This window comes from Monodelphis domestica, chromosome 1 (genome assembly GCF_027887165.1).
Source record: "Monodelphis domestica isolate mMonDom1 chromosome 1, mMonDom1.pri, whole genome shotgun sequence".
Taxonomy (NCBI): Eukaryota; Metazoa; Chordata; class Mammalia; order Didelphimorphia; family Didelphidae; genus Monodelphis; species Monodelphis domestica.
The window spans coordinates 477,264,534-477,407,934 of NC_077227.1; the positions used below are offsets into that span (position 1 = coordinate 477,264,534).

Sequence of the window (143,401 nt, forward strand, 5' to 3'; positions counted from 1 at the left end):
GGAGGTAGAAGTTATTCTGGTTATGTAGAAGAAGAAACTGAGGCTGACCGAGGTTAAGTGACTTGCCCAAGGCTACACAGTGTCTGAGGTAGGATTCACAATGTCTTCCTGACTCTAAGTCCCAATACTCTGCATTTGCCCTACCTAACTGCTTATTGAGTACTCAACACTAGAGAAATTCTACTTTGTACCTTAAGGTGGGGGATCCCCTATTCACATTCATACTTTGTCCAGGACATAAATTTTTTTTTAAACATTATTTTATTTGGTCGTTTTCATACATTATTCACTGGAAACAAAGATCATTTTCTTTTTCTCCTCTCCCCTGCCTCCCCCCCCCCCCCCCCTTTCCCTCTCCCATAGCCGACGCATGATTCCACTGGTTATCACATGTGTTCTTGACTCGAACCCATTTCCCTGTTGTTGGAATTTGCATTAGAGTCTTCATTTAGAGTCTCTCCTCAGTCTTATCTCCTCCAACCCTGTAGTCAAGCAGTTGCTTTTCATCGGTGTTTTTACTCCCACAGTTTATCCTCTGCTTGTGGGTAGTATTTTTTTTTTAGATCCCTGCAGATTGTTCAGGGACATTGCATCGATACTAATGGAGAAGTCCATCACCTTCGATTGTACCACAATGTATCAGTCTCTGTGTATAATGTTTTCCTGGTTCTGCTCCTTTCGCTCTGCATCACTTCCTGGAGGTTGTTCCAGTCTCCATGGAATTCCTCCACTTTATTATTCCTTTGAGCACAATAGTATTCCATCACCAACATATACCACAATTTGTCCAGCCATTCCCCAATTGAAGGGCATCCCCTCATTTTCCAATTTTTGGCCACCACAAAGAGCGCAGCTATGAATATTCTGTACAAGTCTTTTTCAGGACATAAATTTTTTACATAACTACATCTTCAGAGCTTGAAACTTTCTAGATTTGAAGCAACCTCATATTTATAGAATGGCAGTCCTTGAAAGGACTTACATATAGGGAAACTGAGGCTCATAGGGAGGCATTGTCTTGCTCAAGGTTATACAGAGAGACTGGTAGATCCAAGAAATATTCTTTAATCATCTAAATTCAGATCTAGTGTTTTTCCTCTATATCATTTTACTTACTGTCTGAACTTTTGGGGATCTCATCAGTTTCCATAGATTCAACTATCATCTCTATGCCTATAATTCACAGATCTAAACTTCCCTCTAAACTTCCAATCTGGCATCAACAATCCACCTACCAGGCATTTTGAATTGGATATTCCCCAGATATCTTACATTCACTGCCTTCCTTCAAGCCTAAACTAAAATCTCATCTTCTACAAGTAGTCCTCAGTTCTTTTAATCTTAGTATCTTTTCTCTGAGACTATCCTGTTTTTCCTAGATGTGTCTTGTTTGTGCATTGTTGTTTGCATGTTGTCTTCTCCCTTCCCTTCCCACACCCATCAGATTGTGAGTTGCTTGAGGGCAGTGTCCTTTTCTATTTTTATTTTTAATTCTCCAGCACATAGCACGGTCCTTGGCCCTACCAGATGTTTAATTAATGCTTGTTGACATGTTGCCCTGGTAGTGGACAGAACTTTGGACAAAGGATTTAGGAATCTGGTTTTCACGCCAAAGATCTTTTTTCTTTCTCTGGGCTTCAGTTATTACGTCTGTAAAATGGATGAATGAAGACAGTCTTAAGTTAGTCTAAAATCCTGTCAGCTCTAACATATTGTGACTTTTTCCTTTATTCACTGTTGCCCAAACTTGTCCACTTATGCCCAAAAGAGTGTCTTTAATCTCTGATATCTGCGGGGACTGGGGGCGGGGTTCAGCTTCAGATACTTCCGGTACCTGGCCTTCCCTCCCTTCCTAAGGCCGCTGCCATAGAGTCAGGCCTATGGGCTAGAGCCGCCACCATGGACTCACAGCGGAAGTTCTCGCATGCTCCCGGATGTGACCTCTGCCTTGTAGGTTTAGAAGCGTCAGGGTTCGGCGGCCGCGGCGGCGGCGGCACGGCGTCGCGGTGATGGCGGTTGGTGGTGGGTGTTTCGGGGGCGGGCAACTTGCCGCTACTTCTAGCCGGGATTCCTGACGTGTCTCAGCCGCTATCCCGGTCCGGTCGCTGCCATGTACACGCCGTCGTCGAAGCAGGACTTCTTCGCAGTGACTCTGAACTTAGGGGAGCGGTCTCTGGGCGGCGGTGATAGCGGCGGCGGCGGGAGCAAGTACTGGAGGCGGCGGCGCCTCTGCTGGAGGGTGAGACCCGGGGCCTGAGGGTCCCGAGGGTAGGGGCCATGGGGAGGGAAGGAAGAAGGGTCTGGGGTACCGGGAGCCAGAGGGGCTGGAGAGGATCTGGGGACCTAGAGTGAGTTCTTGAGCTTGGGTATGGGGAAGGAAGAAGGGACTAGGCACCTGGAGAACAGGTCAGCTGCTGCCTCTATAAAGTTTGGGATCGAAGGGCAACAGTGGAACTGGGGAGGGCCTGGACTGGGCAAAGGACTGGGGGCGTGCAGAAGGAAGAAAGGACCAGGGACCTGGGGGACGGGATAGCAGCTGCTTCTGTAAATAGGAGACTGGGGCAGCAGCGGGGCTAGGGAAGGCTTGGAGTGGGGGTACAGGCTTGGGGACGTAGGGAGGAAACGAGGGCCCTGCGGGAGAGGGAGACGATGACACTAGAGGGACTGAGAAGGGTAGAACCAGTTGGTGGGAAGAGAGTGGGGGTGATCTTGGTGCACCTGATGTGGTTAGGAACGGAAGACAAAGTAGGGTCCCAGGGTAGGGCAAGACTTGATGGGAGAAATGGGATTTGATGAGGAAATGTGAGTAGTACAAAAAGGACAAGTGAGTTGGGAGGAACTGGAACTTTTACAGATGTGGGGACCAGGAAGAGGAAGGGTCAGGAAAGGAAGAGGGAGAAAAGAGCTAAATACAGAAGACTTGGGGAAGAGTCAGGGTTAAGCAATATAGTGTTGAGTGAGACCCAAGGGTACTGGTACTGTAAAAGCAAGGAAAAAAGGGGCCAAAGGAGTTTTATTTGTGTATATAGGAGAGGTGGAGAAAGAGTTGTGAGGTTGGGGGGTGGGGGAGGTGGCAGTGTCAGACTGTTCCGGTTTAGGGTGGGAAGGAATGCCTGCTGCCTGGAAAGACCTGGGTGGATTTTCTTGGTGGGAATGACAGCAGGCCTTGTGAACAGGGGAGTGGGTTGAGAGAGTTTCGTCTAGGTGGTGAGGTTTTACCTAGAGAATGGGGGACCTGGGCTAGGGAGAGTGTGCTAAACAAGGAGGGTTTGCTGGCTCCTGGAAGATCTGGAGGGTACAGAATAAGCATGGTAAAATAGAGAAAGTGTCAGTTGGTGAAAGAGGCTGGGGATGAAGTTGGGGTTTGGAACTGAGCTGGGCATTTCTTACAGGTGGCAAACCTTGAGGCATAGGAGAGTGAGACCTGAGAGAAAGCTGAAGATCTGGTGAGGGAGGCCTAGAATGAGCTGACTGGGAGGGTAAAGGAAGCAGGTGGTAAGAGTGAAGAGAACAATTCCATTCCTTGTTCTGTGCACTTATTAGGTCTGTGATTCTTAATCTTTTTGAGCTTCATTTATGAAATAGAAACAATATTTGGGCCAAGAACTATGTAGATTTAAGTTTTTATTGTCATTTTTGGGGACTACTGGAATCTTGGTGGATCGGAGGGTTGGTGGGGGAACTTACTGAAATGAGCTGCTGAGGGCTGTTGGGGAAGGACAATAAATTGACTATGAAGGTGGGAAAGTTGAAAATGAAGGTCAGGGATTTCTCCAGGGGAGAGAATGAGTCAGGAAAGAACAGAAAGCTGTGTGTCTTGGCCAGAGGTTGGAGGTAGAGGTCTCTTATTCTGGTTCAAGAAGTATTAATATTTCTTCCATTCTCTTTCTTAGCACAATCAGGCTCAGCTACATTGTCAACTTACACCTCTAAGGCCTAGAGAAAGAAGGGCTTCCTTATGGGACTCATCTGAGAATTATATACCTCCTCCAAGAAAGACTCCTAGGAAACTTGGCTGTCCTACCAGGACACATAACACATAATTGGGGAAACAGGATACAGAAATTCACACACAGGAATAACTAGAATGTAAAGTTAGACAGACATGGAAAAAGCAACAAAATAAAATTTTTGCAGGAAATTACTGCATGAATACATCAAGTAACTATTCATCATAGTAGACCAGTAGTGTTTGGTTGTATCATTGAATAGTGAATAGAATGGTGGCCTTGGGAGACAATGAGACCTTAATTTGAAATTAACCTTAAATACTTACTAGTGCTGTGATCTGAACAAGGTACGTACTTTGTCTTTGAGCCTCATCGTTCTTATTTTTATTAATGGGAATAATAATACCTGCCTCAAAGGGTTGTGGTAAGGATCAAATGAGATAATGTTTATAAAGCACTGTGCAAACATTAAAGGACCATATAAATGCTAGCTGCTATTATTGTTAATATTAGTAATAGTCATAGAGGCAGTAGCACTTCTACTACCTGGTAAGGCCCAGGCCAGGGGGACTCTGAGGGTTGAGCCACAGATAGTATTCTTAATAGTATGAGCAGTAGTGAGAGTAATGATTTGAAAGATGGGAGGGGTCCCTACCTCTGTTTACTGCTATGGCCAACTGATAATATTGATTAATCTTTGGGAGGGGCTATTGGGGGAGGAAGAATAGAGATAGGGAAAGAAGTGATCTTGGAGATCTTATGAGAGATGGGAACCTGCCAGAAAAGAGGCCCCAGAGTCGTGTGAATAGAAAGAGGAAGAAGTATGAAGTATGTGTTGGAGGGTTGGACCAAGACCAGTCACACAGCAAAAATGAGGTAACATTGAGTTTGCAGGACAAAAGGGAAATTTTATATGTTTTAGGGCAGTAGGAGTCAAACTCAGTTTCCCAACCCTTCTTTTCTCAAAGAGTAGGGCTTGGTTTGAGAGGTATATTTGCTTCTTATTGGACAGGGATATTTTCTGTTCTCTTTGACATTGCTGCCCAACCTAGCAGAAGAAAGCAAAATAGCTGGTGGGGAGTCCTTGGGTATCCGGGATTCAATCCTTTTTGGAGAAAGCTGTGCTCCTTTGCCTCCTGTGATTTTACTACCTGTTTTAAATTGAATATGGACAGACAAAAACCTGTCTCTGATATCCACAATGGCAACCAGCCATGTTTCTGGGCATCCCTCTGCCAGATCTTTAGGAGACTATTGTAGTTGACATTCTCCTGGGCTACAAGTGGATTTTAGACTACACTTTTAGGGTAAAGATAGCTTGAACATCTACTTATTATGATCATTTAGCATATGATATGAGGACACTTCCAGTTTCATTTCTGTTATATAATAACCTCAATTGTACATGTAATTTGTGCCCCCTCCAACTGAAAGTGGTTGGTTTACATTTTTTTACTATGTTGTTCTTCTGCTCAAGAATCTCTAGTATCTTCCTTTTGCTTCTTTTATTAAAAAAAATTTTTTTTTCAAAGTTCTACCTCTCCATCTCCCTCCTATTCTCTGTCCTTCCCATTGAGCAAGCAAGAAAAGAAATCCTATGTTAACAAACATGTATAACCAAGGAAAAAAACTGCCAAATTGGACACACATATATGTGTTTTTTTACTATAGTTTTGTTTACAATAGTTAGATTGTAATCATTGACTTCCATTACTTCTTTTGTTTATCTCTTCCAATTTACTGTGATATTCTCCTTAAAGAATAGCATGTCTGAATAAATGTCATTTCTGGTCTGCTTTAGCGACTACTTTATCTGTAAAATATTTGAGGGCTAGTATTATTTCTCTTATTCATACCCTCTTTTCCTGACAAGTGTTTCCTTGCTTGATCAAATTAAATAACAATAAGGACCTACTATATACAATATCTTAGATTGTATACAATGCCCTAGACTCTAGGAATATAAAGCTAGAAAAAAAGGTACAGTTATGGCTCCTGCTTTCAAGACACTTACTGTCTGGGGGCTCTGAAATGCAAACAAATAACTTGTAATCGTAGTTCACATATTCCTGTCACTTTCCTAATGAAAAACATGACTAATTTAGGACTCTTGCATAAACCAAACAAAGCAAAAAAGTTTACTTCCTGAGCAGCTGAACCTGATGGTTCTTTACCCATGAGTTTGGATGGAAAGAGTTTTGGAATAATTTATTCCAAATCTGACATGTGTTAGCCCGTTCTGTTATTGTCCTTATCTGAGCAGAGTGTAACATGTTCAGAAATAATTTATTCTTGTTCAAAAGTAAACAACAGAACTTAACACTTGCATTCTTTCTCCTAACTATTTTTGAAATGTGGTAGATTTTTCAGTAGCTCTATCCAGTTACTGTATTATCTTCAGTAAAAAATGTATTTTTTCTTTCTCTCTAGAAATGGAAACAGTTGTCGCGATTACAGAGGAATATAATTCTTTTCTTCTTTGCCTTTCTCGCTGTCTGTGGACTCATTTCCTACATCAATATGGCTAACCATGGGAGAGGTATCAGAACTGTTTGCATCTAAAAGTTATGTTTGTATTGCATGTTGATTAAGCAGAGAATTAATAGGCCTGTGGATATGACTGACAGGGGACCAGATTGATGAAACATCAAGGTCAGTAGAGATGCCAAACTACTTGCCTCAGTGGCTCTGGAAAAGGTCTGGATATTGATTTGGCAGAATTTGGTTACTTTCCTAGTGTCTTCTTATGAATAATTCCATTTTAAGTTTGATTGGGTATTTTAAAAAATTTCTTCTTTTTTTTTTAATTGAAAAAATTTATATAATTTAGAATATTTTTCCATGGTTACATGATTCATGTTCTTTCCTTTCCCCCCTTTTCCCTGTAGTTGACGCACAATTCCACTGGGTTTTACTTGTTGATTGGGTATTTTAGAAGGGAAATCACTGAATAAAACCAATTTGATCTGACAAAATTATAGTTCCTTATTATTTCAAATGTATCCGTAGAAGACTGTCTTGGTAAGGTAAGGTATGAGTTTCATTTTAGATTTTCTGATGACAGTCACTTTCAGTGAGAGAGACTAAATCTATTCCAATTTCCCAGGAGGAATTGCTGATTTGCCTTTATGTTTTACTTGGTTTCGGAAAGTAATAGTTTTGTCAGACTATTATGTACTCAGATTGGTATGAAGAAGGTTTAAAACTGTCCAGTCATTTTGGAGATTAGTGATTACCATTCATCACTTCCTTGACTCTAGAGACTTTCCTGGGAGAATATATTTCTATTGCATATGAGTAATAAATGTTACATTTTTTCCTAATGACTTTTAATCAATGTTACTCTTCAAAGCGTTTTATATACTAAGATATGCTTTCATATGTAGCCTTCACCAGCAGATCATCAGAAGACCAGAAGATAGAACTTGAAATTCCTGAACTAAATCCAGCTGTTTTAGCAGCTCCTCAGAAAGCAGATGCTATTCAGGGTGACTTTCCTGAGATTTTGCCTCAGGTATTTTACAGACTTTGTTATAATGGAAGCTATGGTAACCATGTAGTCAGCTATAATAGTGTATAATAATAATAACAACACAATCATAGTATTTATAGTGCCTGATGTGTGTCAGACACTGTGATAAATAAACACTTTATAAATATTATCTAATTTGATCCTCATAGTAACATTGGGAGGTAGGTATTATTATTATCCCCATTTTACAGTTGAGGAAACTGAGGCAAATGGCTTAAGTGACTTACTCAGAGTCACATAGCTAATAAATGTCCGAGACTGCACATAAACTTAGGTGTTCTTGACAACAGACCAAGCACACTAACCACTGCCACCTTAGCCCATATTAAGCTAAAAACTTGTTCCAATGTAGTGTCACATGCTGCTTTTTTCAAAACCCTTCTTTCATAGAATTAATACTGTCTTAGCGTCAATACTAAATATTGGTTCCAAAACAGAAGAGTGATAAAAGAAAATAGACGAGGTAATTGGAGTTGTGACTTGCCCAGGGTCACACAGCTAGGAAGTATCTGAGATTATATTTGAACCTAGGACCTCCTGTCTGTAGACCTGGCTCTCAATCCAGTGAGCCACCTAGCTGCCCCACTTGCTACCTTTTCTGTACTTTTAAGTTTGTTCGAGTGTTAGGGTACTCTTCCCAGAGATTCTAAGAATGCCATTGTTTCTGATAAAGGCATGATAACCCCTTAGAATTAATTGAAGATGTCCTAGGTTTTTTTGTTTGTTTTGTTTTCAAAGCATGTATGGGAGGAATACCAGAGTAGCTTTTAGAATGTGAGAGCTAGGAGGGGCTTCTGAAATCTAATTTTAAAATTTTCATTTTACAGATAAAGGCTCTGAAACCCAAAGATGCCAAATGGCTTGTCCAAAGTATGTAAGATATCATAACTAGATTTGTAGGTAGAGACATTCTCAGGAAAAAAGACATTTCTATTTGCTTATATTTATTTCTATTAAATATCTATTTTAATCATTTAATAAAAATCTATTTAAATCAGTTTTTCCATTGATTAATTCAAAAGCATTTAAAAGATGCTATGTCTTTACATTTTATTTACCTTGTAAGACTTTAGTTTGAAATTTTTTCCCTCCTTTGCACTGAGTTTCTTAATAGGCTATAAACAAACCTTTAAACCTTTGAAATTTACAGTGTAAAGGGCATAGCTGTGATGAATCAAAAAAGAATCTTTCTGTAGTGTGAAGTGTCTCCTAATTTATAGTTTAGAGAAATACTATTTTTGAAAATATTGATCTCAGTCATATTTTTTGATCTCCAATATTAATGTCTCAAAGTCCAAGGAATATTTTCAAAATATGCCCTTTTGTGCAGCCTCTCTAAGAATGATCTCTTGAAGTTTAATGTAATTTCTAAAGTATAATTGATTTAATGGAAGAAATATTTGTAAAGTTATATAAAGAACCACTAAAATAGACTGTCATGGTACTTCACTAATGACTAAAAGAACCTTCTTTTTTGTGTGTTTGAAAGAAAAGACATATATTGTTGGTTTCTAAGGGTTCAGTATGTTTCCATGCTGATTGTCATCTTTAAAAAGAAAGCACATCATTGGTTTTATTGGGCCCATTTTGGCCCATTAATGCTCTTCAATTTTATGAAAGGAACATGTGATCCCCCTCCACCCCCCGAGAGTACATTTTTATTGCTTAAAAGCGTTATATAAGCCAGTCTCCTGGAAGTCATTTGGGGGATGAATGTGGAGGGGGCGGTATGGCTGGAAATGAGCTTTCTTTCATATGTTCTATTTGGAGGAGTTACATTTTCTCAGTGCTTTTTGCATGTTAAAAAAAAAAAGAACATAAATGGAGCATTATGTTCCATAGAGGCCCTAGGTGTTTTGTTTTGTTTTTTTCACTTATTGCAGAGTTGCACAGTCTCTGTGAATGGCTTGTGTGGATAGCAATAGTGTATCTTAGCAAAAGGATGCTTATACCACAGCTATCTAGTTGAGTTCAGAGGGTAAAGCCTTAAAGAATGGGCCCTTCTGGGGGCAGCTAGGTGGCTCAGTAGATTGAGAGCCAGGCCTAGAGATGAGAGGTTCTAGGTTCAAATCTGGCCTAAGATACTTTCTAGCTGTGTGACCCTGAGTAAGTCACTTAACTCCCATTACCTAACCCATACCACTCTTCTGCCTTGGAGCCAATACACAGGATTGATTCTAAGATGGAAGGTAAGGGTTAAAAAAAAATGGGTCCTCTCTTTTCTGTAACATAACAGCAAAATTTCATCATTTTCATTTTGGAGAGTTAATTACATGCAGCCCCAGCTGCATTAGACTTGAATCTGTGTAGGTTGAACTCCAGCAATCATCATAACTGCTAACCACTGCTGACTCTTTATTACAGTGTGTGTGAGGAAGAATAAGAGGGATCTGGTGGAAGCTTGTCAAGCTAAAAATCCAGTTCAAGCTATATGAGAGCAAGGGATAAGCAGGTCCAAATAAAGCTGAGAAAAACAATTCTCAAACTGGAATAAAATGTCTAGTAACAGGTCTGGAAGCATTCTTTTGCCACCACCTTCCCCTTGCTACATTATCTAATACTTTTTTTATCTCGGGGTACAAAGCTCCTTTGATGTACCAGGGGTCTGGGCATTCACACTTAGTATAGATTTTTTTTTTCATGAATGAAACATTCTCTTCTCCTGATTTCAGATTTGTGATACTAGCTTTCAGGGCTTTTGGACCTTGGGACTCTGTATCTGCTCTGTTACTATTTGTAGGTGTCCAGAGTGTCAGCAAAAAACTTACTACAGTGCATGGAGCAAGAAGTTATCAAGGAGAAGTCTTTAGAATTTCTGTCAAGCTGTGCTGGTTACTCTGATAGCTTCTGTTTCATTTTAGCCATGTTATAAAAACAAGGACCTGAAACTATATGGGCTTCTGAAAGAAACTCTGTATACTATTTTAATACTTATAATTTTTTTTTTTGCTATGAACCACTGTACTATGCTTGAGGGTAGGGATCTTTGAAAATCCCAGTAGAGTATAGGCAATTTATTTCATTGGTAATTCTTACATCTTTTACAGAAAAACCGGAATCCTCGTAGAGGGAGGCTTGGGAATCTACAAATCAAGCCTCCACCAGAAGAACCAAAGGAGAGACTGTATGATGATACCAAGAGGTGGGAGGACGAACATGGCCAGGCCAACAAAGGAAACAAATCTGAAAAGACTATTATTAGGTACCATAACGATATCTCAGAGTTATTTGCTGCAAGATAAAACATACATATATTTGAGTGGTTTGATCTTTGCTTTTTGGAAAGACCAAGAAAATCTGACCCCAAAAAGTCTTTTCCAGACTATATATTATCTTTTGGTTCCACTGTTATAGGTTAGTAATTATTCAGGATATGTGAAAAGTAAAAATAAGAAACAGATTTAGTCTAGAGCCCTTTCCCAGAATGTGAAATTAAGTGTTAGTGATAACTTTTTGTATTTTCCTTGTATTTTCCTTCCCCCTGTGGGATACTAATCAAGCAAAGGATGCCCCACTTACTTAAACAAACTGAATCTGAGAACAAGAGTGAAGGAAAACAGCAGTTTATTCTTTTCTTGAAAGGGAGCTTGGAATGCAAATTGGTTAAGTTCAGAAGATCAATATATAGGGCAGTGAATGCAAACCTTTTAGAGACAGTGCCATTGCCCCCCCATGCCATGCCCCTCCCCCCAACCAAGTGCTGGGCATGCCCTACCCACCCCATACCCCACAGGGGAGGGAGAAAGTGCTCCCATTGGGCTGTTGGACAGAGGGATGAGTGAAGTGAGGAATGTTCTCATTCAGTACAGATAGGGGGAAGGGAGTGACACAAACACTCTGCTCCCCTCTAGCTCTGCCACCTGTAAGCTACCTACTTTATCCTGTGTGCTCCCATTGGGCTGCTAGGTAGAGGGGCGGATGATGTGGAAAAATGTGATCAGGCATGGTGGAGAGGGGGAAGGGAGCTGCTCCACCCAAGGCCTTTTACCTTTCTAGTAATGAACCCTGTCGGTGGGGTGGGAAGGGTGGCTACGAGCCCACAGAGAACACTCTGCATGCCATCTTTGGCATCTGTGGCATAGGTTCACCATCACTGATATAGGGTCTCTAATTGCAAAACCCCCTACCCCTACCTCTTCCCTTTCTTGTCATAGCTCCAATTGGGGAAAGCTAAGTTCAAAGAACAGTGAAATACTAAAATATACAAAAGGAAGAGTTATATTTAACATCCTTTAAGAGATAAAGAAGTAACCGAACTGCTAATTGCCCTTGAATTGGGTCCCTTCGTTCCTTGTTACTAATCACTCTTTCAGGACTGCTAGATAAACAGTCACCAAAAGCAACAAAACTAGCCTCCACATCCCTTTCCTTGGATGCTTTTGCCTTGAGAAAATGGGATGCAAGTCAAATACTCATTCTGAGAATAATACACTTAATCTTATCTTTCTCACTCCCTACTAGTTTTCTCCTTTTAAAAATCCATTAGCTACTACATTTTGAAATGGAGTGAATTTTGTTGTTGTTGTTTTTGTTTTGTGGAGGGGAGGGTGGAAGTGGAGGCAATGAGTCAAAGTCAGGAGATGGAATGGGACCTCCAAACACATTGGAGAATATTTAATCTGTCTTTCTGGTGTCTTGTGGGTAGAGCTACTCTCCCAAGATTGTGCTTTGAGTAATTGGCAGCTTCCTGTCTTTAGGTTGCTATGAGAGTTCTGGAGGTGGCATTTTCTTCCCATTAGCTGAGTACATTCAGTGATCAACCAAGGGGACATGGGACGTCTAGTCAGTTGTTAGTTATTTCTAGTTCTCACAATGATGGTTTGTGGTATTTACCTGGCAGTTGTTTTAATGTATGTGGAAAACCCTTAAGTTATGTAGGTCTTATAAATATTTGGAACTTGGGTGTGAGATACATCTACTGTTCTTTAGTAATATTTGACTTAATATTTAAATATATAAAAACATTTTTATTGTTTGAAATATTTGTATGTAAAAGGGTTTTTTTTGTGAAGATACTTCCTTCTAGCATTGCATAAGAAGGTAAGTTTTGTGGGATTTTTAGCTATGTCAAATGTTCTAAAAATCTAGGAAAGGCTGTTTGCGACTTACATGTAAATAAGGATTGATAAAGAGCTGCTCAGTAAGGAGTGTTACTGTATTCTCTTGCCAAACAAAGAAATCACTCAAACAATAAAATCTTCTACTTCTGGTATAGTAAGTTCACCTCCCAGCATTGGTATAAAGAGCAGAATTCCAGGTATGTAGCTTAATGAAGTAGAGACTGACTTCTTGTTGATCAGTGGACATACTGCCTCTCTACTAGCTATACTGTGGTATTCTTGTGTTTTATGGTAGGGTTCATTGCATTTTAGTAAACACAAAATTTCATGCCTGATCAGAGTAACTTGGTATGACTATCCCTTGTTCTTGGTGAAAGTAATTGGAAACAAAAACTGACATCCTGCTGTGGGAAAGACATATGGGATCTTCATACTACCTCTTACTCTTTCAAAACCTCAAGAGTGACCAGTTCACAGAGGTTACTCATCTGAACTTTCATTGAAAGACCGTGGTTATTTTGTTATTCCCTAAAGACATCATCATCCTGAACTGATCAGGGAATCTTGCCTATCTTTTAAATACAACCCATTCCATGCTGTCTTTTTTGCTTCATATCACATAATTTAGTGGGTATTAACTGTCTTGTATTTCTTTCTTTTTTTTTTTTAACCCCTTACCTTTTGTCTTGGAATTAATACTGTTTATTGGCTCCCAGGCAGAAGAGTGGTAAGGGCTAGGCAATGGGGGTCAAATGACTTGCCCAGGGTCACACAGCTGGGAAGTGTATGAGGCCAGATTTGAACCTAGGACCTCCCATCTCTAGGGCTGACTCTCAACCCACTGAGCCACCCAGCTGCCCCCTGTCTTGTATTTCTTAACTGTGCTCTCTAATAAGACTTGAGCTTCTTTGATGTAGAGACTGTCTCAATATGTCAGTGTTTATAAAGTAGAGCTAAATCAGTAGGTGCTTAATTACTTGACAAATTTTATGTTCTCAAATCATCTTGATTGTTGTTTCCCTGTCTCTCATAGCTGGAGAGGTGCAGTGATTGAACCTGACCAGGGTACAGAAATGCCTTCCAATAAAATGCAAGAGCCAGGTCAGAAGTCTTCAGTGGAACTTAAAGGCCAGAAGAAACCAGGTAGTCTCTATCTTTTGTATGGTTTTGGTACTTCTTTTTACATTAAAGTTAGTTGTGATCTGTTTGCTAATATTTTATTTAGTATTTTAAATATTTGTTTGCCAGGGAAATTGTTCTTTTTCTTTTCTAATCTATGTTTTTTAGAAACATTTCAGTGACTGTTCTTTTTTGAGAGACCTATTATATCCTCCTTTTCTCCTTCAGAAAAATAAAAATAAAATATTTTTGACATGCTTGAACTGTCAGGCAAAACAACAGGTTTCTATATTGGCTAGATCTGAAAATGTATTATCTACAATTTTAGTCCATCTTTCTCTGAGGACGTGGGTAGCTTACTTCACCAGTCTTGGAAGTTTGATTGGTCTGAGCAGCTAGATAGCACAGTGGGTAGAGTGCAGGCCTGGGAATTGGGAAGGAATTGGGAAGACCTAAATTCAAGTCTTAGACACTTCCTAACTGTATGACCCTAAAGTCACTTAACCCTATTGCCTAATTCTTACCTTACCTCACCTCTCTTCTGTCTTAGAATTGATATTAAGACAAGGTAAGGATTTTTTTTTTTGAAACCCTTACCTTCCATCTTGGAGTCAATACTGTGTATTGGCTCCAAGGCAGAAGAATGGTAAGGGCTAGGCAAAGGGGGGGTTAAATTGCCCAGGGTCACACAGCTGGGAAGTGTCTGAGGTCAGATTTGAACTTAGGACCTCCCATCTCTAGGCCTGGCTCTCAAAACTGCCCCCAAGGTAAGGATTTTCTAAAAATTGGTTGATCATTGATGAAACTTCACAAGTCTTTCAAAGTTATTTTTCTTTATAATGTTATTGTATAACTTGTCCTATCTCTATTTCACCACATCAGTTAATCTTTCTCGGTTGCTCTGAAAATATCTCTTTTATCTCTTCTAATGGAACAATAATTTTGCTTTAGATTGATATACCATAATTTGTTCAATCATTCTCTAGTTGATGGGTACTTTCTTAGCTTCCATTTCTTTGCCATAAAAGAGAACAACTATAAATAATTTTGCACATAGGATCTTTTTCCTCTTTAGGGATATAGATGTAGTAGAAATATCACTAAGTCAAGGAGAATTCATATTATAGTGATGTTTAGTGTTATCTTGATCAGTGTCATATTTATTTGTAGAAACAATTGAATAATGTTCCATCTTTGTATATAAATAATCTGTGTAACATATATGGATTTTTCTTAGAAAGTTTAAAAGAATTTGACTGTGAATCCTTCTAGACCAGATTTTTTGGGTAATTTTTTTCGTTACTTTTAAAATCTTTTCAGTCAAGAATGGTCTTATGATTTAATTAATTTTCTGTTGTGTCAACTTGATAATTTTATTTTTTTGGTGATCACTTATTTTCTTTACATTCTGCAATTTTTTAGGTTATAAATTTGTTTTTGTGATCCTAATCTTAATTTCTTTGTATCGTAATCTCTCCTTTTTTATTTGGATTTTCACCTATTTGCATATTTCTTCTCCCCCCCCCCCCATTAAATTTATCTTTGTTCTTTCATTTTCAATTTCACACATTTTGTTTGTCAGCTATACACTTTCTAAAAAAAGTTTAATTAATTGAGAATATTTTTCTATAGTTACATGATTCATGTTCTCTCCCTCCCTTCTTTCCCCCCCCTTCCCCAGAGCCAATGAGCAATTCCACTGGGTTTTACATGTGTCTCTAATCAAGACTTATTTCCATATTATTAACATTTTGCACTAGGGTGATCTTTTAGAGTCTGTATCCCCAATCATATTCCCTTTGAACCATGTGATCAAGCAGTTGTTTTTCTTTTGTGTTCTACTCCCATAGTTCTTTCTCTGAATGTGGGTAGCATTCTTTCTCCTAAATCCCTCAGACTTGTCCTGGATCATTGCATTGCTGCTAGTAGAGAAGTCCTTTACATTCGATTGTGCCACAGTGTATCTGTCTTTGTGTACAATGTTCTCCTGGTTCTGCTCCTTTCACTCTGCATCAATTCCTGGAGGTCATTGGAATTCCTCTAGTTTATTATTCCTTTTAACACAATAGTATTCCATCACCAATGGATACCACAGTTTGTTCAGTCATTCCCCAATCGAAGGGCATCCCCTCACTTTCCATTTTTTGCCATCACAAAGAGCGTGGCTATAATATTTTTGTACAAGTCTTTTCCCCTATGATCTCTTTGGGGTATAAACTTAGCAGTGTTATGTCTGGATCAAAGGGCAGGAAGTCTTTTAAACCCTTTGGGCATAGTTCCAAATTGCCCTCCAGAATGGCTGGATCAATTCACAGCTCCACCAGCAATGCATTAGTGTCCCAATTTTGCCACATCCCCTCCAACATTTATTACTTCCTTTTGCCATCATATTAACCAATCTGCTAGGTGTAAGGCTGTACCCCAGAGTTGTTTTGATTTACATTTCTCTGATTATAAGAGATTTAGAACACTTTTTCATGAGCTTATTAATAGTTCTGATTTCTTTGACTGAAAATTGCCTATTCATGACCCTTTCCCATTTCTCAATTGGGGAATGGCTTGATTTTTTTTTTTGTATAATTGATTTAGCTCCTCATAAATTTGAGTAATTAGACCTTTGTCAGAAGTTTTTGTTATAAAGATTTTTTCCCAATTTGATGTCTCCCTTCTAGTTTTGGTTGCATTGGTTTTGTTTGTACAGAAACTTTTATTTTAATGTAATCAAAGTTATTCGTTTTACATTTTGTAATATTCTCTATTCCTTGCTTGCTCTTAAAAATCTTTCCTTTCCCATAGATCTGACAGATGTACTATTCTATGTTTACCTAATTTACTTATAGATTCTTTCTTTATATTTAAGTCATTCACCCGTTCTGAATTAATCTTGGTGTAGGGTATGAGATGCTGAGCTAAATCTAATCTCTCCCATACTGTTTTCCAATTTTCCCAGCAGTTTTTGTCAAATAGTAGGTTTTTGTCTTTGGGTTTATTATTTATCCCAGGTCTATTCCACTGATCCTCCCTTCTGGTTCTAAGCAAATACCATATTGTTTTGATGACCACTGCTTTATAGTAAAGTTTAAGATCTGGTACTGCTAAACCCCCATCCTTCACTTTTTTCATTATTTCCATTGATATTCTTGATATTTTTGTTCTTTCAAATGAACTGTTATAACTTTTTCTAATTCCATAAAAAAGTTTCTTGGTAGTTTGATGGGTATGGCACTGAATAAGTAAATTAATTTGGGTAGGATTGTCTTTTTTATTATAGCTATTCACTTTCTCTTGTTGCTCAGATGAAATCACAGAAAAATTGTTTTAAAAATCTCCAAGACTTGTCATATTTTATATATTACAAAGGCATAGACAGGTGAAGTACTACTTAGTACCTTTTATGAAGGAAATGTGTTTATTTTTAAAACCTGGCAAAAATAGAACTAAAAAAAGGAGACCTTAGGGAAAAAATAAGTTTTCTAGTAAGTATAGTTGCAAAAATACTAAATAAAATGTTAGCTAGTAGCATTGTGTTGGGATTTTTTAAAAGTTTATATATATTAACTTTAGTGGAAAGTAATAAACAAAGCAATGTACTTTAAAAAAGTTATTCATTGATGCCAAGCAAGGTTTATATCATTATTTGCAAGTGGTATTATTTATGTAGAAAATCCAATTATCTCAAAAATATATATATACAATAAATGAATTTGATGAAATTATAGGACACATAATCCAAAAAATCCTTGCATTTTTACTTATTAGTAGTTACATATGTTAAAATGAAGACAAAATGTTTGGGAATTAACCTACTTAGGAACATAACATAATCTCTATAAAGACTACTATAAAATAATAATAACTGAAATAAAGGAATATCTAAGTAAATGGTAGAATATTTACTACCCACGTTTGATATACTATATAATAATGTGTCACTACATTCAAACTGATTTGTTTCCTTTAATCGTTATTTTGTAGTCAGATTAATTTATATATTTCTGGGGACTGCCACATCCCTACTACCTTACAGAGTCACAGTTTGGGAAATGGGGGTTGTAAGGCAGCCCCTAGAAAATGAGGCCCTGCACTGATCCCCTCAGTGACTTCTCTCTCTCTTTAACTTCTCTCAATAATGGATGATTATTGTTCTCTCTCTAATACAAAATAAATTATATAAGAGCAAAGACTTATAGAATAAATATACATCCCACCCCAATCTCCCCAGATTAGTACCCCCAAAAGATTATATTCATAGAATTAAAACCTAAAGATCACTACCCATTATCCCTCCTTTCTCTCTTAAGCAGAGACACGTTCCAAGGCCCCACACCCAACACCGACCAAATGCTTAAGCTCCACAATAAATCTTTCCTCTAAAACACTCCACTGAATTCTGTTTACAGACAGAAACCAGGCAACATTGCTAGGTGCTTTAAAGTAACGCAAGAAAAATAGAACTTGTAAATTGAGGAAAACCCCAATTCTGGTCTGCTTTAAGTTATCTTTAATCCTGTACCTAACTATGAAATGTTTTGTTACCCATCTCCTAAGTAATTGTGATTGATTGTGAAAGCTGATCAAAAACAACAATGATTCTCTCAGCAGGTCAAGAGGAACTAATCTTCAGATTACCCTATCCATGTCATTTATTGATTTGTTAAAGCGTGGCACATCCAATTAAATATAGAAGATCATGTATGTAGAAAATTGATTGTATGCCAGAAAAGTATGTACTCACTGAACGTATATAATAAACGAACCTCATGCCATGGCAGAGCACTATGTGATGCCTACACACGTAGGATTGAGCATGTAGTGCCTCTCATCCATTATTCAGCTGACTGCTACACCTAGACAGAACGACCCTACCCTCTGAGAGACCGGTGGTTTGGCTCTCAGAGCTCTTCCAATCAGTAGACCAAGACTATAACGACATAAGGGAAAAACAAATGGACAGAAATATCAATGCAGGGTAAGGTGTCTTGTATTTTCATCCTTTCAAACAAAGTAGTGTCATAAAAACAACCTAGTATTGAATAAAAATGGAGAAATATATTGATGAATAGAATCTAATCAGTAGTTATTTATACAAATTGCAAAACTTTTGTGTTTGATAAATCTGTAGGAAACAAAAACTGGGGAAAGGATTCATTATTTAATTAATGTGTATGAGAACATTATAGCATTTAGGTACAAAAGACTCCTCCCTGTTACATACTTTGTTTCCTCACTAGAATTTACCCAGGCAAGACTTCAAACAAAAATGATGAGACTGGAATAATGTTTCTATCTTATTTGTGAAGGGGAGATACCTTTTTTTTTAATTCAACAAATAAAAGGAATTATTAGAGCCATGATAGAAGTGCTTTTGATGTACTTAAAAGGATTTTTTAAATGAGGGAATTATATTTTGCCAAATCAACAAAAACATCTAAAATTTATTTGAAAATTTCAAAGACCTGATCAATGACACAAGTAAAACCCAGTGGAATTGTGCGTCAACTACAGGGGTAGGGGGGGAGGGGTGGGGAGAGGAGGGAAAGAACATGAATCGTGTAACCATAGAAAAATATTCTAAATTAATTAAATAAAAAATTTCAATTAAAAATGAATGCTAAAATTTTTAATTATATAATTAGAAAATTAAAAAAATATATTTAAACTAAAAAAAAATTTTTTTAAGACCTTGTCGAAATGATCCCTACAACTCACTGTTATTTTTCTTTCCTCTGGATTTCTGTAATAACTTTGCTTGTATATTTTATATGGCACTTCTTGCCTTATTATTTTGATACCTTTTTCACCATCTAGGATAGTGCCTTGCACAGAGATGTTCATTTATTTATTTATTGATTGATTTACTTATTGATTTATTCACTCATTTATTTATTCATTTGTTTATTTATTTTTATGGGCCTTTACCTCGTCTTAGAATCAATACTGTCTATTGGTTCCAAGACAGAAGAGAAACCAGGTCTAGGTTTAAGTAACTTGCTCAGAGTGGCCCAGCTAGGAAGTGTCTGTGGCCAGATTTGAATGTAGGACCTCTTGGCTCTCCATCCACTGGGCCACCTAGCTGCTCCTGAGAGGCATATATTTATTAAATGATTAAAGACTTTCCATCAGCAGAAATGACATAAAGTAACCAAATTTTGCTCCTTAAATTATTGAGTTCTAATGTAACTCGATTAAGAAATAGTCTTAAGAATTCAGAGTCTCAAACTCTTTAATTTCTATTTTGCCATATGCTATGGGATCCTAGTCCTTAGTTGAAAAAAATTTTTGGTGAAACGTTGTTGATTGACTATAATATCAGCACAAAAAGGCTCTGTAACACTAGGGATACAGGCAAGGAATTATGTGTTTGAAGTTTTGGCAGTTAGTGGCAAGTTTAGTAGTAATTGAGGAGAGGTATTTGTTATCTCTGTTCATCTCTATAAGCAATTCTAAAATATGCATGCTTATGTTTTGAAAAATCTTTGGGACCCAGTATTTTATGGTATAATTGGTTTGGCGATAACTTCTGGAGAGGAAGAGAGCATTTAGATCTGGCAAATAAGTGTCCTAGCTACTCCAACCTCTAAAGGTTTAGGAAGGGCAGGGTAGTCTGAACTAGGAGGAAGGTTATAGTGACCAGAAGATGACTATAATAGGATCTTAGAGTTGGAAAGGAGGTTGTTTAGACTGGTGCCCTCATTTTCTATACTAGGAAATGGTCTTAATAAGGTTAACTGATAATAAATGGCACAACTGGGATTCAAACCTTAGTCTTAGGGTCCTAAATTCTGTACTCAAACCTTTTGTTCTCTGGACCCCTTTATAAATAAATTGAATTTACAAAGCAAACTATTGAAGACTTCTCCCAAAAGGAGGGAGTCCTTTTTTCCCCCTAATTAAACTATTTATTGAGTACCTGGCATGAATGAGGCACTGTACTAGGCACTTGAGAATACAAAGATGAAAAATGAACATGCTACAGAGTAATGTGGAGCAGATGAAATGTACAAACAAGTACAAAACAAGGTAGACTATATTGAAGGGTAAATAAATCTAAAACTAAAAAATGAGGGGGAGATCATTTTTATAGGAGAAATAAACTGATATTCATATAGTGCTATAGAGGTTCGCAAAGCACTTTACGTTCATTTCACATTCACAAATACCCTATGGTAGAGGGGCAAGTAGGTAGAATGGTGGATGGAGTCAGGAGAACCTAATTCAAATCTGGCCTTAGACACTGTCTAGCTCTGTAAGTAGGTTATGTCTATCAACATTTACTATATTAGAAATTTAAATTTCTTACTATTATGAAAATATTTTTGATCTTGTGAAGGCCCTGAAAGGGTCTAAGGAACTATTGTTTGACAACTGCTGCTTTATATCATATTGCTGTAGTAGTCCTATGGGTTTTGAAAGCTTTCTGTGAAGCTCTGGAGCAACTGGATTTATTGCCATATTCATGATAATCCTTTCTTCACTTCAGTTCCACTTACTTCCTCTCCATTTTCCCCCCTCAACCCTGACTTTGAAGTGAAGTCCTTTATTTCAATCTTGGTTATGACAGTGTCTCCTTCTGTTAATGCTGAATAGTAGAGGTTTCGAGAGCAGTGTCTATAGCAACTGTAACTCCACAGTAACAGATGGTTCTCCTGAGGATCTTAAGACTTGTTTATTATTAATTCAGTCAGATCTTCCAGGTTTTTCCCATTTTGAAAGATGATGTTCTCTTTAACTTTATAGTTGTCATCAATGAAAGGCAAGAGGCTGTGATAGAAGCATTTCGCCATGCATGGAAGGGATACAAAAAGTTTGCCTGGGGACATGATGAGCTAAAGCCATTGACACATTCATTCAATGAGTGGTTTGGACTTGGTCTGACACTAATTGATGCCCTGGACACCATGTTGATTTTGGGTTTAAAAGAAGGTACTTTTTATTGTTCATATCTCCAGGTTGAACTCTTGTTTGAAAGCATGCTTTGTTAGAAGTGTCCCAAAGTAGTATACCTAACACTTGTTGCCTTTTGTTTTGTTTGGTCAGCAAACATTTATATATCTATATTGGAGTTGGAGGAGATAAAGATATAAACAGAGTTCATGCCACCTCTTGGGAAGAAAGACTTGTAAAAGAAATATTACAAGTTAGAATATATTAATTGCATAAGAAGATTTTGAAATTCTATGTGATCAAATGAGGAGAAAAATGCACTTTTTATGGCAGAGGTAGCATTTAAGCTCACTGTGGAAGTATGGGTTGGGATGCCAGCAAGTAGAGATGGGCATTCCAGGTATTGGAAAGAGTCTGAGTAAAGGGGGCAGAGGTGAAAAGAGAACATATGAGGAATGATGCATATCCATTAGTGCACTTAAAGTGGAAGAATGGTTGGGAGAGATTGGAGCCAGCATTTAGAGAGCCTTAAATGTCAGGCTAAGGAATATAACTTTCATATCACAAGGAATGGGAAACTATTAAAAGTTTTTGAGCAGACAAAGGATGTGAAGACCAACATGATAACAATGTATAGCATGGATGGGGAAAGGTATGTTGCTACCTGATGGTAGGGATTGGACTAGATGACCTTTTACAGTCTTCTAGTTATATGATGCCATGCTATTCTCATGAATATATAATTTATGTGTCTGTAATTTAAAAACGGAATAATCCATATCCTTTCTTGCATATTCTTGTTTGACTATCAAAATTGTGAGTCCCGTGGGCCACACCCTACAGGTTTTTAGGAGCCTGGAGACAACCCTTATTGCCATAGTGCAGGTGAGACATAATGAAAGCTTGAATAAGCATTTGTGGCAGAGGTACAGATATTTGGGTGTTTCCTTAACCTATTGACAGTAGTGGTTAAATATCTATCGACTATTAAATAAGTGCCTATGTTTTAGTAATGTCTTCATTAACAGACTTGGGATTACAGGATTTTCTTTCTGGAAATTTTATTAAAGAGACAATGTAGAGTAATGGAGAGAGTGCTAGCCTTGAAGTCAGCAGAGATCTTTTTCACATTTTACCTCCAATACTTAATAGCTGTGACTCTGGGCAAGTCTACCTCCTGGATCTCAGTTTCTTCATCTGTAAATGGGGATGATAACTTGCATTCTCTACCTTATGGAGATTTTGTGAGAAGTGTTTTGTGACTTTTTGAGAAAATGTGTTATCTGTGTTAGTAAATTAGTAAAATGAAATATTTTCTTGGGAGCAGCTGAGTGGCTCAGTGGATTGAGAGCCAGGCCTAGAGACGGGAGGTCCTAGGTTCAAATCTGGCCTCAGACACTTCCTAGCTGTGTGACCCTGGGCAAGTCACTTGACCCCCATTGCCTAGCCCTTACCACTCTTCTGCCTTGGAGCCAATACACAGTATTGATTCCAAGACAGAAGGTAAGGGTTTTTTAAAAATAAAAATAAATAAAGTATTTTCTATTGGAGAAAAGATATAATGTTTCCTAATGGTAGGGGGAGCTGTACTAGATGACAGTATGGTTCCAACTGTGTGAAACTATGCTATTTTAGCAGCTTGCACAGTGTAGATATAATCGTTATAGTTTAACCACACTACTGTAATATGTACATATAAATTTTTTTTTAAATCACAGTGGTTATGGTATTCCTAATTATTCCTGTATGGCTATCAAAATTATTGATTTCCATTTGTGTTCTTTTGAAACACATTTATGAGAAAATGCCCTGAATTCTCTTTATATACATTAGTAGGTAGTAGGTGTCCGTGTCCATGTCTGCCTGTATGTGGTATGTGAGTGAATAAAACAGGCAGAGATTTCCATAGGTACTTCAAAAATCTACATAGGCATAAAGACACTTTTTTGTTTTAATAGTTTATTAGTCATATTTGACTTTTAAAAAAATCTCTCCTTATACTGGCTTCTCGGTCATTTTCTGCTTATGTGACCCTGGGTTTCAGTCTCTGCCTATAAGATGAGAGGATTGGCTATACCTTCTGAGTTCTCTTTTGCTCAAGGTTTTAAGAGAAGTCTGGGTGGCTGGAAAGGGGCTCCCTTTATTGGACAGCTTAAATTATTCTGAAGTGCCTTTTGTTTATAGCTTCATTACATTAAAGCCATTTAATCATATATCTTGTATCCCTCAATGAATCCTTCCCCTAACAAAGAAAAATACCTGAGCAAATTGACCAGTATTGTAAGTATTCATATCTGATAGCATTTTACATCCATAGTCTTTGACCTGACTTCTCCTGAGTACAGACAATTCTATTTCATCAGCTGTACTTTGGGACCAAGATTGGTTATTGAATTTAATCTGAGTATAGTTGCCTTTAAGTCTGGACAGCTTTAAAATAGGTTCCTGGTATTACCATCTGCTTGTCAAATCTAAAATCTGTGTCTTCTTTAGTCATAAGGAGAGCTGTCAGTTTGTGAAAGATTATTATATTTAACCTTAGTACAAATCTAATCTACTATACACATGCTCTGCTTCAAGTGTATTTTTTCTCTATCCAAATTTTAGGCTTTATGGTCTTACTTAGGTTATGGGCAGTATGGTTCTACTATCTCTCCCCCTGCTCCCATAATTTACCTAAATGGTGCTCTAGTTATCGCTAATATTATTTTGAACTTTTTTTTTTGCCTTCATGGAAGATTTTGAGTGATTTGGCCAGATCTTGACCCTTGCTGTCTCAAATGAAATATTTGTAAAATACTTGGCATAGTACCTAGCATATAGGAAATTTCCTATCCCATTGCCACCTACAAACTAGTACCCATAACTATTCTTATTTGGAGTCCTGCTTAGTATCTTCATTAACTTCAGAGATGAAAAACAATTCAGGTTTAGAATTGGCATAGGAAATTCATTTGTTAGATGAAAATAACATTTTTTTAGTCTTATAGCTAGATTTTCAAACATGGTCATAGAATCATAGATTTGGAGCTTCAGGGGATCTAGAACAAATGGAAGTAATATCCTTATCAATTCAGTCCCTTTGGCCTTTTTTGTTTTGCAACATAGAATTTGAAGAAGCCAAGGCATGGGTGAAGACGGAATTGAATTTTGGAAAAAATGTGGATGTAAATCTATTTGAGAGTACTATTCGAATCTTGGGTGGACTTCTGAGTACCTACCATTTATCTGGAGATAGTCTTTTTCTGGAAAAGGCAGTAAGTGATCCGAGTTTCCCAATTCAAAATGCTTTTCTCTCCCTTTAAAGTCACTGAATTGATATTTTCTAGAACTCTAGCATTCCTTTTTATTGATTTTTTTGTTACTGCCATGTTTAGACTAAGGGTGGGGTCGATTTTATTCTACTTTATTCCTTTAGAATCATAATTAACAACTTAATCAAAACTTTGTGCCTGTAACATGAATTTGGTCTCTAATTGGTACTTCTTCCACTCATAATTTTTTTCAAATGTGATTTAGTGATGATTATAGTTTGTATTTGAGTTCTCTTGAGTTGGTTGGGTATATACAGATAACAGTTTCTCACCATTGTATAGTGCCTTACATTTTATGTGGAGGTTTATCTTATTTGAGCCTTTGAATAGTCCTGAAGATAGGAATTATCCTTCATTTACACAAGAGAAAATTGAGTCTCAAAGAGGTTAGATGACTTGCCCAGCCAAGGTCACAGCATGTTAGTGACAGGACAAAGATGGGACTGTGGTCTTTTGAGCCCTCTTCTAGTATTCTTTCTACTTGTAGCAGTTTCCTCAGATACTCAATGATTGCACCTTGGTCCCTTACTATGCAGCCCTCCTTACATGAGAAAAGGGGGTAAAAGGAAGGCAGAACAGCATATTAAAAAAAGCAAATTCTTGAGGACTTTTATATGTTTTGTTGAATTTTTTCTTTCTTTCTTTCTTTCTTTTTTTAAAAATTAGATAGATATTGGAAATCGACTAATGCCAGCATTCAACACTCCCTCCAGGATCCCATACTCTGATGTAAACATTGGCAGTGGTGTTGCTCACCCTCCTCGGTGGACATCTGACAGCACTGTGGCAGAGGTGACAAGTATTCAGCTGGAGTTTAGAGAGCTCTCTCGTCTCACTGGAGATAGGAGATTCCAGGTATAAATCAACCAATTAATTAGACATTTCCCTCAGGAAAAGGGTAGCTTTCTTTATGAGGGGGACTTGGAACTAGTGGTTCCCTTTATTTACTTTTACCCTTTGCTAATTATTACAGGAAGTTTGATTTTGTAGTGTGCCACAATAAATGTTCAAGAATAAATGTTAGTCTAGAAGTCTGTAGTTCCAAATAAAGAGTACAAAAACTAACTTAGCAGAGACTCTCATAAATTAGTCATCTGGCTAAGGTTGTTGGGTTTGCTTTTCATTGACTTATTTCAAATAGGATTTTATGGAAGAAAATAGTGGTTTGGGGATGGCTTTCTCCCCTAGATGGGAAAGACAGAATTCATTTCTCCTTAAAATCCCATAGACCTATTGAAAGAGACAAATAATTGCCCAAATTTCTTTGTATCCATTCCTTCTTATGGATCCCATTGTCATTCTCTGCTAATTTAGAAACAAAATAGTGTTTAGGTTTCAAAATCTGAATTTGTGGGACTGTTGGACCCTTTAAAGGCTCCAGTCTGAGTTGATAGTTCATGTGTTTTGGGGTAAACTACTACTTTTAATCTGTAATTTAGAAGCAGTTTCTTAAATGCATAGATTCAAGGAAACTTAGAACTAGACTGACCTTTAGAAATAATCTAGTTTATCTCCCATAACTGATGCTTTTAAAGGTCATAATGAGGTTTGAAAACAGATTTGTTTTTTCCTTTGCCCTCCAGCAAGCTATATGAGTCAATAAAATTCAACAAGAATTCATCAGATTTATTAAATCATTTCATATCAGCCATTGGTCAGTGGTAGGCAAATTATAGAGTAAAAGACTACATAATCATTAGGTGGAATAAAAATTGACTAGGGACTTGAGAATTGTTAGGTAAAATTAAGCTTCTCTGTACCCAAACCGAGAAAACCTACCAGCAACTCGTTGGTCCCTAAATTACTTTAATGTTATATACCAGTATCTGAATTGCCTTCTAAACCTCATTTGGAGTAATTCGAGTTAAGCCTTTGTTAAATTCCAGCCAGGTGTTGTTTGGTTATGGGAAATGAGAGCTGCCAGGCAACATTTGGCCTTTTTCATGATGACCTATTCTGCCAACCTTAATTAGGAAATAAAATTGAGTGAGGTAGACTGGATGTTCAGGGATTCATCTAGCTCGCTACCCTTTGACTTCTTCATTAACTAGAGAGCCATGATATTCATATATTTGTCACTTTTGTTCCTCTGTTGTATGCTCCATCCAGACAGCTGTGGATAAAGTGATGAAACACGTTCATTCCCTATCAGGGAAGAATGATGGCCTGGTTCCTATGTTTATCAATACCAACAGTGGCCTCTTTACTCACCTGGGAGTCTATACTCTTGGTGCCCGAGCTGACAGCTACTATGAATATTTGCTGAAGCAATGGATCCAGGGAGGAAAGAAAGAAAACGAGTGAGTTCTGTTTCCTTTTGAAGTGAAGTCTTTGTGAGCCATTTGCTGGAATCCTGAAGTTTACTTCACCAAACATTTTGTAAGCATCTGTTGTATGCAGAGCAGTGGGTGGATGATAGGAATTCTGGATAAGACATACTAATTGCCTACATGGTACTCATATCTTACTATGGCTTGGTATCATGCAAGTATAATACAAAATAATATATAATGAATGTGCAAGCAAAGTAAGTTCTGAATGGGAAAGTCAGTTACTGAATAGAAGAACATTCAAGGCTTTTTAAAGAAGGTTCATATTTGAGTTGGGCTTTAAAGGATGGGTAAGAAGTCTTTAGGTGGAGATGTGGAGGCAGGATGAGATTCTAGGCATGGGGGGGAACAGTGAGCTAAGGCATCAGAGAGAGGCATCAAACACAACAGTGTTTGAGAGAGGATGAATAGTAGAGGGAGTTCTAAGGCAAGAGACATTATGGTGCCAATATGTGGAGGACCACTGGATTTTTAAGCTAAGGAATTACAATTTTATTCAATAGTATGCTATTGAAGAATTAAAAAAAAAAAACCCTTCCCTTCCCTCTTGGAATCAGTACTGTGTATTGGTTCCAAGGCAGAAGAGTGGTTAGGGCTAGGCAATGGGGTTAAATGAGTTGCCCAGGGTCACACAGCTAGGAAGTGTCTGAGGTCAGATTTGAACCCAGGACCTTCCATCTATAGGCCTGACTCTCAATCCACTGAGCTACCCAGCTGCCCCCTATTGAAGAGTTTTAACAGAAGAATGATATGACTGAATCTTCTAGGTAAGGTAGTAATATAAAAGGATTTGGGGCCAGTCACAAAAGTTGAGTCAGGAAGACCTAGAAGGGAGGGTGTTATTCAGGGAAGTGGTTATAGCCCCTTTAAAAGATAGTGGTAATAACTGTAAGACAAAAGGGAATGGATTCAAGAGATGTATAAATAGAATTGATAGGACGGGTAACTGATTGATTCTTTTCCCTTTCATATCCAATCTTTTACCAAGTTCTGCCAATTCTAGTGTCAGACAAACTGAGCCTTTTAAACCCCTGAAAGTGACAGGGGCACTGATTGATATTAGAATAGCGCCCAGAGGGGTTTGTTTTCTTTTTAAAGAGCTAATAAGTTTGATTTTGGAAATGTTGAATTTGTAATGATGATAGGATATCCAGGTGAGAATGCTCTATAGGCTGTTGGAGACAGATCTAGACTTGTGATTTCATCAGTTGTGGGGAAATAACCCAGGTAAGAAAACTACTTCCACTACTTTGTATTAATAGCTCCTTTGTAACTTAGCCTTAGAGAATTCTCTAGGGTACTAAGAGCTTAAGTAATGTATCCAAACACATAACCAGAATAGAAACCACATAATATTTTAACTATAGTCTTATTGACTTCAGAGCCAATTCTCTGCTCTGCTGGGCTGCCTTTCAGTTGAAGATGCTAGTCTTGAAAAATACTAAAATTTGTTTAATTGCCATGTGGTTTTTTATTTCTCTCCCTCATCATTATTTAAACTTAAGTATTATTTTAATTTTAGACTGTATTCTTTCCCTTTCACCTCCCCTTCTCTCTTTGCCCCAGTTGAGAAGGCAGAACACCAAGCCCCACCTCCTAATGCAGTGTCAAGCAAAACAATTCCTTGCATTGACCTTATCCAGAAATTGATGTTGCTATCTCTGTTCTACTTGGGGTTTCTAGAACATCTTTATCTTTGTAGTAATAAGAAATATTTCCATTATTGTGGGAAAGATTTTAATCGTCATCAGGTCTGTGAGCTAAAGCCTCAAGAGAGTTTGACTTTACTGAGAGAATTATAGGATTTTATATAATCTTTTAAAGTAAGGAAGATATATTTTTGTGGGTAAAAGAAAAAGTTACACTAGAGTTGTTCAGAGGTTCATTTGGAGTCTTATTTGTTATAAACAAAATCATTGGCCTTGGAATTAGAATACTTGTGGAAATCCTAGCTCTAGCACTTCATTTATTGGTCTCCTTCCCTGGACCTCAGTTTCTACATCCATTAAATGGGAGTGATACATATAAGATTCTAATAAAAATGCACTTTGTAAAGCACTATAGAAATCTTTTTTTTTTTTACATCAATACTTAAGATTTCTATTTTCTTTCCCAATGGAGATCACAACATACAGTGTTAAGAATGTTGCTTTGTATGTATAGTGAAATACCATTTCCATGGAGTCACTAGCATAGGATTCTGAGGATTTTTTAAAAAATAATTTAAAAAATATATTTACTTTCCATCTTAGAATCAGTGCTGTGTATTGGTTCCAAGGCAGAAGAGCTGTAAGGGCTAAGCAGTGGGAGGTTAAGTGACTTGCCCAGGGTCACCCAGATAAGAAATGTCTGAGGCCAGATTTGAAACCAGGACCTCCCCTCTCTAGGCCTGGCTCTCAATCCACTGAGTCACTCAGTTGCCCCCAAGTTTGTTTGTTTGTTTGTTTGTTTGTTTTTTCTTTTAATATTAACATTTGGTTGCATTTGTACATAAGTGCAGGCAAATCATCCAACAGCTCTTCTCAGTTAGTCTCTACCTTCTAGCATTCCTACATGCTAGAAAAACATTTTTTAAGGAAGACTAGCTATATTTATTGTATCTTTGAAAAGGTGGTATATAGCTTTTTGTGTAGAAGACTGGCCTCTGACACACATTAGCTTGGTGACTGGGCAAGTTATTTAACTTCTTAATTTTGGAGGCAGCTTGATAAGACTAGAGATTGCAGGGCTGATGCCCATCTACCTGATAGTAAGACATCCCTTAGGAGTAAGCACCTTATACTAGTAAAATTACAGGTCTTGTTTTCTACTCCCCCTACCTCCAATCCTTGTACTCAGTTGAAGCTCAAACATGGATCATAGCAATATAGATATCTGTGTGTATAAAATTGGGAAATTGTTTTAATTAACAGATTACTGGAAGAGTATATTAATGCCATAGAAGGGGTCAAAAGACACCTACTTCGGAAATCTGAGCCCAGCAAGCTGACTTTTGTGGGCGAACTTGCTCATGGCCGCTTCAAGGCCAAGATGGTGAGTCTCTGTACCCTTTGTTGCTTTATGGATGTGGTGACATTTTCCAGGAGTAAGAACTGCATTGAGGCCAATTGGAATAAGTAAAATTGTATCAGATAAAATGCTCCAAATGAGTTTTTTAACCATAATTAAAAGAATGTGAAAGTGTGTGGCTCTGATCCACCAAAATCAGGAGGGAGAGAAGATCCTAATGGTAACCCAGACCTCCAAGTAGATATTGCATACAATTTTACAACGTTCTAGTGCCTCAGTGTTAGTTATTTGGACAGAATTTGTTCTTCATGAAAGAAATAGGTTATCTGAGTTATTGTGTTCTACACCAAACGACTTGGCTTTAGGTAGATCACAAGACCTCCCTTCTAGACAGGTTTTTCTACCTCTCCCAAGTAAAGATCCATAGACTCCCACTGACTTGTGGCCAGTAGAACAACTGTAGAGTAAGTTGATCCTTTATAATTGAGTAAAGAGTAGCTGACATTTATCCAATATTGTATGTCAAGTTGGGCTTGTTAACAAGGAATTAAGGGAGTGACCAAGGCTCTTTGTACCCTTGTTTAAGATTTTTCCAGTTAAAAGTTACCTACCATTTTTTTCCCCTTAAGTTATTGTATCTTACTTTAAAAGGATAGATGCTTTGGTAGAATTTAAGTTGCTTATGGTGGAGTATTCAGTTAGAAAGTATTTCTTCCCTAGTATACTAATATTGTGGCCCTAACATCTTGGTAACCTCAATGGTACCCTCTTAGTCAGGTTTGGAGATAACTTTTATTTCAAATTGTGGGCTAATTAGCCAGAGTTGTTGATGGTGGGAATCTGTTTTTTTCTTCCCTGTTATATTCTGAAGGTTAGTATGAAGTAAGGCTGACAGGAAAGTTGTGGTTTTTGGGATTCCACTGTTTGCCATTCGTCTTCAAAAATAGATTAATGACTATGACCACAAAAAAAGCTATTGTTCACAAAAAAACCCCTATAATTCTAGCTATAGGTTGCATTGAGAGAGGCGTAATGCCCAGAATGAAAAGTGTTAGTTTCTCCCTAGTTAGACTGCATTTGGAGATTATGTTTGATTTCCACTGTTATATTTTTAAATGAATGTTGACAGACTGGATTGTACCCAAGAAAGCTACAAGGCTGATGAGGAGATCTGGAGTCCATGCAGTCCAAGAATGAATTGAAGGAATTAGAGATGTTCACCCTGAAGGAATTAGGGATGTTAGCCTGAATAGAAGATCTGGGGGATGCATAGTTCAGGTATCTCAAAGGCCATAATATGGAGGAGAGCAGATTTCTCCTATTCAGTTTGAGAGGGCAGAACTAAAAATAGTGGGTGGAAACCACAAAAAGACATATTTCTTCTTGATGTTGGAATCATAGGATCATAAGTTTAGATCTAGATTGACTCGTAGAGTCTAGTCCAACCTCATTTTACAAATGAGGGAACTGAGTCACAAAAGAAAAATTAATATTATTCAAAAATGGAATGGACTGCCTCAGAAAGGGGTACATTCATTCCTCATCCCTGAATAAATAATGTAACTTGGTTATCTTCCCAAAAACTTGTTTTTCATGGATACATAAAGTTGGAAAAAATCATGTGATCTGTTTATCAGTTCAACTATTATTAACTGCTTGCTGTGTGAAAAATGTGTTCAGGCCCCTAATTAGGAATTTTTTCTGCTGAGGCCAGAACTGTAAACTCTGCATGCATAGAATGAATAGCATTCCTAGTGGGAGACAGACTCCTGAATACTACATGGCCAACATAGGAGGAAAGGGAGTGGGGAGTGGCTTTACCATTCCCATTATCACAAGGAAGCAGTCCTTTGGTAGCCTCCTATTTTACTAATTATTTTTGAAAATTAGTTGCTGAGGTTAGTTGTCTTCTCATTTGTTGGACAAGAAGGTGGGAAGGGGGGTGGAGGGCTACTTTACTAGTAGGTTATGCCATAGAGTAGTAACCTTTATGCCATACTGATATATTTTTGGGAAGAAGACTGAAAGAAGGTTTGAAAGCCCTCAAGATACCAATTTAGAGCTAGTCTAGAAGAGACTTTGGGAATCATTAATCTAGTTCCTTCCTTTTTACAGAGTGACTTCTCAAAGGGCACTTGTTCATCTCTTATTAAAATTGAGGTAGAGCTAAGATGGAGACAACCCACATCTTGTAAAACTCAAACTACTGGAACTGGAAGGGTCTTTACAGAGAATACCTTATTCAATTCCTTTTATTTTATAGAGGAGGAAACTGACTCACAGTACACCTTATTCAATTCCTTTTATTTTATAGAGGAGGAAATTGGCCCACCATTTGTTCCGGAGCTATTTTAAAGCCTTGCTGAACCAGAATAGGTGACTAGGACACAAAGGCTTTGAGTGAGGCCTCCCTCCCAACCCATAGGACACTCAGAGGCCTTTGTTTTTTCTCCTTGCTCTAAGGAGGAATGACTGTTTTGTTCAGTTTTGGAATGCCCATCCTGGGGCAGTGTAACCTTATCTGTGAGTGCAAATTCACCTCAAGCTTTATATCCAACTGCTCATGCTTCCCTTCACCTCAACTCTCTTCCAACTATCCTCTTCTTTCCCCCTTCAACTCATCTTCTCCTGCTCCTCACCACAGATGGGTTTGTGAGACCAAAATTCACTTCTTCTATGTGTTATCTTCATTTAGTAAAATTGCAAGTTCCTTGAGGGTGGAGATTCTCACTTTTTGTATTTTATCTCTAGAACTTAGTACGGTGTCTAGCACATTGCTAAGCATTTTTAATGCTTTTTATTTTAACTTGTTAAATAAAATAAACAGTTACATATATTGAAGAAGAAAGATTAATTGTACACAAAACTGCAGATCTCTGTTTTGTATAGATTACCTTGTTTTTTAAACAAATTCAGCATGTAGCTTTCAAAGCTATTTATGCTTTGGTTCTTTCTGCCCCCTTTTCTTCTCTATATTTTCCAAAAGAAGATGCCTCAGTGACCTTTTAAATTTATTTTTTTTGAACATTATTTTATTTGGTCGTTTTCATACATTATTCACTGGAAACAAAGATCATTTTCTTTTCCTCCCTTCCCCCCCCCCCCCCCCCCCCCCCCCCCGCCTTTCCCTCTCCCATAGCCGACGCATGATTCCACTGGTTATCACATGTGTTCTTGACTCGAACCCATTTCCCTGTTGTTGGAATTTTAAATTTATTTTATTGCTTTATTTCCTCAACTTCTCCACCCTACCTATTGAGAGGGGGAAAAAAAAGATAAAACTCTTGTAACAAATGTGTGTAGTCAGGTAAAACAAATTCTCACATTGGTCTGAAAATGGATATCTTACTCTGCCTTTTTTTTTTTAAACCCATACCTCTGTTATATCCAAAAAGTGGTAAGGGCTAGGCAATTGGAGTTTAAATGACTTGGTTAGGGTCATGACTAGGAAGCCAAATGCTATCCTAGGTCCTCCTGACTCCAAGGCTTCAACTGAGCCACCTAGCTGCCTTTCTTACTTTACTTCTTGAGGCAATCACTATGGCAAGAGGTTGATAACATGTTTTATTATCAGTCCCTTAGAGCTGTGGTTGGTCATTGCAAAGTTGAGAGTTCCCAAGTTGTTTTTCTTCATAATGTTATTGTTATATAATTAATTTTTTATTTCTAGTTCTGTTCATTTCACTCTGCATCTTTCTTAGATATCTTCCCAGATTTCTATGCTTATTCATTCATTTACATCTGATGCTACTCTTACCGGTTTATCTCTACCTCACTTGATCCTGAAACTACCACCTGCTGCTCCCCCACCACTACCCCTTTCTCTTTTCTTAGGAGAGTATGAGTTCTGTCAGGGTCCCTTGAATCATTAAATTTTTGACCCTAGGGCGCATTTCCAATTTCTCTACCTTTGGCCTTAACCTGTCCTTAGGCTGAGAAAGATATAAAGGTGAATAGGACACAGCCCCTCTAAAAGAGCTTACAGTGCAGGAAAGTACCTGGGACATTGACTCCAAATACCTAATGCATAATAGTATATGATAGATGGACAAAAGAGATATAAAGTGGTGTGGAAACTTTGAGAAGAGTAGTGTCTTTGTCAGTATAGGAAAAGGGAATCTTGGATGAAGTAGTGTTTGAGCTGGAGATTGAAAGATGAGTATTATATTAACAGGTGGACATTATGAATTCAAGGTATATAATGAGATGTTTTTAGATATGGTCAATGTGGGGATTTATTTTGCTTGGCTATGCATAGCTGAGACAGTGACTTTATTTTTCTTTCAGTTTGAGAAGAGGTGGGGACCAGGGAGGGGGAAGGCAATGATGACAATGATAGGGTTATCAAAAAGGGGGGGGGGGGGGGAGAAAACAAGAATTGTGGGTCATTGGAACATTTTTTATATGTAGAAGAGAACAGAATGGTCAATAGAAAGAACATATCAACTTTGGAACCAATATTGTTGAAATTTTTATACACTTAAAGAGAAAAGCAAGTTGTTTCTGGCTGCTTCTGACCAATGTAGGGAAATGTTTACATTTGTGGGTTAAAGTTTGAATTTTAAAAATAGATGAGCATGGGGATGGACTAGGAATAATGTTCCCCATATGAGGAATAGTCAGAATAGCCATGGGGGGGCAGGGAGGACACAAGCAAACCCAATAGCCACAGGGATGACAGGCAAGTATGGGAAGTATTTGAACAGTGAGTTAGACTTATTTTGATTAGGGTAGAGTACATGAAGGGAAAAAGTGAAAAACAAGTTTGCAAAAGGTAGGATCATAATATCATGGCTTTAAATGAATCTCAGAAGTCATCTGGCCTTTCCCCCTTCATTTTACAGATGAAGAAATTGAGGCCCAAAAAGGTTTAAGTACTTTTTGCCCAAAGTACCAGAGGTGAGATTTAAACCCAGATCCTCTGGCTTCAAATCCAAAGTGCTCTTTGTCCACTTCACCACAGTGCCAGGTTGCGGGGAGGCCTCAAATGCAGGCTAAAATGTTTTTACTTATTAGGGGCAGCTAAGTGGCGTGTACTCTTATTTGATGAGCTGTAGAGATTAAGAATAAGAGATTAAGACCTTTTTTCCTTTTCTCAAAACAGTGGGGTGAAATAATTAAATCAATACAAGAGAAATATTCTAGAACAGCATTGGTGAAATTTTTAGAGATTGCATGCCGAAACTGCACCTTAAAGAATCCTGTGTGTGTGCCCCTCCCCTCCCCCGCATTACCCCAGAACACAGAGGAAAGAAGTGCTCTCATTATTAATCTGCTGGACAGAGGTGTGAGGAATGCAAAAAAATGTCCTCAGGCTTGGTGGAGAGAGGGAATAGAGCAGATCCCTCCATGCTGCTGGGGCACATGTGCTACATCTTCACTAGCCTGGGCCTAGAAAGATATACATAAGATGAATTAGAGGGAGAAAAGACTTGATATAGAAAGGCTGATTGCAAGGTAAGGGAACAACATTAAAGCCAGAAGTAATGAAAGATGTAGATGTGAGTGGTAGCAGCAAGAATGGAAAGAAAGGCAGTAGAGTGGTTCAGAGGCTAGAGAGCGGTCTGGAGATGGGAGGTCCTGGGTTCAAATGTGTCCTGGGCAAGTCACTTAGCCCCATTTGTGTAGCCCTTACTATTGTTTTGCCTTGGAACCTGTACTTTGTACTGATTCTTAAGACATATGGTAAGGGTTTAAAAAAAATTGGAAAGAAAGGCACGAATGTAGAATATATGGTAGAGAGCTTAAGGAGAAAATAGATAGTAAAACTATACTAGTGAGGGACCTCAACCTTCCTCTATCAGGACTAGATAAATCGAACCAAAAGTAAGTAATAAAGAAATAAGGGAAGTAAGTGAAATTTTAGAAAAGTTAGAGTTAGTAGATATCTGGAGAAAACTGAATAGGGATAAAAAGGAATATACTTTTTCAGCATGATACATATATATATGATACTTGATACATATATAAAAATTAACTATATAAAAACATGACAAATAATGCAGAAAAGAAAATGGTGAATGCAACCTTTTCAGACCATAATATGACAAAAATTATAATTAGCAAGGGTTCATGGAGAGGCAAATTAGAATATATGGTAGATGTGGAGAAAGGACTTGGCAGCAAGAATTTGGCAAATGAGTGATAAGGATGAGTCAGAGATGAGGTTTCAGCATTCGGTACTGGGAAGATGGAGAAGCCACTGACAGAAGTATAACTCAGTTGTTCATATTAGGAAATGGAATTTGACAAGTTGTCTTATTTTTATTTGTCTTTGAAAAGTGTTTCATTACTTTAATTTGAATATTGCCCAAAACATCAGAGAATCTATGAGACTTAATGAGGGTTCAATATAAAGATTTGACTTAGGAGAATGGAATTGTCTAGCTTGCCCCACCCTCCTTATTTCTTAGTTCAGAGGGAAAGCTAGTACCTTTTCTCAGACTTAGGTCAGGATACTGGCCCAAATAGAGGTATCCCTTGTACGTCCTTTTCAACTCAGACCTTTCTTAAGACTAGGAAGATATTTTAAGTATTTTCATTTTAAAATTTGGTCCCTTGTGGTCCTGTTAGATTGTACCAGCAGAATGAGAGAATGAGATGAAAACAAGATTTGCCAGAGGTAGATCAAAATTCATATAATTAAGAGGAAACTGTATAAATTTACATGCTAGTTTGTAAACGGATCCAAATTTTCCTTTGTCTAAGCCAGCATTTAGGCACGTGTTAGTGATGAGTGGTGCTAGTGGACTGTCCTTGAAATGGCTTCTTGAACATTTTTGAGTGTTTCAATGGTTTAAAAAACTTCTAACTTTCAGGATCACCTGGTATGCTTCTTGCCTGGTACGCTGGCTCTTGGAGCTCATACTGGATTAACAGCTGAACATATGGAATTGGCCAAAGCTCTCATAGAAACTTGTTATCAGATGTATCATCAGATAGAAACTGGCCTGAGTCCAGAAATTGTGTACTTCAATATTCATCCCCAGGAAGGCCATAAAGATGTGGAGGTCAAGGTAAGATGATGCTTTGTTGTAGAAGCTTTTGACAAAGGAAAGAATGGCCCACTTTTATTTTCTTCCAGCTCCCTATGAATTAATATTCTTTGTTTTCCTCTCTAGTTTTCAGATAGACATAATCTGCTGCGACCTGAGACAATAGAGAGCCTATTCTATCTATATCGATTTACTGGTGACAAGAAATACCAGGACTGGGGCTGGGAGATTTTACAGAACTTCAACAAATATACAAGGGTGAGGCGACATTTACAAACTGCTCTGATTTCTTTCTTTCTTTTTTAAACCCTTACCTTCTGTCTTAGAATTGATAGTAAGTATTGATTCCAAGACAGAAGAACTGTTAGGGCTAGGCATTTGGGGTTAAGTGACTTGCCCAGAGTCACACAGCTAGAAAGTGTCTGAGACCAGATTTAATCATAGGTCCAATTGACTCCAGGCCTGGCTCTCTACTACTGAGCCACGTAGCTGTCCCTGTGCTAATTTCTTAATGGGGAAGGGTTTAGGCCCAGAGTTCTGTGCCTTCTTGGGAATCTTAAAGAATTAGAGAAATATAAGTAATTATATTTTTATTATATCTGGAGTGAGCTTGGTAGTCACTCTCAGGCAATTTCTGTACACAGGAAGAGTGATAGGAAGTTGATACCAAGTGCATCACTACAATGGTCTTAGGGGTGGTATTGAGGGTGCCTGGAAGGTTATCATATTTATTCTAGTTCTTTTTACTCAGCTAATGTATAAACTTTCTTTTCTTTTAGTTATTGATCTCTAACTTATGCACCCATAATTTTACTCTGGAGTGCTTATTTCTAATCTCTTGTTTCCATACTTTTACTTCATCAAAATCTGTTTTCTTTAATATGTGTGAGCAAAATTTGTCAAATGTACCCATTTCTGCTTCTGGTGGATTTCCAAATGTCAAGGAGAAAAGGCTCCCACCTTTAGACCCTGACCTTTATTTTGGTTTTGAGATGGAGGAGGGGTTCTTAACTTGTTTTTAAAAAATGAAGCAGCATCTTTTTTTTCTTTTGCCTCTCCCTTTGCCCCCATTGAAAAAGAAAAAGAAAAGTCCTTGTAACAAATATGCATAGCAAAGCAAAATAAATTCCCCCATTAACCATGTCCAGAAATATATATCTGCATCTTGAGGCCTATCATTTCTTTTACAGGAGTTGGGTAGCAGAGAGCTTGTCTTTTTTAACATTATGTATGACAAAGCTAATACTGTGATACCTGGTCTGTTGGGGTTCTGAGAGAAATAAGAGTAAAGAATACTAGATCTGGCCTCAGGAAGAGCTGAGTTCAAAGGGGGCATTGCACGATTACTAGCTGTCTGCCTCATTTCCCTCCACTGTCAAATGAGGAATGATATGTTTCTTGCTAATTTACCATTGCCTCCCAGGGTCCAGGGTTGCTGTGAAGATAAAATGAGATATATTTGTAAAGCACTTAGCACATGGTAAGGTGCTTAATAAGATGCACTAGCTCTTCCAAAAAGCTTTGTTGGGTAAATTGGCATTTTTAAGGCCTCTGGTAGAATAAATAGTGACCTTTTGGATTCATCTCCAAGGCACTGTTTTCTTCCCTGAAGAGCTTTCCAAAACACTCCAAAGTGCTTCAAAGTATATTAGGGAATGACATTAATTTTTTAAGTTCTGTTTCAGGAAGTGAGAATTATATTGGTTGTAAGTTCATACTCTGAAGGGTTAGGTTTTTTTCCTCCAAGGCTATTTCTAATCACCTGACTACTTCCTATTCTAGCCTTGGCAGGAGGTTAATTTGCATTTATCTTTTTTTTTTTTAATCCTTACTTTTGGTCTTGGAACCAAATACTATATATTAGTTCCACGATAGAAGAGTGGTGGTGGTGGTGGTGGTGGTGGTGGTGATGGTGATGGTGATGGTGATGGTGATGGTGATGGTGATGGTGATGATGGTGTCGGGGAAAGGGGAGGGATGCGAGGGGATGGAGTTGGGTAGCTCAGTGGATTGAGAACCAAACCTAGAGACAGGAGGTCCTAGGTTCAAAGCTGGCCTCAGACACTTCCCAGCTATGTGACCCTGGGCAAGTCATTTAACCCTCATTGCCCAGCCCTTACCACTCTTCTGCCTTGGAACCAATACTGGGCCTGACTCTCAATCCACTTAGTTAGTTACCTAGCTACCCCCAATTTGCATTTATTTGAGATAACTCCTAGCTATGTTTTCACAGTTTAAACATTGACCTTTTAGTTCAGCAGTACCTTCTAAATGCTTTTGCCTACATATTTATTTTTTATTTTATTATTTTTTTTATTTAGTCAATTTAGAACCCTACATATATTTTACTCTGGTGCTGACCTGGATTTTGTGAATGTGACAAAACCATGACTCTAATTTGCAGGTCCCTACAGGTGGTTATTCTTCAATCAATAATGTCCAGAATCCTGGCAACCCACAGCCAAGAGATAAGATGGAAAGCTTCTTTCTAGGAGAAACTCTGAAGTATTTTTTTCTGCTCTTTTCTGATGATATGGACCTCATCAACCTTGACCAATATGTATTTAATACAGAGGCTCATCCTCTTCCCATCTGGGCCCCAGCTTAACAGAAAGCCAGGAGAAGCAGACCCTGGTGGAAGGGATATAACTTCTCCTGGGCACGGGGCTTTTCCCAGGTGAGCAGAGCTTATACACAGCACAATTTTCAGGCCTTCCTGGAGGACCAAATGTGGGAAAGCCTTTCTCCACTTTGGAGAAATCAGCCATTCTTAGAAATCCAGCCATGAAGTGTGTGCTGGGAGCCAGATGAAAATCCGACTCAGGGCCCAAGTAATGGGAGGTGGGAGGCCTGGTCCAGAGGGACCATCAGGGCCTGAGCCACCTTATGCCATTTCCCTTAGGAGTCCCTGATATAGGGGGTTCTGTACACTGGCTTTAGGGGCTTCTCTTCTTTCCCCTCAGGTTTTCAGATTATAGATTGCTAAAATAAGAAAGAATGTCAGCAACTTATAGTTCTAGGATAAGGCTGTAGTCTTGACTTAGAGATGGAGTAATCAAGAAGTCATTCCACTTTCATCATATGATTGCAGTGAGCTCAGCAGTAGTTCCAGGGACTCTGATCTCATTTCACCGAGACACAACAATGTGGTCATTTGAAAAGGGAAATGGCTTAGGAAGCATTTCTAGTATCATTGTTCAGAAAGCACTGTGAATGTATCGGTGAAGGGCATGGGGTTCTTTGTAGAAAGTTTTATGGATATTGCTGCTGGTTTGGTTCCGTGGTATATAATTTTAAAGCTGTGTACTTTTTTTTTGTAAGACTCAATGTGAAACAAAATAAAAAATTGCTCATACATTTGTATTTGTATAAGTTAGACTCAGGTATTCTGACCAGAAAGGCTGCTTTGTGGTGCTGAGCTAGAGGGCGTAGTTAGTCTAACTCAGCGTTGTTTTTCTTTCCTTTCTCCTTTTGCTATATCTCCTCATTGGAGTATACCAGGCTTAATCCATGCCATTGTAGATTCCTATGACCTTTAATGTCTTACTTATTTGGATTGAAAGGGTTTTCTGTTTGGTTGGGTTCCTTTAATAACTCTGCTAGTGTAGATGAGGTAAAGGACATTTCCTCTCTAAAAGACAATTTCTTTTTTGGATTGACTCATTAAAATGTTTCTGGCATGTTATGTTATGGCCATGTTCTGAATGGCATAACTTAACCATGGGATCCTCAGATGAGCTTGTTAGAATATTTTTTTCCCTGAAATGTGCATAAGTTTAGTAGGAATTGTGACTGACACAGAAGTAAGAAAATATCACAGACAGAACTCTAGAATGGAGTCTCATGGTAGCCAGTGTCATGTGAACCAAGAGGCTTTTAGTTTCTTGGAAGTCAGTAGAGCCCTACCATGTCTTCCTTTTGGAAAGAGAGACCCCTCAGTCTGCCCAAATAAATTAAGTGCAAATAGATTTTGTACAAGTTGAGAAACAGCTTGGAGCATCTGATATTTGTTGCTTAGTAGGCATGATCTTTCTTCCCTAGTTGGATGAAAGTGTTCAACTGTGTGGACCATATGTAATTTTTGACAACACTGTATCATTCCTTGTAGAGATAGCTCATGTGTAAAGTCATCTCTGCAGTAAATAGGATTTATTTGAACACATTATAAAGTCTGCAATGCTTGAAGCTGAGGACATCCTGCCATGACCAGATAATGTGTGGTCTCTGGTTTTTAAAAGCTTAAGTAGAAGAAGGATGTGCATTTATGGATAGTGGCTGGCTCACAAATAGGTAGGCTCATGGAGTGATGTGAATTTTCCCAGGTGGTGTGGAGGCTGGACCATGAAAGCCATTTACAATCAAGTTGTATTTGTCTGGTTTATATCTATGTTGGGGGGAACTTTGTACACTGTGAAAAAAAAAGATGCCAAGTGCTATTAGAATGTGGGAGGTTAGATGAATAGTAAGTATCTTTTCCTTTTCTTTACATAAATACATAAATTTTCTCTAACTCTGTCCCATTAGCACCACTGTTTCCTAGAAAAAATGCTTACTTGAGTTGATTTTTCTTTTGTGTTGGGAGGGGAAGATGGGATGGAGAAGAGAAACTACCCAAATGCTGGCAGAACTGTCGCTGATCTTCCTTGGTTAATTGAACTCACCCTTTCTTTGGATGACTCCTCAAAAATTAGCCTGAACTGAACCAGATTAGTATACCTCTGTTTTTTACACTTTTGTTTCATTTAATGTTTCACGTTGGGGAGGAATTAGTGAGAGACACATGCTTGCTATTTTTATGTAAATTTTAAGAAAATTTATTTCCACAGATTCAATCAACAAAGCCCATCCTAATTTGTTCTGCCAAAATTGTTCCCCAAGGATCATTCAGGTAGGAGGCAGTATAGTGAAGAAAGAACACTGAAAATCTGATTGAGTCTGGAGAGATGAGCTCTAGCCTCAGGTTTGCCAGTATCTGTTTGACCTTGAGCAAGGCACATTGTCTCTGGCTGTTAGTGAAGGGAATTGAACTTAGATAAATTCTTTGGTCTCTTCTTGTCTATAATGATCTCTGGTGCCCTCATATTCAACCAAAGGGAGAGAGAGAATGTGCCCTGATGTCCTCAAGGTGGGAGGACACTGCTAAAAGTGAATTTGTAGCCACAGAATGTAAAAAACATTGAACTTCTTAGAAACAGAACACCTGGAACTAGGATCCAGGACTCCTTACTCCCAGGCCAATGTACTCTTGCTTTGTCATACAGAACTTAATGTGCAGAAGAAACTCTAGGTTCTGCGGGAGAAAGGGAGAATTTTATTCCATGTTCTGAATCACCAAATAATGGACTTCTATATTATACATTTTATTAAACATATAACTTATTTTAAGAGATTGTGTAGTGTGTTAATTAAAAGCTGTGACAACTGATTTCTGGTAATTCTGGTAATTTCTAATTCTTGACTCAAGTATCCTCTCCTCCCCACCCAGTTCACAGAACTAGGAACTGAGGCCAGATTTGACTCTGATTTCCCCAATTCTAGGCCTGGTACTCTTATCTACTGTGCTATCTAGCTGCCCCAGGTATCCTGCTTTAGATAATGTATCTTTTACTATTTGGTAGTACTTGGATAGAGTACTTGGATTGGGTATCATCAGTACCCATATGTCAAAAGCCATATCCCATTTAGTTTAAGCAAAGATAATAGAAAAAGGCTGATGTAGAAGAAAAATAATTTGGTCATATCTACACAGATGACTCATCAATCTATATAAATTCAATCCTAATCACTTTCCTGATGAATTTGGTCACATTATCAAATGCCTACCAGATATCTCCTGAATGATTTACCAAACCCAACAGGTCCTAAACTGAAATCTTAACATCCCTTCTTAAACCTGCCCTTTCTCTTATTTTCTATAGAGGTCACCAGCAACCTCCCAGATTCCCAAATTGTGACCTCAGAGGCTTCCTTAATTTTCCCCTCTCTCTACCCCTCTATATTGAATCTATTCTGTCTCTATGATATGTTTTGCATTTGGCCCTTTTTCTCCCATTAGAGTGAATTTTTCTTTCAGGCCCTCATCACCTTTCACCTATGTTATTCCATAACTCCTCATTGATCTTTCCACACTCCAATCCATCCTCTCAGCTACTAAAGCGATCTTCCCAAAACTCTGAGCTGACTGTGCTAGTTAGGTTCAGCATATCAAGGAAGGAGAAAAAAGCCTTACTGATCTGTAGGGCTCACTGTAGAAAACAAACCTTATTGCTTATTGAATATATAAACCATAGGACATTCTCAGGGATGGTACAAGAAGACATGCTAACTGTAGGCACACCTCTACCCCCACCCGTACATGTTTTCCTCTCTTAGGGAAATACTTTGTATGCTGCCTGGATGGCTATTTTCAGTCTCTTCATCCAAAGCACTGCCTAATTAATAAGTCTTAAAAGGCAGCATAGATTTATACAGTAATAGACAAAAGGGAGTTGGGTGTTTATATTCCTGTTATAGGGAAATTAATCTTAATGCAAGAATTGGTAGAATTCTGAAGGTGCCAAGGCTTGACCTTTTCTTGGCATTCCTCTCCCCAATCAGGTCATTTTCTTGCTGTGGCTCATCATTGCTTACAGGATAAAATATGAATTCCATGGTCTGGCATTTAAGGACTTACACTATCTGGCTCATTTCTCAGTACTTCCCTTCATAACTCTCATATTCCAGCCAAGAGGGACTTCTAGGTGTTTGGCCAGAGCTTGTTCTAACACCTTCCTCTGTACACTCCTGATCACACTCCCTGATCATCTCTACCTTTAAGAATCCCTGGCTTCTATCAAGTTGCCCTCCCCACGTTTGTACAAAACAAGGTGCCCTAGAAAGTCTTCATGTGGTTTTAAGCTTTAGTAGTTGACTTTTAGGTTACCCTGTATAAATCTGTGTAAGTTTTTTTCTCCCTACTCATGTAGTCTCCACCATGTTGCATATGTGTGATTAGTGTCTGAATTATTGATTTTCAGTTCTCAGGAGAATAAGCACACAAGTCTCCTGTCTAGAAACCAGGTGAAATTTATTATTCTTATTCAGGGCAAGACTCTTCTTCCCCAACAACCTTAGATAAAACATTTCCTGAGCCTTGACTGATGAGCCCTTAATCTTCTCCAGTGGTGTGGAGCTGGTTGTTTCTCAGAAGTAGGTGAGAGGAGATTCCAGTTTCAATTAGAGCAAGGGGGTAGGTGGGGAAGGACACCCAAGACTTAACTGTTCTAATGCATTCTTCTTTAGGGTACTGGAATAACATTAAAAGTTTATCCTAGGAAAGGTGAAGGGATTTTTTGCTTTTAGGGGATGCAAAAAAGAGGAATTCTACACACATTTCTACATTGTCTCCCCCAGATTCCTTAAACTGGAAAATACAGCCTCATGGGAACAACAGGAAAGGGAAATTTTAAGCCCAACTAGGAGGGAGCCCTTTGAACAGATACTTCTTTACAACCCAGATGCCAGGCCTTGTGAAAATTCTGCTTAGAGAGTTTAGGAAGCAAAATATCTGATCTTGGAGGCTGAGCTTATCAAGCAGTCGGCCCTGCCTGAAACAGGCTCAGGACTTTGAACGTGTCACCCAGGGTATGAATGGACATCGAAAGATTCTTTGGGTCCAGTTTTAGAAATTGTCATGTGGTTTGGCACTGAAGGTAAAGTCCCACATGATATTAATGATGGTTGGTTCCAAATAATGGAGTTCATGTTACCGTCTTCCTGCTTTCACCCACTCGTGGATATATTCAGCTTCTAGCTTTCTGACCTCTATGACAGACTCTGGGTCTGCTGGATTAGACCCCCTGGAACAGAGAACATAAGGCAGGAAAGGTGAGTACTTTGCTTACCCAGCGGGCATGGGCCTTGGCCCGGTCTTCCAGCTCAGGGAGGTGAGGGAAAAACAGGATTATGAAGAGGTAAGCAGGGCTGGGGGGTAGAGGCTGTGGCCTGAAAGTGTCTTAAGAGGGTTTGCCTGAGGCACCAAGAGGTTAAATCACTTGTTTGATCACAGCCACTATGTAGCTGAGGCAGAACTTGAACCTGTCCTTTTAGACTGCTGTATCTACAATACACCATGGTGCTTCTCCTCTTGTGACATTTTTATTTATAGAATAAGAAGAGTGTTTTTAGTTGGTTTATTAAGATCCCTGAGGGCAGGAACTAAGCCTTATTTATCTCTATTTTAATAGGTTCTTTGCTTACAGTAGGCTCTTAATAATTACTGTTGGATCAACTGAATAAAATGTTTTATAAAAACTTGTTGGTTTTGAACTTTGTCTAGACGCTTGCTAGCTTTGAGTTGACCTCTGGAAATCACCCTCATACCCTCTAGAAACTTGGTATGACCCCCAAACTCCCCTCAGAGTAGGATTCAGTTCTTCTGGGTAGAAAATAGACTGAGAGGAATACGGAAAACCCATGCTCCCCTACCTGAGATCCAGATGGTGAGCTCCGCCCCGGATGGTGAGTGAGATCAAGGATGAACTCAGATTAGTCTTTATCTGTTCAGAAGAAGGAAACCCCACTGTAAAGTTGTAGATTTTTCAGGAAAAGATGGAGGGTAACTTTAAGGATTCATACAGAACACTACACCCCAAACTGGAGTGCCCTCCACATCCAGGCAGAGGCAGTCTAGGGAGATGTGAAAGGTTCATTCTGTCCTTAGCCTCGTGTCATGTGGAAATCTGAGATTTCCTTGTTTCCAATGGAAGCAGCAAGAGTTGAAGATGGTTAGATCAGGTCTGCACTGGATCAGAACAATAGCAAAAAGTAGTTGAGAAGGCTAGTGGCAGCTGGTGCCCAGCCCTATGCCAACCTTGGAAAGGGGAAGGGAAATGACTTATCTTGTTTTAACACGAAGCACTGGCTTACCACATACTTACCCCACCCCCTGCCCAGGGATCCAGGTCACCATTTGAAAATATGATGTTACTTGCAGCTTTGAGATCTGAATAAAACAGGCAAAGTATAAGCAAAAAGTGAAGGCCAAAACTCAGCCCCTGGGAACAGAAAATTTGCTTGCTTATTAGGATTCAGAAAAGCCTCAATGGTAGAATGTATGAAGTCCAGAGGTCAGGAACATGCCTATGGGAACTCTGGTTGGCTTCTGTATCCCCTTCCCTAATTTTTTTTTAACTTTCCCTTCTATCTTAGAATCAATACTGTGTATTGGTTCTAAGGGTTAAGCAATGGAGGTTAAGTGACTTGGCCAAGATCACACAGCTAGGAAGTGTCTGAGACCAGGACTTCTGGCTCTCAATCCACCGAGTCACTTAGCTGCCCCCTCCCTTTCCTATTTTTTTTTAACAGTTTTTAAACATATTTTAACTGTGGGTTACAAGTGACTAGTGACTTACTATTCCCCCCAAAGTTGGTCAGCATCCAGCTTTTCCGGGGCTGGACACCCCACCTGGCAAAACAATACTTCTCTCGGAGGTCACTGGTGAATGGGATCTCAGGGAACATGTCAGTTATGTTATTGCTGTCAAAGGTGAGGTTGATCTCAGTGCAGGCCTAAAAAATCCCATCCCCAAACACACCAGGTCAGGGAAGGGTCACTGTAGACAGGAATCCCATCCAGTCAGTTATCCGCCCTGTTGTCCCCAGCCTCGTACCTGATAGTCCCAGGCCTCTGCACTGGGGCCTGTGCCACAGCCTGTGGGGTCAGCACATTTTTGGTAAAGTTGGTAGATATCAAAGCATGGCTCTGTTCCAGAAGCATTGTAAAGCAGTCCTAAGAGGATGGAAAGAAGAGGGCTTGGGATACGTGGGCAATGCCTAGGCATGTGAGTGTTTGAAATTGTAAAAGCATGTCACAGTCAAAATAATCTAATGGATTAGATTTATTACCTCTTCTCTTCCCAGCCCTGCCGGCAATTTAGATACTGCAGCATACCCAGGGTTTTCCCCCCAAGCATGTTCCCAGAGTCCCTGCCTGCTCTAGCTACCTTTCCTAAGAAGAGTTTAGGTCTGGGAAATCTTAGAAGAGTCAACCACATGCCTGAAAAATGGAGCACCCTCCAGCCTCCCGAGATACAGATGAACTTGACATGAAGACCAATCCATCCAGCCTCAAGGCTCCCGATTGCCTAGAGCCCTGCCCCCTCCTACCAAGAATGCTAATTTAATCTGCACGGCTCACTGTTGGAGGTAGGCACCTTGCCTCTCGCATCCACCATTGCCTAGCAAGAAGAGACAGGTCCAGGCCTGCCCGGATGACATATAAGTCCCTGGCTGAAATAAGCCAATGGCTGTCAGGGGACCCTTTTTCTAATCTCCTCTGTTGACAAGAACTCCCCAGAAGACTCAGAGCTTGGAAAGTGCAAAGTTGGCATCCCCTTGCCTGGGCTACTCCTGTAGTTTTAGGACGTTACAAGTTAAGGGATCCTAGCGACCAAACCATGGCGGCAGCTCAGACTGTCACATCAGTCACATATCCCCAGAAGCTGTTAGATGGGGTAGGAAATCTGTGGCAGCGGGGGGTCTTGTGCGACATGACCCTTGAGGCTGGCGGTGTCCATTTCCCGGCCCACCGAGTGGTTTTGGCCTCAGCCAGCAGCTACTGCAGGGCCCTTTTCCTGAGCGATACAGACTTGGGGACCAATGTCCAGCTGCAGGGCATTCAGCCTGGGGGGCTGGAGAATGTGCTCCACTTTATCTACTCCGGGAAGTTGCATCTCTCACCAGACAACCTCAGGGAGACAATGCAGGCAGCCGAGGTCCTGCTGGTTCGTGACGCCATTAGGCTCTGCTGCGGCTATCAGGGCACCACCACGGCGATATTTGCAAAGGTCACTGAGGCCCTTCAGGATGAGCGCTGTGGCCCAGAGTTGCCACAGGATGCACTGAGTGAGTTGCTGGAGAGGATGGGGATGTGGGAGGCTAGAGAGCTAATAGCATTTGAGTTGCATGTGAGTCAGTTGAGGAAGGCCCCTGTAAGATTCCCAGAGGCCAAGATGTTGGGGTGGCTCCACTTTCCACTGATGTCACCCCCAGCACTTCAAGGTCCTGCCCAGGCCACATGCACTCTGGAGGCTAACCTCGCCTGTCCTGAGGCTGGGAGCTACCACACGCATGCTGGTGTCCAGGCAGCCCAGCAGCCTGAACTCGACAGCCCACAAGCCACTACCCCGACTCTGCTCATCCTGGGAGGCCGTGGACCCAACAATCAGCTCAGTGGGGATGTGTGGGCCATGATGCTGGCTAGCAGGACCTGGAGGCGAATGGGCAAGTTGGCCACGCCACTGTACAATCACGCTGTGGCTGTGCTCAGTGGCTTCCTCTACATCCTGGGAGGCCAGACCAAGTTTGACCCTGCTGGCCAGCATCCATCCAATGAGGTAAGCATGAGGCCTTAGAGCAGAGCGGGACCTAGCCCTTGTTTGGACATCGTGACCCTAGCTAGACTGTGATAAAAATGAGCCGTGCTTAAGTGAGCCAGGCTCCTCAGGCGTGGGGAGACCCCTCCACCCTCCCAATGTTGTCACTAAGGTGAGGGACTTCCCCAAGCAGAGATGTGCAGTCCTACTTGCTGGGCTAAAGGGAGAAGAGAGAAGAGAAGGGAAATGAGGCCCAGGGATGCTCTTCTCTCTATGCCCTACACTTCCTGTTACGTCTCTTCCTGGTCATCTGCGCCAGCAAGCCCAGGCCTGGGGAGCTGCTGGTTCTGTCTAAATCCCAAGGGGTCCCTCTGCTCAGTAACTGGGGTTTGTTTTCCCTTCTGAGTGGGCAGGCACAGACATCAAGAAGGAGGGAGGGCTGAGTGAAGAAAGGCTTCTCACAGTACTCCCTGGACCTCCAGGTATTTCGATTTGATCCCCAGCGTGGTACCTGGCTGCAGGTAGCTGGCATGCTACAGAGGAGAAGCCGATTCCATGGGGCTGTACTGGGTGAGGCTATTGTGGCTGTGGGCGGCGGGACACTTTTGGGGAAACTCACCAGCACCGTGGAGGCTTATGAGCCCATTCAGGACACCTGGAAGTGGCTGGTGCCGTTCCCTGTGCCTGTGGCTGACCATGCTGGAACCACACATGGGGGCCTTCTCTATATAGCAGGTGAGCTAACTGATATATGGCTCCCTCCCTTCACATTAGAGAAACTGGGGGAGGCAGGAACAAATGAATGGATGGAGGCCAAGCTCAGACATGAATGCTACCAAACCTTGACTCTTGATGGGAGCTTGAGCATGTCTGGGGACCAACCACACACAAGCCCTTCTTTAGCAGTTGAAAAGAAACTAAAGAAATTCACATTATAAAAGGTGGCCAGGACTGAAAACATAAAGCAAGCTCCCAAGGGGAGGAATCCGGGGCTCTTAACCCTTTTTAATCATGGGCTCCTTTGGCAGTCTAGTAGAGCCTGTGTACACTTTCTCCCAATAATGTTTTTTAATGCCTAAAATAAAACACAGTATTAAAGTAAGCTAATCATTCATATTGAAATAGTTACCTACAGCTGTGCCATGACTACCTAAAATTTTTGGAATCTACATATGTGTAGATATATAGACACAGACAGATGGAGAGAGGGAAAGGAGGAGGGAGGGAAAGGAAGCACAGTTCATGGAGCCCGTGGTTTAGAGAAACCATTGCATTTACTGCATATCACAAGGGAATTCTGGGGAATAGGGCATGATGGGATGGATGGCTCTAAGGAGCAGGTCTCCAAAGCCAGGTCAGCCCTGATTAGTGTGGGATGTTTAGTTTCCCAAAGAGTTCCACTTGTGTGATTTCTCCCAACCTGGGCCAATCTGCCCATTTCCTCCCTTCCCCACTCAAGGTGGCTTCTCTTCAGGTAAGACCTTAAACCTACTGAGCAGTTACCTTCCACGTCTACACCGATGGGTCCCCAACCACCCACTGACTTTCTCCCGCTGTGAACACAGCCTAGCAGCTTCCAGAAACACCCTCTTCTGTGTTGGAGGCCGGACCCTCAGTCCAGTGAGTGTCACGGGGACAATATGTTGGGGGTGGTGAAGGGAGGTTGAGCTTGGCTTAACTGAGAAGGGACACATAGGGGGAACAGCCATTAAGTAATGTTACTCTTCCATATTGATAAAGAAACTAAGGCCTCAAAGGAATGCCTCGGATTATGCAAATGGCTCATGGCAGGTCTCATGATACTCAGTGCTTTTTTCCATCATGGTATAAGGCCCTGAGAATCCTAGTCTTCTTAGGAACTCCCAGGACTCCCACGGAGGCAGCCAGATATGACTGATAACCACTTGTTTATGCAGGCAGGGGCATGGGTCCATGTTGTTGAGACTGAGTGCTACAGCCCAAGCACAGACCAGTGGACAGTTCTGCGTCTCATCTCCCTGGAGCGATGCCAGCTGAGCATGGTTGGGTATGAAGACCAACTCTATGTCACTGGTGGGGGCTCTTTAGGCAGCAGGACCAAGGAGGCAGCGGTGCTGGTGTCCAGGCCAGCAGGCTGGGCCTGGCAGGAGGTGAGTATCCTGCCACAGCCACTACTGGACCATGCTTCTTGCATTTTTGCTCTACCTCCCATCGAGTTCCAGCCTCACAGAGGGAGAGGGAAACCTGCCCTCAACCGTCTAGTTCCCAGTGAAGAGAAGATGAAGCTAGCTAGAGAGTGACAGCAGGTGGGGGAAAAAGGCTGCCCACCTTAATGCGGCCTCTCCCTTCTCTAGGCACCAGTGTGCTTCTTTAGGAATTACTGAATAAAGATGACTACAACTCACTCAGTACAGATGTACTTTGAGGGCTGTTGAGCAGGAATATGTAGCAGCCCCTCGGGTACAATCCGAAAAAGAGATGACATGAACAAATTGTGCCTAACATCAGACTCCAGCTCTGGCTATAGTCAAACCCCTGGGGCTAGGGCAGAGGGAAAGCCCAAGGGTCAGCACCATGTCTGATGCTCACTCTGGGTTTCAGGGCTATGGCAGAATGCCCAAACACAGGTCTCCCTAGACTTGCTAGGCCTCAAAGTGAGATGGGGGCTCTGCCACTTTACTTCACTGCCTCTCCGAAGCTGTTTCCTCATCTGTAAAATGATGGGGTTGGACCAGGACGATCTGTCACAGCAATACTAACAACTAGCATTTACAGAACACTTAAAATTTCTGCAAAGCACTTTAGATGTTACCTCATTTGACCTTCACAAAGGCTCTGTGAGGTAAGGGTTATGACTCCCATTTTTACAGAGAAGGAAACTGAGGCTGACCCAGGATGAAGTGACTTGTCCAGGATCACACAGCTAGTGGGTATGTGAAGTATCTGAATGCCAAGCCTTCCTGACTCCCAGTCCAGCATTCACCATACCACCAAGCAATGACCATTCTCTGTTGTTTAGGTCAGCTATCCTCCCTGTTGAGATAGGATTTTCTTCTATTTCTTCCCTCTTCTCTACTCAGCTTACCATCAACTCTGCCCTCTTTTCTTCCCAGGCTGACCTAAGCATAACTTTCTCCTTCTTGCTATTTCTCTGCTAGTCCCTCTAAGGCAAGGAGGGCCTCAGATCTCTAGGAACAGGCAGCCAGAGGGTGCTGGGATTCCACTACGAAACTGAGCCCCTTGATCACATGACTAGGCCACATGAAATTCTAAGCCAGCTCTAAACGCGAGTTCTCACAGAGTACCTAGGACACTGGGCCAGTAAGTGGCCAATCCACCTATGTGTGCAATGGCTGGTTGTTAGGGGAGGAAATGGTCAGACTTGGCTCACTGGAGGGAATTTGAAGACTCACCGGCCAGTGCCCTGAGCCCCTGGATCGGATTCTCTGCACGAAGTAGCCGATCACATCCCACCTGGTAAGAGACATGCTGGTCAGTCTCCCTACTTTTCCTACTGGGGAACAGAGAATTCTGAGGCTGGGACAAGATTTCTGGGACCAGGTTTTGCCTCTCTTCTCACTTCTGCAACAACTGGGAGTATAGTTTTGGTAACCCATGAGGAAACTGTGATCCCAGGAATAAAATGGGGATGGCTCATGCCCTGGAGTATGAAAGGAAGTGGGAGAAGGGATTATGGAAATGAAACATATATTTCTTATTCAAAAGCCTTGTGTTTGAATCCCACCTTTGTTATTTGTTACCTGTGAGACCTAGGGCTAGTTATCTTACATATGTGGGCCTCAGTTTCCTCATTTATAAAATGAGGGCTTTGGAACAGATGATCTGTAATGCTCTCAATCCTCTTAAGTTTTTTTTTTGTTTTGTTTTTTTTTAAACCCTAACCTTCTGTCTTGGAGTCAATATTGTGTATTGGCTCCAAGGCAGAAGAGTGGTAAGGGCTAGGCAATGGAGGTTAAGTGACTTGCCCAGGGTCACACAGCTAGGAAGGGTCTGAGGCCAGATTTGAACCTAGGACCTCCCATCTCTAGGTCTGGCTCTCAATCCACTGAGCTACCCAGCTGTCCCCTTAAGTTTTAACCTTTTAACTGGCTCAGCTTCAGCAGAATTCAGTGTTCCTTTGTTCTCAAAAGCTCTTGTAGCTGTGGACCTTGTCAGAAGCATCTTGCCACAGGCTCTAACCAGCCTGCTTAGGCTCAGCCAGGCCATCTATCTCTGCCTTCTTCCATCTACTGGGATTTTGCTATTTAGCTCAGGTTGCGGGCAGCTCTGTCCATGGTCCCCCATTGGCCCCTGGGGCTCCTTACCTTGACAGGATTTGCTGGGAAATGGCCCATGAAATCTGTGGGGTAGGGGTAGTCCATCATGCTGATCATGGTGAAGGCATTTCGGGCAAACTCAAATAGTTGAGTGATGGCCGAGTCATTTGAGGGCTGTGTGCAAGTTCCCATGTCCTGGTGGATTCTGTCGAAGGCTTTAAGAGGAAGAAAAAAAGGAATGTGTGAGTCGTCTCACCCCAAGGGGATGCTATTACGAGAGCAAAAATGGAATTAAGCTGATATTCTGAGGCCAATGCATGGCTCAGCTGGCTCGGGTTCCAAGAAACATTTTCATAGAGGGACAGGAATTCCTAACTTCTGGACTACAGGAAGGAATGTCCACTGATGCCTATGGTTCAAGAAGGGAATATAGGATGTAGAGCTCTGTCACCACCGGCTCACTGTGTGACCTTGGGCAAGTGCCCCAGGGCCTTAGTTTTTAATCAGTGAAATGAGGATAACATCTCCTGGTGCACTTGATGACCAAATAGATCAGAATATGAGAAACTGTACAAATGTGAGTAATAATTGCTGTTACCTTGTTCTAGGTACAGGTCTCTGATCATTCTGAAGGCTTCTCTCACTCTTTGGGCACACTTAGGGCTGTGGTTCTCAAAGTCCTGGGTGGGGAAACCCAAAGCATGTGAGTTCCTCCCACCGTTCCTTGTTACAAGCCAAATCTTGTGCCCTTTCCCTGGGGCAAAGTCATGGCAGTGAAGGATGCAGAGGTGAGCTGCAGACTAGATTCCAATTCAATGTAATTCAACATTTAAAGCCAAAAATGAAGCTCCTTACTTGCAAGGAGCTTCCATGTAGGATATAAGTACACAGACAAGTCTAATAAAAGGTCATTCAAGGGCTCACAATGCTAGGAGGTGCCATTCTCTGGGCAAGGGCCGCTGCCAGGGGTGCTGGTCCAACTTACAGTAGTGACATCTCTGAAGAACTGACTGGAGTTCCCAATGCCAGCGATGGATACCACAGGAGCACTGGCAGCCAGCGCTCCAGCCACTAGGTTGGGGTACTTCATCCTCATGTAGGCACTGAGCATCCCTCCATAACTGGGGAGGCAACAAGAGAAGACTCTGCCTGACATTCCTGCCTCCTGCAACTCTTCAGTCCTGCCTCCCCAGCAAAATTCTCCACTCCTGCCAGGGTGAGCCCCTTATTATCCCATTGGAAATACCAGACTCAATTTCGCCTTCCAAGTCCTAGTTTTATAAAATGGGAATTATAATACATGTGCCACCTTCCTCACTGAATATAGGGTGAGGAAATAATTCTCTGGCTATTAGCCTCTAAATTCCAGTGGTCCTTCAAGGCCTAGGTCAAGTCCTACTCCACAGAAGTATCTGTGTCACGTACATATTCTACTTCCATGCCTGAAGAGCGCTTAACAAAACCCTGGGCCTGGGATAGCAGCAGAGTAGTGGAAGAGAAGGAAGCCCTCCCGAGGCCCTGAAGGAAATTTAGAACCAGTAAGAAGTCCTCCTAACACTGGGTCAAGTCCCTTCAGCCTTTCTGGTCCTAAGGTTCTTCATCGGGAGATAAGGATGCTCTTCTCTCCACTGCCCCTGCCCAAAAGGAGCTCAGCCTGGGTCCACGTGTATATATATATATATGTAGAGGCAGGATTCATACAAGAGAATTTTGAGGCAAAAGCAGTAGCATCTGGAGAGAGCAGGAAAGGCTTCATGTAGAATGTGGTACTTGAGCTGAGCTTTGAACAAAACTGGGGGTTCTAAGAAGCAGAGATGAGGAGGAGATGTACTCCCAGCACGGGGAACAGCCTGGTCAAAGGTCCAGAGAGAGGAAGTAGAACGACTTGTGTGAGAACTAGCAAGAAGGGCTTGAGTGAAGAATGTGTGGGAGAGTGAATAAAGTGAACTAAGTCTGGGAAGGGTGTCTAGAAGCAGATCAGGAGTATCTTTACAATTCAAAGGATTTGCTTCTAGGGGCACTAAAGAGCCGCTGGAGTTTTGCTGAGTAAGGGAAGAAGACCTTCCCTTTGGTAAAATCACTAGCAGCTGGGTGGAGGGATGGATTAGAGCAAGGGAGACTTAAGGCAGGAAGCAACTGCAAGAATCCAGAGGGCAGGTGGTGAGGGTCTGAGCCGAAGCGTCCTGACGCTGGATGTGTGGAGTAAGAGGGGGGCATCAAGGGAGCCCAAGGTTTTGAACCTAAGTGACTAGAAGGAAGTTTGACAAATAAGGAAGTTTGGCTGAGGCTTGGGTTTGGGAGGAAAGAGAATGGAGTTGTTTTGGACACACTAATATGCCTTAGGCATCTCCAGCCCCAAATGCCCAATAGGAAATTTCATTACTATTAGGGGTCACCAATTGGCAAGTTAACTTAAGGAACACCTTTGCCAGAAAGGTGGCAAGGACTGGGAATATAAACCCATTTCTGGAGGTTTGGATTATTCCCTAGAAATCAGACTATGGCAGGTCATTTAGGAAATCCCAGGTTGCTAGGGGCCATCCCCAAACTGTCCCCTAGAGTTCTACTTCAAGGAACTGCTAATGAGCTAGGTGCTGAGTGAGATGCCAACTTTAAGCAGGGGAGGGGACAGGGAGGGAAAATCTGGGACTGGAAGGGCAGTGGGGCTGACCCTCAAAGGGAAACATTTTTAGATGTACTGCAAAAACCAAGCTTGTGAAATAAACACAATCTGCCCCTTAGCCTCCATGTGAATCCCTAGGGACATACCTTCCTCCAAAGGTGATGACAGGCACATCCTCATATTCCTTCTTCAGGGTCTGGATCAGTACGGCAAAGTCGGCCAAGGCCTGCTCCACTGTAAGCAGGCCTGTATTTCCCTTTCTTGTGGACTGGTCCCCAAATGGGAGTGACTTTCCATAGTAGCGCTACAGAATAAGCATGAAATGAGATGGACCTCATCCCAGCATCAGGCTCCACTGGCCAAGACCAGGAGTTGGCCTATTCCCTGATAGGTCTCCTATTCAGGTCATAGGCAATCCACTGCACAGGGGGAGCTCAAGCTCATTTCTGAGCATCCAGAGGTATGTTTGCCAGACCCCCCAGATGACAAAGGCAGGACTGGAGAATGCAAGGAGCCAAATTATATCTTCAAGTGCCAGAAATTATTCCAAGTAATTTCATTCCAATTGTAAACAAAACAACTACTTGACTATAAAGTGGATGAAAATAACTAAATGTGCAACTTTTGTTTTTAAGCGAGAGTAAAAACCTCATTCCATCAGGGCTGTTTGAAGATGAGCCAGACAAGAGACTACCCCTGGGCCTAATGGCCTAGGCTCTGATGAAAAAACAGAGCTGCTGTGACATGAACCAAAATAAACATCACTGGGAGAGAATGGGGGCCTGGTCTATTCCTGTTCTTGACTGGAGAGCCAGCCTCCTGTTACCTGCCCCAGAAGGAGCCCGGGAATCAGTCACACTATACCTACATGTTCAGCAAAAATGACCAGAGCTTCCTCAACTGCTGCCAGCTCCAGAATGAAGTTACTGTTATTGGCAAATGCCCAAATATCAGCTTCATTTCCCGTATAAAAAAATATTGGTCCTGTTCCTTTCTTCCAGAACTTCTCTGTAAGAGAGACAGAGAGAAAGAGATAGATTGTTCTCAAGTTACCAAAGAAAAGAGTCTAGCTTGTCCCCTCCAAGAATAGGGTTTGCTGCAGTTTAACAAAATGAGATCTGGACTTTAAACTGGGAGCTGAATTTGCTCCCACTTCTCCCAGGAGTCCCACACTGGTCAGCTTCAAAAAGGCTAAGCTGCAGGGATCCAGATGAAACCAAAACAATCTCTCCCCTGGAGGGGCTTATGTTCTATGGTCAGGATGGGGCTCTACCTAGAGGCCCTGGGGTAATGGTTTCCCCATCCACCTGACCTCTCCTGGCTGGCAGAAAGCCAGACTAGGGAGTGAGTCTTCCACTGCCCACAGAGCCAAGGGCCCTCAACGACTCCACCAATGGATGTGCATATATGCATTTACAAACAAAATATGTATAGGGTAATTGTTTCTGTGGGGAAGACCTTAGCTGAGATCTTCCCCTTCCCCCCTCCCTCCCTCCCTCCCTTCCTCCACTGTTCTTCTCCAGACCTTACCTGTCACTAGGAACCGCTGAAGGAAGGTGCTGCTGCCATAGCTCTCAAAGTTGAAATGATCCAAAATTTGTTCAAAGTATCGTTCCTGGAAGTCCACCTGTGGGGTTCCTTTAGCCGGGGAGGGGTCATATTGGGTTAGTGGCTATGCCAGCAAAAGGGACCCGGGGCCCAGAGCTATAGAGAGACCTAGGGCCCTCAAGGGGAAGAAAGGAGAGAATCCTGGGGAAAGGGGGAGAGCATGGTATGGGAGAAGAAGATGCTGTTCGGACAGGGAAATGTAGCAGTGGGGGGGGGGGGGTCAGAGATGGGATTAGAGGGAGAGCCAGGTTTGGTGGAGGGGCCAAGGACTGATCTCTAAATTATATAATAACCCACAACATCATCACAGTTTGGGGAAAGTCCTGAGTGAAGGAGTTTGGAGGAAGGGGCTTCAGTTCAATTCAACAAACACTGTTCCCATGCCTGGTACTGTGCCAAATACTGGGGATACAAAGATGAAGCAGCCCCTACCTTATGGAGCTTACACTCTCCTAGAGGATCACAACATACACAAAGAGAAAGAGATAGCGGGAGAGAAAGAACACAAGAGACTGGGAGAGACAGGCTGTGAGAGAAAGAGAGAAAGAGGCAGAAGGAAGCAGAAACAGGGAGGAAGAGACAGGAGACAGGATATTATAAAGGCATGTCAGTCAAATAAACATTTTTTGAGGATAGAGTTTGGGGCAGCGAGGTGGGCAGTGGATAGAGTGCCAGGCCTGGAGTCTGGAAGACTTATCTGAGTTCAACTTTGGTCTCAGATATTTACTAGCTGTGTTACCCTGGGCAAGTCATTTAACTGTTTGCCTCCATTTCCTCATCTGTAAAATAAGGAAATGGCAAACCACTCTGGTATCTTTGTCAAGAAAACTCCAAAAGGGGTCCAAGGAGCCAGGCACGACTAAAAAATGGCTGAAAAGCATTTCCTCAAACACTTGCTAGCTGTGTTACCTCTTACTGCTCTTCTGCCCCAGAACCCAAAATAGGATTTTAAGAGAGAAGGTAAGGGTTTGTTTGTTTTAAACAAAAGGATGGAGGATCACAGGTATGTTTATAAGCAGTAGATAAGGAGAGACTGAAGATGGGCTTAGGGGTGAGAGTGGGGAAGAGGATTAACTGATCCTGTAATCTTCCAGAAGAAATAGCAGGGAATGGGATCTGGAGCATAAGTGGAAGGATGGCCTTGGCAAGGGGAGGGCCACCTCTCCATCGGAGCCACAGCAAAGGAGGGTAGAATAAAGGTTGATGAAGCTCCTTGGGGACATTTTTTTTTTAAAGCAAGCATTTATTAAGTGCCTACTATATGCCAGGCACCACTAAACCCCAGGAGGAATAAATACAAAAATGAAACAGGCCCTGCCCTCAAGAAGCTTCCAGTGGATTTCCTAAGAGGGCTGCCCTATCAGCCTCTACATAAGGAAGAGGTGAAGGCAAGTTTAGGCCGGGCTGGCCCTGGTACACATATCAGATATGGCGCTGCACCCAGCTCCTGCTTGGCACACAGTAGGTCTGGCACAATGACTAGCACACAGCATGCTCCCCATAGCGCCCCTTACGTTCTGGCACAGGAAGCGGCCAAATCCAGGCTTTGAGGGCGCAGGAGGAAGTTTGTAACAGCTACAGTGAGGAGGAGAAGGGTGTGGGGGAGGAGACTTGGTTTGGGGGCTGGAAGGTTCTGGGTCAATAAGCTGGGGTTGGGGGGCAGTTCTCGGAAAAAGGGGTCCTGGGGAGAGTGAGGTCCTAGGTTTAGGGGAGGGTCCTGGAAGCCCCAGGAGAGGGGCTGAGGCCACTCACCCCGGGTGTCCCCGCGGCTTGGGTACAGCCTCAGCCCCAGCCCCGGTCCCGGCTCCGGCAGCAGCAGCAGGCAGATCAAGGTGAGGCTGAATCCCCGCAGGGTGGCAGACACGCGGTCTCCAGGGCCCATGATGCCCCGTGGAACACTTGCACTTCTCAGCCGGCCAGGGGATTAGGGCACAACTCCCGGTCACATGACGGCACACACGTGATTCCACGGACTCGGAAGCCGGTCACAAGACGGGCGGAGCCTTGAGGGATCCTCAGAAGTTTGTCCCTTTTTTTCCAGGGTGGTGAAGGCTGCACGTCGGTTCAGGGAGTGCAGCGTCTGTGGGCTCAGTTTCTCCATCCGTTCAATGGGCGCGGGAGTGAGTAGAAGTTCTCAATCATTACCGTTTTAAAGCTTACAAGGTCACATGGCCCAAATGATAACAGCGACCACCATCGTAAAAAATGTTTGGTAATCACTATAACCGGCATTCACATAGATAGCGGCACCTTAAGGTTGTCTCAAAGGGCAGGAGCTGACACACTCCCTGAGCCCAGTTTTTCTTAGCTCCAAGTCCAGCTCTCCAGTCTCCTGTGCTCTGGGCCACTCAGTTTATTGCAAAACCAGAATTAAAACCTACGTCTGGCTACTCCCCAGGCCAGGGGATGAGTATCATAAGAGGCTGTGGATTTTGCCCTCTTGAAGTTCTCTATCTGCTGAGGTTATTTACAAGTCTGGAGAAGGCAAGATCACACCGGAACAGTCAGAGCCCAACAGCACAAAGCTGATCCATCATCCACCACGCAACTGTTCAATTGATCTTTCTGAAATACAGATCTGACCATGTCCTGCCCCTTCCCTTTCATTCAATAAACCAGTGGCCCTCTGTTATCTGCAGGATAAAATATTCAATTCTCTGTTTGCCTTCATAACCTGCCCCCTTCCTGGAGGGCAGTTGGTGGGTAGACCTGGTAGAGAGCTGGGCTTGAAGTCAGGAAGACCTGCTTGAGGAAGACCTGAATTCAAGCCCTACCTGAAAAAAACTTACTAGCTGTATGACCCTGGGCAAGTCACTTAACTTCTGCTTGACTCAGTTTCCTAAATTGTAAAATGGAAATAATAACGCCTATGTTACAGGTTCACCTTCCCCCCCTTCCTTTACAGTCTTTTTATACTCCTCCATGTATTCTACAATCCAGTAATAGTGTCTTGCTTTTCATAGCACAAGATCCTCCATCTCCTGACTCTGACCTTCCTTGGTTGTACCCTTATAGCCAGAACTGTGCCTCCTCATCTCCATCTCCTAGCTTCCCTGGTTTCCCATAGATTTCAGCTAAAGTGCTACCATCTTTCTGCTAGAAGTCTTTATCAAGATCCTAATGCCCTGCTTTTGTTGGTTACCTCACATTTATTCCATCTCTATCTTATTTGTATTCGGTTGTTTGCATGTTGCCTCCCCTGTTAGACTGAGTGCTTTGAGAACAAGGACTGTCTTTATTTATTTTATTTTATTTTATTTTATTTTATTTTATTTTATTTTATTTTATTTTATTTTATTTTATTTTATTTTTCAAGCCTTACCTTCCTTCTTAGAATTGATACTATATCAGTTCCAAGGCAGAACAGCAGTAAGGGCTAAGCAACTGGATTAAGGGACTTGCCCAGGATCACACAGCTAAAAGTGACTGAGGCTAGATTTGAACCCAGGACCTCCTTCCCCAGGCCTGGCTCTCTACCCATTGAACCACCCAGTTGTCCCTATCAAGACTATCTATTACCTTTCTTTGTATCTCCAGTACTTAGCATATTACTTGGTATCTGACATATAGTAGGTGCTTAATAAATGTTTCTTGTGTTGATCTGTGAGAAAGGGGAGCTTGCCTCCCTTTTGTATTTTTATCCCCACTTCTCGCATAGAGCTTGGCATAAGCAAGTAGAAAGTCTGATCTTTTGTGGTTGTTGTTGTTTAATAGATATTTTGAGTTTATTGCCAGAAATTCCTAAAACCAATAGTGAGATATGAAGGAAGAGCTGACCCAGAGACTATCAAAAGGTGTCACCTGGGATCTGGAGGCACCACCGCTAGGAGACAGAATGGGTATGGACTAATGGAGTGGCTGCATCTTTTGGACCACAGGAGACTAGCTTGACTTCTGGGGATGGATCAAGGAGAAGAAATCAAGATGTGCAAACTAGAAAAAATCCCAGGCATCCAGTATAGTGAGATATCGCAGGTATTGAAATCCACGTCCAATTCTATTTCTCCTATAGAAATATGGTCTTCTAGCCAGCGTTCAAGCATCATCTTTTTTCTTGACAACAATCAAAGTGCATTATTGTTTATAGGTGCTTGTATTTTGGGGAACATTTTTATGGTATTATTGGATTCCTATCATTTTTATATAAGTGAATTCCAATGACAAAACATAGATGGTGGATTTGAAGGAATTCAGGTCAGGATCCTCACAATTAGCATTTATTCTTGCCAACTGGGCCCATTAATTACATGGAAACTTTTGTCAATTGTTTTTATTTTTTCAGCATGACTTTTTTTTTAAGCCCTTACCTACCATCTTAGAATCAATACTGTGTATTGGGTCCAAGGCAGAAGAGCACTAAAGGCTAGGTAAAGAAGGGTCAGTGTCTTGCCCAGAGTCACACAGCTAGGAAGTGTCTGAGGTCAAATTTGAACCCAGGACCTCATGTCTCTGGGCTGGCTCTCCACTGAGCCACCCAGCTGCCCCCTTCAGTATAAGTTTTAAACCTTAAAACTGTCCATTTTGGAAATATGTTTTACATGATTATGCATATAAAGCCCTGATCAAATTACGTGCTAGCAATGGGAGGGGAAAGGGAAGGTAGGGAGGGAGGTAAGTTCAATCATATAATTTAGGAAGACTTAAGTGGAAATTTGTTATTATATGTAATTGGTAAAAAAAAATACCATTTTTAAAACTGTCCATTTTAATAAGTATATGTGCCTTTAAAAAATATAGTCTTCTAGCCAATGCTCAAGCATTTAACACCAAAAGATTATCGGTCCCTGGATGAGGGTAGCTCAAATGACCTTTAAGAGGAACATGCCCTGCTTTCATAACACAGATGAGGGAGTTTTCCTCTGAGTGAATTTTCAAACTGTCATACATCTGACTCAAGCCTGGTCTATTCTGGATGTTCCGGCTACAGATCACCAACTCTCTTGGATTGAATCTGAGTCCAAGCTGGCAACTTGAAGGGTTTTTTAATTTCTCAGATGCTTACATTATATTTTGTAAAGGACAGTAGTCAATAAATCCACTAATAACGTAAAGAGATTATATTCTCCCACACTGACATGTGAACACGCAATACATTATCTAAACATAAACACAGCATAAATTCACAAATACCTCCTTTGCTTTAAGACTAAAGTTCCATTAAAAATCACAATGCAGGGGTGCAGCTGGGTAGATCAGTGGATTGAGACCCAGGCCTAGAGACAGGAAGTCCTGTATTCAAATATGGCCTCAGACATTTCCCAGCTGTGTGACTCTGGGCAAGTCACTTGACCCCCATTGCCCATCCCTTACTGCTTTTCTACCTTGGAACCAATAACAGTATTGATTCTAAGATGGAAGGTGAGGGTTAAAAAAAAATCACAATGAGAATTTAGTTATTTGATGCAACCACTAATCTAGTATTTTTCCAATAAAACCCAAGTATTTCTATCACAGAACCCAGGTTATAGTCAATAGACATGCATTAATATATAATTGAACATTACACCAAAAAAGTTACTGAATACAAAATTTCTCTTAATTTTGGTGGCCCTCAATTTAATAGCACATTACAAAGACATTTTTCCTGTAAAACCAGGTTTTAAATATTAGAAAGAAATGGTAAAATTGTACACAGAGATGGATAAACTGTGGCCCAATCAAATATAATAGACCTCTACTAGCAGCAGGATAATTCTGAGGGGTTCTGACCTGAAGAACTCTATCTATTTTCAGAGGAAGAACTGTGGGAGCAGAAATGCAGAAGAAAAACAACTGCTTGATCACATGGTTGATGGAGATATGATTGGGGATGTAGACTCTAAATGATCACTCTATTGCAAATGTTAATAATAGGGAAATAGGTTTTGAACAATGATACATGTAAAACCCAGTGGAATTGCTTGTTGGCTTCAGGAGTGGGGAGGGAGGAGGGGTGTGAAAGAACATGAATCATGTAACCATGGAAAAATATTATAAATTAATTTAATTTTTAAAAATGAAAAAATTTAAAAAGAAAGAAATTGTAAAAAAAAATTCAATAAGACTATTGAGTTTTCCTGTAGGGCTGAAGCACAGGCAAGACCAAGAGGGAAAAAGAGACAGAGAAGTGAGACAGGTAGAAACAGGTAGCTATCAGGCCTTTGAAATCCTTTGTCTCTACATCCAGTGCTTTCCCCCATAGCACTATGGACCTCTGGATTGTCTGGTACCAGACAGGAATTTGAATTCTGCTAGTGACTGAAGAGAGCCATCAAGAGTAACAAGACATTCCTCTATATAAGGAAAAATTTGTCCTGTTCTGGTCTGAAGGGTTGATAGTTTGATTGTTGCAGGGAGAAAGTAGAGGTAGGAAGACCTGTTGGGAAGGCTGTGCATTAGTTTCCTTGGTGGTCACGAGGACTCATGCCAATGTTTAGAACATATCAGGCACTTAATAAATATTTTCTGAGCCTGTTATAGTAGGCCAGTGGCAATGGGAACACAGAGGAAAGAAGGACAGATGAAAAACATGGACTTGGAGTTTGCAAAACCTATTAACTATCTGATAGATGTTAAGATGAAAATGATCTTGAGAGATTGTGGGGTAAGAATATAATAAGAATGGATTATATCAGGCTTATTGGTTAGGCCAGAATCATAACTGATGAAGTGATAAGGGCCTCCATGGCTTTCTGGGGACCAGGGATGACCTGACCTGGGTCAGACAGCCTAACAAATAGGTTATTAGGAGCTCATTCTTCAACTCCTCCCTTCACCATCCTAGGACAGCTTTAATTGGTGATAGCTAATACAGAGGTGGTCCATCAACCTATCCACCCTTCTCCATCCCCATAGGTCGACAAGTCATATATGCAGGAAAAGAACCCTTGGTGGAGTCAAGATGGCGGCTTAGCAAGCAGCAAAAGTTCAGACCTCGTGGAAGACCCTTCCTTAACCGATACAGACTGAATGCTCCTAGGGCACGGAAATTCAAGTTCATTTGGAAGAACAAAAGATCAAGGATATCCAGGGAAATCATGAAAAAAAAATGCAAAGGAAGGAGGACTTGCAGTCCCAGGTCTCAAACTATACTATGAAGCAATGGTTATCAAAACAATTTGGTACTGGCTAAGAGACAGAAAGGAGGATCAGTGGAATAGACTTGGTGTAAATGATCTCAGCAAGACAGTTTATGACAAACCCAAAGACCCCAGCTTTTGGGACAAAAATCCATTATTTGATAAAAACTGCTGGGAAAATTGGAAGACAGTGTGGGAGAGATTAGGTTTGGATCAACACCTCACACCCTACACCAAGATAAATTCCGAATGGGTGAATGACTTGAACATAAAGAAGGAAACTATAAGTAAATTAGGTGAACACAGAATAGTATACATGTCAGACCTTTGGGAAGGGAAAGATTTTAAAACCAAGCAAGACTTAGAAAGAGTCACAAAATGTAAAATAAATAATTTTGACTACATCAAATTAAAAAGTTTTTGTACAAACAAAACCAATATAACTAAAATCAGAAGGGTAGCAACAGATTGGGAAACAATCTTCATAAAAACCTCTGACAAAGGTTTAATTACTCAAATTTACAAAGAGCTAAATCAATTGTACAAAAAAATCAAGCCATTCTCCAATTGATAAATGGGCAAGGGACATGAACAGGCAGTTCTCAGCCAAAGAAATCAAAACTATTAATAAGCACATGAAGAAGGGTTCTAAATCTCTTATAATCAGAGAGATGCAAATCAAAACAACTCTGAGGTATCACCTCACACTTAGCAGATTGGCTAACATGACAGCAAAGGAAAGTAGTGAATGCTGGAGGGGATGTGGCAAAGTAGGGACACTAATTCATTGCTGGTGGAGTTGTGAACTGATCCAACCATTCTGGAGGGCAATTTGGAACTATGCCCAAAGGGCGATAAAAGACTGTCTGCCCTTTGATCCAGCCATAGCACTGCTGGGCTTGTACCCCAAAGAGATAATAAGGAAAAAGACTTGTACAAGAATATTCATAGCTGCGCTCTTTGTGGTGGCCAAAAATTGGAAAATGAGGGGATGCCCTTCAATTGGGGAATGGCTGAACAAATTGTAGTATATGTTGGTGATGGAATACTATTGTGCTAAAAGTAATAATAAAGTGGAGGAATTCCATGGAGACTGGAACAACCTCCAGGAAGTGATACAGAGCAAAAGGAGCAGAACCAGGAAAACATTGTACACAGAGACTGATACACTGTGGTACAATCGAAGGTAATGGACTTCTCCACTAGGGACAATGCAGTGTCCCTGAACAATCTGCAGGGATCTAAAAAACACTATCCACAAGCAGAGGATAAACTATGGGAGTAAAAACACCGATGAAAAGCAACTGCTTGACTACAGGGGCTGAGGGGAAATGACTGAGGAGAGACTCCAAATGAACACTCTAATGCAAATACCAACAACATGGAAATGGGTTTGAATCAAGAACACATGTGATACCCAGTGGAATCGTGTGTGGGCTATGGGAGAGGTGGGGGGGGAGGGAAGAAAAGAAAATGATCTTTGTTTCCAATAAATAATGTTTGGAAATGACCAAATAAAAATAAAAAAAATAAATTCTGAATGTTAAAAAAATAAAGAGAGATTGAACTAAAAAAAAAAGAAAAGGAAAGGAAAGAACCCTTATCCCCTACATAATTATTATTATGATTATTATTTTTAAACCCTTACCTTCCATCTTGGAGCCAAGTAAAGGCTAGGCAATGGGGCTTAAGTGACTTACCCAGGGTCACACAGCTAAGAAGTGTCTGAGGCCAGATTTGAACATAGGACCTCCTGTCTCTAGGCCTGGCTCTCAATCCACTGAGCTACCCAGCTGCCCCCTCTCCCCTACATTATTAACTGAATTCTATTTTTTAAAAAAAGGAAGACATTTCTTGGGATTGCCAAGGACAAAGAATGCAAGAAGCAGCAGACTAGATGGTATCGCTGACCCAGATTCCAGACAGGAATACTCAGTAATTCTCCCCAATATTTATAGGAATGAATACAGTATGGAAAAAATACATTCTCACATAGATGCAATGGAGGGGGGGGGGGAGGAGTTGGAGTTAATCCAAAAGTCTTAACCTGGGAAACTGTTAGTGGAACCAGGGCCCAAAATAAGGATATCATAAAAGAGGAAAAGGTGGCTTAGGGAGAGATCTCTTAGGCTCCATTTTGTACATGTGGTTTGAAATCCCTTAGGACATGAATCAGGAGGGAGCCTGTGGACAGTTGGAGATCCCAGACTAGAATTTAGAAGAAAAGACAAAAACAAAGAGAAGAGATCTGGGAAAAAACCAAAACCCTGATCTCTGCCACCCACATTCTTTCACCTCAGCTCCCCCAACACAAGGCTGAGTATACAGTGGGTCTGAGTTGGAAACTCAAATTTAATTTAGTAAAAAAGGATGCTAAAGAACTGTCAATGAAACACAGTTTCGACTATTGTATTATTCTCCTTCTGGTTCTTGTTCCTCATTGAAGCAGTAATTAGGGCAGGGAAACCTTTGCTTTGCTCCCAGAACATTAAAATTTAAAAGGTGTTCACCTCTCTTATTCTTTTTGAGCATCATAGAAATAATTGAGCTCAGCAGGAAGATCAAGCATATATATATATATAAGTGTTTATTATGTGCCAGGCCCTGTGCTAAGCACTGGGAAGGGGAAGGGGGCTTCTCTGGCCTCTAGGAGCTTGCATTCTTTTTTTGGAAAATTTTATTTATTTAATTAATTTAGAATATTTTTCCATGGTTACATGATTCACTTTCTTTCCCTCCCCTCCCCTATCCCCCTCCCGTAGCCAATGAACAATTCCATTGGATTTTACATGTGCCATTGATCAAGATCTATTTCCATATTATTGATAATTGCACTGGGGTGGTCATTTAGAGTCTACATCCCCAGTCATATCCCCATCAGCCCATGTGATCAGGCAGTTGTTTTTCTTCTGTGTTTCTGCTCCCACAGTTCTTCCTCTGGATGTGGATAACATTCTTTCTCACAAGTCCCTCAGAATTGTCCTGGATCATTGCATTGCTGCTAGTGGAGTCTAAAGTCTATTACATTCGATTGTACCACAGTGTATCTGTCTCTGTGTACAATGCTCTCCTGGTTCAAGGAGCTTACATTCTAATATGGGAAGACAACACAGAAAAAGGATCTGAAAATTGGTGTTAGTGAGAAAGAAGGGTACAGAATGGGGGCATGGGGGCAAAATGCAGAGGGTTCAAAGCACTTCTGGGAAGAGAATGAAGCAGAGCAGGCCTATGTGTATCCCTATAGCAGAGGTCCTCCCTGGAAGGAACTTGTTCTTGGTGGAAGGAAGTTCCAGGGTGAAAATGCAACTGAGTCATTGTGCTGAAATGTAGAGAGGCCCATCTAGGCTTCATTTTTTTTTTTAATTTTGAACTGGGTCTATGATGCAAGAAGCTCCTGTTAAGATTTTCTTTGCCAAAAGGAGCAGCTAAGTAGCTCAGGCCTGGAGACAAGAAGTCCTGGGTTTAAATCTGACCTCAGACACTTCCTAGCTGGGTGACCCTGGGAAAGTCACTTAACTTCAATTGCTTAACCCTTACTGCTCTTCTGCCTTGGAATGATACTCAATCTTAATTCTAAGACAGAAAGTAAGGGATAAGGAAAAAAAAAAGATTTCTTTGCCAAAGTAAAGCAGCACCTTCTCTGATAAGGTCATCTCAGAGAATTGTCTGGAGCACTAAGGAGTTTGATTTCTTCCCTAAGGTCACACAGCCAGTAATATGGTCAAGGCATCTGAATCTAGATAGCATGTAGTTAGCAACATTAAATTAAATTAGAAAACTGCCAGAGGGTGAACTTGTTTGCTTTTCCCTTCTGCCTGCCTCTAGCCTCACCCCAGCTGAATTCTTCTCCATCTCTTCCCCCTTCCTTGGGGGATAGATTCCCCATGGCCAGTCTCTCTATCTCTTCTTTATAGGGCTGTGTCTCCCTCTCCCTATCCCTAAATGACTATCTTAAAAATGGATTGGAAGGCTGCACATTTTTGGAAGCTTGCCCTGGGCACCACAACTGCTAGTGAGGCCTCAGTCCTTCATCCCTCACTGTACAAGTCTGGTTATTTGATGGCCAAAGTGCCCCTGACAGAGGCAGGAGGTTCTTTCTTGGTCCCATTCATATTGAATCCTGTGCAGCATTGTCCCCTCCATCACAGCTGAATGGAGATTTGATACCTCTGGTCTTCTGTCATTCCCTCATCCTTAATTACTTTGGGAAAGGGAATGTGTTGGGGCTGGGGAGCAGACTTTGTCCTACCTGACAGACCATTCAAAACAAGGCTAAGCAAAACAACTCAGAGATTTATAAATGTGACTAATATAACTTTGTACCTACTGTCTTTTATTTAATCTTTTTTCTTTTTTTAACTTTTCCCTTCTATCTTAGAAGCAATGCCTTGTATTGGTTCCAAGCCAGAAGGGCAGTGAGGGCTAGACAATAGGGGTTAAGTGACTTGCCCAGGGTCACTCAGCTAGGAAGTCTGAGGTCAGATTTGGATCCAACACCTTCCATGTCCAGGTCTGCCTCTCTAACCACTGAGCGGCCTAGCTGCCCCTGTTGTCAAGCTCTTTAAACAATCATAACTCATTCTCTGCCTATGAAATCCTGTTCTTTGTTCTGCACTCCCCTAAACTATCTATGGTGTCATTTGCAAGTTCAGCATTCGAATCTCATCCCAATAGGCATGAGTATTCCCCAAGGCTCTATCATGGGCTGTCTCTTCTCTCTGTTCTCTCCATGTGATCTCATCACTTCCCATTCCTATAATTGTTATCTCTATGTTGATGACTCCCACTCAGCCTAGCTATCCCCTGAGCTAGAATGCCAAACCTGAAACTCCATGCTTCTCATCCCCACCAAGGATGGTAATGGTCACGAGGACCCGTGCCAGTGCCTAGGACGCATCAGGCACTTAATAAATGTTTGCTGAGCTTGTTGTAGTAGGCTGGTGGCAGTGGGAACACAGAGGAAAGAAGGATGGAATAGGAGAGTAGGAAGGGACCGTGGTGACCACGTAGGCCAACCTATACACTGAAAGAATTATCACTCTAACAGACTGTCCAAGGAGTCTTCCAGACTCTTCTTGAAGACCTCTCCAGAGGGGGAACTGACCACCTTTCTAGGCAGTCCATTCCATCTCAAACTCAGTCCACCACAGAACTTTCCCTCTAAATCTTTCCCTCTTCCTAGCCTCTCTAGCTCTTTCACATCCCTCCATTAGCAACCTAGGAGTTGCTAGGAGTCATCCTTGACTCCTTCCTCTTCCTGGTTCCCCAGAAGGCAATTGGTCACCAGGTCTTGACAACATTTCTTACATCAGTCATCTTTCTGTTCCCACCACAACTCTCACCTGGACTATTGCCACGACTTCTTATTTAATCCCTCTATGTTTCATTTCTCTCTCTGCATCTTCTAGTCAATAATCATTTATTAAGGATCCCCAATTAGGGGTAAGGCTGTCCTGTTGCTTCTATTTGCAGATGTTGCCATGTCAGATTCTTTGTGACCCCATTTGGGGTTTTCTTGGTAAAGATCCTAGAGGGGTTTGCTATTTCTTTCTCCAGCTCATTTGACAGATGAGGAAACTGAGCACAGGGTTAAGTGACTTATCCAGGGTCACACAGCTAGTAAGTTATCTGAGGCCACATTTGAACTCAGGTCTTCCTTGACACCAATCCTAGTCCTCTCTCCACTGCACCACCTAGCTGCCCCTCAGGACATAAATACCCAAAGTAAGGGTGCCCAGGGTATTTGCGGAGGACTAGTACTTCTGGTATGAGGGTTTGCTTAGCCCTTTTCAGAGCTACTCATTCACCTTTGCCATCCACCTGTCATCCAACTCATACATCTGGTTGCAAGAAGCTGTAGCTTCTGCTTTAACCACATCACAGTAATATCATCTTGGCAGATGGGCTAAACCAGACGGAAGGCAGTTGATGGGCTTCAAAGCCAGGGGGATGTCTACCCTAAGCATATGGGGATTTCTCCAGATGGATCAGAACAAGTTGTTCCAATGACCATGAAGGTGGCCGAAGCAGGTGCTATGTATGGTGTGCTCAGAGCCTGGGCAGACAGCAAAGATGCCAAGGCCATCCGCTGCGTCCTGAGTTGACCGGACTTTTGTCTTGCCCCTGGACTTTGAGGACTCTGGAAGCGAGAGTGAGGCTGATGGCTTTTGGCAACTCTGTCGCACTTATATACAACTTGTGTCACTTAAATCTGGTGATGCCATTGATTGTCTTCCAAAAAGAAGGAAAAATAGCAACAATAATTCTACCGGGAAGCTAAGTACATGAACAAATCTATGCAAAAAATATAAAGAAATTTTGGTGTGAAACCACAGTAGTGTTGAGGGATGGTGGCAGGAAGGGGCCTGGCAAATGGGCAGCCATTGGGAGGCTAAGACTGGCAGATTTCTTGAACTCCCTCAGTCAGATGTAAACAAATACTTATTAAATGTCTACCGTATCTCAGGTACCATATTAGCTGTAGGGATACAAATAAGTAAAAGAAAGACACTCTCTGCTCTCAAAGATCTTATACTCTAATAGAGGAAGGTGTGTAATTAGCATCTGCTCTACAGAACTCTAAATCCCAGCTTCTCATGTTATGTGCTAATGTAGGGAGGATATAGGTTTTGTGTGGCTCTGCCCCTTGCTCTCTTCTCCCCTGATTGCACTGGGAAAGCGGGCTTGCTTTATGCCAGGTGAGAGAATCTATACACGTGGGTTTACTTTTTGTTAGATAATGAGCTTTGAACTTCTATTTCTTTCAGTTTTATTTTCTTTCTACTTCAAGTGATTATTAATAAATGTTATAAAATATAGTACCTGGAGGGGGCAGCTGGGTGGCTCAGTGGATTGAGAACCAGACCTAGGGATGGAAGGTCCTGGGTTCAAATGTGACCTCAGTCACTTCCCAGCTGTGTGACCCTGGGCAAGTCACTTAACCCCCATTGCCTAGCCCTTACCACCCTTCTGCCTTGGATTGAAGGGTGGTAAGGGCTAGGCTACACCGTATTGACTCCAAGGCAGAAGGTAAGGATTTAAAAATATATATATATAATACTTGGAGTTATTAGATATTGATTTAAATTTTACAAAGGCAAATCAGGATAGCTGAAGAGCAGGAGGGTGGAGGAGACTGGGTGGGTGGGGGGGATGCAGAATAGGGTCATGAAGTTTCATGGAGTTGAAACCAGCAGACCTGCTGATGGAGAACAGAGAGGAAAGTTCTGAAAGCTCAGAACCTTCTATAAAGAAGTAGAAATAACTGTTCAAAGAAGATATATGCCAGAAAATTTAGGCCAATCTCAGAAGGAAGGGCCTGAGATTGAGGACAGAGAAACACTTGTTGTTGAAGGTAGGACTTGAGCAGAGATCTCAAGAAAGCCAGGGAGTGCAGGAAGTGAGGGAGAAGAGTTCCAGGCATGGAGGGGGCAGTGAAAATGTTATGTCTTATTTGAGGAGCTGTGTGGAGGTCAGTGTCACTGGGTCCCAAAGAATGTGGAGGAGAATACAGTAGAAGAAGTCTGGGGAGGTAGGAAGGGACCAGATTGTGAAGGGCTTCAAAAGCTAAACAAAGGATTACATATTTGATCCGAGAGATAATAGGGAGCCCCTGGAATTTATTGAATAAGGAGGTGACATAGTCAAGGCTCGTACTTTAGAAAGATGAATTTGACAGGTGGTGGACTGGAGTGGGGAGAGATGAGGTAGGGAGACGCACCAGGGTGGCAGCAGTGTCCCAAGAGAGGAGGGAGCATAGAGGTGACATAAAGGAAGACAACAGGACTTGACAACGGACTGGATAAATGAGATGAGAGAGAGTGAGGAGTAAAGGATGACAATCAGGATGCTAGCCTGGATGACTGGGGGAAGAGTGGTACCCCAGGTCAGGATAGAGAAGTCAGGGAGAGAGGAGAGCTACAGGGTGAAGGAAGAGCATGAACTCTGTTTTAAATATGCTGAGTTTGAGATGTCTATGGGATGGCCAATTCTACATGTCCAATGGGCAGCTGGAGATGTATGACTAGAAGCCAAGGGTGGTTTAGAGCTAGATAAGTAGATCTGAGAATCATCAGCATAGAAATGCAGATTAGAATCCATGGGAGCTGATGAGATCACCAAGTAAAATAATATAAAGGAGGAAGAGAAAGCAGCTAGCTGGCACAGTGCATAGATGGTTGAACCTGGAGTCAGGAAGACCCGAGTTCCTCTGGGGTCTCAGACCCTTATTAGCTCTGTGACCCTGGGTAAGTCACTTAATCCTCATTTGCCTTAATCCACTGGAGAAGGAAATGGCAAACCACTCCAGAGTCTCTTTGCCAATAAAACCCAGTATGGGTAAAGAGTTGGACAGTCTGAACAAGACAAGGGAAAGAAGACAATAAGAGGATTGGAGGATACCCACCGTTAATGGGAATGATCTAGACGAAGATTCAGTAAAGGACACTAAGAAGGAGTAGTAGGTAGGCCAACCAAGAGAGAGTAGTTGTCTTGAAAACCCATAGAAAGTGTTGAAGAGAAGAGGGTGGAAACAATTTTTTTAAACCTTTACCTTTCATTTTAGGATTAATACTCTATATTGGTTCCAAAGCAGAAGAGCTGTAAGGGCTAGGCAATGGGGGATCAGTGACTTGCATAGAGTCATACAGATAGGAAATGCTTGAATCCGGATTTGAACCCGGGACCTCCTCTCTCTAGGACTGGCTCTCACTCCACTGAGTCACCCAGATGCCCCCTGGTGATAACAATTTTACAGACTAAAGAAGGTCAAGAAGGATGAACATTGAGAAAAGGCTATTAACTGGTTACTTTAGAGAGAAAAATTTCCGTTGAATGGAGTTCTGACCTGCAGGCAAGTACATGGATGAGATATCTTCTCTAAATTATGAATTGAGCTGGCCAGCCCCTGGGAGCAGTGGGGATCAACCGCCACCTTGCTCAAAGAGGCCCCGATGGGCCAGGTGGGAACTGGAGTAGGTCAAAGCTCCCATGAAGATCAATAATTGACTGGCCCATAAATGGCCTTTGCACTTCTACCTGGGCAAGATGAGGAGACTCAGTCTTACTAAACAAATAGAAAGGCTCCAGGTAGGAGTGGCACACGTGCTGAATTTTAGAAGAAAGTCAGGATTCTTGGAAGCTGAAGTAAAGAGGGAATACATGCTAGAACAGCCTGTTGCAAGGGAAGATGCAGATAGAATGTCACATGAGGGGGAAAGCAAGATAAACAGTTTGGCCTGATGATAAAGCACGTGATAGGGAGTCGCCTATGATAAGGCTGCAAGGGGAGGTTGGAGCTAGGCTGTGAAGGGCTTCTGATGCCAAATTGCAGACGTTGCACTCGACCCGAGACATAACTTCCAGATTGCTATTCCTAAAATATACATAGGTATAACTAGTTTTCCCTTTATTCAAGAAGCTTCCATGGCTCCCCATTGCCCTCAGGATAGTATACACACGCCAGCTATTTTTCACTTTCATTTTCTTCATAAATTTTTTATCATAGGTATGATGTGTATTTTTTATGGCATGAAGAATATGTAAATATGTATTTCATGACAGCACTGGCATAACTTATATCAGACTATTTACTGCCTCAGGAGGGGAGAGAGGGAGAGCTAAAGAGAATGGGAGTTGCAAAATGTCAGATAACAATCGTCCAACATTATTTCAACATATAATTGAAAAAATTTAAAAACTTTAAAAAATTCAGACTCCACTGTTTGACATTTAATACTAAAAGAACTGTTAATTGACATTGATGCCAAAAGTATTTTTTTAAATCCTTACCTTCCATCTTGGAATCAATACTGTGTATTGGCTCCAAGGCCGAAGAGTGGTAAAAGCTAGGCAATGGGGGTTAAGTGACTTGCCCAGGTCACACAGCTGGGAAGTGTCTGAGGTCAGATTTGAATCCAGGACCTCCCATGTCTAGGCCTGGCTCTCCATCTACTGAGCCACCTAGTTGTCCCCCAAAAGTATTTTAAAAATCATTTTACTATATTGTTTTTGCGGTTTGATCGTTTCAGTCTCATCTAACTCTGTGACCCCACTTGAGGTTTTCTTGGCAAAGCTGCTGGAATGATTTGCCATTTCCTTCTCCAGCTCATTTTGCAAATGAAGAAACTGAGGCAAACAGATTTAAGTGACTTGCCCAGGGTCATACAGCTAATAAGTATCTGAAGCTGGTTTTGAACTCCTGACTCTAGGCCTAGTATTCCATCCACTTTACCACCTAGCTGCCCCCATTTTACTTTAATTTACTATGATTTCACCTATCTGGTCAAATGTACTTTAAATACATAATGGCAAATAGATAATAGAATTTGACTTTGAAATGAAAATTTTCATCCTATCATTTTTATTTTCTTTGCCTTATGGATAAAAACATTGCACGGTGGCAGATTGGTCCTTGGAGATATTCTTAAATTCCAGTTCTTTAAAGCTCTTGACCATCTGGCCCTGTTTTATCTTCCCAAACAGCTTCTATGTTGTTACTGCCTCTTGTCAAGCCCTCCAGGATTTTGTATTTCTATCTCTGGGGCCTAGCACAGTGCCTGGCCCCTAAAAGGTGCCCAATAAAATAAATGGTCGGGTGTTTGGAGGACGAATTAAATAAAAAGGAGAGACTGGATCTAGGGAGACACGGGCAAGGCATTTCCTGGATCTGGGCCTCTGAAAGAAGAGGGGATTGGATGAGATAACCTTAAAGGTCCCCTAGAGCTCCAAATCGGCTTTGATAACTCATATAATTTAGGAAATAAGTCTGAGAGAGTTGCCTGGGGCTCCGAGGAGTTAGCAGCCCTCAAGTAAATTACCCTTACTAATTACCTGGTAAAATGTTCCTGCTAACCCTGTTGGGTCCCCCTTGCCCAAGTTCTACAGACATTAGTTTACTGAAGGCCTGCCAGGTTATGTACTTGTTAGGCACTGGAGATGGAGAACTGAAAACTGACATGGTTGCAACTTGTACAACACAGATCTAAATACAATGGGAAGCGGAATGTGATAGGGGCAAAAGAGGTCCAGACAAAATGCTCTTTGGAAATTTGAGAACTATTGGGGAACAAGGAGTGGCGAGAGGAGGCTTCACAATACAGAGAGTAAGATCTAGTAGAAAGAAAGCTGATCTGGAGTCAAGAAGATTGAGGTTTGAATCCTGTATGTGGGTAAGCTGAGTCTCTGTTTCCTTATCTATAAAAGGGTACCTATAATAAATATAATATATATAATAAACATAATAATGTATTTATTCTATATTATAAACAAAATATATAACATGCAAGAAATATGATACAATAATGCATTCATGTATTATATTAATTAATAAAATAATTTCTATAAGGCATACTAAAGAGGCAGCTAGGTGGTACCCTAGATAGTACACTGAGCTTGAAGTCAGGAAGCCCTGGGTTCAAATTCTGCCTCAGAAGCCTCCTAGGTATATAATCCTGAGCAAGTCACTTAATTTCAATTTGCTTCAGTTTTCTCATCTGAAAAATGGGGATAATAATAGCATTTTTCTCTCCTGGTTGTTGTGAGTCTCAAAGAGAGAATATGTAAATACTTGGCACTATAGTACAATGCTAGCTATTATTACCCCACAGAATAATAATGAAGATTAAATTAGATACTATATGTAAAATGTCATGATAAGTGGAGAGGAACATGTATGCAAGGTAAAGATAGTGTAGGCGAAAGGGCTCTCTGCAAGGGGTTTCTGAACTCCTTTCTTCTTATTTTGATGATCAGTCTTCTTTGTAATCTGAAGTCTTCTGATTTCGGCATTGAAAAAACTTTAGTCTGTCTAGAACATCTCTAGATTGACAAATGAGTTTGTGGTCCATAAAAGGCTAAGAACCCCTGATATAAGTTTTAAAGATAACTGTTTTACCCAGGAGGGATGAGGAAGGAGGCTGTCATACCAGCCACAAGTGAAGGATGAAAGGACAATACAGGATGAACTAAGAAACAGTCTCTAGAGGAGATGGATTGTAACATGTGGAGTGGTTTGCCATTTCCTTCTCCAGCTCATTTTGCAGATGAAGAAACTGAAGCAAACAGATTTAAGTGACTTGCCCAGGGTCATACAGCTACTCTAGGCCTAGTATTCCATCCACTTTACCACCTAGCTGCCCCCATTTTACTTTAATTTACTATGATTTCTGGTAAAATATACTTTAAATACATAATGGCAAGTAGATAATAGAATTTGACTTTGAAATGAAAATTTTCATCCCATGATTTTAAATCTGGACGTGCCAGAGAGCAGGGCTGGGTTGTGGTCCCAAAGCAGAGGAGAATCCCCTGTCTGCTCTTAAAAACAAGTCCCAGGTATGGATCTGTAAGGGAGAAAAGCCAGACCCTGAGAAATGATCTGGGACTAGTTGGGGAAGAGGGATCGGGTTTTTTTGTAGGATCCTATAGAGAAGAGTATGGAAGGGGTGGTCAGACCAACACTTCACTGTCACCTGCCTGGATTTCCACAGTCCAACCAGAGGCTTGTGTTTGGTAGAGTGGATGGAGCATTGGGACCCTGTCAAAAGAGCCAGGCTCTAGTCTTGTTCTGCCCTTGACTAGCTATGGGGCCTTATTCCCCTTCTCTGGGCCTCCGTTTCCTCACCAGTAAAATGAGAGCACTAGACCGATTCCTAAGGTCCTGGCTCTCACGCCCTGATCCTCTGACTCTTGAGTGGCTCAAATACTTGGCCCACACACCTCTGCCTCGTTCAGTCTGTACTTCACTTTTTTTCTGACTCTCTAGTAGTTCACTGAGTTTCTGCAGAGCAGCCAAGGCCTCCCTGTCCATGCTTTGGGACTGGGCTGGGTTGGCCTCTTAAGGTGGAACATGGGGTAGAATTCCTTTTCCTTTAGCAGAGAGCAATAGACAGAGCCAGCAGTAAGGCGGACAGTGAGACCAAGGCCAAAAGAGGGTGTACAAATACAGCACAATATAACCTCAAAGCTGATACTGTGTATACCGGACTTGAGGTGGGGAAACAAGCCATGGTTTTCTCTTTTCTCTTCCTTCCTTCCTCCCTCCCTCCCTCCCTCCCCTCCCTCCCTCCCTCCCTCCCTTTGTCCCTCCCCCTCTTTCTTTCTTTCTTTCTTTCTTTCTTTCTTTCTTTCTTTCTTTCTTTCTTTCTTTCTTTCTTTCTTTCTTTCTTTCTTTCTTTCTTTCTTTCTTTCTTTCTTTCTTTCTTTCTTTCTTTCTTTCTTTCTTTCTTCCTTTCTTTCTTCCTTCCTTCCTTCCTTCCTTCCTTCCTTCCTTCCTTCCTTCCTTCCTTCCTTCCTTCCTTCCTTCCTTCCTTCTTCCTTCCTTCCTTCCTTCCTTCCTTCCTTCCTTCCTTTCTTTCTTTCTTTTTCTTTCTTTCTTTCTTTCTTTCTTTCTTTCTTTCTTTCTTTCTTTCTTTCTTTCTTTCTTTCTTTCTTTCTTCCTTCCTTCCTTCCTTCCTTCCTTCCTTCCTTCCTTCCTTCCTTCCTTCCTTCCTTCCTTCCTTCTTTCCTTCCTTCCTTCCTTCTTTCTTTCCTTCCTTTTTCTTTCTTTCTGGGTACCAAGTGCATAGGTTTCTGATGAAGGAAGAGAGGAGGGGAAAGCTCCCCAATACTTAAAGCTTCAGTATGGGTCCTCTCCCCAGTGACTCAGTGTTACCATTTCCCATCATATACTGTCTGAATTGCTCCCGTCTCTGGGAACTGATGGAGAGGAGAGGGTGGGAGGGTAAGGAGAGGGAATCAATTTGTTCTGTGGATGCTGAGAGGCTCTCCCTCCCCCTTTCTCATCCCAGCACACAACGAGGCTTGGAGAGTCGCCGGGGCACAGGATTTAGAGTTGGGGCAGGTCCTTAGTCTTACTCCTTCATTTTACAATTAAGGAAATTGAGGCCCAGGGATGGGAAATGCCTTGTTCACGGTCATACAGGTGGCAAATGGCAAGTCTGGAGGCAGACTTCCTTCATCTTAACTCTACCCTGCTGGGAACACAAAGGTTACTCCTCCAGTTTTAGACCCTCCTCTCCTAGTTGGAGCACAGCAAGGAGACCAGGGTCCAAATTTGGTCTAGATTCGTGGCCCACTCCTCGACTCCCCGACTCCCCCCCACTGACCACCTTCACCCCCACCGCCGCTTTTTCTCGACGCGCTTTCTGTATCCTTCCTCCAACCCTGGAGCAGTAAGAGGACTGGGTGTCACTGTGGTCTCCAGGTTTCCCAACATCTGGGGTTCCTTGTCTCCCCCAAACTAGAACAGCGGCTTTTTCTCCTCCTCTGGAGCGACTTCTTGAGGACGGGGCGGGCCCTGGGCCGACGCTGGGAGGGACCCCGACACTTCCCCGCCTCCCAGGCTTCCCTGTGGGCGGCGGGCACACAGCGCTCCTGGCACAGCCTGGCCCAGAGCTAGGAGCGCAGCGGGCGGATCGGGCTGTGGCACGGGGCGGCAGCGGACTTAGAGCCAGAAGCCTGAGCCTGGAGTTGCGCTGAGAGCAGGTGAGAGCAGCCGAGCCCCCGGGGCACTGGCGATGCGAGTGCCACCCGACCTGGGCGCCAGTCAACCCTCGGAGCAGGCTGGGGAGAAGGGAGGCCAGCGCATCAGTGACCCGAATAGAGCTGGTGTGGGGGACTGGGACTGCTCTCCAAGAGTTAGATTTCCCCTTGTTTTCTCCTTGATCTGCCCCGTGCTCGCTACAAACTGTCTCTGGGGATTCTTGACTTAACCCTTGCTCCAGAGTTGCAGAGGACCTCAGAAGCCATCTAGTCCCACCCCCTCACTTTACAGATGAGGAAACTGAGGCCCGGGGAGGTTCGGTTACTTCCAGGCCGGTTATATGAACTCAGGTCTTGTAACAACTGAGCCGTCTGCGCTTTAGTCTGGCGGGACATCTTGGAAAAGGAGAACTAGGAAGGTACACAGCAGAGGACATCAACCCAAAGAGTGTTCCAGAAAAGAAGAAAAAGGATATTGTGTTCCAAACCTTTGTGTCCAGACCTCAGCTTCTGCCCCCTCCCACCTGAGCACCCTGTCTGAGTTTGAACTCCCAAAAGGGAACAGCCTTGGCCAATCCTTGACCAGGACAGTCCTGTTTCAGGGAGAAAGTTCAGAGCTAGAGCAGCCCCAAACATTCTGAGAGGGTTCCCCCCAAGTTCCAGCCTGAGGATGCTTTGGGATCCTGGGGGTGGTCTGAGAGCCAAGGGCATGAGAGATGCATTCACTAGGTTTCTCTTCCCTGTTTGCAGGTGTGTGTGTGTTGGAATCTGACATTTAGGACCCGTGTCAGTTACTCAGGGATAGCTATGTTCACATTCCTGCATGTAGGTCTTCTATTTACACATTTGTGTCTCTGAAACCCAAGTGTGAACCTTGCCAGTTTTTTTGTCTGGACATCTGGCTTGGTCTCTGAGCTCCTTCTGGGAAATTCAAGAGTGGCCACACTCTGTGGGGCAAGGAGTTTCCTCCCTCATCTGCCTAGAGAGGGGAACTGTTCCCCATTCCAGTTGTCCCCCCAGGGCACTCTGGGTGATTTGACAGTTGTGTGGAATGAAAGGACCTCCTACAGACATTTCTGTTTGCCCTGTCCGGGGAGTGCCATGCCTTGGGATTCTAGAAACATTTCAGTGGTAGAGTGGGACCTTCTAAAGACAATACCCAACTATTAAAGAACTTTATATTCCTTTTCAGCTCTGTGAGGCAGTTAGTGTGAGTCTTATCCCTATTTTACAGATGAAGAAAATGAGGCTCAGAGAAATTAAATGCGTTGCCAGAGATCACATGGCCAGTAAACTGTGGAGCTCACATAGGAACCCAACACACGTGGCTCTCAGATCTAGTCTAGAGCTCCTGCCTGAACTACACTAAAGGTAAAGGGGAGTATTCTGCCTGCCTTGCCTCTTGGAGGAGGAATTGGGAAACTGAGTGAGAAAGAGGGAAGCCACAGAGGTCCTTCATGGTAAAGGCTTCATTCTTTCCCCTGGAAAAGGGAACTCTGGTTACCAGCAAAAGAACTGAGGATGTCTCTTGGGGCAGCTAGTCAGTGCAGTGAATAGTGTCAGACATGGAGTCAGGAAAATATGAGTTCAAATCCCACCTCAGACACTTATTAGTTGACTCTAGATAAGTCACTTAATCTCCCAGCCTCAGTTTCCCCATCTATAGAGTAAAGATACTAATAGCACTTACTCTACAAGGTTCAAATGAGGATCAAATGAGATATTTGTAAAATACTTTGTGAACCTTAAAGCACCATATAAATGATAGCTGTCATAATCATCATCATCTCTGCCATGTTCTTGAGACTGGCAGTTCTTACTTTAGGAATATGTACTTTTCTTCTCAAAGATTAATCCATGTTCTTTGTTTATTGATTGACTGACTGACTGACAGACTGCAGGAATTGGCTGAGGTACCACATGTGGAGTATAAACAAATGCGTACTTGGCCCAGGCCATAGGTACACAAGTAACGGTCCAGGTGGCTATGACCTCTCTCTTTTTTTTAGGCTCCTAGAGGTTCTGTGCCTCCCAAACCCCTACCCCTTCACTCCAGTCTTTGGAAGGCCAGCTTCTTTTCTTTTTTCAGCCATTCTGAATAACTGAATTTGGACTTTGCATCTTTTCCCTTCTTCTTAAATCTTGACTCTTAAATCAGGGTTTGGAGGGTGCAGTGAGGGATTCTCTTCTTCTCTGTGTACTAGTTTCTCAAGGGGAGTCCCCTATATACAGAAGGTATTTAATAAGTGCTTGTTGAATGAATAAATGAATGAATACTTTTTTGCTGTATCTCTTGGGCTGGCGTGCGATGTAATGAGAATGAGCCATCTGCTTTTCCCAATATTGAGGAGTTGGCAGATTGGCAACATTACTTACTGGTTGCCTCCAAGCTGGCTGTTCCCATTCTACCTACCATTCCAAAACAATAGGGGATTTTTTTCAACCCCTTCCTGATTATAAGTAATCTTAGAACTTGGGAGAAATCAATATTTCCTCAGTAGGAAGAGATTGGGGGATCCCAACCTAAGGAAACTTTTTGTACAAGATGTACCTCATCCCTAGTGGGCAAACAAGCAATCCAGATTGACTTTGATTTTGGCAGTTTTGGCAGCAGAATCAACTCATTTTGTAGAACGTTAAGCCACAAATTTATGGAATTTTAGTTTCATGGCAGCAACTTCATTTGGTGAAATTGTTTCTTCTCTCAGTATTTTAGTCATTAGGTGAAGCAATAGATAGGATGCTGAGTTTGGAATCAAGAAGTCTGTGAGTTCAAATCTGGCCTCAGACACTTCTTAGCTGTGTGATCCTGGGCAAGTCACTTAACTCTGCCTCAGTTTCCTCATCTGTAAAATGAGCTGGAGAAGGAAATGGCAAACTACTCCAGTATCTTTGCCAAGAAAACTCCAAATGGGGTCATGAAGAGTTAGGTACGATTGAACAAAAACAACAAATATCCAGGGTATAAATACTCAAACAGAAGGAAAAGCAGAGGAAGCATGTTCTAAGGACTACGGCCATGGAAGGAAGCCATTCTCATGAACTAGAGAAATTCCCATCATCTAGGAAACTAGCAGTGGTCTAGAGCCTTCCTAACTAGGAAAGTGCTATGAAGAAATTCCATTCATTTCAACAAATGTTATTAGGGAACGTTTACATATTGGAAAAGTAAAGAAACTCTGTATGTTATGTGCATCTGCATATGTGCATCAGGCTCAGCGTATCATGGGCTAGACATGATCCACCAGAATTTACAGTGAGGTCTCTTGGGGAACACATCTCTGATTTTAAAATATTGATTTCCAAACCAACAAGGAAATTATATTCACTTTACAGAAATTAGCTTCCCCGCTCTGTAAAAGAGGCAAAGCTCTGTTTTCCCAAAGAAACTATGGAACTGGCCTGGAAGCTGGCCTGGCTTCCCTGTTGTGGTTTGATGCTTGGTGTTAATTTCCTTTTTCCTTTTGAGGCACCTGAATGGCCCCAGGAGGCTGACTGCCTGGTCATCATCACGTTTTTTTAACACATGCTCCTTGGGGTTCTCTGCTTATTTATCAGCTGTCATTATCAGTTGGGTGTGCCATTGCTGGCTGGCTGCCCAGGCCGACTCCAGATCATCTGGAGGGAGATGTGAATGAGAGGAAACCAAGACCTTGGTGAAGGCACAGGATTTTGAGCTAGTTTTTTTGTCATCCCCTGGGGAAGCCCATGTGGTCTGGTACCCGAGTCTGGAATTAGCTATATTTCCTGTGAAGCCTACTCTTGGATTTTTCCAGCCTGGCCAGGCAGCCATAGACAGGAGGGATTGTGGTCTTGAGTGGTTATAAAAGGGAGTGTCTGCACGTAATTATTACCTGTTATTTTGGAGTCTGGAGTCTGGGCTCTAGTCACAGTAGAATGGGTGGTGTTTGCCTTGGAGGAACAGCACCTGCCTCCCTGCTTCTTTCCTCGTTCCTCTAAACCCTTTATCTGTTGTTTCTGCCTCATGTACCTTTAAAATCCCTCTTAGAAACTGCCCCCAGCCTGCCTCCCATTTCTTCTGAGTGAATAAATTCAAGCATCATATGCGATACACAGAGCTAAAAGGAAGCTTAGAGATTACTTGTTTATTAACTTTTTTTGTTTTTAGCTTTAAACCCTTACTTTCTGTCTTAGTAACAACTCTAAGACCAAAGGCCAAGGGCTAGGTAGTTGGGGTTAAGTGACTTGCCCAGGTCACACAGTTAGGAAGTGTCCGAGGCCAGATTTAAACCCGGGTCTCCTGACTCTTGGCCTGGTGCTTTATCCACTGTGCCACTTAGCTGTCCTGTTCGAAATTGTTTAGTCTAACTCCCTCGCCTTATAAATGAACAAAGGCCGAGAGGTGTAGGGACTTGGCCAAGGTCACAGAAGCAGAGCTGAGAGTAAAACTGGCCTCCTACCTCTAATTCCATCCTCCTTCTGGTGAACCATGCTGCCTGCTTTTATTGGTGGGACGTCGGTAAATCCTTTCCTTTCCCTGGTCCTCAGTTTCCCCATCGGTACATGGGGGGCATTGTATCAAAAGTATTCCAAGATTCCTTCCAGCTCTAACTTTGTAATCCTATATCTCATTCTGCAGGGCCCAGGGGGACCACCTCATGAATCTGATAAACCTTTTTGCTAATGTGAGATAAAGCTGTAAGAGGACTGCCTCCAGGCAAAAGCTATGTTTTTTGCTATGGCACCTAGAGACAGAATCCTTGTCACCTGTTAGTGATGCAACTAGTTGGAATTTCAGTCCGTAAGAGAAGGCATCATCATGTCATGGCAGATGGAGATATTGTGATACCCCTGAGTCTTGCCCTGGTATGTAGTGCCCTGTCTTATTTGTACGTAGGGAGAGCTCTGATTGGATTTGTTGAACTTAAAGAAAGAGCCTTTCCCTGGGTTAGGAAACGCGGCCGGTCAAATCGGATGCTGCCTGATGGCATGAGACAAAACCAGAGGCCTTGGCCCCCAAATGGCCTTTCCACACCATTTCCTGCAGCCCCTCATCTCCCAGCCCGAGCCTTTGACCTGCGCCATGCCAGACAGATGCCAGACTTTCCACTTCTCATGTAAGGGTTCTAGGAGACGGGAGCCCATGCCCCTTCACCACTGGAGTAGCTTTGGCAGCCAGAAGCCCTTTACGGCTAACTTTAACTCTTCTTGCTGCCATTTGAAACTAGGTATTTACTCAGTGGAGATGGGAAGATGGAAGAACTTCCTCCTATAGTATAAGCCTTTGGCGGCCTCAGCCTTTGGCTCTGCTCCCCCACCCCTGTTTCTGGCACACTCCCTCCTATGAAAAACCAGACATTTCCCAGAGACAGAATTCTTGAAAATTGGTGCCATAGAAACTAGCGCTGAGAGCAGGCGTGAGCTGGAGCTGGGTGTGCAGAGGCACGTCTGTAAACAGAAGGCAGGTGTCTGGATCTGGCTGTGTGCACGTGTGACACTCATGTGTACAAGATATGTGTATGTAGCCATATATACTCAGCACACATGGTATCACGTGCATACGTACTCCTAATTCTCCCCATGCAGTACCCGTGTGCATGTATTATTATTATACCCATCTTGTGTATGTTTCTATCCATAAACATGTTCACGCAGTCCTAAATGCGTACCCTGGGGCAAAGCACCAAGCACAGACCCTCCTACACACATATACAGGGATCCAAGCCCAGCTCTTGGGAAATGGGAATGTTTCAGAGGCCTGGGGGCTGCCCTTCTCTGACTTTGCCTCTGGGGGGGGGGTCAGGGCAAGAGCTTGGCTGAAGAGTGGGCTTGTCCCAGGGGCATTCCTGTTTGTCTCTTTCTCTTAGGGTCTCCTGGTGTCCGACAGACTTTCAGGATCCCCCAAGAAGTCCCCTTCCTCAGGGGGCCAGGGATCTTTTGAACTTTCCCTCCGTTATAAGTAATGATCTCGGGCTGGATCTCCAGGAGTCCAGCCACCTTGGATTCAATTAGGAAGTGACCCAAGCAAAGTCAGCTAGAGTTCTCTGGGCCCACCCGTCTCTCTGTCTACTGCTATGCCTCCCAAGGCCTTTTAGTGAGTAATGGTGCTTGGGCCCACCCCCTCCCCATATCCATTATTCAGGAGTGACTAAGTCTTTTGGAAAAGCAGAAGGCAGAGAGATGGGTCCTTCCTGCCTGGTAATTATCTCCTCAGATGGAGGCTGCCTGATCCCTAGACAATGCTGGGGTGGGTGGAGGGGGGGGGGGAATGGGACAGAACCACATTTTGGGTCTTCCTTGGCAAAGTCCATTTGGACCCGGAAATAAAGGTCTTCCTTTTTCCAGGAATGCCACCTTAGGAAGGTGAGAAAGTCAGGCTTACACTGGGACAATTTATGCCACAAGGGCATCTATTTTTTTTTTTAACCCACGTTGTCAAGGAAAGCCAGGCTCAGAAGAGGATGAGGAAGAAGGTTAACTGAAGCCATTTCCTATAGTGAGTGGAACAGAGAGGAAGGTTGGCTTTTTGCCTTAGGGAGGTGGGGTGAGGAATTTATGTCTATGCTGTGCAGTGAAGCTGCCAGGAAGGTTTTTTCTATTGCATTCAGGTCTGGGATTTCAGGGGTGGTCAGAGCCCTGGAATGATGGGGGTGCCTGGAATGAGCTTGCCAGTGGGCATTATGGCTCGTCGAAGGAGCCCGGACATACCGCACCCACACTGTGCCTGGCAGAACTGTGACTGTCTCCCCTTCACTGATTTTCATTGATGGTGCTTGAGAGTGGGGAGAAACAAGGGGGCAGTGTCTTTGTGCTTTATTGTGGACTCTGGGGTGGGATTCAGAACATTGGCCCCCAGATTACTGAAGTCATAGGCTTAGGAAGTCTGCTGATGTGGCTCCAAACCGCAGAAGCACTTTCTCTTTCAGTAGGGTGGCTGGGCATCACTTCCCCAGGAAACTCAGAGCCCAGAGCAAAAGTGGAACTGGCTGAGGGCAAGGGGGGAAGCAGTGTATGTGTGTACCCCAAGCTCTGTGTCAGAAACTCAAAAGAAACCTTTGCGGCCAGAACTCTCTGGGGCAGAAATGAAAGAATTTTAGAAATTTTCTAGCTGCAAGTAACCTTAGAGGTCATCTAATCCAACCCCCTTATTTACAGATGAAGAGTCTATATCATGGTGATATCCGGATCTCCGGTGACAGGGCTAGCTCAGAGGCAATGTGATGATTTGAACCCACATCTCCCCACATTGTCTGGTTGAGACCCTCAGTGGGTCTCGCATTGTCCCTCTTTTCCTTCCTTCTCCTCTAATCATTTCTCACCGCATCCCAAGCCTACATCTCAACTTCCAGTCTAAGCCCCATAGGACTCCTTCCAAAACTGAAATTAATTAGCAGGAAGTGCTTGTTTGTGGAATTTCTGTTACTGCTTCAAAGCGGCCTGTTTGTGGAAGGGAAGCGTTCTTTTCCCTTGTCCTTGAGGTATTCTAAGGGCTAACAGGATTCTGGGGGGATGTTTTAGGAAGAGGGCTCCCTCCTAACCTCTCCAATGTGCTCCTTCAGGGGCCAAAGAACTCTGCAGCCAGAGAGTGATGCCAGGGAAACCTGTGGGCAAAGTTAAGGGCAGGAAGAACTTCGGGGGGCCGTGTCCTTCCTGGCACCTCCAGGCCAGGGATGCTCAGGACAACAGGGAAGTGGGGACAGCAATCTCAAGGGGCCTCAGCATCTGGGTAGGGTGGTGAGATGTTAGCCCCATTTTTTATGCTTCCCTCCTTTTCTTATCCAAGAAGGAAAGCCAGTACAATCTCAGAGCAGGGGGGTAAATTCTGCATGTTGTTGTTTAGTCCTCTTTAGTTGTGTCCAACTCTTTGTGACTCCATTTGAGATTTTCTTGGCAAAGATACTGGAGTTTGGGGCAGCTAGATAGAGCTGCCAGGTTTGGAGATGGTTGGTCCTGGGTGACCCTGGGCAGGTCACTTAATCTCATTTGCCCAGCTCTTACCATTCTTCTACCTTGGAACTGATACTTAGTATTGATTCTAAGATAGAAGGTAAGACTGTTAAAAAAAAAGAGAGACTAAAAAAAGAGTTTGTCATTTCCTTCTCTAGCTCATTGTACAGATAAGGAAACTGAGACAAACAGGGTTAAATGATTTGTCCAGGGTCACAAAGCTACTCAGCATCGTCTTTCCAGGTTTCTCTGAAATCATTTTGTTTCTCACTTCTTATGTCACAATAGTTTTCTATTACAGTCATATACCACAAATTATTCAGTCATTTCCCAATTGATAGCCATCCCTTGAGTTTCCAATTATAAGAGTAAATTTAAAAGGAATAAATATCTTTCATTTTAGTTACCAAAAAAACCCTTCACAAACACAAGCTAGGAGAGGCATGGCTAGCCAGTAATTTGTCTGAAAAAGACCTGAAGGTCTCAGTGCACCAGAAACTCACTGTGAGTCAATAGCATAAGAGGGCAACCAAGGTAATGTAAACTTAAACCAAATGGAATTATAGCAACCAAATCAAGGTAGCTGCTCTTCTCTGCTTAGGTCTGATTATACCCGCCACGTGGTATTTAATTTTTGGATGCCACAAATTGAGAAGGGTATTAGTTCTCTGGAAAGTGTCACCTAAGAGGAAGGATTTGATTGACTGAAGGAAATGGGGATGTTAAACCTGGAGAAAAAGACAGGGGTTAGAGGTGATGGTAGACATGACTGAGGTTTTCAGGTATTTGGAGGCCTGCCACGTAGAGATGGGATTAGTCTTCTTTTGTTTGATCCTAGAGGGTAGATCTTGGAACTGTGGGTAGAAATTGCCAAGAGGCAGATTTAGGCTTGGATGTAAGGGAAAACATTCTAAGAATCAGAACTATCCAAGAATGGAATGATTTGTGCTAATAGATAGCTGGTTCTTCCCAGGGGTGTGCTGGTAATTGCTTAACAAGTTCTATTGTCCCTGGAGGGAGATGGCGGGAATGTACTCAGGAAATAATCTGCATTATTAGTGTTTTCTAGGTCACTTGCTTCAGTCTAAACAATCAACAAAATAATAAATCAGGTCTTGATTTGGAGCTTTGGCAGTGTTCTGAGATGTGAATGTTCACACTGAAAATTTAACGATCAGCCCAACTAGCAGGGCTGAGCTGGCTCCAGCACACCCCTGGCTCCTTCTTCCCGGAGGTCTTCCATCAGAAGCTGAGCAATCACTTGGGCATGTTGAAGTGGGAATTCTTATTTGGGCATCTGTTGGCCTTGATGACTTCTCGGGTCCTGACCTGCAAGTGAGCTTTAGTGAATCTGAACACCTCCGCTATCGTGATCCTGGATTTCAGCTCCTGCTGAGATACTAAATTTTAGGGACCTGCCAGGTACTTGGAGAGGCCACTGAAGCCCTCTAAGGGGCACACTTCAACAGCCAAAGACAGACCGACAGCTGATTTGTCCTTCAAAATCACCAGGGGAGAGGGCACCGGTCCCTAATGACCCCTGATCCTAGAGTCTGGCAGTCTTCTTTACTGATGAGTGCCTTCCAGTCTGTGTTCAGGCCCTGTGCCTACCCCCCACTCCATGGAGCTTTGAGCTGCCTTCACTCAGCCTTGGGGCATGTGAGGGGCCCTAAGCCAGGGGAAGGGGCTGCAGTCCCCTGGCAGAGGACAAACAGCTCTTTGAGGGAGGGCGGGAGAGGGAGAGCCCTGCCCTCCTCCAGGAATCCCAGCAGCCACACAGAGAGCTATTGAAGAACAGAGTCGGTCTGGCTGGCGTGGGAATGGAGGGGAGGAGTAAACTGGGGTGGGGAGGAGAGAGCTGAAAGCTTTTCCCAGCAGAGTTTTCCCTTTGTTCCCTCCTCCCCCCAAGATGGTGAAGAGCCTTAAAACCTTGTCATTATGAAAGAAATTGGGGGTTTGGCTTGGAGGAAAGACTTTAAGGGAGACACAATCATGGCCTTTAAGTATTTCAAGGCCTGTTTTATGGAAGACCGATGAGACTTGTTCTGTTTGGCCCCAGAAGGCAGAACTGGGGACCTGGGAAGAGAAGGGGGTGCCTTATAGAGAGATAGTTTGGGAGTCAATCTGAAGATGTTTCCAGCATTTGAGGCAGCTGCTTAAGGAGGGAGGAGCTCCCCAATACTGGAATGGTTCAAATAGAGTAAAGGGCTGTTGTAGAGGGGATTCAGCTGTTCAGAGTGGCCTCTTGAGGTCTCTTCCAAGGTGGAGAGCCCAAAGGGGATCCTTCTGACAAGACCCCCCCCCCAGGTGGTCTTAAGGCTTGGCAGGGTTTGAAGGCAGGGCAGTGGGGAGACACGTGTGGTTGTAGAGAGAGAAGGAGCCATGGTGTGAATAGTCAAGCTTCAAACCACTATTACTGGGGTTTGGAGGAAAGATGGTTACAAAGATGAGACAGAAGCCAAAGGAGAAATTACCCACTGAAAGAAATGAGGGGAAGGAATGGAGCTCAGAGAGAGGTTGCTTGGTATAGAAAGCCTGGGGGGGGGGGGGGGGCCTCGAGCAGCTCCCCGTGCTTTGGCTCCTCATCTGCTCAAGTCAAGTAGTGCTGATGTTTGTGGCCCATGCTCCTGTGTATAGGTGCTTAAAAATTATCTTTATTTTATTCCAATAACAAATTTACATATAAGTTTCCCAGAGTTACATGATTCATATTGCCTCCCTCCCCTCTTTCCTCCCCCATCCTGGAATGGACAAGCAATTCCACGTGGGTTATACATGTATTATCACTCAAAACATTGTATGGGTGCTTTGAGATCCTCAGGATTAGAAGCAGAAGGGGGTCTGTCCCTGGGACCTCATCTCTCTTGGGGTATCACGGGAGTGTATCTACCACGTTTGTCCTAAGGCGCTGGCGGTGCCTCTGCTTCAGCTGGGCGGGAGCCTGGCGTAGCCCCCTCTTCCTGGAGCTGTCAGAAGCGTATGCTGAAGCAATTACTTTGTACCCCTGGGAGCCCCAGCTTCCAGAAACAGCCCCATGGACAACAACAACAACAGGAACGGGCCCTGCCCCTAGCCTCGTGCACTACCCGATAGAGAAGGGCTGGGGCATGGGCAGCTCAAGTGTAGCAGTCCTGCTGTCTGCCATACTCCAGCCAGGTACTGGAGCAGTGGCACCCATCTTGAGGGCTGCAGTGGGCTATTTGTGTGCCAGCTGGTGGCTCAATGGGTGAAGGGGGCATTTGCCCAGGATGCCAGAGTATAAGTGCTGCTAAAAGTGACCTAGATACTAAACCCAGAAATTTACCTAGAAATTTAACTGCTAGAAATAAAAAGTGTTGTGATTATAATAACTTCTATTTGGGATTAAGCTTTAAAATTCATAACAAAATTATGGAATAATATGAGCATTATTATATCTGTTTTATGGATGAGAAAACTGGAGTCTAGAGAGTGAAAATGACTTGTGCAACAGCAATAACACTCACGATTCACATTTCTGTAAACTTTAAAGAATAAAACTCCTCTGAGTTAGAGGGCAAAAGAATTATCCCATTTTACAGATGGGATATCTGAGGCTTAGAGAGTTAAAGTTCATGGTACAATGGAAGGGTTCCTGGAGGTGGAGTCAAAGGACCTGGATTCATTTCCCACATCTGATTCTTACTAGTTTGACTATTTAACCTCCCTAAGGTTTCCTCATCTGTAAAATGAAGGGGCTGGACTAGATGGGCTGGGAGGCTCCCTCCAGCTCTATCGCCATGACCTCACAACTTGCCCAAGGTCACACCATTAGGAAGTGCTGATAAGAGCATCTCTGCCCATTTGACTGGATTAGGGATCAGAGTCTGACTGGGTCCCAGTTACATTGGTGATGCCATTTGGGGGACATTTGACCTTGTAAACCATCACACACACACACACACACACACACACACACACACACACACACACACACACACACTCTCTAATCTGTCCTTAGGTCCCAGGTTGTCCATTTTATCATCCTCTAGTGGTCCCCATCATGTGTGAGACGGGCATGATGTCCCCTGAACCGTCCAGCCCAGGCTACGACGGGGAATCTTCAGACACGTATCTCCAGGTTGATCGCTGGCAGAGACTGCGCACAGCTGTCCGGAGGCTGGAATTCTGGGAGAACTTTGATGCTGAACTTATTGGGAGTGGCTTCTTCTCCCAGGTCTACAAGGTAAGGCTCCAAGGAAAGGTCTGTCCTCTATGTAATGGGGGTAGAGGTGGGAGGGAAGGCAGCTAGGGAACTTAAATATGGACGGGGTAGTGTCCCCCTGTTCTTGGGTGTCCAGAGAAGAGTTATATTAAATTGTGTCCCAACTCCTCTTCCCTTCCCAACATGAATGAAGTAGAGTCAGGAGTAGGAATGGATCTATACAGTAGGGACTGCCCACCCGAAAATACAATTTCCCCCTAAAACTGCCCTTCCTGCTGACTTTTCTCTCTGTTAATGGCACCTCCTTCCAGTCTCCCTCCAGTTTCCCAGGCTCATAACCTTGGAGGTACCTTTGACTCTTATCTCTTTCTGCCTTCAAATTATTATTGCATGTATCCCCTTGTCTTCATTCTTTCAATACCCATTAAATGCTTCCTTTGAAGTTTTATCTCTTCTTGTCCAGACTTTAAGAATAATCTTCTAGCCTCCTAACTGGCCTTCCTTCCTGCCTTTGGTCTATTCCTTTTTCAAACTACTTCTTGCATTGCTATCTAAGCAATTTTCTTTGTTTTTCCTTTTTTTAAACCCTTACCTTCCATCTTGGATGGATGATTCCATCTTGGTTCCAAGGCAGAAGAGTGGTAAGGGCTAGGCAATGGGGGTCAAGTGACTTACCCAGGGTCACACAGCTGGGAGGCCAGATTTGAACTTAGGACCTCCTGTCTCTAGGCCTGGCTCTCCATCCACTGAGCCACCCAGCTGTCGCCCCCAAGCAATTTTCTTAATGAAATCCATTCAGATCCCTCTTCTACTCAGAAATCTTCAGTGACTTCTCCTTGGAGATTAAATTAGGTATAAACTCTGAATCCTGGTATTCAAGGTCATCCCACAACATGATCTCAACCCACCTGCCCAGACTCTCCTAAGCGAGGAGTTTAGAGTTAGAGTAGGAAGGGCCTTTGGAGGTCATCTCGTCCAGCCTTTCCATTTTAAAGATAAGGACCCTGAGACCCGAGAGAGTGAGTGACAAGGTCACGGGGAGCAAGTTGGAGAAGAGAGATTGGAACCACCTTTACACAGTCCACCTTCCAGTGTTCTCATGCGGCCATCTTCCATGTTGGGGGTTCTTAGAATTCAGATCCTTCTCCATTTGTCAAAGTCCTTCCCTTCAAGCCCCACAACCTCCCTCTGGGAATCCTTCCAGGTTCCACTCCTTCGCCTCTATCAATACCCAGGTAAAAGCGATCTCTTCCTCTTCACATTTTTCAAAGCACTTGCTCTCCCTTGTTCACAGTTCTTGGTGCACTTGGCCTTCCTTCATTAGGCTGGCTCTCCCTGAGAACAGGGCCTTGGTTGTCTCTTTGCAGTCTGGGCATTTAACACAGGACTTTGCTCTTAGGACAGGTTTAAGTATTTGCTAATGAACTGGCTATCTTGGCACTGTAGGGGAGTCTGGTGAGTAGGAGCTTGATCTAATCCCTTAGATACATGCTTCCTCTCACAGCCTCTAGTCGTCACATCTTCCCCTTACCCTCGTGGTGTGGTAGAGCACTGGGTCTGGTGTAAGGAAGACCTGAGTTCAAGTCCTGCCTGAGATACTTACTAGCTATGTAACTCTAGACAAGTCAGTTGACTGCTGTCTGCCTCAGTTTCTTCAACTGTAAAATGGGGATCATATCTGAAAGATGCTTAGTACAGTGCCTTTCATTTAGTTGGTGCATAATAAATACTTGTTCCATTCTGGAGAGCCTCCAGAATGGCTTTTCTCCCTCGGTAATAGCTTATGTCCCCTTGGAGGACTTCTCTGCCACTCTTATTTGGCTGATTTCTCTAGAGCAGAGCTTAACCTTTTGGTATGTTATGGTGGTCTACTGAAACCTATGTACCCTGCCTCAGAATAATGCTGTCATTCATTCACTGTGTCCTACTCTTTGCTTAGAGTTTTCTTGGCAGAGATACTAGTGGTTTGCTATTCCTTCTTCAGCTCATTTTACAGATGGGGAGAGTGAGGCAAACAGGGTTAAGTGACTTGCCCAGGGTCACATATCTAGTAAATATCTGAGGCCAGATTTAAACTTAGGTCTTCTTGGCTCCAGACTCAGTGCTTTTGTTATTTTATTTTATAATGAAAGGAAATGCTAAATTTCATTTAAAGGTGAGTGAAAACAAAGATGCCTGGTTTTCCCATCCCGGTTCTCCGGACCCTAAAATCCATCTGTGGATCCCTTTTGTGGGGAGACCTCAGCTTAAGAACCCCTGCTCTGAACTTCTCTAGCTCCCTGATTGGATTTCTTATCAGACTGAGCGGAGGGATCTGGGGACTTGATTTGATCTAGGGTTAGGGGAATAGTCCTGGCCAAAGACATGCCTATCAGGGTGAGCCTTGGGCATGAGCAGGTCTGTTCCACCTCCCCTGGCCTAGGCTCAGCTGAACTTGTATGTGGATTGTATGGTGCCTTTTGGGCTATGGGGAGGCTATACTTCAGCTGAGGAGCTGATGGGGGTGGTTTCTCCCTGAACTGAGGCTCTCAGCTCCCACCCACCTCCCTACAGAGCTCACCCCCTTCCTCATACTCTTACACACATCTCACAAGGAGATTTTCTTTTTAAAAAAATACTTACTTCCTGTCTTAGAATCAATACTGTGTATTGGTCCCAAGGCAGAAGAGTGGTAAGGGCTAGGCAGTGGGGGTTAAGTGACTTGCCCAGGGTCCAGAGAGGAAGTATTTGAGGTCAAATTTGAACCCAGGACATTCCATCCTTAGGCTTGGCTCTCCATCCATTGAGCCACCCAGGTGCCCCCAAGCAGTTGCTTCTTGAATGGGAATGTCTCCCTCCCTCATATACACCAGAGAGCTCAGGTGAGACTGGGCAGACACTCTCCTCCCGCCTCTTGAAGCTGTAGATACAGGGGTCCCTGGTGAGAATGACCCTACTGTGCTTTCCCCATAAGGATAATCCCTGGTCCCTGGACCCCTCCTTCTTCCCAGCCAATTCAGTTTTTCTGTTGTTCCCAACCCTCCATCCTACAGCTTCAGCTCCGCCATCACCATGGTAACCGTTGTAGCTCTTAGCCTCTCTGGGAGAGCAGCCCCCCCTCCCTTGGTATTTCCATCACGAAAGGGAGTCTGAACAAAGAATGAATCATCCCATCCGCACAGAGCCGACCTTCCATCTGCCCCCTCCCCATCCTGGAATGTGAGGGAAGAGCCTCCCCTGCTCACTGTCTACCTGGAGTTCTGATGTTCTGCCCCTCGGGGCGGGCCCAGGGGCTTGGAGATCTCAGCTAAATGGCCGAGGGTGCAGCTCAGGGAGATTTCTTCAGTCTTGGCGGCTCAGTCCTCAGAGGTGGATGGTGATCTGGGTTGTCCCCCGTTGGGGGTTCTCCCCTCCCAAATGATCGCCCTTCCGGCAAACTGCTTCCTTTTGACACCGACCCTTCTTGGGGGTCACACTTGATCTTCCCATCTTCCAAGGCTTCCCCATACAGAGGACCAAGAAGGTGACCAAAGGGTGGAAAGACCTCAGAGGAACTGGGCTACCGAGTCAGAGAAGAGATGCGGGCGGGAGTCTCACTTTGGATGGGGAGAGTGTCCCATCTGTAGTAGCACATGTCCCAGGGAGAGGAATGTGCTTCGAGGCTTCTGGCTCCTCTTTGGCACCCTGCCTTCCGCAGGCCAGCCTCTCCCACACGCCCCCTTTCTCATCCAGGCTCTGCTTGGAAGGCCCAGCCCCTCCGGCCTCTGCGCTGGGCCCAGGCTCCGTATCCCGAACTCTGACCCAGACCAAGTTGTGGCCTCCTGGCTCTAGAAATAGCTGAGGGGGGCTTCCTGCCTGTTGATGAGGTGCCATTAAAATAATAACAATAATAATAACAAAAGAAGAAGAATTTGGATAGAACTTTAAGGTTTTCAAAGCACTTTATTTTATCCTCACAACAACCCCACGGTGTGTGTGGAGGGGAATAGGTCTAATGATCACCCCATTTTACAGACGGGGAAGCAGACTGAGATTAAATGATTTATCCAGAGTCACCCAGCTGGTAAGTATCCAAGCTAAGATTTAAATTCAAGTCTCCCAGGCCTCAGGCTCATCCCCTGTGCGACCTCGGTGCCTTTATGGGTGGGGTGGATAGGACGCTGGACTGGAGATCTAGAAGAGCTGAGCTCACGGTCCACATCAGCCACGTAGCCCTATGAGCCTGGGCAAGGAAGGGAGCCCCCTGGTAGCCCCAGTTCCTCTAAGGTTTTTGGCCTTTTGACCTATGGCTCTCAAGTGGGGAAGACTTAGAAGACGGGAAGATGAGGTGTGAAAGTGGCCCCCAAGAAGCAGGGTCCAAGACAACAGGAATCAGTCAGTAGTTTGGGAGGGGAAAACCACTGCCAGGAGACAGGCATTGGCCGCCCCGTCTGGCACCGAGTCCATCCAGCAAGGCAACGCTGTCTGTGCCAGGCTCTCAAGTAACTGCAACCAAATATCTCAGCCTGAAGGGAACAGGGAGGAGCCCAGGGCCAACGTCAGGGAAAAGGAGAGTCTGAGACTCGGGAATGTACCCCTAGCAGCAACTCCTGCGTGGCCAAGCCTTCTGCTGCCTTGAGTCAAAGAAAGTGGAAGAGGACGAGTTCCAACCATTCTTCCCCCTCCCCCTTTGCTTCTCCTAAGAGGGAAGGCAGAAGATGCCCAGAGCCGCTAGTTCTCATTGCTAGTATGTGGTAACTGCCCAGGATAATCCTGCTGCTTTCTGGGCTTCCCATCCTTGAATGGGCTGAGACATCAGTCTATGCTGTCTCTTGGGTTTTCAGGTCGGAGGGAAGAACCAGGGGGGCCTGTGTGGCTCCCTGGGCCCATTCCTTAGAGCATGGAGTAAGCAGGGAGTTTCCGTCACGGAGATCCTGGGAAGGGAAGGCCAGCAAGAGGGCAGAGCAGAGAAAGGAAAAACCTGGGCCCAGATCAGCTCACAAGGTCCTGGCCCCCCAAAACGGTTGAGTAGCCGGGGCTTCTACTGAAGAATTTTTCAACCTATTCCATGTTGCAAACAGACTGGCAAAGCCTAGGGATTCATTCTCAGAACAATATTTTGCTTTTATTTTTTGAATAAAAAAAAATTTTAACCTTTACCTTCCATGTTAGTATCAGTTCTAAAACAAGAGAACAGCAGGGGCTGGGCAACTGGGGTTAAGTGACTTGCCCAGGGTCACACAGCTAGGAAGTGTCCGGGGTCCGATGTGAACCCAGACTAGGCGCTCTAACCACTGTGATACCTAGCTGCCCCTCAGAACAATGTTTTTAAACGAATCAAATAAAATGTGCAGGATTATAAAGGAAACCAATTATATTGAAATATAGTTATCAAAAATTTTTAAAAATCATGAACTCCAGCTTAACAGAAGCCCTCTCTCTAGAGCCAGGAGAGAGACCAGTGACTCACTCTCTTGTCAGAACTGCCAGTTATTTTCAGCGCTATCTAGTGCCCTCCTGACTACACATAAGGAATTTTCCAGGATGCTCTCTCTTCTCTCTAGGACCCAACCTGGAGCCCCACAAAGGGGAGTGTCTCTCCCCCTTTCTGAAGGTGAGGTTCCTTCTTAGTCATAGGCCAGTGTATGACTGGAGGGCCCCTTCCCCGGAGAGGGGCCCTCCGGGGGGCCGCTTCTGCGGGGGAGGCATCTCTTCCCTTCCGGACAAATAGCCCACACTCTCATCTTCCTCTTCTTTGATGCACTCGTCTTTAGTGACTCATAAGCGATGTGTCTCAGCAGCACTCGCTCCCCCCGGGCTTGCCGCCCCTACATTCACAGGCGACAAAACCACAGGAAGGGCCCCCCCTGAGACCCTGCCTCCATGACAGCGTGAGTGAGCCGAGGCGCAGATAAGCCGGGCGCTGAGCTCCGCTGGGTGCTCAGCTGTGAAACATTTCTGCAAGCTGAGCCGAGCCTGGGTGGGAAAGGGGGGCGGCAAGGGGGTGAAGTCATGGGGAAGAGACCAGAAAGGGAGCTCTGTATAGACCCGCACGTGTACACAAAGCATTTACTAGGTGTCTGGAAAAGACTTGGCCCTGGAACGTCAGGGGCATTCACAATGGAGTTTTAGGGGCCAAATAGGCACTCTGTTTGGCTCCCCCCCCACCCCATGCTCTCCCCAAGACTAGAAAGGGGCTTTGGTTGCTGGGACTCTTGGGGGCTCTTAGCCTGGGGGGGCCATCCATCCTCAGCAGAGGTCTTCTCCCAGTGTCCTTGGAGCTGCCAGTGATCACTTCTGAGCAAGCAACTCAGGTGTTTTTAACCTGGGGTCCATGGATTCCCCTAAAGAGTCCATAGATAGGAGGCAGCTAGGTGACTCAGTGGATTGCAAGCCAGGCCTAGAGACAGAAGATCCTGGGTTCAAATTTGTCCTTAGACACTTCCCAGCTGTGTGACCCTGGGCAAGTCACTTAACCCCCAATGCCTAACCCTTACCACTCTTGTGCCTTGGAGCCAATACACCGTATTGATTCTAAGAAGGAAGTTAAAAGTAAAAAAAAAAAGAAGTGGGGAGGGGACAGCTAGGTGGCTCAGTGGATTTCAAGCCAGGCTTAGAGAGGGGAGGCCCCAGATTCAAATCTGACCTCAGACACTTCCTAGCTGGGTAACCCTGGGAAAGTCACTTAACCCCCATTGCCTACCCCCTACCACTCTTCTTTCTGCCTTTGACCCAATATATAGGATTGATTCTAAAACTAAAGGTAAGAGTTTTTTAAAAATAGTCTATGAATAGATTTCAGGAGCTGTGTGAACTTGTATGGGAAAAAAATGACATCTTTGTTTTCACTAGCTTTTAACTAAAATCTAGTATTTCTTTCAATTGATTAAAAAGATTCTGAGAAAGAGCTCATTGGCTTCACCAGGCCGCCAAGGATGGCCGATGACACAAAAAAGATTATGAACTCCTGCTCCAGTTCTGGGGACAGCTAGGTAGTTCAGTGGGTTGAGAGCCAGGCCTAGAGATGAGAGGTCCTGGGTTCAAATTTGGCCTCAGACACTTCCTAGCTGTGCAATCCTGGGCAAGTCACTTCACCCCAGCTGCCTAGTCCTTACTGTTGTTTTGCCTTGGAACAGAGACAGAATCAATTCTAAGACAAAGGTAAGAGTTTAAAAAAATTGAGTTAAAAAAAATAAGAATCCCTGCTCCTCCCCAACCCAACACCATGCCACCCTGTTGAAATTCCTTCCTTTCTTCAAGCTTCACCTAAGGTGCTCCCTCCATGGTCCTTCAGGTGAACATGATCTCCACCTTCTCAAATTTTCCATACCACTTCCTTGACAACAATTCCATTCAACCAGTATTTATAGAGCAGCACCTGCCATGATCCAGGAATTATGCGGAATCCCAGGGATGCAGACACAAAACAGAAAATGATTCTTCCCTGCAAGGAGCTTGGGGTCCCCCAGGGGTGATGGTGATGGTGGGAGTAATCACTTTACATAGAAAAAATGTTACGTGTTGTCCTTGTGGTTCAGTGGTTTCTCTTGGGTCTGACTCTTGGTGTCTCCATTTGGGATTTTCTTGGCAAAGTTACTGGAGTGGTTGGCCATTCCCTTCTCCAGCTCATTTGACAGATGAGGAAACTGAGGCAAATGGGGTTAATAATTTTATTAGCTAATTCAATAGAAGACCATTTGAAGATGGGGAAAGGGAGAGGAACAAGCCTCTATGTAGTACCTGCTGCGTTCCAGGCACTGAGCTGAGCACTTCACAAATAGTATCCTATGGAGGATCCAAGAAAGGTTCTCATTGGAGGAGTCCCCTGAACTGAACGACGATAGTTTAGGATTGTATTGTAAGAGAGGGGAGAGAGAGGGGGAGGAGAGCATTCCAGGTAGGTGCAAAGATGGAGCGCTGAGCTTGGGAAAGGGCACAGGGAGCCTCCAGTATATGAAGGGGAATAATAAGCCTGGAAAGATATGCTGGAGCCAGCCAGGCTCTGAAGGGCTTTACTTTTTAGGGTAAATTTTTAGAGCTTTTAATTTAGAACTTATTTTTATACCTTGTTTTGACAGCAATTCTTTTCCAATAATATGAGGCACATCTTCTTCTCCCCCATCTAAAGCGCCTTCCTTGTAACAAAGAATGCAACAAAAAACCCAAAGCCACACAGTTCTATGGAATTAACCAGCACATCAACCAAAAGCGGCTTTATACCAAGTGTTGTACATTCATAGCTTCTCACCTCTGCAAAGGATGGTGGGAGGGATATTCTCCAGTCTCTTCACCAGAGCCAGACTTGGTCATTATAATATGTGAAGGGCTTTCCTTGCCAAACTAGGCAGCCCAGCTGATAAGCATGCAGGGCCTGGGGTCAGGAAGGCCAGAGTTCAAATCCAAACTCTGATACTTACTGAGTGACCCTGGGCAAGTCACTGTCAACCTCAGTTTTCTCCTCTTAACATGAACTGGAGAACAACATGGCAAACCACTTCCATATCTTTGTCAAGGAAACCTGGAAGGAGTCAGGAAGAGTGACATGGCTGAAAAACAACTTGGCAACAACACAAAAGAATTGTCAGACTTAGAGTTTGTATTTTATCCTAGCAGCAACAGGAAATCTCTGAAAATCCTTGAGCACAGAATGGACCTGTTCTTTAGGAAGATTCTGTGGACTGCAATGTGGAGGATGGGGGCTGAGGCAGTGAGGAGAGAGAATGGAATCGGGGAGAGCGATTGAGAGATTTTTGGTGTAATCTTGGCCTGAGATGAAGAAGTTATGAAACTCAGGTGGTGGTTATGGGAGTGGAGGGAAGAATATAGAAATAAGAGATTTTGTGGAAAGAAAATACAGTGGTACCTTGACACACGAGTTTAATTAGCTCCATGGCCAAGCTCATAACTCAGTTTATTCATGTGTCAAATTGAATTCCCCCACTTAAATGAATGGTAATTCAATTAATCTGTTCCAGCCCCCCCAAAATGACATGATTTTTTTGTTCTATATGCTTTTAAATATGAAAATGTGCTTTATCAATAAATAAGCATATTTATTGATAATAGGAAAGAATGTAGAGAAATAAACTTGCTTGTGAAATGTTATTTACCTTCAAGGTCAGGTAAAGATGCTGGCCGAAAAGGTTTTCATTTCATGAGCTATCAATTAACATAGCTTACTAACATAACATGATAATATGTGAAACAAGTTTCGTCACACAGCTCCAACGTACGACCTGTTAAAACTTTTTCTGGGTGTGTCTTTTCCAATAAACTGTTTAATTTTTTCCCAAATCCTCAACATTTCCTTAATCTCACTTGTACTGATTACCTCATCCATCTTGGGCTCCTCCCCACTAATTTCCTACAAAACCTTCCTATACTGCTGCTGCTATAACTCCTTCAATTCCTCCATCATCAGGAGCCATGGTTAAAAGTTAAGAAATTTGCCAAAAAACTGATAATAAAGACAAAAATAAAGAAGAAAGCAAAAGCAATTCAATACAGATGCTCACACGGCCAGATAAACACTGAACTAAATGGGACAGTTTCATGTAACTTGTGAAACAGAACATGTGGCAGGCTATTTAGTGGAGGGTGGGCAAAAGCTTGTGATTCAAATATCTGCTCTTGACTTAAAGCAAAACGTCCCCATCATGTCTACTTGTATCTCAAATTGCTCGTGACTTGAGGCACTCGTGTATCAAGGCACCACTGTAGTCATTATTCATTGATTGTCTGAGGGGAGTGAGAGAGAGTGAAGGTTTTCAGGGACCATTCTGAAGTTGCGATCATCAATTCCTGGAATGATAATGATATCTTCAGCAGAAAGGGGAAGTTCAGAAGTTGGAGGAGGAGCAGCAGAAGATAATGAATTCTGTTTTATACAGGTTGAATTTGAGGTGTCTACAACAGGCTCAGTCAGAGATGTCCAACAATTGGTCATGTAGAGCTGGAACTCAGGAAAGAAATAAAGGTTTGGTGGGGAGGCTGGATGGCTCATTAGATTAAAAGGTAGGTCTAGAGACAGGAGGTCCTGGGTTCATATCTGGCCTCAGGCACTTCCTAGCTGTGTGACCCTGGACAGGTCACTTAAATTGCCTAACCTTTAACACTCTTCTGCCTTGGAACCAATACACAGTATTGATTCTCAGATAGGAAAAGAAAGAAAGAAAGAAAGAAAGAAAGAAAGAAAGAAAGAAAGAAAGAAAGAAAGAAAGAAAGAAAGAAAGAAAGAAAGAAAGAAAGAAAGAAAGAAAGAAAGAAAGAAAGAAAGAAAGAAAGAAAGAAAGAAAGAAAGAAAGAAAGAAAGAAAGAAAGAAAGAAAGAAAGAAAGAAAGAAAGAAAGAAAGAAAGAAGGAAGGAAGGAAGGAAGGAAGGAAGGAAGGAAGGAAGGAAAAAAGAAAAAGAAGGAAGGAAGGAAAGCTGGATTTATTGGGTTAGGAGCCATTTACATAGAGAGAAGAATTGAACTCAGAATCTGAGGTCATCCAGAGGGAGGGTTTAGAAAGAAAAGAGAACCAAGGCCAGGACAGAATGTTGAGGTACACCCATACTTGATGGAACTCAGAGGATGACCTCACTCTCCCTTTAGATCTTAGTTGTCTGAATGGACTGTACATTTGAAACAACTTGGGTCTGCTCCAAGTTTTCTATCTTTTGCATTCCCCTGCATCATACTCATTCTAAAGGTGCCAAGGGGATGGGAAGTAGGTATGACTCATGTAGTCTTAGAGGTTTAATGCAAATGGATTTGCCACTCCTTTATGGGACTTGGGGCCAAAGAGGACTCATAGAGACCTTGCCCAAGATGCTGCAGAGGCAAGGGGACTCTAGCCTGCTAGGATTGATATTGGGGCCCTAGCACTGGGGGAGGAAAAGACGATGATGTCAGATGCATAAGAGAAATCCTCCAAGTGGTCTCTGGAATCCAAGTGTTACCTGGAGATGAGCCAGGAGACAAAAGCCCTTCCTCTAGGAGCCAGGATGTTTGGGCATCCTCATTTATCTCATAATGAGACTGTTCTCTTTCCTCTCTTTGTAGACTTTGATGTTAGATTTTGATTTTAGAGTTATCTGATCATCCTCCTCAGCAAATAATCTCTAGGTGTGGCTGCTTCTTTGGCAGAAGTGAAGCCTTTGACTCAGAACTCCACCAGAGGAGAATGGAGATTTCAGTTTTCACCCCTTTTGGAGTGGGTGTGCTAGGTTGCTTAAGAGTTTTAAAGCTGTATCTTCCTCTTTTTTTTTTTAATTCATTCAGTAAAAATACTCTAATCTCTAATGTGAATATGTAGTCCTTTGGGTCACATAAAGTTGGGAAGGAAACAAGAATCTTAATAGATTGTGGTCTAAGCTACATTTTGAAAATTATGACATAAGTTATAATCAATTAATCAGCAAACATTATGAGGCAGGCACTGCATTAGGTCTTGGGGATACAGATACAAAAACTCTTAAGATGGCCAACTTTTACAGATCCAATCTTGGACTAAATGAATTTGGGTTGATTCCTAAGGAGCTATGGGGCACCCAGGCTAGTCTGTTCCTGAATACCCAGAGGGATAGCTTGGCACATAGTGGACATTTAATAAATGATTATTGATTGGTTGGTTGATTAATAGGTAGGATTTGGGATGAAAACTGCAGGAAACCAGATTGAGTTTTGGGTCCTGCTCTCCATGCCAGAGAGAGACCGAAGGGGATCTGGGAGCTGGAGTACTTGCAGTCTAAGTTGTTCTGTGGTAATTTATACAGAAGTGGAACTCTGAGTAGCCATGGCACCATCCACTTGACTTTCCCCCTCTAGTGCCCCAGTAACGCAGCCATTCCTGCACTCCTTAGACCTTAATGTATTTTCCCTCAAGAAAATTGTAAGCTACTTGAAAGCAAGATACATGTTATCTTCAACATCACACTCTAGCCAAACAAGACTCCTAAAGTATTGCCTCAACTTGATATTCTATCTCTTTGTGCATTCATACAAGCTGTGCCACCATTCCTATGGAAGCAGGTATTCAGAACAATTCTCCCTGTGCAAAGAGAAAGGCTTTGGGACCTGGCTGCATGGGCTTCTGGGAACTATCACCCTGAAGGACAATGTCAGTTTTCCCCTACCTGGAAAGGGAAGGATCATGAGGCTCCAGGGAGAGGACCAAGGAATGAACCACTCAGGCTTTGTCATGTCATACCAGAATTTCCTTTCAGCATTAGGTCACCACATGGCCAGAAGCTGCCAGGGAATTCATTATTTCCCTTATACTCACATGTTTTCATATATGTTATTATACATAGTATATACTTAATAAATGTTAAGTGATCGATCAGCCAGAAACAGCGAGGGAGCATCTTAACATGTTCTGCACAGCTCCTGTTATACCTGGGGATATACTTTTAACTTAACAGTGCATTTCACAATCCTTTTCTTCCTTCAAAAGACAATTTGGCTGCTTGTCAGTTCAGGGAATGGGGAGGGAAGAAGGCCAAGAGACAACATGAATCATATAACTTTGGGAAATGTATGTGGAAATTTGTTATTAAAATAAAATAGACATTAAAAAAAGAATCAATTTGGGTATTAACCTCTAAGAAGCTTCTCATGATCACCTGAATTGGTATATGCTTCATCTTTGGATTGTTCAGTGGCATATTATCTGGTCTCTTGCATGTCCTTCAAATAACTCATTAAAAAAAAACCCCTTACCTTCTGTCTTAGAATTTATACTGAGTTATCTGTTCCAAGGCAAAAGAATGTTAAGGGATAGGCAATTGGGCTCAAGTGACTTGCCCAAGTTCACCCAGGAAGAAAGTGTTTGAGGCCAAATTTGAACCCAAGAACTCCCTTCTCCAGGCTTGGCCTTCTAGGCACTGAGTCACCTAGCTACCCCTAGCCTGTCCGTTTTTGTATTGTACTTATCTGTGTACATGTGCCCTGCTTTTCAAGGACTAGCTTAGCTACACAAAGGTGAGCTCATTAGACTGACTGTTGAATTCTTTGGCCACAGCAACCTATGAAACAAAGACAGGTACAAAGAGATCCTCATTCTTCTGAAGCCTCTTTCTGCTACTGCAGTAACAGGAGCAAGATTAGTGGAAAAGAGATGGAGACTCACTCACTTGCTACTCATGCCAGAGCATTGCCTCCCTCCTTCCTGCACTTGTTCCCTTCCTTGGATTCCTGGGAGAATGACATTCCCCAACAAAATTTTAGAAAACACATCAGCCAAAACAACTGTGGAGTGCTTAGAACATGGTCAGACAAGGAAGATGTCAGGGTCATCCACTGTATCCTGGGCCATTGCCAGTCATCCTGACTTCTGTCTTGCCACTGGACTTTGATGACCCTGGAAGAGAAAGTGAGTCTGAACAACTCTGCCTCACTTAAATTCAATTCATACACAAATCAAGAACATACATTGTGATATTACTGGTCCTGTTAAAAAATGAAGGATGAGCAACAAAAACAACAATAGCTGCTTCTAGTATAGTATGCTAGAAGATCATTAAGGAGATGCTTGCTTTGGGACATGAGGAGGGCTTCTTAATTTCCTATAGAGATACATTGATTGTATAAGAATTGGGTAATAGGTATGAAATATAAATTCACTTTAATCGTCTTCTTTACAAAAGTTTTCAGTGATTGTCTTACTACCACAGGCATAACACCTTTGAATAGTGTAGAGAGATGCACAAACAAATCTAGAGGTAGCAATATTGGCTTTATTTAATTTTTTTAAAGGAATAATAATAATTTTTTTAAAGGAATAATAATAAAAAATACATAAAAATACATAAAAATAAATAAAAAATAAAATAAAAAAATAAAAATAAAAAAATAATAAAGGAATAAAGGAACATAGCTATTGGAATTCTTTATGTGAGATCTTTATACAGTGGATGGATTCCTAAAGGACATAAATCAAATCACTGTTGATGGTCCCACTATAACCATAATGAAAAGATAAAAAGAAATTATTAGATGGAAAAATGGTTCATAGTTCTCCTTGGAGAGGCAAATAAAGGAGTTGTTGGAATTGGTTTCATCCTGTATTCAAAGGAAACTAAAGACAGAACTTAATGAGAGACTTGGTCAACATTTATTTCAGTCCTTAGGATAAGCATTTGCCAAAACGAAACAAAACCTACTGTGAAAATAAATGTAGTATATGCATCAACATCTGAAGCTAGAGAGAAATTCTATGAAGAACTTGTTAAGGTCCTCCAAAAGTAAATGCACATAGACCTTAATTCTCAGGGACTTCATTTCAAAGCTAGACAAAAAGACGACAAAAATTTGTTGGAAAATATATGTCACAAATAAACAAATAAGAGCAAAAGTTTATAAATTATACTAAAATCTCATGTCTCTAAATCATGAATATTTTATTCAAGAAAAGAAGAGCAAGATTCTGAGTAAGCAAGCATTCAATAACATAAGAAAAATTAAATTGATTGTATTTAAACAGAATTACTAAAATTTCTGAGTCAACAATCTGTATAGTCAAAATCAAGACCAAATTAGGTGAATTAATAAGATTAGAAGAGACAGCACATAACTGAGGCATCTCTAGCTAGACTTATTTTTTTTTAATTACCTTCCATCTTAGAATCAATACTTAGTATTGGTTCCAAGGCAGAAGAGTGGTAAGGGCTAGACAATGGGGCTTAAGTGACTTGCCCAGGGTCATACATCTAGGAAGTGTCTGAGATCAAATTTGAACCTAGGACCTCCCATCTCTAGGCCTGGCTCTCAATCCACTGAGCCACCCTAGCTAGACTTATTTAAATGAACTGTTGATGCCAAAAAATGGGAAATGGACAAAAGAACAGACACAAATACAATCACCATTTTCTTTTTAATATATTTTTATTTATTTCAATAAATATTTCCCAATTACACTAAAAATTATCATTTCCCCCAAAATTTTGAGTTCTAAATTCTCTCCCTCCTGGCTACCCCTCTTCCATCCCCTGAGAAGGCAAGCAATATGATACTGATTATATAAGTACCACCATTTTCTAGGGAAGTTTAACCATTGTAAATTAGTTGCCACAATGAGAAGATCAAAAGTTCCAGGAAACCACTCAGTCAACAAACATACAGTCTTGACAAGTAGAGAGATATGGTAGGCAAAGGCATAGATAGAAAGCTTATTTGTAGAATCTTATGGAGAAGGATGATGGAAGATTATAAACACTATTACCTCACAATTCATTGAGAAGCAGTGGAACAAAAAATATTGCCAAGAAATCTTGGCAAGGTTCCAACTAAGGGAAATCATCTTGTGTAAAGTAGATAATGGGAAAGATCTGTGAAAATTTCCATAATAAACTCTTCTCTCTATTCTTGGAGAATTGCATATAGTCTCAAGTATCATGGAATACAATGTATTGCATGAGGTTATAGAAATGGTGCTAAAGGGGAAAAAAAAGGGTAGGCAGTAAGAGTAAATAGGGGCAACTAAGTGGCACAGTGGAATAGAGTCCCAGGCTTGGAATCAGACAGACTCATGCCCTTGAGTTTAAATCTGGCCTCACATACTTACTAGCTGTGTGACCCTGGCCAATAACTTACCCCTGTTTGATTCAGTTTCTGCATCTATAAAATGAGCTGGAGAAGGAAGTGGTGAACCATTCCAATATCTTCACCAAATGAGGTCATGAAGAATCAGACATGACTGAAACACTTAAACAACAAAAGGACTAAGTATGCACTAGACCTGGTTTGGTCTAGACTAAGTATGCACAGATATGTTCATGTTGGAGGCGACACACTTATGAAGACGTTGAGGGATTCTTTTTTTAAATTTAAAAAACTTTTCAGATTCAATTTTATTTTATTTTTAGGTCCACATTCTCTCCCATATTCCTTGCCCCTAATTGAGAAAGGAAAAAAAGAAAAATTCAACCCCAAAATAAAACAAAACACACATGTAGTGAAACAAAACAAATATCTGCATTGTTCATGTCCAAAAATAGTGTGTCTTAATTTGTACTCTGAGTTAATCACTTCTCTATCTGGATCAGGTAACATGAATCCTCTATAAGGGTGATTGGTCATTGTGTTAATCAGAGGTCCAAAGTCCTTCAGATTTGTCTCTACAATATTGATGTTACTATATAAGTTGTTCTCTTGATTCTGCTCACTTCCCATTGCATCAGTTCATGTAAAGCTCAGATTTCTCTGAAACCATCCCCTTCATTCTTTTTTTTTTTTAATCTTATCATCTCTCTTAAAATTGATACCAAGATAAAAGAGTGGTAAGGGCTAGGTAATTGGGATTAAGTGACTTGCCCAGGGTCACACAGCTAGGAAGTGTCTGAGTCCAGATTTGAACTCAAGTTTTCTCAAGTCTAGGCCAGGTGCTCTATCCACAGAACACCTAGCTGCTCCATTTTATTATTTCTTTTAGCAAAGTTGTATTTCATCATATTCATATAACCTAACTTGTTTGTCTATTCTTTAATTAGTGTTCACCCTGAGAGATTAATTCTTAAGGAATCTAAAAGAAAAAAGAATACCAAAAGTGATGGGAAAATCTTATTATCACACACACACAAAGATAACATATCTAAAACAATAACTACTGAAACTACTTACCTATTTTGACTTCTGCTCAAAGTTTTCATGAGAATAGTCTATCTATTGACTCTTGGAGGATGTGTTTGATGAAGGTCTGAGGAGGGAATAGGCAGATTTTTTGCAAATGGAACTCTGTATCAGATCACATCTTTACAGTCATGCAAATGACTCAAAAGTACAGGGAATAGCTTTAACTGTGCTTACTATTTATTGACAATTTAACAAACCATTTAATTCTATAGATCAGTGGTTGGGAAACTACTGCCAGAGGGCTGTCTGACCCTTATTGTTTAAATACTGTAAAGCTTTATTTTAAAAATGGCAAAACTAGGGGCAACTAGGTGGCTCCATGGATTGAGAGCCAAGTCCAGAGATGGAAGGTCCTGGGTTCAAATTTGGCCTCAGATATGTCCTAGCTGTGTGACCCTGGGCAGGACACTTAACCCCCATTGTCTACCCCTTTCCACTCTTCTGCCTTGGAACCAGTATCCAATATTGATTCCAAGATGGAAGGTAAGGATTAAGAAAAATGGCAAAAACCATTCTTAAGTCATGTAGAGGGTATTGGCTATAGAATAAATCCCATCATCAGGTCTTCTTCATCATCATTATACAGCATCTATTGTGTGCTTTCAAACACTGTGCTTAGCAATTTACAAATGTTTCATTTGATCTTTACAACAATCTCTTCCAACAAGGTATCTCCTGTGCATCTGTCAAACTCATACAAAATCCCTGAAAGATAATAACAGGCTTCCATTATTAATTAATATAAATATTAATTGATATCAATATTGATTATGATGTTAATTAATATTAAATAAAATACTTATACGTACAATACAGATTAAGGCTGGCAGGAACCTTAGGAAGATCATCTAGTCCAAACTCTTCTATTTACAGATAAAGAAACTAAGGTCTAAGGAGATTATGTGATTTGTCCCATGAGAGGAAAATCCAGGACTCCACCCCAGGTTCTTTAAATCTGAATCTTTATATCACTTTACATTGCCTCTCAAACTCTATTTGTTCAGCCTTTGATTCTTTTCTTTTCTTTTTTTTTTACCTTCCTTCTGAGAATCAATACTGTGTATTAGTTCTAAAACAGAAGAGTGGTAAGGGCTGGGCAATGAGGATTAAGTGTTTTGCCCAGGGTCACACAGTGAGCAAATATCTGAGGTTAGATTTGAACCTAGGACCTCCTATCCTGGTGCTCTATCGACTGATCCACTTAGCTGACCCCTTTTTCATTTTTAAAAATTAAATTCTATTATTTTCCACCACAAAAATCTATTTTTTCATGAATCCTCATATTTTCCCCTCCCCACATATTGAGAAAGAAAAGCAAAACCCCTTATGTATATGTATAGTGAAGCAAAGAAAATTCCTTTACAGTTCATGTACAAAAAAAAAAAATACTTCCATTTACGTGTATAGCCTTTCTTTTCTTTTCTCAGGAGGTAGGTAGCTTGTTTCATAAGCTCCTTGGAATTGTGGGTGGTCATTGAACTGCTTCGAGTCCCCAAGGTTTTCAAAGGGCTTTCGCCTTTATAATAGTGTTGCCATCACATAGAAACCGTTCTCCGTGTTCTGCTTGCTTCACATTATATCAGTTCATAGGAGTCTTCCCAGGTTTTTCCAACCCTAACCCCATCTTCATTTTATACCGTATAATAGCGTTCCTTCATGTTCCCAGACCGTAACCTAGGTCGCTGTTCTCCAGTGATGGGCATCCTCTAAGTTTCTAATTCTGTGCTGCCACAAAAAGAGCTGCTCTGTTTTTGTGCATCTTTATGAAGTTGTTTTCCCTGGGAGAGCCTTTTGTTATTAATGTGAAGTATAGCGTGGAGAGGCATCTGCTCACCGAAGCTGTTTGCCATGACACGGACGATGTGCGGCACAGAGCGCTCGTGGCAGAGGGCTTCCCTCCAGCTGGCGAGGCCTCCAGATGCTTCTGTTTATGGGTGGCATTGTGCTGCGGGCACCAAGCCCTGCAACATTGCCTCGCAGAGGAGATCTGCAGCCACTCAGAAGAACTGAGCCTAATTAACAAACCAGGTGGACGAAGATTATCTATTGTTTAGACGCTGATATGCAAGATGATGGACAAGCCCACTGAGCCTGGCTGTCAGGACATATATCTTATTTGGACGCTGAAAATAAACCATTAGTGGGGCCTGGAATTGAACAGGAGGAGGAGAGCTGGAGGAGAGCAGGCTAGATCGCCGTGGGGAAGTTGGGTAGTGCTTTTAGTGACCCCGAGCTTCTCCCTGAAACAATATTCCTCCAATGACGAGAAGCAGGGGTAGGGAAGGGAAAGGAATGAGCATTTATTTAAGTATTTATTCACTATTTTATCTTCAAATACTTACCTTCTGCTTATCTTAGTACCAGTTCTAAAAAGGGTTATTTTTATGTCAATTATGGTCAAATTATGTGCCCAGAGTCCCACAGCTAGAAAGTGTCCAAATCTAGATTTGAACCCAGGTCCTCCCAAGGAATAAGCATTTATTATAGTGCCTACTATATGCCACACACTGTGCTGAGTATTTTACAAATATATCTCATTTAATCCTCACAATAACTCTGAAAGAAAGATGCTCTTATTATCCCCATTTTCCAGTTGGGGAAACTGAGACAGGCAGAGGTAAAGTGACTTGCCCAAAGCCACACAACTAGTGTCTGAGGTCGGTTTTGAACTCACTCCAGGCCCAGCACTCTGTGCACTGTGACACCACCTAGTCACCTCAAGGCAGTATGGCATAGTGTACCGAGAGCTGGCCTTGGAATCAGGAGATGCCGAGTTCAAGGCTTGCCTCCAACACATTCAGTGTGACCTGGAGCAAATGATTTAATTTCTCCATATCTTATGCCACTCTGTAAGGCTGTAAGTTGTGGATCTGCTAGTCTGGATGGGGAGGAGTTCCCTACCAGGCACTAGCTCACTATGCTGAAGAAATCTCCATTTTGGTTAAAAAAAAAAAATCCTTGCAGAAAATTTGGTGATGGGTGTGCATGGGGCCTGAGCAGGAAGAACTGACATTTATGGTGTCACTTTAAGGTTTACAAAGCACTCTCCTTTGACCCTCACAACTCCTTTGGGGTAGGCGTTATTATTATTCTCATTTTAAAGATGAGAAAACTGAGACCAAGAGAGGAAAGGTCATTTGCTCAGAGTCATCCAACTAATAAGTCTCTGAGCTAGGATTTAAAATAAAGTCTTCCTGAACTCCAAGTCTGGGTGTTTTATACTCTGTTATCAACTAATAATCAACCAACATTGCTTAAGTACCTACTATGTGCCAAGTTAGAGACAGCTCAATGGTTCGATGGATGGAGTGCTAGGCTTGGAGTCAGGAAAACCTGAGTTCAAATCTAGTCTCAGGCACTTACTAGTTGCATGACTTTGGGCAAGTCACTTAACTTCTATTTTTCCTTAATCTATTAGAGAAAGAAACTTAATAATTATTGATTGATTAAGAGACTTGGCCATGATAACACAGCCAGAGAATGTCAGAAAAAGGATTTGAACCCAGCCAGGTCTTTCCCAACGCCTAGTCCAGTCCTTAATCATTGTAGAAGACTCTGATGTTGGGAAAGATAGAAGGCAAAAGGAGAAGGGGAGAGAAGAGGATGAGATGGATAGACAGTGGCATGGAAACAACAAACATGAATTTGGACAGAGAAAGTGGAGGATAGCAGGGCCTGGTATGTCCATGGACACATGACATCCAACATGAACTGAATGACTGAACAACAGTCTAGTATTTTTCTTTTATATCAAACTGCCTTTCCATTTACGAATAAATGAGTGCCCAGGTAGGAGTCACTTGTTGCTGTTGCCCTGCATCTGGCCCCTTGTGGCTCAGAGTTCTGTAAGGAGAGGAGTAAGAGGAAGGTCAAGTGTGTCAGGGACCAGAGAAGGGGTGCTATGAGAACTGGACCCAAAATGACTACCGTTGGCCTGGCATTTAGCCTACAAGAATCTGTCCTCCCTGGTTTCCAGGATGCTCACTGAGGGACCATTTCTTTTTTTTTTTCTTTTAGTGTTATCTTTCTTTTATGCTTTAATAACGAATTTCCACATCAGTTTTCCAAAGTTACATGACTCTTGTGTCTCCCTCCTTTCTTCCCTCCCCTCTCCTGGAGCTGACAAGAAATTCAATCTGGGTTGTACATATATCTATATTTCCATATTATTCATTTTTGTAAGAAAAGAATCTTATAAAACCAAAACCCCCAAACATATGCCCAAATAAACAAGTGAGAAGTAATATGTTTTCACCTGTATTTCTACTCCCAACAGTTCTTTCCCTAGAGGTGGATAACATTCCCTTTCATAAGTCTGAGGGAGCATTTCTGTGCCTGGTCACCAGATGGGCTGGTGAGGCCCCAGGCACAAGTGGCGGTGCCAGGTTGCTGTGGCTGCTTGAACCTCCGCTTTCTCTTCTGAATAAAGTTTCACAGATGGCCCACTCTGACTGCCTACATGGCCCATGGGCAGCTCTTGGGCCATGAGCCTTGACCACACTTTACTTAGATCTGCTTAGCACACTTGTCTTGTATTTTATTTATCAGTGACTTATCTAGGGGAGAGCTGGTAAATATAAACAACCAGTTCTCTGGAAGGCAGGACACCTTTTTTTTTTAACTTTCTATCTTGGAACAATACTAGGTATTTCTTCTAAAGCAGAAAGATGGTATGGGTTAGGGAATTGGGTTTAAATGACTTGCTCAGAGTCACATGGCTAGAAAGTGTTTGAGGCCACATTTGAATCCAGGACTTCCCACAGGACACTCTTTAAAATTTCATCTACATTATTAACACTTTGTCCACCACTTTCTTAAATCAAGGCATCAACAAAGTAGCAAATTGAGCCCTCATTTGTATCATTTGTGGATTTCGGAGGTGCAAATGCTCACAACAAAAATTTAACAATCAGCTCTGATGAGTCAGTATGAGCCAGTTCCGTTGAACCCTTGACTCTAATCCCTCTCCAAAACTGGCAGCTTTATGAGGGCAGGGACAGTGTCTTCCCTAAATGTTTTTCTATTTCCCCCAGTGCTAGAGACAGGACTTTGTGTAGAGTAAGTGCTTAATGAATGTTTGCTGAGTGTATGAATGAGAAGAATGGCTGTGGGAAACATCCTGCTCTGGATGAGGAGACCACTGCCACCAGACCTGACCCAGTGCTTCCCCCAGGTGACCCAAAGTTCGACCTGCAAGGTGATGGTGGTGAAGATCTACAAGAATGATGTGGACCAACTGGTCATCCTGAGGGAGATCAGCCTGCTGCAGAAGCTGTCCCACCCCAACATTGTCAGGTAGGTGCTGGGCCTGGGGCTGAGGGAGTCAGGGACAGGGATTGGGTGGCTAGATAGCTTTAGGGTGGGGAACACCAGGGACAGACAGACACACACATCCACTCTCCTCCCCCCTTCTCTCTCTGTCTCTCTGTCTCTCTCTCTCTCTCTCTCTCTCCCTCTCTCCTCTCTCCCTCTCTCTCTCTCTCTCTCTCTCTGTCTCTCTCTGTCTCTCTCTGTCTCTCTCTCTCTCTCTCTCTCTCTCTCTCTCTCTCTCTCTCTCTCTCTCTGTCTGTCTGTCTGTCTGTCTCCTCTCTCTCTCCCCTCCCTCCCTCCCTCTCTCTCCCTCTCTCAGTTCTCCACCTTGACCAGATATCCGCAGCCCCATGCTTCAAGCTGCTTTGTGTTAAACTCTGCCCCGAGTCTCTGGGAGCCTCCAGTTCCACACAGCCCCGTGTCAAAGGTAGCCTCGTGTTACCTGTCACAGTCAGGCAGACTCTCAATAATAATGCAGCGGACATTCCAGGCCAACATTTTACATGTAGGGTTACATTACACAGCGGCATGAATCTTGCAGGGTCTCCTTACACTCTCACACTCATACCCGTTGGCATGGTGTCAGCACCGCCATATTGCTGGCATTCGTGCGCTGCCCATAGTGGGCGTATCTGGCAAATGCCTTTTTGGGGTCAGAGCTCAGGGAACTGGAGGGAGGAGAGGAGAGGACTCCAAGTCAATGGCCATGTCATCTGCAGGTACCTCGGCATCTGTGTGAGGGATGAGAAGCTGTATCCGATCCTGGAGGTGAGAACCAAGGAGATCCCAGGCTAGAGCTGGGCTGAGCTGCATGTGAGAGTGGGAAGGTCCTCTCCTTGGCTTCCATAGCTATTTCCACCTTGGCCTGACTCGTGAGATTCTCTCTCTGGTGATAGTAGCCCTCATGGGAGAACAGCCCCAAACCCCTTGTCTGATGCTCCTATTGTCCCATTTCACAAGGGAGAAGACAGTTCAGAGATGGGCAGTTGATTTGACTCTAGCCATGCAGCAGACAGAAGTTATGTGTAAAGGGAACCCAGGCTTCTGGGCTTCCAGCTCAGGAGTCTAACCACTTAGTTGCTTTCCTTGAACTTGGGAGTCTCCAGGAAGCCAGCCATGGATGGGTAAGGGTTTCTGCTGTTTCAAAATGTCTGAACTTAAGGGCAAAAGTTTAGAGACCAAGACCACTGAACCAAATATCCTAATGTTATAGATTGGGGAAACCAGGGCCAAGAAAAGGAAGTGATTACCATAGCATGGCCATGGATTTTTTAAGTTTCTCTCTCTGCCTGGTGCCTGGCAAAGAATATCTTTGAAATAGTGGGATCCATCTCTTGGGCCCCTTTGGGGCAAGGTAGTAGCCATGTCCAGTCAAGTATCCTCCAGGGTTCTTATTAGGTCACACCGAGGTGAATGCCCCTTCCCCTTTTTTCTCCCTTGTAGTATGTAAATGGCGGCTGCTTGGAAGAACTCTTGGCCAGACAGGAGGTGCCTCTGAGCTGGAAGGAGAAGGTAGCTCTGGCCTGTGACATTACCAGGGGCATGGTGTATCTGCACTCCAAGAATATTTACCACCGGGACCTAAACTCCAAGGTAGAGGACACGTGGAGACCCAAGGACAAACCCATGTCCCGGCTCCAAGCCCAGAACGCTACTGCTCTACCTATCCCCATCCCCTCAGCCCTAGCATCCAAACTCTAACCTCCTTCCTCTTTCCTCGTGTTCGTTGGGAGTCTTGACCCTGCTACCCTACCCCTATTCCATCCCTTTTTCCTCTTTTATCCCTATTCCAGAAAGTAAAAACTGAGTCCCAAGTCCAACCCATTCTTCATAACCCAAGTCCCGTTCAGACCTTCAGCATTTATGTCTGGAAACATTATTCTCCCATTATTCAGGGAGGACTACTTGGGCACAAAGGGGCTCGCCTTTTGTCTTCTGAGCTCACATAATCACACAATGCATGGGTGCCTCCAGGACCCAAAGGTTGCGGAGAGAGGGAGGGGGAATGGGAGGGAAGGGGGGGGGGAAGCCATGCCTCTCTACATCGTGCCCCATGAGGGATGGACTCTTGAGTCGATGGGGATTGAAGGAGAGGCACAGTTGCCCAGAATCTCTGGCCCAGATAAGGCAAGGAGAGTCTGGGGGGCCTGGGCCACAATCCATGAAAGAGCAATCAGGTCTTCCAACCTCAGCTTCTCCTTCCAGAACTGCTTGATCCGTGTTACATCTCGAGGCCGGGAGGCCCTGGTTACCGATTTTGGCCTGGCCAGAGAGGTGGTAGAGATGCCTGCCGCAGACCCTGAGCGGAAGCTGTCCCTGGTGGGCTCGGCCTTCTGGATGGCCCCTGAGATGCTCCGGGGGGAGCCATATGACCGGAAGGTATGGCCCGATGCTCCAGTCCTTCCTTCGAGGCTGACACATAACTTATAGAAGAGGTATATGTTAGGATTGCTCGCTGCCAGGGAAATGAAGGTTCCTTCCCTAAGCTTGAGGAATTTAAAAATAAGGAGGAGACTAAAATTGGTTTCTCCCACCCATTTTGGTTCCTTCATTTGGCAGTCAATGCATTTTTCAGAGAGTGATTATATGGTAAAGCCCTGCTTTTGCTCAAGGGTGGGGAAAGGAAACCCACATAAGATTTATGTGTCCCAAGGAGATTTGCTGACAGTCAGCTGGAGCCAGGAGTGGGACGTTGCTGCAGCTGGCCTCCAGATTGGTTTGGACCAGTGCAGTAGCAGTGCTAGATATGGCTTCCTTGCATCCCCTGGGGCATTAAGGGCCCCATGTTCCAATGCCTCATTATACAATAAAACCATGAAAATTTTCTTAACCAAAAATAAATAAATAAATAAGTCTTCCTTTGGGGAGAGTCCAGGATGATGACTGAGGGGCTATAAGATGTTATCTGCTTATCTTCTTTCAGAACTACTCTTGGGAATCTTTGAGCCCAGGAATTGGTTGAGGGAGATAAGAATCTGGGATAGGGAGGATCTCATCTACCAGGCTATGTGTTCTGAGCCTTCTGGGCCCAGGTGACAACTTGCCTGTGAGATTATTATTGAGAAAAGAACGGGAGACTTTGGCTGGCTTTAGGGATGGAAGCCAAAAAGAAAGAGCCAATTAACTCTTACAGGATACTGGCAATGGCCTTTAATTATTTATTCAAGTGAGGAATCAAAGGCCTTATGGAGATATTTATATTTCTTTTTAACTCCCCCTTCCCTCCACCTTGGGATTCAGAATGAGGAAGAAGAGCCTTTGCAGTTACCAAATCTCTAAGAAGCAAAACCATATGCCTAAATACATATTAAGAAGGAGAAATAGATAGAATTTCTGAGGCCAGCTCTTATGTGATGCAGGAGCCAGAGTTCTCTTGGCCCAACCACAGGGTGTGGGAGCCTCTGTGATGAGATCTTGGCCACGGGTCTGTCCTTGATTGAACAGACACATGTTTTCTCGTTTTCCCCCAAATGTGGCAGAAAGTGGAGGATGTTCCCACCTACGCTAGTCTTAAACACCCACACTAGGAGGAGGAGAGTTTCAGATGAACACGTGAGGAAACACAAGGTAGAATTGGTATCAATTGAACTGTTTCCAAAATGCTGAGGGGGCTGAGTAGAATTCCATTTGGGTGAGGTTAAGCCTCTAGGAAGTGAATTTGCCTCCCATTGCTGAAGATCTCTCACTGTGCTCTGGGGACAGCAGCTCCCAGTGTCCCCTGTTGCTCCAGCTCCTCCCTGTTTTTTGGCCTTGGCAGGTAGATGTGTTCTCATTTGGCATTGTCCTTTGTGAGATCCTTGGTCGGATTCCTGCTGACCCTGAGGTTCTTCCCCGGACACAGGTGAGTCACACAAACATCATTTTAAGGGAAAATAATAAAAATGTATTAAAAAATAAAGGAAACTGTTGGAGTGCAAGGTATTAAAACAATATGCAAACCAGATATAGACACTAAGTGAACTCGCTTGGTTTTTCCTCAGGCTCTCAGGAATAACCCCAAGATATATATGAGAGCTTTCTAGTGACTGAAAGGCCAGAGGACTCCTTTGGTTTCTGGTCTATACCAGACACAAGCCCTATTATTCAGGATAGGGAAAATAATTCCCCAAAAGCCCACTAAGTGGCCATGTATATGAAGCAAGATGGTGGTGAGTCCAATGGGAAGGTCTGGGGTATTAGAGTTAGAGTTGATGGCCGACCAGTGTCTTTGTTCAGAAGCCTAAGTTTCCACCACCTGCTTTTTGAGTGCAAAGACTATGCCATATTTATTTATGCCTTCCCTAAGGCAAGTAGTAAATATTTGATAAGTGTTAGTTGAATTGAGTTTTCCATAGACCTGAGGGAGAGAGCGAGGGAGCAGTTCTGTAAATGAGGGAAGGATTGGGAGACTGAGTAAGAAAGCCTGGGGTAGTTACTTCCAGTGGTTTCCTCTCATCCCCTCCAGAAATCTCTTTATAGGCTAATTTCTGGGAGGATATCTTAGTCATTTCAGGTATTAGTTGATGATGTGATTATAAAGATTATAAAGAAGTACACCAGGCAGGAATCCCCAACTAACTCCCATAGTACCCCATAGGCTAAGAGAGCTTGGGGGAATCGAGTTTGCTGGAGGCAGAGGAGGTGGTGACCATAAGGATAATAGATAATTGACCCTCAAGATGGCGATGGGAAGATTCAATTGTGGATCCTGCCCTTTTTCATCTGAGGTTTTGTTTGGGGACAGGATGGAGCAGATTTCTATAAGAACTTTCTTTTGTTGGGCACAACCTCAGTACTGACATTTCTCTCCATTCAGGACTATGGACTAGATGTAGCTGCATTCCAAGGGATGGTCAATGAGTGTCCCCCACATATCCTAGATTTGGCTGCCAGCTGTTGCCGGGTAGGTCCACTGTCCTCCCACTCTTACCTTATCCCTTTAGGCTTAAGCTTAGGCCATCCAGGAAATGAGTGTCAATCCACCTATAGTAGTACCTTTGGGTAGGTGGTACAGTGGGTCTTGGAGTCAGAAAGACCTCAGTCTTGTCTTCAATTAACTGTGGCCCTGAGCAAGTCATTTAGGCTATTTCTCCTTCAGTTTCCCATCCATAAAATGGGAATAATAAAACCTTAGAGGGTTATTGGAAGGTTGAAATGAAATAATTTAATAATTAATTATTATTAATTATTGTATAATTATATAATAATTAATAATTAATAAAATAATAATAAACCTTAAAGTCTCTATAAATTTTAGTTTCCCCCTTGTTCACATGTCAGCCCTATAGGAATGTTCCTGAAGTTACCTATGAAGTGTGTGGCCTTGAGGAAGTCCTTGTCTCCTAGGCGTTCTGGTCCCATCCTATAATTCAGGAAGATGAATAACCCTTAATCGGGTACACTTTTCTAACACCTAATCCATTGCTAGAACCAACCAGAGTAGGCCTTCAGAACAGGGGAGACCTATTGGGAAAGGACTTCAGTAGGGGCCTTGTATATTCTAGTCTTTTCTCTTTTCCATCTCAGTTGGAAGCTTTGAAGCGGCCATCCTTCACTGAACTCCTGGAAGAATTGGAAGAGATGGCTGAGATACTGGACTCCCAAACAGCCAGTTAGCTTTTGGAGAGTGAACTTTGGTGCCTGCTCCCACCTGACTTTCCTGCAGGGACAGACAGGGCTTCCCTACATGACTGAGCCGTAAGCAGATCCAGAAGGGGATAGTTCCCTGCCTCAGCTTCCATGGACTTGTTTGTGCTTGCTCTGCCGGCCGCTTTCTCAGAAGACTGGGCGATACAGAGAGCTCAGCAGATAATACAGGGAGAGAGTTATTACAGAAGTAACTCAGATGGGAACATTTTCTGGGACTCATTTGTAATATAAATAACCAGAAGTGCTCTCGGGATGGATGGAGATGACTACTTTCCCTTGTGGGTTCCATCATGGGCACCCTGGAACCCCCAAATCCAGCATGGTAACCATGGGTCAATATTCCTTTTGGGAAAGAAGAGATTACTAGGCCAAACCTGAAACTCAACCATCTCCGTCCAACTCCTTCCACAGCCTTGCCAGTGACCTCCTTAACTCGAGAAATGTCCACCCTGGGTTCCTGATTTCTTGTTTGGTGACTTCCTCTTCTGAACCACTATATCAAGAAAAGCCCCCTCTAAGGGCTTGGGCCTTTGGCCCATCCTAAGTAGAGGGGTTATTTAAGCCCTATTCCCCCCCCCCCCTCTCTCTCTCTCTCTCTCTCTCTCTCTCTCTCTCTCTCTCTTTCTCTCTCTCTCTCTCTCTCTCTCTCTCTCTCTTTCTCTTTCTCTCTCTTTCTCTCTCTCTCTCTCTCTCTCTCTCTCTCTCTCTCTCTCTCTCTCTCTCTCTCCTGTTTGTAATTAAAACTCCATAAAAGGTAAAAAAAAAAAAGAAAAGCCCCAGCTATGGCTCCCTTTTCCTCCTACTTTCTGGACAGCTCCTCTGTCACCTTTTTGTTGCTTCTTCCTCCTCTCTCTCTCTCTCTCTCTCTCTCTCTCTCTCTCTCTCTCTCTCTCTCTCTCACTTCTGAAATCATGAGCCACGATCAGATGAACTCTGGCTCAATCTGCTCCACTAGACCCATCATGATCTCTATAACTTTCCCACCTAAGTGACCTTTCCTGGCCACCACTCTCCTCTGGGTGTTGTTTCTCCCAATAGAATGCAAGATCGCTGAGGTCAGGGACTGGCTTCACTTTTGTAGAGGCACCTCCGTTGCTTAAATGGACAAATGATGGATAGGCAGGGGGGGTTAGGGCAAAGGGCCCCTGAGTGACTGGCTCTGTAGCCTTCTCTCACAGTCCTGGGCATTTATTATCCCTTTGGGGCTCCTTGGGAGACCCATCCCCCTGGGATTAAGGAAGCCACAGGGTCTGAACGTGACCCCTCAGTTCCTACTTCCCTGAGGAAGCCAAGAGGGCTAAAAGGATGAGGGGAAGATTTGTACAAAGCCAACTTGCACTCTCTCCCTCCTCTGACCTGGGAGGAAGGGGGAGGAGAATTTGGGGATGAGCTTTCCTGAGCCTGGAATCATCTCATAGCTACCCAACTAAATATCAACATGATTGTCTCTCCCTGGGATGGAGGCCGCCCCACAGATGGTCGTTCCTCCGTACCCCTCTTCCCTCATGCAAGACACTGTGTCCTAAGAACCTCTATCGAGGGGTCTCATCTCAGTCTGCGTCTCGGCTCATGCCAGCTGGGTGTCTCTGAGAGAGGCAACTTCCCAGGCCAGACCCAAGCAGCCTGACCACCCAGCTTCCCAAGTACCCGGGCGTCTGAATGGGTAGTGGATGTTTATTTACATGAGGGAGATCTCTCCAAAGAGCAGACTAGTTCACAACCCCATGACATCTTTCTTCCCAATGCTATCACCTCGACAACCCCAGCTAGCTTTCTTCAGGGGTCAGTGAAGTTGGAGTGAGCGAGGGATAGCCAAATGGAGCAGGGGTGCCGTGGGGAGCACCAGGCAGGAAGCCTGGCTATTGACTTTCACTGTGTTTTGCTGTGTGAATTTGAAGAAGTCACTAAAACTCTCTGGGATTAAGAGGGGCCTGTCAAAGTTTCTCCAATGTCCTATGTGAGGTATGCCTTACTCTGCGCGGGGACTGTTGGCAACCGTTGAAGCACCAATTGGCTGGTTGGACAATATCCCCCCCACCCCTTGAGGCTGGGTTCTGGATGGGGCTTGAGGATAGGGGAGAATTCAGTGAATTGATGGCTCTTGGTTGTAGAACATAACCACCAGATGGCCTGGGAGGAAGGAGAATGTCCTGGGCAGCATTGGAAACACGGGCAGACACAGCATGTACTCCAGAACCGCTCTGGCTCTGTTCCCCTGATCCAAGGTCCTAGGAAAAGTCTTACTAAATAGAAGAAATAAAGCTTGTTGAATCCGATAAATTGTTTGTTGGTGGGTTTTTTTTGTTGTTTGTTTGTTTGTTTTTTTACACTTCCTGATCCCTTTTGGGATTTTCTTAGCAAAGATCCTGGAGTGGTTTGCTATTTCCTTCTTCAGGTCATTTTATAGATGAGGAAACTGAGGCAAAGAGGATTAAGTGACTTACTGAGGGTCACATGGGCTAGTAAGAATCTGAGGCCAGATTTTGAACTCAGGTCTTCCTCACTATAGGCCCAGCACCCTATCTACTGTACCATCTAGCTTCATGCAATCTGTGTTTTATTCTCAACAGAAATTCTGTGTGTGTATGAGTACTGGGGAGTGGAGTGTCCCCAGCTGTGTCTCTGTGTGTCAGGTTAAATCTGTGCATATTGCCCTGTGAGTGTGTCCACACATATATATCTGCATTTATATAACTGTGTAGGCCACTAAATGTGCATTGCTGGGGAGTATTAGCCTTATGAATAGGAAGACTTGAATTTGAGTTCTGGCTCTGACACTAGCCGTATGACCCTAGACTAGTTATTTGGTCCTTCTGGGCTTTATGCCTTCATCTGTAAAATGGGTATACATCATGCTTGCAGTATCTCAGGCGCTGGTCTGTGTCTGGGGTTAAAGCTTTGTTAGCTAGAATTGGGATGGGTCTGTGACCTGGGCTTGAAATATTCATTCCTCTGCCCTGGTCCCTTCTCAGTCCCTGGAAAGAGAGGCCTCTCACACTGGAAATACAGGAGTTCTCCCATGGCTTGGGGTAAAGGACTCTGTTTCCAGCCGTGAGGAAATTCTCCCATGTTAGTGTATTGCCTTAAGCTAAATGAGGTAGAGACCCAAATGAAATTTCTTCTTTGTGTTGTTAGGGTAGGATTTGGGGTAAGGGAAACACAAGAGGAAAACATATAAATAAATCTGTTTTATTGTTTGGGAAGGGAAAGGGATAAGGGTTTAGGGATGCAATTATTCTTATTCTTAAAACCAACTAAACTATATTAACTATGCTACTAAACTAAAAACTTAACCAAATACCCCAGTCTCACAGCAGGAGTCCAAAATCAAATAGAGCCAGGATCTTTTGTTGTTAGATGTCCAAGTAAGACTGATGCTGCCAGCAGCCAGCTATAGGAAAAACTCCTTCCAACTACTTCAGGAGAGAACAAGGTCAGTTGGGGAGATGGAATCTTCACCTAGATCCTTCAGGCTCAGGCTCCCATGTGACCCTTGGTCACAAGCCACTCTCAATCATTTCTAAGTTTGCATTTTTCAGTTTTTGCACAGTTTTGCAAATTGCAAACCTTTTCATCCTTTATCACAGTGTCATGACCCTTCCACCCTACCCCATATGTCTTTTTTTTTTTTTAGGCAATGGGGGTCAAGTGACTTGCCCAGGGTCACACAGCTAGGAAGTGTCTGAGGCCAGATTTGAACCTAGGACCTCCTGTCTCTAGGACTGGCTCTCAATCCACTGAGCCACCCAGCCCCCCCCCCCCCCATATGTCTTTAAATATATGTATACGGAGGGCAAATCGAGAAAGGGGTGGGACTGTCATGTAAACTTTTTTTCTGATGTCCCAAACAAAAAATGATCACTGGGAGCCCAATCTGAATCAACCTTAACTATCTGAGATTCTACAATGTGCAGTGCCCTCAAAAGCCTCAGGAAAAAAGGGCTGGTGTTTCTGACAAAAAATTACACCCCAAACCCTATTCCAAACTATAATCCCTTGCTCATGGGGTGGGGGGGGCATTTAATAATCCTTTCTTAGGATGGCTTAAAACCAATGGCAGATATTTTAAATTCTACAGATTGCTCAAGAAATAGTGTAATCGGGGCAGCTAGATGATAGACCTGGGCCTGGAGGTCCAGGGCTCAAATCTGGCCTCAGACACTTCCTAGCTATGTGACCCTGGGCAAGTCACTTAACCCCCATTGCCTAGCCCTTACCACTCTTCTACATTGAAACCGATACACAGAATTGATTCTAAGAAGGAAGTGTGAAGATGGTTTTAACTCTCCCCTGTCCATTTTAGATTTAATCACCAGAAGCATATACACCCCACTTACACTTGAGTGGGGAAGATCTGTGACCCATCTGTGCAATAGTGGGTGACGAATCAGAATTGACTGACTGCCCCCCCCCCAGGCAGTCCTAAGCAAAGCTTTAGCTGTAATGGGTCCACATAAAATGGAAGGAAGTCACAGGAAGTGACGAAAAGGAACGGTCTTTAAAAATGCTAAGAACTTCCTGTGAAAAGGTCTTTTGCCTTGAACTTGATCTTGAAGGAGCTCCAGCTCGGGACCTCAGACTGCTCTTGGATTTTTTCCCTTAGAACTACCCTATTGGTGAGTGAAAAAGGCTGACTCCTTTCCTGGATTTTCTGAAAAGACTAGCCTCAGGAGAGGCCTCCCCTCTTGAGAGAGGCTTCGTGACTGAAGCCCTTGCTTTATTCATCTGGGGGTTCCTCGGCTCAAGGCTGAGGCCCCTCTGGTTGAGTACTAATTAGCCCTGCCTGGGTTGAGCCAGGGGCCAGAGTGAAATACTTAGTGTGTTAGGTTAGATATCTTACTCTATCCTCTCTCTAATTTTCTTACTTTCACTCTTTCTATATTTTATAAATAAATAGCTAAAAATAATTTGAATTTCATTAAATTCCTGGTGACCCCACTCTGATAAATTTGGTCCAGCATTTATATTTTTACCCCTTAGATTCTGCCCCTTACAGAAGGTAATTAAAGATTTAAAAGAAAAAAAGAAAAAGTGTCATCTTGAATAAGGCTGGACTCTGAGTGTTCAGCCTGGATGTAACTGAAAACCAGATGTAGGGGAGAAAGAAACAGAATCCTGTACTCAGGACAACGCTAGGGGAGGCGGTCACGTTACCATTAGGGAAATGTCAATGTAGCACCCAAGGCCTCTCAGCCTGGCTCCCTTCTCCCGAGTAGCTCTGCAGCTCATGAGCCCCCACGGACATTTCTTTTATCAGATCAAACCAGAGGACCATGAATTCAAGGCAAAGACATTCAATGAAATGGAATAGTTATGCTAAAACAGGAAGGGAATCAGGTATTAAACATTCTTGGCACTCCTTCTCCAGTAATTGCCACCTCCGCGTGTGCTGCCTGGGGAGCCCTGGTCTCAGCTCTCCAATAACCGTTCTGCCCTCTCAACACACTGTGAAGGGGATGATTCATCACAGAGAGCTACTAGAAATATTGATCACAGCTCTTGGGAACATTAGGCCTTGGGGAAGGAAATGAGGAGCACTGAAACTCTGGGCAGGTTTTGAGAGTCCATTTTCTCAACACAGGAAGTGGAGAGAATGCCAGAACTCAGAATACAGATGTTGTTTTCTTCCCATTTTTTCCTACCACCTCTACCTCCCCATACTTCATAGTTTTGTGCCTTGCACTTAAAAATGAGACTTCAAGCAGTTCATTTTGGGGGGTAAGGAGATGGGGGGTATATGAAAGTGAATCTGAATCTATTATATACAGTTTGCTTCTGTTCTTTTCCTTTCAATTAAAAAAAATGCTTTGGGGAAAATAGGTAGTATAGTGGAAAGAACACCAGACCTGGAGTCAGGAGGTCTTGGGTTCAAATTTGATCTCAGATACTTCCTAGCTGTGTGACCTTGGGTGAGTCATTTAATCCCAACTGCCTAGCCCTTACCACTCTTCTGTTTTAAGACCTGAGGTAAGAGTTTAAAAAATGCTTCAATGACCTTTCTTTTTTGATATCCCTATCACTAGCCTCCCCCAAAGCTCAGGGGCCCAGTAGGTAAGAGTGCTGGACTGGAAGTTAAAAAGACTTGAGTTTGAATTCTACCACAAATATATATTCTATCACATATATAGTCTGCAGAGAAATTGATAATTGGGCTGATGAGATCATTAAGTGAGGCTAACATAGAGCAAAGAGAGAAGAGGGTCCAGGGCAGAGTCTTGGGGGTGAATCAGAGTTAGTAAGTATGATATAGATGAAGAGTCAGAAAAGGGGCCGTCAGAAAGCCAGGAAGAAAACCAAGAGTCGAATGATACAAAAAAAAGAGAGGTCAAGAAAGGTGAGGACCGAGAAAAGGTCATTCTAATTCTTAATGAAAAGATCACTCTAATTTGGAGAGGATCATTTTGTTAGAGGGATCAAGTCAGAAGTTAATTTCCAGAGGATTTGGGAGAAAAGGCACTGAGAACAGATGGCTTTCTCAAGGAATTTAGCCAAGACTGGGAGGAGAGACTTAGGACCATAGTGAGTGGGAATGGTGGGATCCAGTGAGGGTTTTTTTTTTTTTAATTTGGTCAATTTCAGACATTATTCCTTGGTTACAAAAATCATATTCTATTCCTCCCTCCCCTCCCCCTGCCCTTCCCGTAGCCGACGCGCAATTCCCCAGCGAGGGTTTTTTAAGAAAGGGGGAGACATGAATATGTTTGTAGACATCCCGAAAGAATCCAGCGGACAGGGAGAGACTACAGATCATAAAAGAAAGTTGGGAATGATAGTGAGGGCAGGGTAACGCATGGTACATATGCAAAACCAATTTATCATCACTTATACTAATACACTAGAATCACTCATTAGACTTGTGCTTCTCAATGCAGGCAATTGAAATTTACTAATCAAATGCATGGAAGCATCGGCTCATCTTCTCTATTAAGCAGCACAAGCATTAACTCCGCGAGGAATAAAGTACCAAGCTGATCTCCTAGGACTTCCCAGGAGGCATGTCTTGGTTCCTTTGATGCCAGCCAGAGGCTTGTGTTCTTCCCTCCAAGCTGATTGTCTGGCAAGGCAGCAAATCTGGGTTAGTCAATGAGCATTGCACTCAAGCAGACACAGATGATGTTTGATGTTGGAGTCTTCAGTGCGGAGAAGGTAGGGCCTGGCGTGGTTAAGATCCGAGGTCAAGCCGGAGGCCAAGGGCATCCAGGGGATTTCTTCTAGTTCTAGCTATAAGTGGTAGCTAGTTCTGTCCAAATTCTGGTCAGGGCTTGTTTACTAATCAATCTGAATGACGACTGATGAACTCACCTAATGATCAAGATGCTTACCAAATTTCCCCCTTCTCCTGTCCAGGCGTACTACTTGTGTAGAATCATAAGCATGCCTTCCCACTCTTCTGTTTTGGAGCCAATGCACAGTATTGATTCCAAGATGGAAGGTAAGGGACATATAATATGGAAATAGGTCAATGACACATGCAAAACCCAGTGGAGTTGCTCATTGGCTACAGGAGGGGGTGGGAGGATGGGAGGGAAAGAACATAAATCATGTAACCATGGAAAAATACTCTAAATTAATTAAATAAAAAATTCAAATAAAAATAAAATAGGAACATAAGCATGCTGTTTATTAACCTATACTACAAATATGCTTACTTGAACATTGAAAAACATCAAAATGTTTCCTCACAAAATGGTGGCCTAATACAAAATGGAATCAGTTGTGTTAGGATAACAAGTATTCTCAATATAAGCAGTTTGCTAGAGAAGAGAGAGGAGATGAAGGACTGGTGTTGGCTAGAAAAGGGACCAAGAAAGGAATGAATGAAGAATTAGTAGATTTGGAGACAAGAGATCCTGGGTTCAAATTTGACCTTAGACACTTCCTAGCTGTGTGACCCCAAGTGAGTCTTTTAACCCCCATTGCCTAGCCTTTACCTTTCTTCTGCCTTGGGATCAATACAGTATTGATTCTAAAATGGAAGATAAGGGTTAAAAAAACAAAAAAAAGAACATTTAACAATCCTCTGTCTCATCTGAATCCAAGCTAGCTCCAGCACAAGCCAAGGGAGCACTACTTCATGTAAGAAGAGATACAGACCCACTGATGCCATTTTGAAGCTGCTTTTTGAAGGGGAGGAGAGAGAAGGGAAGATAAAAGGAGCTTCCTCTAATATGTCCAAGTGATAGCACCTTCTAAAATCAGTGTTCTAGGTCAGCATCACAGATGCCCAACCCTAGTTGTAGCTAGGCCTGAACTTGGCGTTCTGTCTCCCCCTGGCACTGTCTTTGCTTCCAAATCTCTTATAGTCCTCAGAATTAAGGTTGAGCTCAGGAGATACATCCTAAATAAACCCTTTCTCAACCCATTCACCCCCAAGTTGTTAAAATTCTTGCCTTTCTCAAATCATCTTTTTTTTAATTTTAATTTTTTCAATTACATGTAAAAATAATTAAAAAAATTTTAATTAGTTAATTTAGAATATTTTCCCATGGTTACCAGAATCATGTTCTTTCCCTCCCTTCCCCCCAACCCCCACCCATAGTGCAATTCCACTGGTTTATGTCAAAACAATTTTTGACTATTGTTTTCAGACATTTTGTCATTCAAACTCTCTCCTTCCCTCCATCCCCAGGTGGTAAATAGGCTTCTATAGGCTATATCAGGGCTTTCATGCAATACATATTTGTATATTCTCCATGTTGTGACCAAAGACACATATCACATTTTATAAGATAAAAAACCCATGAAGGAAAGAAAGTGAAGGATGGGGTGCTTTGATATGCAATCAGATTCCAACCATTCCTTTAGTGGCTGTGGATAGAACTTTTTGGTTTTTCTTTTTTTATAATAAGTCCCTTGCAGTTATGGTCAAGTCATCTTGTACTTACTTACCAGAAGATCTGCTGCCTTCCAAACAAGGATGTCAATTCCTTTTTTCTTTTTTTTTAAAATCCTCCCTCACCTTCCGTCTTGGAATCAATACTATGTATTGGTTTCAAGGCAGAAAAGTGGTAAGGGCTAGTCAATGGGGGTCAAGTGACTTGTCCAGGGTCACACAGCTGGGAAGTGACTGAGGTCAGATTTGAACCCAGGACCTCCCATCTCTGGGCTTGGCTCTCAATCCACTGAGCTACCCAGCTACCCCCAAGGATGTCAATTCTTGACAGCTGGAGCTGTTTCAGGTTCTGATTCTTTATCTGAGCAAATTGAAGAGTATCTCACTCATAGTTGGTGCTTCAGAAATGTTTCTCCAATTGGATCACAAGCATAATATTTGCCATTTTGTGGAAGTAGTAAATGAAAACCAGAGACACGAAATGAATTGTTCATGGTCACATAACTAGTAAGTGGAAAAGCCAGGATATGAACCCAGGTCTCCCAACTCCAAGGCTAATGTGCTCTCCACTATAACTTATTATATATAACATCCCCATCCCATTGATTTCTAGGGACTGAAGCAAATGATTTATTCCATTTGTGTGTCTGTTGCTCATCCTTGAGTGAATCCTTATCATTGTGAATTTCACTTATTCCCTTTCTCGCTTCCTCCCTTAATATTTAAATTCTTTCTTGGTAATGGCTTTAGAATTCCTTTTGGTTGGTTTTTCCAGTGCTTTTTTTTTTAATAGTTTTTGTACCCCTCCTGTCATAACCTGTCAGATTTTCCAGGCTTCTTATTCTTCTCCTTTGGGCCCATATTTGGAAAGATGCCTTTTGCCTGTAGAAGTTTCTTTGACTCTGCCTTTTTGGCCAAACTGGGATTTTTCCGAGTACTTGGTATTTTTATTCCTGGTCTATACTTCTCCTGGACTTTTAAGAAGAGTTTAAAAGAAAAAGACTCAGAGTTCCTGTGGCTTATTGCCTTTTAAGCTTGACTTTTCAATTTTTTTTTAACGTATGCTCACATTTGATTCCCTTTTTAATATTTTTAATACATACTGATTGGGTTCCTTTACTATCTTTTCTTTCATCATCATGTAGAGTGAATTGGGTTGAAATCAGTATTGCAGAGGAATGTCCCAGTAGCTTGTGAATGGTACACAATATGACACTTGCACTCTCCTTTCTCTCTGGACTGGCTGGATCTGGCGCACTCATGCCATCTGCATCCACTTCAGCAGATTGGAGTGGTTTCCTACAGGAGTGGTCATGCTTCCACTACTCAAACTTTCCCTAGGGACAACCGGAAAGAGGAGGAGAGAAAAGGCAAGGGAGTGATGGGGATAGGGTGAGTACTATATAGCTCCTGAGTCTCCACTAGTGTGGCTCCAATTTATAAAAAATTAGGCACAAATGACACCATTAACTCTTCAATATGAAATTTTTACTAAATGAGAAGAAAAAATAATAATCATGTTATAAAATATATAAATATAAAATATATTCTTTAGAAACCAAATGCATGAATAATTGAAATATGACCTACCCATAAGCCAACACTCACAGTGTTTAGGAGAAAAGAAAAGTTCTACATTTTTAGAAAACTAGCAGGGAGAAATGCTCAAGGCAACTCATAATTCTATACTATAAGCCTTGTATTAATTAGAGAATAGTCTGCATCATGTATCATGTAATAGGCAAAACTGCTTCCTCACTATATGTTTTCCTTCTGGTCTTCACAGCTCTCCTTCTGGCAAAGTTACTTTTCTTTTATCCTCAGGACACTGAAGCAGTGTCAAACTCATTTAACACACAGCCACCACCGGAAGGGAGCTAAGAAAATGTTATACTTTTTTAGCAAATATAAACTGAACAACTCAAAGCAAAGTAGATGCAAGGCTTATTTGTCACCTATTTTCCCTTCCAAGCAGTAGAGGGGTGGTAAAAAGCAATGTGGGTAAACCCTGCGAGGTTTTCTTTCTTTTTGTCTATAGAAGGTACTAAAAGCAATAAACCCAATCAATCAGTCTTCACACTTGGGGAGGATTCTGTTTCCCCCCAGCCAATTTTCAGTAACTAATAGCCTCCCTCTAGTCAAATAGCTCTTTGCATTAGCTGCGAAGTCAGCCTGTCAATTGTACCCAAATACTGTCTGCTTCTGAAGCCAACCTTTTACAAGTTCCTCTTTCTTTATCTTCTGTTTCTTTCTGTCTCCAGCTATTTCTGACTCCTCCTGTGCTCAACTTCTTCTGTTTCTTCTCCCTTTTTTTTCTCCTGGTCTTTTATTTATTTATTTTTATTTTTTATATACCCTTTCCTTCTTTCCTAGAATCAAAACCAAGTATCAATTCTAAGAAGAAAAGTGGCAAGGGCTAGTTAAATAAGGTTAAGTGACTTACCCAAGGTCACATAGCTAGGAAGGGTCTGAGTTCAGATTTGAACCCAGGACCTCCAGTCTCCAGACCTGGCTAACTGACCTACCTTGCATCTTCATTACTTCTCAAGGTGACCTGGCACCTGCAAGATACCCTACCAGTGACCCACCCAGTTTCCCCCTCCTGGTCTTTTTAATGACTTGAATCAGGGCTGCCCCATGAGTAGAGTCCTTTTTCTAATTTGGGCTAAAAATGTAATATCCATAGTTATATAAAGATATAGATATAAAATAACCATGTATATATTCCCATATTCTCCAAACAGTTCTATGAATTATTTCTTAGCTACATACTTCAAAACACTGAAAATAATCATATATAAATGAACTGATGGACAAGGAGACTTTGCAGTCATCTCCACCCTCAGTTAGGGCTTGTAAACTGTCCTTTTAATTTTGTACTCTCAGGACAGTCTGCCTTACCGAAAACCACTTTTATCTGTGGGGCTATATTTCTTCTTAGCCTGATTTCATTAATATTTCCCATGTGATCTCTTCTATTCTCTCCCTTTTCCATCAGCCAAAATGTCCACATCACAAAGGAATAGTACCTTATGCCCCCAATGATGTTCAGGACCCAGTTCAGACCCTCATGAGCTCTCACATGGAATAGTGAAACAGTTTAACAATTAGATTCTTGTTTTCCAGCTTCTTCTTTCTCCATTCTATCTTCCAGGAAGTTACCAATAATCTTCCTAAAATACAAATTGACTATGCCACTTTCTGGCTCAAAGTGTCTTCAAAAACTCTCTCGCAGGGGAAAATGCAAACTCTTCAGCTGGACGTTTACAGCTTGTCACCATATGCCTATAGTCTACATCTCTAGCCTTTCTGGATATTCTTCTCCTTCATTCACTCTACATTCTAGATTACTGGGCTACTTGCTGTTTCCTAAATTGAGCTCTACATCTTCTACCCTGTTGCCTTTGCACACATAGCCTTTTCCCTACACCTGAAATACATGCATGCCTTCTTTATTTCCATCCCATGCTGCTGCTTGCCCTCCTCCATAGATTACACATCCAAGCCATAGAGGAGAATGAGAAGATGCTGAGAACTTTTGGTGCTAGATGGAGCTGATAGAAGGAGTCAGACCTGCTGATACACACTGCTGATAGTAGAGCTATTGATTCTTATTCCAGTCCTGTTTCCCTTCTGTGCCTCTCATTTTGACCACTTGGGGAATGCCTTGTATTCTTATAAATTTGTCTTAGTTCTCTATATTTGAGAAATGAGGCTTTTGTCAGAGAACAGTGAGCACTTAATAAATACATGTTGGATCAGATTGAATTGGATGATCAGGATTTGGTCACAATGGAACTAGAATGGGTCTTTTATGACCTTAAAGAGAGGAAGGTCAGGAAAGAAATGGTTCATAAAGGAGTAATAAGGAGAAGGAGATGGTGGGTGAGATCTCCAGGCCACATCTCCATCTATTACACTGTAATCTCCAGGAAGACAGACAGAGTATCCTACTTAAAATTTGTTGCTCTTAGGGCTTTCATCAATGGTCTTCACAGAGCAGATACTCAATAAGTATTTGTTAAATAGAATCCTAGAATAATAAGAGAACTGGCATATACGATTCACTCTCTGTGGTCTTTGAAAGATCATGAAGAATAGGAAAAGTGCTGTGGAATTGGAGAAGGGCAAATATTTTTTCTACTTCCAAAAAAGGGAAGAGGTTAAAATCTACAAATTATAGGTCAGTGAACTTTACTTCTATTCCTGGAAAAATCTTAGAACATATTATTAAAGGGTTGGTTTGTGAGCACTTAGGGAAGCAGTAATTACTAATAGCCAGTATGGCTTTATCAAGAATATGTCATGTCAGACTTTTATTTGGCAGAGTAACTATAGTGGTAGAATAGAAAATGGTATAGACATCATATATTTAAGTAAAGCATTTGATGGTTCTGGTGCCACTTTGGGGGAGAGGGAGAAATGGACTAGTTCTAATGGATTCAAAACTGTATGAATGACTACATCTAAAAAGCATTCTTTAATAAGTTGATGCTAACTTGGAGGGATGTCTCTAATGGCGTTTCTTAGCAATCTTGTCCTTGGCCCTGTCCTAGTCAACGTTTGTTTGTTTACCTTCTGTCTTAGGATCCATCCTAAGTATCAGTTCCAAAGCAGAAGAATGGCAAGGGCCAGGGTCACTGAGTTAAAAAGTGTCTGAGGCTAGTTTTGAAGTCAGAACCCCCCAACTCAAGGTCTAGCTCTCTATCTACTTGGCCCCCTAGCTGCCCCCTCACCCACATTTTTTATTGATGACTTAAAGGAAGATAGTCAATGAACCAACATTTATTAAGTGCTCTTTGCTTGCCAGGCACTGAACTAAGTAAGTGCTGGGGCTTACAAAATAAATTAAGTTTTAGAATGTTTTAAAATAATATTTAAATTAAATCTTAAACAGGCCCTATTCTCACTATCTGAGCAAACAATCATTTGCAAATGATATATACCAGGTGTGGAGTGAGGGAGACTCATCTTCAGATCATATCTGATCTCAGACACCTTCTTACTATGTGTCTCTGGGCAAATCACTTAACCTGTTGGCCTCAGTTTCCTCATCTCTAAAATGATTTGGAGAGAGAAATGGCAAACCACTCCAATATCTTTGAAAAGAAAACCTCAGATAGGTTCACAGAGTCACAAATGGTTGAAAAATGACTGAATATCATAACAGAACTTGGCCCCAGGGGCCATAACTGGGACCAACGGGAAGGAGTTTCATGAAAATTAAATTAACTCCACTGCCCATTTTTAGATTTAATCACCAAAAGTGTAAACACCCTACTTAAAGTTGAGTGGGGAGATCTGCCCATTTTTAGATCTAATCACTAAAAGTGTAAACATCCCACTTAATCATTTAGTGGGAAGGTCTGTGACCCATGTGTGCAATAGTGGGTGACAAATCAGAATCCACTGACTGCCTCCTAGGCAGTCCTACGCATGGCTTTAGACTATGATTTGTCCAGTAAAAAGTGGAGGAAGACACAGGAAGTGACACAAAAGAAAGTGTCTTTAAAAGTAAGTACAACTTCCTGTGAGACTGAGTTCTTCATTCTTTGAAGTGGAGGCTGGTAAAGAATGTGCTAACTAGACCTGAGACCCTGTTCCTAGTGAGGCTGTTCTTCAATCTCTTCCTTTGGACTGACACATGGTGAGTGAAAGGCTAACTCCTTTCCTGGATTTCTGAAGAGACAAGCCTCAGGAGAGACCTACCTTTTAAGAAAGACATCCCCATGGCCTCTCCAGCTAAGGACTAACTCTCCCTGCCTGGGTTGAGTCAAAGGCTGGGAGTAAATGACTTAGTGCTTAAGCTAGATATCTTATCCTGTCCTCTCTCTGATTTTCTTACTTCACTCTTTCTATATTTTGTAAATAAATTATAAATAAATCTCTTTGGAATAAATTAAATTCCTGGAGACCCTATTCTTAAATAATCCAGACCAACTTTTTTATAAATTAACCCCTTTTTTCTTCTTACAATTTGCAGAGGGATATGGAGTCTTCATCTAAAGAAACATTTCCTTGTCATCTGAGCTGTCCAGACAAAGAATATTGTCCCTTGGAAGAAAGTGAGTTTCTTCTCACTGGAAGTCTTCAGGCAGGAAGGGATTGGAAGACTTCTTGTTAGGGATAGAGTAGAAAAGATTTTTTTTCTTTCTTTCAGATTCACATGGGCTTAAATGCTCTCTGAGCTTCCTTTCAGTTCTGGCTTCCTTTTATTTTGTGACAATCATGCTGACATCTTCTGTGAATCATTTAGAAAAAATGGAAGAGTTTTGGGAAACTAAAGTTGTTGGTGCTGATAATTTGGAGGGAGTGGCATCATGCATGGCAGGGACTTAAGTTTTGTTTCTGTTTGATCAACTTATTGTGTTTTGTTTTTGTTTTTGTCTAGACTTTCCATGTAAGAGGAAAATCCCTTTGTCAACATGGATGGGTGCTCCTCTTCTACAATTCAAAACTATATACATGAAATTCAACAAACACATTGTCTCTACTTAAGCTTGTTATGCCCTGTCACTCAATTGTATCTGACTCTGTGTGACTCCGTGGAATGGATTTTTATGGGCAAAAATACTGAAGTGGTTTGCCATTTCCTTTTCCAGTGTGTTCCCATTTTACAGATGAGGAAGTGATGCAAATATCATGGTCACATTGCTAGTATGTATCTGAGGCCAGATTTGAATTCAGGAAGATGAGTCTTCCTTCTTTCAGGCCCAGCATTCTATCTGCTGCACCACCTCGCTGTCCTTTAAATATTCAAAGCCCTTTCCCAATTCAATACTGTAAAACAATTTCATTAGAGTTAAATGATTATATCTACTGGGGCTCATTGTTGCAGGGTGGGCAGATCACTGTAGAAGACCTGCTCAGTGTTTAAAGTGGACCTTTGCAGGCTCATAGGATCAGAGATCCAACGTTGATAGGGACCAAAGAGGCTACCTTTGTTCAATTGTCTTTTTCTTTCTTTCCTTTTGTTTTAAATTTAAATTTTTATTTAATTAATTAATTTAGAATGTTTCCATGGTTACAAGATTCATGTTCTTTTCCCTCCCTCCTCCCCCTTTTCCGCCCCACCAGCTGACACACAATTCCACTGGGTTTTACATGTGTCATTGATCAAGACCTATTTCCATATTATTGATTCTTTCTTTTTTTTTAAAACCTTTATGTTCTTTCTTAGAATTGATATTCTGTATTGGTTCCAAGGCAGAAGAGTGGTAAGGGCTAGGAAACTGGAGTTAAGGGACATGCTTAGGGTCACACAGCTAGGAAGTGTCTGAGGTCACATTTGAACCCAGGACCTCCTGTCTCTAGGTCTGGCTCTCAATCCAATCAGCCCCCTAGCTGCCCCTTTGTCCAACCATCTTGGAGAATTGCTTATCCTCAGTAACAGATCTTAGGAAAATGGAATTTTAAAAGTGTAGATAACTTACTCTGTAATATTCTAAAATAGTCAAAGAAACACTAACCCAACCAAGAAGGAAGTATTGTCATGATTGATCATAGATGTAGAACTAACAGGGATCTCAGAGGCCATCTAGTTGAAAACCCTCATTTTACAGATGAAGCAACTGAGGCTGAGGGATATATATGTATATATCTATTTCCCAGCTCTAGAATTTAAGCATATATATAATATATATTATACATATATATACATTTAAATACATATATAAATATATGTGCTTTAAATGTTAGAGCTGGGTAATATGTATGTAACATATATATGCATATATATATCTCAGTCTCAGTTTCTTCATACATATATACTTAAAATTTATATATATATACTTATTATATATATTTTTAAATTAAAATATACATATATTTAAATTAAATATATATCCATATATGCTTTAAATCTTAGCGCTAGGAAAGGATTATCCTTTCATTTTACAGATGAGAAAATCGAGACTCAGGAAGGTTAGGTGACACAGGAAACTAAAGACAGAGCCAGCTTGGAAACCTTGATTCACCAACTTCACCATTAAGTACGCTACTCTTTCACTCTGCTTTGGAGAGCCATAAATACAGCTTTCTGCAGCTAAAGGAGACTTTACAAATCTATGCAAACACTCTCATTAAAAGAGCTAAGAGAACTGAATGTTAGAGATACCATCTCCCATCCACTTGATTGATTATCAAGTGGTTCTTGAAAAATGGCCAAACATGAACTCTCAGGCCTTTGAGTCCTCAGAGCCTCTTCAAGCTCCTGAACACTAGGAAATTCACAAAAATTAGCACTTTTTACCAAAAGGCCCTTCCACATAATTGAAATGATTGCTTCTATCTTCTGCCTAGTCTGGAGATAATGGATTTATACTTATAATACTTAGCAGTTAAAGAGCTCTTTACTGCTTTTAACCATTCCCCACATCTACTCCACTTAACAACATAATTTTTTTTTTTGCATATGTGTGATTCATCTGTAGGTGGAACTCCCGGTAGGAAACTTCCCTCTCGTGATGCAGATTGGCAGCTCGTGGAACTTTTAGTCTCAGGGTATTGAGAGTGAAGTGCTTTGCTCCATGGCTAGAGCTTGTCCAAGGCTAGGCTTGAACCCAGGCTTTCCTGACTCCAAGGTTGGTCCTCTAGCTACTATGCCAAGTTGCCTGTGAGAAACAATAAAGATACAAAATAGAACTTACTTACTTTCAAGCCTTCCTAAAAATATTCTTGTTTGTTCAAAGTTTAGAAACTGGCAATAATCCCATCTGTGTATTAGCACCGGCTGTTCCTCATGCCTGGAATGTACCTTTTGAAATCTCTGGTTTCCTTCAGGACTCAGCTCAGGCACCTTCTTATGTTCAAGGTCTTTCCTGGTTCTCCAAATGCCAACGCCTCCTCTGACCACACACAAGCAATGTTACTCTACATCTGCTTTGAATGTGCTTTGCAATACATGTATGCAATATGTGATATACCCATTATTGTATGCAATATATACATATGTGTGTGCATATGATATTCCTCCTGCTAAAATGTAGGCAATCTTCTTACTATATCTTTATAAGAACAAAGCTTAGGCTCACACTAGGGAGCTTGGATAACTGATTACATTAACAAGACATAACCGAATCCAAATATCCAAATAAGGTTGGATAACTGATCACACTAACAAAATATAACCAAATCTTGGTTTGATTCTTTCCCCACTTTCTCTGGACACTGAATGGATATCACTGGAGCACACAGTTTCCCCCTATTCTTGCTAAGTGACCAATCCATCTTCTTTTCCAAACATACATGATGATATTCTTTTTCCTGCTTTTCTTGTGTAATTTTTCATTTGTAATGTTTTTCAGTCTGCTCAAACCTACCTTGGGTAATCTTTGACTTTATTCAGAGAATAATGATAATAAGTTAGCATTTATAAAGTACCTTAAGGTTTGCAAAACTCTTTACAAATATTATTTCATTTTGTCCCCACAACAACCCTAGGAGGTAGATGCTATTATTAGATCTACTTTACAGATAAAGAAACTGAGGCAAATGGAAGTTCAATAACCTATCTACGGTTATGCGGCTAGTAAGTGACTGAGGCAGGATTTGAACTTTGATCTGTCCACAGCATCTAATAATAGCATCTACTTTATAGGGTTGCTGAGGGGACAAAATTAGATATTATTTATCATCATCATCATTATCCTTATTATTCTCAGAATAATTAAAGTTGAGTATGACCTTTGTCACAGGGAGAAGCTTGGGAAGAAGGGGTCATGAAAGAACTGTATAATTCACCAAAGGCTGTTTCATCATCTATAGGGAATCCCTCTCCAATTTGAACCCTAGGGTGGACATCCTCTGTGGCAATAGAGAATGTCTTGTTGAACATACATTTTTTCTGTTTTATGACAGGCTTGATATTAATAATTGTTGAGGATACAGTTATTTCTGCTCATATCTTTCAATAAATCTTATGTAATTTTGTTACATACTTGGGAGATACCTTGCTGCATTTTTTAAAGGAAAAGATGCTTCCCTCTACTGAACAAATGATGTTTTTATTGTCAACAAACAATAAGCACACTGGGATATTGTATTCTCTTCATTTTCCAATCAATTGTGTGATTGTAAAGATAGAAACTGCTGTGGAGTATAATTCGTGAAAGATAGCCTGTTCATTTCTCATTCTTGGATCAAGCATGCCCTCTATGTGTGTTTAAGTTATTCTTATGAAAATTTTGTAGAGAATGGAAAAGCTGCTAACTACATATTTTTAAGGTTTTGTTTTTATTTTTTTAACTTTCAAGTAGTCATTTTTTCTTCCCATCTCACACATGCACACTGAAAAGGAAGGAAGGGAGAGAGAAGATCCCTGAGAAAACAGGAAGAGATGAGATCAAGGACACAGAAGGGTTTGTCTTGGCAAGAAGGAGGGTTACCTCCTCCTTAGAAACCAAAGTAGAGGGAAGATGTAGATGGAAATGAAGGTGCAGAGAAGGTAGATGAAAGAGCTCATGCTTGATGACTTTGACCAGTAAAGGAGGAGATGAGTTTGTCTTAAGAGAAGGGTGTGAGAGATATCATTGGAAATGAGAAGAGAGAAGGTTTAGAACTGCTCTTTGGGGGACGAGTGGGACAGAGAGCCAGTCAGGGAAGAAGAAAAAGATTACTGTGAATAAGCATCTAGTTGAGATGAAATAATATGAATTTGTAGTGGACTCAGTTGGTAAGGTTCTAAATTTCCTGTGGTAGCTCTTAATTCCAGAGGACTAACATTGAAACATGCTACCCACCTCCTGATAGAAATCAGTCTGTCTCCCTCTGACATATTTGTGCATATTTGTGCATATACACACATACATATGTGTATTTTTCTTTTAGACGTGGGCTATGTGAAAATTTATTTTGCTTGACTATACATATTGGTAATAGATGGTTTCTTTTTCTTTTGTTCCCAATGCTGGGACCGTATGGGAGGGGGAAAGGGCAGATTTTTCCTTACTGAAAAAAAATTTAATTTAAAAAACCTCCAACATCTTTCAGTGGTGTTCAATGGTAATCAAGCAAGAACAGAGAGTGCTGATGCCAGAAGTGACTCAGAGTCATGAGGATCGGTATGCTATTGGACAATGCTAGTAAAAGGGAACAAGGGATGTATCCGAGGGTGAAGGACTAGGCGTGGTTGAAATGATGAACTCTAGGGTCAAGATGATGAAGGAAAGGGCCTGAGTGTCCCAAAGCAGCTAGCTTCCTTCAAAGTTCAGATCAATTGACATTTCCTGAAAAAGGTTTTTCCTGATCCCCACCCCTGATGCTCCCCCAAATTACTTTGCATTCATGTCGAGATTTTGTATTCATCTCTATGGGTAGGCATTGTTGCCACAACAGAATATAAACTCCTTGTGGGCAGGGTCTGTTTCATTTTTGTCTTTGCTTCCCTCGTGCCTAGCAGGGTACCCATCACATAGTAGGTGCTTAATCAATTCATGATTGGTAGATCAAAAGCCCAGGCTGTTGAGAACAATTATTGCCCATGGGATTTCAATTAGCTATGAAGTGCTAAGTGAGGAGGGCAGGGTATTGTGCTGGAAGGTACCCAGCACTTGAATTGGGACACTGATTCAAGTTTGGGTTTTGTACATTTACTAGCCAGGTGACCTTGGGCAATTCATGTAAACTTCCTATTGAAGAAGCTAGATGGCAGAGTGACTAGAGTTCTGAGACTTCAGTCAGGAAGACCTACATTCAAAAGCAGCCTCAGACATTTACTAGGTGTGTGATCTTGGAAAAGTCACTTAACCAGTGTCCATTTCCGTTTCTTTAACTGTAAAATGGGGATAATAATACCATCTACCCTGTGGGGTTCTTGTAAGTAAGGATCAAATGAGATAAAATTTGTAATAAAAAACCAAAACCAAACAAAACACTTAACCCAGTGCTTGGCACCTAATGGACTCTAAATAAATGCTCATTCCCTTCTCCTCCCTTTTCTCCTCCCTTAGCCTCAGTTCTCTAACCTTGGAAGTGGTGATATTAATAATGTGTGCAACCTCGCAAGTGCTTTGAAGTAAGGTGACAGTCAATTTTGCAGATAGTGAGAAATGCAGAAACTTAAAGAACTAGCATGAGATCTATCGTGCATGGAAGCTAATCCAGGCAAGAAGAGATGATGGCTAGAACTAGGGTGGTTACAGGTATTGGAAAGATGAATGTAAGAGAAGCTGGCAGTTGTGGAGGGGACAGAGCCTGGCAACTAATTAGATGTGAGAAATAAGGGAGAGGGAGGAGGCTTTAAGTTTGGGCAATGAAGGATGTTGGTGGTCTTAGCCCAGATTTTAAAATTGAAAGGAGGTGCAGGTTTAGAGGAAGGTGATGATTTCAGTTTTCAATATATTGTGCCTGAGGGCAACCAGATGGAGACAATTATCCGTCTGCTGGAAATACAGAAATGGTAATACTTGAACTCAGACAAGGAGCTGCCGGAGAAGGGTAACTGTATCTCCTCCTTCTATGTCCTTCCGCATCCCTCCGACTCAGGGATCAGACATCTAGTCCAACCTCTTAAATTTATAAATGAATACACCAAAGCTTGGGGACCTGAGGTGATTTGCCCAGAGTTTATAGGTAGTACATTAAAGGCAAAATTTAAACCCAAGTCCTTTGACCCAAGATCCACCATGACAGACTCTCTCCAAGCTTGTGGGGTTTCATTTAGGGACTGACTTTCTTCAGATCTAGGTGTCAGGGTGCTGTGCTGGAGGAATAGGAAAGAAAGGTGGGAAGATCTCCTCCTTTCTCCTCTCCACCTAACATTCTACTAGGGAGAAGAGTCAGATCCCAGGTTGTGTTTATAATAGTCTGGTGAGAGCAAGGGAAGGAAGAGTACCCTTCACCCCACCAGTACAATGCCATTCATGACTCCAAGGCAGCAGCACCAACTCAAATCCTCCTCCTAAGAGGATTTCCTTCCTGTCCCATCTCTACCTGTTGAAATCCTACTTCTCCATCAAGGACCAGCCTAAATGCCACCTTCCCTCATCTCTATGCCACTATTTTGCTTCCTCCCCTATTTTTTAAAAATATAAATCTAAACTACATCTCTACATGTAGCAACAGAGAACTAATGCCTGCCTTAAAAGACTGGATAGCACACCTTCACAACAGATGGCTTTCCAATTTTACTGATTCTAAAAAAAAATTACACATAATGGAATAAAGAAGGTAAACCATAAAAAAACAAGGCAATGGACTGGGTTAGGATTGGACTCATGATTCCACTGATATTTTATTTTTGTTTTATAATTGAAAAAATTTATTTAATTAATTCATTTAGCATCCCACTGACATTTTTAAAAAACTCCTTTCAAATGTGAGAACTCCTTCCACCAATGCAGGTCATCACCTTCTTCATGAATTTCTGTCTTTAAGGTTTTCCTAGGTACTTGCCTAAAGTCATCTTGCTAGTAGGTGTTATTTGAATTCAGGTCTTCCTTCCATGAGGCCAATCATCTCTATATACTCCTCCACTACCTCTCACTGGGGTCAGAACAAGGAAATATATTCAGGGATATGCTGGAGCTAGCTCCAATGAGCTTAGAATCCATTATCACACTTTCATTGGATTGTGCACAACAGCAATATAGTAATGGCGACCAACTGGGAAAGACTGGTTACTCCTACCAATATAATGATCCATGACAATTCCAAGGGACTCCTGATGAAAACATGCTACCCACCTTCAGAGAGAGAGAGAGAGAGAGAGAGAGAGAGAGAGAGAGAGAGAGAGAGAGAGAGAGAGAGAGAACGGATGGACCCTGGGTGCAAATAGAAGTATCCTTTTTCTTGTCTTGTTGCAATATGGTAATATGGAAATATGGTTTGCATGATTTCACTTGGATAATTGATATCACGTGGCTTATATTCTCAGTGGGTGGGAGAGGATTCAGAGGGAGGGAGAATGAGAATTTGGGACTCGAACTTTTAAAAAAGAATGTTAAAAATAAATAATTTTTTAAAAAGAAAAGTGTTTTAACATGAGCATTTACTCCTTGGAAATCAGCAAGCACCACCAATGTGGGGACTTGACTTGCTGTTTTGCTAATTGCTTAGACTAAAGAAAGTGACAGACAATATTAATAATGCAGATTAAACTGAAGAGCCCTGTGTACTTTCCCCCCTCAGAGAAATAATTGTTTAATATTTACCAGAACACCTTACGTATAGCCCTAATTTCCAGGCACAGATATCAGAACAAGATTATCCTTGACATCATTGTCATAATGGGCTATTGGATTTTCTAAGCTGCCCACAGTTTTTAGCTGAAGATGACACGTGAGGAGGAAGAAAGTTACGTGTTTTGGGGGCCCCTGGCTCATCCTAGAGAGTTGATTGCCTGGGTTCCTGCCCTGGGACTCAGTCAGCCAAGTTGCCTCTCATGCTTAAAATGTACTTCTGTCTTGGTAACAACTCCTAAACAGAAGGGCAAGGGCTAGGCAAATGAGGTTAAGTGACTTGCTCAGAGTCACACAGCTAGGAGGTATGTGAGGTCAAATTTGAACCTAGGTCCTTCTGACTGTAGCTCTGACACACTATCCACTGAGCCAGCTAGCTGCCTGGGATGTGATTTTAACAACCATAATTATGGCCTCAGAATTGAGTAGTAACATGAATATTTTTCTATGAAATGATTTGAGTCCCCTAATGTTCTTTTTGGATGCCTCAGTAGAGCCTGGAAGTGACACTGGGTATTCAAAGGCTGTACCAGGGTAGGAAAGTTCTAGAAGTTTCTATCAAGAAGAAAAGGCTTCCAGTAGGAGCCCCACCGGACCTTTTGTCCCAGGCTTAGCCTAGTTAAATTTGGAGCATCTCCTTATCCATTTGGTTATTAGGTAATAAATTTTTTCTGCTCTAACAAATCTACAACTCTTGAAGTCCATTTACTAAAGCATAGCAAGTCTCTTCCCAATTCCCTTCTTCTTCAATAGAATCAATCAATCAGCAAGCATTTAGTAAGTACCCATTGCATGCTAGTCATTGTGACAGGTCCTGGGGAAACTAAGATATAAACAAAACATCTGGCCTCAAGGAATTTACATTCTTGGGGGATGTAAAAGATACCCCATAGAAGTTAGGGAGAAAGCCTAGACCTGCAGTTTCATTGACAGAGGGGACTCCTGGCTAAGGAATCTCCCTCTTCCAATGCAGGTCAGTTTCTTCTCTGTCACTTAGAGCCTCAAAGAGCTGCCTAGAGCAGTGAAGGGTTCAGTGACTTATCCAGGGTCACACAACCAGTATGGTATCAGAGGCAGGTCTTCAGTCATTTCTTTCTGGTTTTGAGGCCAGTTCTTAATACCAAGCAGTCCATATTGCCTCTATACACATATATATATTTTTTAAACCTTTACCTTCCATCTTAGAATCAATACTGCGTATTGACTCTAAAGCAGAAGACATGTAAAGGTTAGGCAAATGGGGTTAAATGACTTGCTCAGGGTCACACAGCTAGGAAATATATAATATCAGATTTGAACCCAGAACCTCCTATTTCCAAGCCTGGCTCTCTATCCACTGAGCTACCTGGCTGCTCCCAAACCTAGATATTTTAACAGGTACTATTATTGTACATGGCATTGGAACTCCCATTTTTGTGACATTGTTAGGGTGACGCCTTGTGCTTAGAACACATCACCCTTCCAATGCCACAAAAATGGGAGTTCCAATGCCATGTTCAGTAAGAAGGACCATAGGACACATGGTGGGGAATCATGTCCTAAATTTGGGAAATTGGTTTGTAGCCAGAATGAGAAGAATATTTTCCTCTTAAAATTTTTTATTACGTCTTCTTTTTAAATCATCTACATTTCACAGCATATCCCTCCTTTTGAACCTCCCAGAGAATCATCCCACAAAAGAAAGAATAAAAAAGAAGGGAAAAAACAGTTCAGGAGAAGTAACCAACACATGGGAAAAGTCCGACAAAGGCAGAGTTTCAGATCTATAGCTCCCCCACCTCGGCAAAGAAAGCAATGTGGGTGTATGGCTGTGTGTCTCTGTGGGCTTTAAATACCAAACACAAGAGTCCTTTTATTCTAAAGGCAATTAGGAGCCTTGGAGTTTTTTGAACAGGATCACAGATTCTTCAAGCATTGACTATAAGGCTTAGAATTAGGTAAAATGTGCTAATTTTTCTGGAATTTTTGTCACAACTAGACTTTCTCCTTTTACTTTCCACCAGAGCAATGGTTTACAATGCAGTTAAAGAAATTTAGTGAGACTGAGCTAGTTTAAAGTGGGTTTCGTGTTCTGTGAAGCCCCTGTTATAAATGACTATTCGCATGCATTCCTTGAATGGAAATGCACCAATTATCAAAGCTGACAGACACTCAGCTGGAAGAGCAGTGGAAGAAAGACCCCAGTGCAGGAAGCGAGGACCAGTTAATAATTAATCATC

General features: G+C 42.2%; 3 protein-coding genes and 1 long non-coding RNA gene across 13 annotated transcripts; 3 read left to right on the plus strand and 1 right to left on the minus strand.

Moving 5' to 3' along the window:
• Nucleotides 1–1,927: 1,927 nt before the first annotated feature.
• MAN1B1 (mannosidase alpha class 1B member 1) lies at nt 1,928–42,578 on the plus strand. 8 transcript variants are annotated; one of them, XM_007475414.2, is made up of 14 exons: nt 2,104–2,239; nt 3,393–3,495; nt 6,381–6,489; nt 7,337–7,464; nt 10,530–10,684; nt 13,576–13,685; nt 21,399–21,584; nt 24,654–24,802; nt 25,526–25,714; nt 26,969–27,159; nt 30,102–30,222; nt 37,017–37,214; nt 37,320–37,451; nt 39,598–42,578. In XM_007475414.2, the coding sequence occupies exons 3-14, from the start codon at nt 6,471–6,473 to the stop codon at nt 39,799–39,801; spliced, it is 1,782 nt and encodes a 593-aa protein (XP_007475476.1). In that variant the 5' UTR covers nt 2,104–2,239; nt 3,393–3,495; nt 6,381–6,470; the 3' UTR covers nt 39,802–42,578. The 8 variants fall into 8 exon arrangements, with proteins under 8 accessions (XP_007475474.1, XP_007475478.1, XP_007475475.1 ...); XM_007475415.2 differs by having other exon boundaries at nt 3,393–3,446; XM_007475412.3 differs by lacking the exon at nt 3,393–3,495 and having other exon boundaries at nt 1,928–2,239.
• A 1,662-nt stretch (nt 42,579–44,240) lies between these two features.
• Nucleotides 44,241–59,151, minus strand: DPP7 (dipeptidyl peptidase 7). The gene is made up of 13 exons (XM_007475421.3): nt 58,787–59,151; nt 56,957–57,064; nt 56,295–56,434; nt 55,573–55,730; nt 53,789–53,924; nt 53,402–53,483; nt 52,852–53,018; nt 51,940–52,000; nt 46,844–46,962; nt 46,586–46,742; nt 46,112–46,176; nt 45,660–45,730; nt 44,241–45,031 (listed from the first exon to the last, which is right to left on the minus strand). The coding sequence occupies exons 1-13, from the start codon at nt 58,914–58,916 to the stop codon at nt 44,938–44,940; spliced, it is 1,488 nt and encodes a 495-aa protein (XP_007475483.1). The 5' UTR covers nt 58,917–59,151; the 3' UTR covers nt 44,241–44,937.
• A 19,287-nt stretch (nt 59,152–78,438) lies between these two features.
• On the plus strand, nt 78,439–120,452 carry LOC100022811 (dual specificity testis-specific protein kinase 1-like). 3 transcript variants are annotated; one of them, XM_007475424.2, is made up of 10 exons: nt 78,439–78,576; nt 79,808–79,944; nt 90,492–90,685; nt 112,408–112,529; nt 113,264–113,312; nt 113,988–114,137; nt 114,750–114,923; nt 116,302–116,385; nt 117,340–117,426; nt 118,050–120,452. In XM_007475424.2, exons 3-10 carry the CDS (start codon nt 90,503–90,505, stop codon nt 118,137–118,139), a joined length of 939 nt encoding a protein of 312 aa, XP_007475486.1. In that variant the 5' UTR covers nt 78,439–78,576; nt 79,808–79,944; nt 90,492–90,502; the 3' UTR covers nt 118,140–120,452. The 3 variants fall into 3 exon arrangements, with proteins under 3 accessions (XP_007475486.1, XP_007475487.1, XP_007475489.1); XM_007475425.2 differs by lacking the exon at nt 79,808–79,944; XM_007475427.2 differs by lacking the exon at nt 79,808–79,944 and having other exon boundaries at nt 78,445–78,576; nt 90,461–90,685.
• Nucleotides 120,453–130,846: 10,394 nt separating this feature from the next.
• LOC103094620 (uncharacterized) lies at nt 130,847–135,652 on the plus strand. Its single transcript, XR_001626552.2, has 3 exons — nt 130,847–131,188; nt 132,989–133,070; nt 135,438–135,652. It is a non-coding gene; the product is annotated as an uncharacterized LOC103094620 (long non-coding RNA).
• The last annotated feature ends 7,749 nt before the right edge of the window (nt 135,653–143,401 follow it).

Excerpts from the sequence above, each read along its gene's own strand:
- DPP7 (XM_007475421.3), bottom strand. The coding sequence starts at position 58,916 with ATGGGCCCTGGAGACCGCGTGTCTGCCACCCTGCGGGGATTCAGCCTC. Across the intron at positions 55,731-56,294 it reads TGGTCATTTTTGCTGAACAT|CGCTACTATGGAAAGTCACT; the intron begins GTAGGTATAGTG and ends CTTATTCTGTAG. Across the intron at positions 46,963-51,939 it reads GGGGCTCAGGGCACTGGCCG|GACTGCTTTACAATGCTTCT; the intron begins GTGAGTCTTCAA and ends CCATCCTCTTAG.
- MAN1B1 (XM_007475412.3), top strand. The coding sequence starts at position 2,111 with ATGTACACGCCGTCGTCGAAGCAGGACTTCTTCGCAGTGACTCTGAAC. Across the intron at positions 6,490-7,336 it reads TATGGCTAACCATGGGAGAG|CCTTCACCAGCAGATCATCA; the intron begins GTATCAGAACTG and ends TTTCATATGTAG. Across the intron at positions 10,685-13,575 it reads TCTGAAAAGACTATTATTAG|CTGGAGAGGTGCAGTGATTG; the intron begins GTACCATAACGA and ends TGTCTCTCATAG.
- LOC100022811 (XM_007475424.2), top strand. The coding sequence starts at position 90,503 with ATGTGTGAGACGGGCATGATGTCCCCTGAACCGTCCAGCCCAGGCTAC. Across the intron at positions 114,138-114,749 it reads ACCGGGACCTAAACTCCAAG|AACTGCTTGATCCGTGTTAC; the intron begins GTAGAGGACACG and ends TTCTCCTTCCAG. Across the intron at positions 116,386-117,339 it reads AGGTTCTTCCCCGGACACAG|GACTATGGACTAGATGTAGC; the intron begins GTGAGTCACACA and ends CTCTCCATTCAG.